This window comes from Melitaea cinxia, chromosome 24, assembly GCF_905220565.1.
Source record: "Melitaea cinxia chromosome 24, ilMelCinx1.1, whole genome shotgun sequence".
Classification (NCBI taxonomy): Eukaryota; Metazoa; Arthropoda; class Insecta; order Lepidoptera; family Nymphalidae; genus Melitaea; species Melitaea cinxia.
The window spans coordinates 12,286,300-12,396,624 of record NC_059417.1 but is presented as its reverse complement, the minus strand read 5'-3'; the positions used below and the strand labels follow the sequence as shown (position 1 = coordinate 12,396,624).

Here is a 110,325-nt window from a genome sequence, read left to right as displayed (position 1 = left end):
CGGGCCGCTGGGCACGCTGACCGTGGCGGGGCTGGACGGCCGGCGCCGCGTCACGCTGTGGCAGGAGCCGGGCGCCGAGCCCGACGACGTCGTCATATCCGTGCAGACGGGGTGAGTGTCCCGTGTCGGTGAGTGTCGACGTTAGTGCGATTCCCCGCTGACCACGGCCGCGTGTCCTCAGCGAGATCTTCTGGACGGAGCGCGGCGCGTGGGGCGGCGTGCTGGCGGCGCGGCTGGACGGCAGCGGCGCGCGCTGGCTGCTGCGGGCGCGCTTGCGGCGCCCCACGGCGCTGGCGCTGTCGGCGCCCGCCGGCCGCCTCTACGTGCTAGACGCCTACTACGGCGTGCTGGAGAGCGTCGCGCTCGACGGCTCGGACCGCGCCACGCACGTCGTGTTCCGGACCGACGCCGGCGCGCCGCTGCCGCCGCACGTCGATAAGGAGAAGGGTGAGCTCGGCGTCGACGACTTAACTTTCGTATCCTATAAGTCTAAATCGACTATACCGAAGTAGTTATTTTAGATCCATCTGAACTCGTAACTATTCGAACGACTTGAAGTCTAATTCGGACGCCCCGCCGCAGAGGGCTCGGAGTGGCAGCTGGTGCGGGCGCGGCCGTGCGCGCGCCTGGCCGTGTGGGGCGAGCGCCTGTGGTGCGGGCTGCTGCCGCTGGCCCGCCGCCGCCCCGCCGCCGAGCCGCCGCGGCGCCGCGCGCCCGTGAGCGCGCTGGCGGTGCTGCACCCCGCGCTGTTCCTCACGCCAAACGACGGTATACGCCCTTCCCCCACTTCACTTGTTGAGGAACACTACCGATCGCCCTGTTCGACTTTAATTAAATTCACAAAGACAAACGACCCATTGCTTTTTACATATAACTATGTTGGTATGCCTTGATCAACAATTATTAAATAATTTATGAACAATTTGTGCTCGTCTACATATTAATGCGATTATAAAAAAAAAAATGAAGCTATGCAGTGAGATTTACGAACGAAAGAACTGCTGACTCACAAGATACAAAACGTTTTCATATATCGTATAGTTTAAAGTAGTGACGAGAGGGTGAGGGTACAGCCACAGTGCACGTTACTAACCACGTCCGGTGTGCGCAGGCGCGAACCCATGTACGACGGATGCGTGCCCGGCCAGCGCGCTGTGCGTGCGCGCGGGCGGCGGGCGCGCGTGCCTGTGCCCCGACGGGCTGAGCCCCGCGCCGCTGCAGCCTGACGTGAGCCACTTCCTCCATCCTTTGTTGTGCTCGACGATACCGCCGGTCGGGTGGAAAACTGGAACCGAGTTCCACGTTCAATCTTCCAACGAACGCGGTCTCGTTCACATAAATTCTTTTATAAGACTTAAAAAAAAAGAAAGATTTGAAACACTATAGCTCTCCCTAAGTAAAATATTTTCTATATGTGCGTTGAAATTGTAATTATAATTGTGTATTTCCTCTTTAGGGCCGACGCGAGTGCATAATATCCAGGCTGAACGCGACGACAGAAATAGCGGAGCACGCCGAGAACGCGACCGGCGCGCCTGACGCGGCCGGCGCGTGCCCGCTGGCGTGCGGGCCGGGCGCGTGCGTGCGCGTGCGCGGCGCCCCGGCGTGCGCGTGCCCGGCCGCGTACGCGGGCGCGCGCTGCCAGCACTACCGCTGCGCCGCGCACTGCCACCGCCGCGGCCACTGCTACGCGGAGGCGCCCGCTAACGCCACGCACCTGCCCGGAGACGAGCTGCCGCCGCTCGTGGTTAGTAACTGGCCCTGAAAAATTGTATAATAATGAGGCCTCGCACTCACGGCCACCACTAAGGTTTATTTCGGAAGGCCTGAAAACATACGATACACGAGCATAAACGCCCAGACCACGGGACGCATCTGTATGACCGATACAAATTAATGTTTGCCACGTGCGGCGATCGAACCCGCAATCGCCAGCACCACAACCAAAAACTAATGTCGTAACCGTAGCGCTCGTTGATATATAAAAAGTATATGTAAAGTATAAGTAATATGTTAAAAAAGACCTCGCCGTAGCTCGGCGGACCGAGCGTACTTGTCCAGTGACGTGTGTCGTATGTCGCAGTGCGCGTGCTACGCGGGCCGCAGCGGCGCGCGCTGCGAGCTGGGCGGCTGTCCGCGCGGGCTCACCGGTGAGTGCGCCCTGCTGCCATCCGTTGTGTTTCGTCATCGTAAACAACAAACCTGACCGATCTCTCTGTGACCAGGCGAGAACTGCACCGAGTGCGTCGAGGGCCCGGCGGGTGACATCTGTCGGAACAAGGTGGCGGCGCTCTGCGAAAACTACTGCTTAAACAATGTAAGTGTTAGTTGTTTGAGCGGTGCATCGTCGTGAATCTATACTGCCCTGACCTGCTCTGCTTAGGTAAGAGGCAGTAGAGGATAAAAAAAAATAAAGTTTTTATGTGCTTGAAGTAAATAAATTGTATTATAACATTTATATAAGTTTAATAAAATGACTAACTGAACTGATAATAAAATCCGGCTCGGAGGATCAAAATTATGTGATCTGCTACCGCAGTCTTTTGAATTGGTCTTATTCAACATAAAAAAAAACCGGCCAAGTGCGAGTCGGACTCGCGTACGAAGGGTTCCGTACCATTATTTATAAAAAAAAACGGCAAAAAAGTTAAAAACGTGACTTGTATGAAAGCCCCCTTAAATATTGAATATATAACTGAATATTCGGTCAATGTTTTAAGCGCCTGTTGCCGTTGTCAATATCGAGCAAAAATGAGCAATACATCGCGTTCATTGTACGGAAGCCCCTTTAAATATTTATTTTATTCTGTTTATTGTAGTATTTGTTGTAAAACGGCAACAGAAATACATCATCTGTGAAAATATCAGCTGTTTCACTACTACGGTTCATGACATACGGCCCGGTGACGGACGGACGGACAGACGGACAGTGGACTCGTAGTAATAGGGTCCCGGTTTACCCTTCGGGCACGGAACCCTAGTATAGCTTTAGAAATAAAGAATAAAAGTCTGTGCAGAGATGACGAGTCGTGTGTGCGCAGGGCTCGTGCTCCGTGCGCGGCGGCCCGCGCTGCTCGTGCGGCGGCGCCTGGCGCGGGGAGCGCTGCGAGCGGCCGGCCGGTGAGTGCGTGTGTGTGTGTGGGCTGTGGCCCACTGCTGGGCAGGCCGCGTGCCCCGTGCGGGGGGATCCAGCCATCGGGTGTACACGATTACAATCGTGACAGGAGTATTTATACAGATACAAATATCCATCCCGAGCGGGAATCGAACCCGCAAACTGTCGGTGTTTTAGGCGACTACTCGCACCCCTACACCAGAGCGGTTGTTGACTTAACGATCAGAAACCTAAAATATATTTTTTGTATTTCAACTAGTTCAATTTTATTAAAAGCATGATTCAAAATTAATTATTCATTTCAATTAGTATGAGACCAAAAAAAAAATTCTAATCTAAATCGTTTGAATTTCATTATCATTTTTTAAATTATATTATAAATTTCGTGTCACATTGTATGTTAGCGATAAACTCGGAAACTATTGAACCAATTTTTATCAAATTTTGTATGCATCTGTAATTTGGTCTAACTTGGGAGGTGGGTAGTTTTATCTCAATTATAGATCACAACATTTGTTATTGCAAATTAAATGTTTACTAGTGGTCGCCCAGAGGTCGAAATTCGACCGTAATTAAAAATTTAAATTAAAGAAAACCAAAAAAAGACCGCGTTGGCGGTTGTGGGATCGATCCCCGCACATGACAAAGATTTGTATTGGCCATACAGGTGTTTGCCGTGGTCTAGTTGTTTGTGCAGTCCTTGTGGGTCTCCCCACCGTGCCTCGGAGAGCACGTTAAACCGTCGGTCCCGGTTGTTACCATGTACACCTGATAGCGATCGTTACTCATAGTAGGCAATATATCCACCAACCCGCATTGGAACAGCGTGGTGGATTAAGCTCTGATCCGTCTCCTACATGGGGAAAGAGGCCTATGCCCAGTAGTGGGATATTACAGGTTGAAAGGTAAAAAAATATGAAAATAAAGAACTTTTTTTAAATTTTTCAATTTGACTACAGAATTTGACTACAACAAAAGAGTATAATGTGTGTGTGTGTGTGTGTGTGTGTCAAATAAATGGTAGTATGTGTAATGTTTTTTTTATTGATTGAATATATTTTTATGTATAATTTAAAAAAAAATTATTTGCGTTCTGCGCTCCTTATCTATATAAACTATAAGTGTACGAAATTTCATACTCCTCCGTCCGCGCAATTTTCGTAAAAAGGGGTACAAAGTTTTTGCTTGACGTATTAATATATAGATTATACAACTTTAGTGTGTATTTATCGGTTAGTTGTGTAAAATCCTAATAGATGGCGGTTTGGTTGCATAGATATCCAGTAGATGGCGTCGTATTTCTTTTTCTAGATTATAGATGGCGTGTTCGAATATAGAATTTAGATATATTTTAATAAATTATAATTACTGACCCACAGCAACGCGTGGCCTGGGCCGATAGTACAAACTCAAAAATGTTTTTTTTTTTAAAACGAGAAACTGAATGTAAAATATAAAATAATTGTTCATCAGCTGTCGTCGAGAGGCATCGCAAACAGGTGACGTTTCCTGTGCGCCGACAGTTGTGTTATAATAATTACGATGAAGAGGTTCCGCGTTGATATCAATTTAAACTACGATCTTTTTTAACCCTTGTGTAAGACATACACACGGCAAGCTAGGTTTTGTACCATCGTTGCAATCGGATTTTAACCAACTTCCCAAAAAAGGAGGAGGCTCTCAATTCGATTATACTTTTTTATGTATTGTTACCTCAGAACTTTTGACTGGGTGGACCCATTTCGATGATTTTTGTTTTAATCGAAATGTGGTGCTTGTCATTTGGTCCCATTTAAATTAAATTGCGATCTCATAAGTACTTTTCGAAATATATCTAGTAATGCGTATTTACTTGACTATTTTTTCGTCTACTTACGTTGTATTACTTGTCGATGTAATTGAAGTCGTTTTTTTTTCGTTTACGAGCAAACACAATTATTGATTTTAAACCGTCTTTACCTAAACTTACACATCATCCTTCAGACCTTCACTCATGTTACAAATTGTACACACTTAAAATTAGTTCAGTACCGACCGAAAATTAATTTAAACATGTATGGGTGTCGGTACGTTATGTCTGCGAGCAACAGCCGCAAATCGATAGCGACCTTGACCTCCGCGCCTGACCCACTACCGACACAACCTACCCGACCTCTCCTCGCTTTACAATAATCATTTATGAAATTTGATTGATCGTCTAATCTTGGAAAATATTGTATTAGTAATTATGTGCCAACGTGATCCGCGGACAAACGTGTATGTAACAAGAATTATATTACTGCAGCTACGTTATTTTGTTTAATTAATTTCTTGAAGATGTTTTTTTTGTTTTTATTAATAAATAGTGAAGTTCCCGTTGTCATCCGCAATTTACTGGTAGTAAATATAAAGTACAATTATTTTCACAAATACATTCATTGAATTGAAAAATGTCGTAACAGGGAGCTCCGCACTGTTGGGTTATTCGCGGCCGAATGATATCCACCTAATCTACCGTGTACCGCTACAATAAACACTCGCGTCTATATTTAAATCGAAAGATGAACAAACATTGATACTGTCACAAATCGCAATATGATAACGAAAAAAAAAACTCATTTATTGACCATTCACAGTTTACAAATGACAAAAGTGAAAAGATACATAAATAACAAAATGATACAATAAAAAGAGGAAAAAAAAGGACGAGGAAAACACAGTACACAGATATCAGCAGAAAAGAAAAGGCCGACAAGGTTACTGCCTCGGCATTGTTTCTGACAGCAAGCTAAGCTTATGAAGTTTATTTCATTCCTTTCTGTCGATGTTTCAATTGTGATATTTGTATAAAAGTAATTAACATTTCTTCCAACCACAGTTTCCTGTATATAAACAAAAACAAATCGCTTAATGTGTAATTCTTTTTAATGCTTTGAAGAAGATTCTTATCGAATGGAAAATAAATAAAATTGCGCAGAAAATTTAGAAAGTTTCCGAAACAAGTAATGATTATTTCAGTCGGTCAGCTAGTAACACAATTTGTCTGAGTGTAATGTATTACAAAATCCGAATGTTTTAATACCTACATTCTTGTAGCAATTATACCGCCGCGTCTCATCCAGCGCCATGTTTCACACTCCACTCGGACGTCTTAATCGCCGTGAATATTACTCTTTAATGTCCACTGCATTTTGTCTTTTCATATATTATATCGCGTCTTTTTCTTTTTATCACATTTGCTTAAATGTATTTCTCTTTTGAGTTGATATGGGACATGGTTAGCAGGTCTTTAATGAATCTTGGTCTAGTCTGATTAATTTGACATCAGTTCTGGAGTTGTGTGTCGAGTGCTTTTTTCCATTTTGGTATATTTATAATCACATGCACAGTGGACTGTATAGACTGTATAGTTTCAGTAGACGTCGCTCTACTTCAGATGCTGGCGATGTTGACATTTCGAATCTGTAACATAAATATTTTTTGAAGATTAAAAATAATTGTATAACCCTTCTACGTTGACAAATATATTAAAGTTAGTTTGAAGTTACGACTGATTCGGAATGTAGAAAGTGCAAAGAAGACGATTCAGAAATTGCCTTTGAAGCCTACTCGAACGAAGACATTTCAATTTTGATAACTGTCAGCTACATGTTATAACTTGTTCAAAGTGTATCACAATAAGGCTCAGTATGTAAGTCGCAATTTACATTAGAACAGCTTCAGTGAAATTACAGCACTGTTGAACTCGCTCAGGAATAAATCGTGCGTCTCTGTTGACCTGTTTACTTAGTTTACAAGTTAAAGCTGCGGGTCGAGTAAGTCGACCGCCGTGTTCTTGTTAGCAGTGACAAGTCGAGTAATGAACCAGACTTTTACACACTCTATATCTAATATATAAAATTCTCGTGTCATGGTGTTAAACATTGAACTCCTCCGAAACGGCTCGACCGATTTTAATAAAATTTTGTGGGCATATCGGGTAGGTTTGAGAATCGGCCAACATCTATTTTTCATACCCCTAAGTTATAAGGGGGGGGGGATTAAGCGGGTTAATACCATATATAGCAAAACAACGTTTGCGGGGTCAGCTAGTAATATTATAAAGCTGAAGATTTTGTTTGTTTGAACGCTCTTATATCAGAATCTAGGCACTGCTTTGATTTGAAATTTTTTTTTAGTGTTGGAAAGTCCATTTATTTACATTGTTGATACTCCATTTAGTTTGTTTAGTTTTACAAATCAGACCCTCTTGACAAAATTGTGAAAAATAAAGAAAAAAAAAAATAAGCAGTGTACAAAGAAATCAGCGAGGCAGAGCTAGTAAACGAGCGAAGCAAATATTATTTCCATAGTTCTGAGTGCAGACTGCAAATTGACGTCAAAATAATATTAAAAAATATTGGGGTTCTCGGTATACGCCGAAAATTTACTATGTATGTAAAGAAAACACAACATTCATTTTATATTTTGTTACTTTTTTTTTAATTAGAACCTTTTTGTTTATTTTATTGTCAGGACAGAAAAATAAAACTTTGTTGTGATGACAGAATTATTTTTACATTAAGATTGTAAGGAAATTAGTTTAAATAAAGGCTTTAAATGTTGTTTTTCTTGTTTTAGGTAAGTGAATATTGTAATTATAATGTAGTTTAAATGCTAAGAATTGTAAATATAGAAAATATGTGGTAAAATAAATAAATTTCTTGTTTTAGAAAAACGCAAATATAGTCTTTATTTTGGGATTTCTATTAAAAGGAACAGAAAAAGTATAATTATTATTATATGTATATAAAAACTTACGTTTTCAGCTAAAAGTGCTGCAGAATTTATTTTACATGGTCGTTTGCCAAGCGCTTCTAGCTTAAAATACGAGTAAGTATAAATTTAAAATAATCGCCGCGGCGCGTCGTTCGAGCTATAGATGAGAAATAATGCGTTTCTGATTTGTATGCAATATTGTAAAATATATATATTTTAATAGATTTGACCTTAATTTTAACGATCAAAATTATTATTTGACGGAAAAACACATCGATCCTCCGATCAGTAAATCAAACAGCTCTTGGCACGGAAAACAATTTAAAATATTGTCGTGAAGTTATAAAAATACGTTTTAAATAAATTTACCTAACGTTATTAAACGACGATATTTATTTCGCAATGAGGTGATTATACACATAAAATAAAAAGTAAAAATAACTTTATTTTTAACCGACTTCCAAAAAAGGAGGAGGTTCTCAATTCGACTGTATTTTTTTTTTTTTTTTATGTATGTTACATCAGAACTTTTGACCGGGTAGACCGATTTCGACAAATTTTGTTTTAATCGAAAGGTGGTGTGTGCCAATTGGTCCCATTTAAATTTATTTGAGATCTAACTACTACTTTTCGAGTTATATCCAATAATGCGTTTTTACTTGACGCTTTTTTCGTCGACCTACGTTGTATTATACCGCATAACTTTCTACTGGATGTACCGATTTTGATAATTCTTTTTTTGTTGGAAAGGGGATGTCCCTAGTTTGGTGCCGTGATAAGGAAACCAAAATCTGATGATGGGATCCCAGAGAAATCGAGGGAAACTCTCGAAAATCCGCAATAACTTTTTACTGGGTGTACCGATTTTGATAATTTTTAATTTAATCGATAGCTGATGTTTATAATGTAGTCACATATAAATTTTATCGAGATCTGATAACACTTTTTGAGTAATCTTTGATAACGCGTAGTTGCTTGACTATTTTTTCGTCGATCTGCGTTGTATTACTTGTCGATGTAATTGAAGTCGGATTTTTTTTTCGTTTGCGAGCAAACACAATTATACATATAAAATTGTTACAAGATAAATTACAAAGGATCTAATCAATTGAATTACATAATGTATTAATTGCTATTATTTTAAAGTTGTTGGACTTCTTATCCTATTTGGTTTCTTACAAATAACCTGTGCTTAGGATGATATCTAACGAACATCAAATTTTTTTACATTTGTGGCAAACCAAAGATGAACTTTTTATATTAAGAAAAATACCCACCAAATTGATAACCCCCTCCTTTAGAAACCAGTAATATCAATACTCATTTTATATCTTTATATTTTTTATAAAAAATATTTATTGATTAATGTCGAGAATTTTCCTTAACGAAATCTTTAGAACGTATATTCTAGTATTTATACTATTTATATATATACTGCTACATGTACATTACTTTTGATTTCATTATCCTTTAGTAAAAGATTAAGTCTTAATATCTCCTAATTACGGGGTTGTAGAACAAATGATAAGTACCTATGTAGTATAATATTCATACTCGCATGTCCTTCACCGCACTGACTCACCGTATCAACTTGAAGAACAATTAAAAATGTAAACGATTCTAAAAATGTTTTGCTACAAAAAACTCGCAGACGTTTGCTCTCTAAAACATTACCTCAAAGTCGTCTGCAGGAAAATATTCAGTTTAATTAAGTTACACAAGTTATTGTAATAACTATCAGACAGTAAATAAGATACAGTCTCGGTTGGAGCGCAGCGGTCATATACCTACGTACATTTCATTATAGACTGAGATTTATATTCACTGTTGTTGAATTTATTTATTTTTATTATTTTATAATATACTTTATTGCACTTAAAAAAAGAATATACAAAAAATTAAACGTATAGTTGATGGCAAAGACGGACTCATGTCTAGAAGAGATCTCTTCCAGTCAACCAATGATCATGAGAGAGAGTGTCATACAGCGGGGTTCACGCTATCTTGGCACGAACTTGTAGAGGCCTATGTCCAGCAGTGGACTGCGATAGGCTGAAGTGATGATGATGTGAATAGAAACTAAAAAGTTTCAAAATATTTTAATATAATTTTCGTAATGTTACGTAACGAAATGTTGTCAACACAAGCCGGTCTCTAAAAATGCATTATAAATGACCTTTTAAATCTCAATCATCTCAGCTCGCCAATCAGAATGATACATTCAATAAATGTATATTCAAAACTAGTTTGCTATTGGTAAACACGATAGGTTTAAACATAAAACCCATAGAAACTAATTTATGTACGATGCTAAGAGTAGCGGTGAGTCAGCGGGGGAAAGCCTCCGTTGCGTGTAGCGGGCTATACCCGAGGGGAAACCTACGAGGTAGCCTTCGTCCGCGACAACTGTTGACTTACGACTTGCGCTGTTTCGCCTGTTAGTAGTATTTGTTAACGATTTACTTGTCTGTATCGTAACGTGTTTCCTACATAACTTTAGCTAATTATTTTAGTATTTTTATTGTTTTTTTTTGGAACAACAGAGTAATATAAATATAAATAATATTATAACAAATATCTAATAATAAAGATATGACTGGCATGCCAAGCTAGCTGCGTGTTGTTATATATTTTGTGACGTATTTAGTTTTATATCTGTATCAAGTTAACAATTAATGTATCCTTCATAAATTAGAGTATCGCGTTGACTTCCTAATGAATAAAATAATTCATTCAAACTATAATAATCGCACAAATGCAAGTCATAGTAGATAATAATAAAAAAAAAATATATATATATATACGGTCGAATTGAGTAACCTCCTCCTTTTTTTGAAGTCGGTTAAAAATACGGAAAAATATGACTTCATGAGGTAGGCTTCTATGTAATTTTCAACATGACTCTAATATATATATTTTTCTTAGTCTTCTCACTTCAGAGTATTGATTGAAATCATCAAATCAAATTTGAAGATGTCCGTACAGGAAAATCGCATTCATTTTTCAATTGATATAATTGCAAATAGGACTCTACAGTAACTCTGACACTGTACACGGTACGGTCATCGGTGTGAAGGTCGATACACCTCGATACCACGAAATTATTATAAGCGTAATGTCAATACTGACGAAAAGAACTAGATCCTTCGTCGACGTCAGCGCGACTGACATCCGGATAATATTATCTACGAGATTTTCCTGGAGATGCTAGCTCAAATATAATACTTACTGAATAGTCCATTGGCACTGTTAGCAGTGCTACGGCTTTCTGCTCCGGGGCTCGGGTTCTATTCTTCGGCCTGGATTCTCTCAGGATACTATTATTCAGGGTTTGGATTATATGTATTTATTGTAAAACTTGCTGTATCCACGACTTCGTCCTCATGGAATATTGACTTTGGACAGCATTTTTTTTGGATACGTATATCTTTTGGTTTATTTTGGATTATAAACCCCGTCGTTTTTATATTTACACTAGCTGACCCCGCAAACGTTTCTTTGCCATATATGTTATTAACCCGCTTAATCCCCCCCCCCCTTATAACTTAACTTAGGGGTATGAAAAATAGATGTTGGCCGATTCTCAGACCAACCCGATATGCCCACAAAATTTTATTAAAATCGGTCGAGCCGTTTCGGAGGAGCTCAATGTTTAACACCATGACACGAGTATTTTATATATTAGAACATGTTCAACGTGATTCTTCAAATTGGCATAACTTTTTTACAATGTATTAGGGAAAACCACATCTAAATCGAATAAGCTGTTTCTGGGATTAGCGTGCACAAACGCATAAACAAACAGACAAAAATTCCAATAATCATTGTTTTGGGTGCTATTGCCGTCGATAATGGTCCCAATAAAAAAATTTCTCATATATCTTCCATGTACAGACAGCGGTTCGTTACATTTTTATTGTGTGTATTGACGATGAAAATATTTGTATCAATATCAGCTGTCTGCTACCTATAATGCGATCACGGAGTTGCCAGTCTTAGAAACAGACGACCGCTTGTGTATGTCTATTATTTAATATTTTCATGTTCTTATGACGTCACTTGTAAGCAATGTAGGTTTCCTAGCAATGTACAACTCCGAAGAGACGCATAAGTTATATCCCTAAGATTTTCGTTTTTCTTTTCTTTTCTTTCTTTGTATATTTTGTAAAGCTTAGCTTATTTCGTCTTCTAACTTTCTATTCAAGTATGAGAGGGACCTTATTGCAGTCAAAAGAAGAAGTAAACCTTTCTGTTATTATTGTACTGTGTTGCTTATTAATGAAATAAACATTCTATTATTATTATACGAGGGAGCAGTGTTGCTATCTAAACAGTTTCCAGACGAACCACAAATCATTTTTGTAACACAACAAATGAAACATCAAAATTTATTTTATGATAACTGAACTTGTATTTTCTTGCGCTGTTTGTTTGTCTACATTTTTGAGTAGGGGTGGTTCTATACGGGTATCCTTAACCACTTTCAAAAAAGGGGAGTTATTTAATTAATATTTTTTTCTGCGTTTACACGTGTTACAGCTATTTACCGGGTGTAAAGATTTTGATAAATCTTTTTTTTATTCAAAGTCTGATGCATGCTATGTCGTCCCAATTAAATTTGAGCGAAATGTGACAAATAGTTTTTGAGTTATACCTAATAATTTGTATTGTTTTATATGTGTCCATGTCTATTATTGTAATCTTGAGCCTCGATTATCTTCACGGCTAAGCGTGTAATATCGTTTCAACCTTCTGGTATTTACGATTACAAATTTCACACATGTATGTCGACTGATGTCATGAAGCCTATAACATTAATCTAAGCTTAAACCAATTAATGTACGCACATAACGAAATTGTAACGTAACAATTATTTTTACGAATTATCTTCCGCCTTTCTGCTTATTCTGATGTTACAGAAAATCTGATCGACTAAATACGATTTTGTGGCCGAACTTAAAATCTAACATCAGTTTTATCTTAATACCCCTTCTAGAAGTGGAGGTGTTACTGTATAAATATAATAATATCGTAGTGACAGATGTATGTTAATGTGTCACAGCGGACAGTCGTGTGTCGCTCCGGGCAAATCGTTAACAAATTGAACGTAACGATTTTTGATTACAGGCCGCGTCGCCTCCGTTGCACTCGTCACAATCGGATATTTAAACATAATAACAAAACTATAAAATTGAACGTACAGGAATGTTGGTTCAATAATTCTGTTTGCAGGCAAACGAAGAAAAACCGACTTCAATTATATCGACAAGTAACACAACGTAGGTAGACGAAAAAATAGTCAAGTAAATACGCATTATCAAAAATTACTCCAAAATTTGTAATCAGATCTCGATGAAATTTAAATGTGATCACATGATAAACATCGGCTTTCGATTAAATTAAAAATCATTAAAATTCGTACACTCAGTAAAAAGTTATGCGGTTTTTTGAGTTTCCCTCGATTTCTCTGGGATCCCATCATCAGATCCTGGTTTCCTTATCATGGCACCAAACTAAGGATATCTCCTTTCCAACAAAAAAAGAATTATCAAAATCGGTCGGAGTTATCCCCGAACATACATAAAATAAAATATATATATATATATATATATATATATATATATATATAGTCTGTTATATTTCTATATATATATATATATATTATATATATATATATACAGGGTGTCCCAGAAATCAACGTCAAGCCGGCAATGAGCGATAGGCCAATTGATGGTGGTTATCAGAAAAATAAGAAAAAAAATATTTATGAATAATTTAAAAAAATAATGGCTTTTTAAAAAAAAATCGAGAAATTGACACCCTGTGACAGTCTTTCAAACTTTGTGACTAGAAACCTTGACTATGCTTTGTTTTTTTTTGTGTAACGGGTCCCTGAATAACTGTTTTATTAATTGTAATCTAAAATTAATACAAAACTGCCTCAGCTTTAGAAAAACACCATTTTATTGCGCAACCATTACGCAAAAAAGATAACAACATCTATCTTTATGTGACTGTCTTGTAAAAAAAATGTACTACGCTCTTTTGGCAAGTGGCTTTAAAAGATGGCGCATTTAGTCTGGATTCTAAAATGGTACTACATTTAGTAGTTTACACTTATAATTCGGTAGGAAAAAAATGTAAACCAAATGAAAGTTAATTATTTTTATATCACTCAAATTGCTATGGACCGCGTTTGAGTACGAATGCTATAATATAGTGACCCTATTGTGCCGTGTGTGAGCGAGACAGACAGTCCCAACCAAGTGACTAGTGAGGGAAGACCGAATACTTCTAATGAAGACATGGTCTTGCAAGAAGTCAGTTACGACCCGAGTACCTCAGTCCGTTTAATTGAAGCAAGGACGGGGGTGTCAAAAAGTACAGCACACCGAATTTTAAAGAGAAACGAGTTTCACCCGTACCATGTACAACGAGTACAAAGTCTCCTGCCCCAGGATTACCCTGCAAGGCTTGCATTTTGTCAAACGATGTTGCAAAAGTATAGGGAAGATCCGCAATTTTTAAACAAAATTCTATGGTCCGATGAATCTACCCTAAAAAGAGACGGATACATGAATCTGCATAATCTGCACGAGTGGCATTTGGAAAATCCACACTTAATGCGAGAAGATCGATCTCAGTATCGCTTTAAAATAAATATGTGGACCGGCATTTTAAATGGAAAAATTATTGGGCCATTCGAGTTACCAGAAAATTTGACCGGCGAGGTTTATCTGGATTTTATAGAAAACCATTTACCAAATTTACTGGAAGACGTCTTACTTGACATTTACCGAAGCATTTGGTTTCAACAAGATGGCTGCCCAGCACATTATACTCGCTCAGTCAGAGAATTTCTCGATCTAGAATACCGAGGTAGATGGATAGGACGGTCTGGTCCAATTTCGTGGCCAGCCCGTTCACCGGACTTAAATCCAGTCGACTTCTTTTACTGGGGAACGTTAAAAGAAAAAGTATATTCTAAACCACGTCAAAGTTTAAACGAATTACGAGAAAAAATTGCGGCAGCTGTTGAAGAGATCAACTCGAAAAAGTACGCTCGTCTTGTAAACCGCTCTTTTTTAAGAAGATGTAGGGCTTGCATTTCGGCCGAAGGCAAACAATTCGAACATTTGTTATGAATGAATAAACTTTGATTCCAATAACTGAATTTTATTTCAACCGTATTTTTTTTGTCCTAATTTAGGTAACAGTCTTCTAAGTCTAGTGCCACTGTCTCGCTCACACACGACACAATAGGGTCACTATATTATAGCATTTGTACTCAAACGCGGTCCATAGCAATTAGAGTGATATAAAAATAATTAACCTTCATTTGGTTTACATTTTTTTTTCTACCGAATGTTAGGTGTAGTCTCCTAAGTGTACTGCCATTTTAGAATCCAAACTAAATGCGCCACCTTTTCACAATACTATGACTGTCTGTCTCGCTCACACACGGCACAATAGGGTCACTATATTATAGCATTCGTACTCAAACGCGGTCCATAGCAATTTGAGTGATATAAAAATAATTAACTTTCATTTGGTTTACATTTTTTTCCTACCGAATTATAAGTGTAAACTACTAAATGTAGTACCATTTTAGAATCCAGACTAAATGCGCCATCTTTTAAAGCCACTTGCCAAAAGAGCGTAGTACATTTTTTTTACAAGACAGTCACATAAAGATAGATGTTGTTATCTTTTTTTGCGTAATGGTTGCGCAATAAAATGGTGTTTTTCTAAAGCTGAGGCATTTTTGTATTAATTTTAGATTACAATTAATAAAACAGTTATTCAGGGACCCGTTACACAAAAAAAAACAAAGCATAGTCAAGGTTTCTAGTCACAAAGTTTGAAAGACTGTCACAGGGTGTCAATTTCTCGATTTTTTTTAAAAAGCCATTATTTTTTTAAATTATTCATAAATATTTTTTTTCTTATTTTTCTGATAACCACCATCAATTGGCCTATCGCTCATTGCCGGCTTGACGTTGATTTCTGGGACACCCTGTATATATATATATATATATATATATATATATATAGAAATATTACACTCAGACAGGCGGGAATCGAACCCGCAACCCGCGGAACAGAAAACAGGGTCACTACAAACCACGGCAACGAGCTAGTCATTGATAAGACAATATTAGTTATATTAAATTGTTACATTGATGCTAGCATTATTAATATTAAATAACGCTTCCCATAATTAATGTTTTAAATACATAATAAATAATATTGATTAAGTTGGTCGCCGATTCGTTCTAACACATAGTTAAAATTTGAGATCAAACGCCTATTTTTTACCAGTTACCAATAAAATGACCCAAAATACCATCGTCGTTATGCATTATATTATGTACAATCAAAGCAATATAATTCGTTATAAACAATATAAAAACATACAAGCTATACTTATCAAGTGTTTGGTCTCGGCGCTCAAGTTCAGACGCGCCCGCACGAGTGGACCTCACGCGTAGCGGCGCTCGCGATGGCTTCGAGCCTTGTTTTGTATTATTTACTTATTTTTTGAGAAGTGTAACTAAAGATACACACGAAGGACACGTTGATAGTCACGTGCTGTGATCCTTTTATTACAAAAGCGATCACACACATCAGCCTATCGCAGTCCACTACTGGACATAGGCCTCCACAAGTTCGAGCCAAAAATGGCGTGAACTCATGTGTTTTGGCCACGTTGGGCAAGCGGGTTGGTGACCGCATGGCTGGCTTTGTTGCACCGAAGACGCTGCCCGTTTTCGGCCTGTGTATATCAAAGCCAGCAGTTGGATGGTTATCCCGCCATCGGTCGATTTATTAAGTTCCAATGTGGTAGTGGTACTGTGTAATCCCTTAGTCGCTTCTTCAAAAGCGTTCAACCATTATTAGCTGCTCTCGTTTGTTTAAATTTTCGTCTAATGTAAAAGAATTTAGAATATTTCGACATTGCCCGTGCTGTTTACGCGGCAGTTTGTTTACATTTCGCACTATGTATGGTAATGTGTTATTCTGTAACTTGCATAATTAGAACATTCAGTACACTTGACACCAAAAATAATTCAAAGACCGATAAATTGGGTGGCTTTGTTTACATAAGTGTAGTGTTGATAATCACTACATAGTATAAAACACAGTCGCTTCCTGTCATCTGTATGCTATCTTTAAAACTACGCAACGGATTTTGATGCGGTTTTCTTTAGTAAATAGAGTGATTCCAGAGGAAGGTTTATATGTATTATACATGCATAATATCGTAGAGGAACACTGATAGTTTTAGAGGTTTCTAATGTGATGCCGTAAATAAACATATTGTTTTGCGGTTACATTGCAAATATTTATTTTATATTTAGTATCAACATTGCACCCGTGCGAAGCCGGGGCGGGTCGCTAGTTTATTGTAAAGTTAATCGCAAGAGTACAAATTAACTTTATCGCGATCGTGAAGTTAAATCTGTTAATTGGGCATGATTTAGTCTGTATACAACCAAAATGACACAAAATATTTTATTTATGTATATAATAAGTATTTAAGGATTTTTTTTAAAATTATGTTATGGGCTTACTCTTGACCTCAGTCTAGCTCTAGAGCACAGATGAGGTCAAAGATGGAGTGAGGTCTCCCAGAAGAAGCCTGTTCACTCGCGCTTTAAACATCTTCGGGTTGTATGAACTCGGAAATACAGACGCCGGCAGGGAATTCCATTCCTTGGCTGTGCGCATTAAAAAAGATGATTCGAAGCGCTTTGTACGTATGAAAGGATTTCCACCTTAAGTGGGGTAAAAAGAGTTACTACCGTACTAGAGTTATACATGTAGATATAAGTAAGAAAATCTATTTTTTAGTATTAAAGCTGTGGAACGACCTTCTACATTCAGATTTCCCTGAGCGCTATAATTTAGGGGTTTTCAAGCGACGAGTATTACAATTTTTCCTCTAAAGGTCGTCGACTAACGTTCTAATGTTGCAGTTGTGTGGTGACATCCCCACCCATTAAACATTGGGTAACGTCGTCTTGTCGTTTGTCTATAACGATTACATAATGATATCTTGTTTACGTATGTTAGAAACTTTCAAATGAACGCGTATCGCTTATTTGAGACTCGTAAAATTAAATAAAAATTATGTGGTGTCGTGGGACACCAGGTAGAAACGAAGTTCCTTCGGATAGTATAGAAGCAACACAATTTGAAAAAAAAAATGTTGAATTTTATATAATTATATTTTCTAGTTCTTGATTTTTTTTTTTAAATTTCGTTGATTGGTTTTTAATTAAGTACATAAAAGTATTTAGGAAATTTAGTATTTTAGAAAATAGCAAATACCGTGAAATAAAATAAATCGAACAAAATAATAATAATAATAATAATAATTCAAACTATTAAGTGAAATAAAAAAACATATGTCTTTATTTATTTTTGTCGACAGTATAAAATTACATAAATAATTTAAAAAAAGTTTACTAGCAATATTTTAGTTTTACAAACGTCATATTATACAGTCGTGTGACTGATATTACGTCACTTCCGTTTTATATTTTTCTTACGGTTTTAGTATCACATTTTCCTCAGTTCGGTCGCCCAGCCAAATGTCAAACCTGCCGTAAGGAACTTCGTTCCAATAAGTAGAATATAGACGTAATCTTCCATCTGTACTACTTAATGTTATAAAGCTGAAAAGGTTGTTTGTTTTGTTTAAACGCGCTCATCTCAGGAACTACTGGAAAATTGTTTTTGTGTTGGATGCCCATTTACCGAGGAAGAAGAAGGCTATTTTTTCCCTCAAAGTAACGCATTTGAAACCGCGGGCCACGGCTAGTTAATGTATAGAAATTTAGATGATTACTAGCGGAATCGGCAAATGTTGTCTTGCCGCTAAACGCTATTTAAAAATAGGGGTTGGTGGTAGAAGAGTGAAAATTTAGGTTCTATGTATTTTTCAACGCCAAATCATGATAAAATAAAAAATTAATAATTTATCAAAAAATTGAAAAAAAAATTAGGGGTGGACTACCCTTGACATTTAGGGGGATGAAAAATAGACGTTGTTCGATTCTCAGACCTACGCAATATGCCACAAAATTTCATGAGAATCGGTCAAGCCGTTTCGAAGGAGTTTAACTACAAACACCGCGACACGATAACTTTATATATTAGATTAACTTACTTTTTAACCGACTTCCAAAAAAGGAGGAGGTTCTCAATTCGACTGTATTTTTTTTTAATGTATGTTACATCAGAACTTTTGACCGGGTGGACCGATTTCGACAATTTTTTTTTAATCGAAAGGTGGTGTTTCAATTATTGGTCCCATTTAAATTTATTTGACATCTAACAACTACTTTTCGAGTTATATCTAATAATGCGTTTTTACTTGACGCTTTTTTCGTCGACCTACGTTGTATTATACCGCATAACTTTCTACTGGATGTACCGATTTTGATAATTCTTTTTTTGTTAGAAAGGGAATATATAGTTTAGTACGGATAGGGATCCCAGAGAAATCGAGGGAAACTCTCGAAAATCCGCAATAACTTTTTACTGGGTGTACCGATTTTGATAATATTTAATTTAATGAAAAGCTGATGTTCATCATGTGGTCACATTTAAATTTTATCGAGATCTGATAACTACTTTTTGAGTAATCTTTGATAACGCGTAGTTACTTGACTATTTTTTCGTCGATCTACATTGTATTACTTGTCGATGTAATTGAAGTCGGTTTTTTTTTTCGTTTGTCTGCAAACACAATTATATAATAACGAAAGAATAGTGTTAGTTATAAGGCAAAAATATTTTAAAATGTCTCGAAAATTCGTCGATACTCATGTAACGCGTCCGAGCGATCAGGTTTATAAAATGTTGGTTTTGGAAATCCCAAAAAAAAAAAATCGTACCGTGCGCTTTTTAGCCGGAAATAAAGCACCTAATAAAAATTTTAGCGGATGTGAGCTTTCCGAATACTTGAATAGTTCGCGAGTCCGCAACTACTGCGGACTCGCACAACTCATTCGTTGTGGCAAGTCATAGACTTTGAAAAGACCATATCAGGACTCATACTCACCAATTCGATAAGTGTGATGGTATTAAATATATGATAAGACAATACAATCAATGTTTACCTAATTTATTAGGCATTACATAAAGTCGCACGTCTGTTGTGTAAATACCGGAGATCGATAAAAATGGCAAAGTATTACGAGAGAAGGAAAATCAATAACTAAATATAACGTGACATTGACTTGATTCTCAGAACCATTGTCTTGTTTCATCCACATTTATAAGAAGGATATTTATGTAGAGGTGCTAATCTCGGAAACATGGCAAGCCTAAAAATTACTTCACTTCAGCCTATCGCAATCATCTGCTGGACATAGGCCTCCCCAAGTTCGCGCCAGATATCCCGGTTTTCCGCAGTCCTCATCCAGCCTCCACTGGCAATCTTACGTAGATCGTCGGCCTAGCGGGCCGGAGTTTTTCACACAGCGTTAAAAACCTTTAATTTATGAAAACTAGAAAAGTACTCACAATAACCGTCAATGTGGGTAAGACCGCGCGGGTCGCCAGTATGCTATAAAACTTCATCGCGAAAGCTCAGCTTTACGAAATGTCAAATAAACACTACACTTTACAATACATAACTTAGTGACCGAATGTGGTTCCTTGTCACGTGTCGCATTTGACGCGGAATGTGCGTCACTTTACATACTTTCAAAAATATTCTTAACAATAATATCTAAAAGAGATAGCTCAGTTCATCAGTTGATAGGTCTCGTGGGTTCAAAAATGAAAGAAGGTGTGTTTGCATCGCTGAGCTTAAATGTACTTTTGTCAAGGAATTCCTCGTGCGTTAGGAAACGTCTTGAAGCCTCTCATGGTAGAAATATTGAGATTTAATACCTATATGTCTATTAATATTCTATCAAAAATTAACTTAATAAGTGGCCATTTTTTATGAAGTGTAAATACAAAACAGATCGGCTGTTTATTAAATTGCCAGATATTTAGGAAGACTCGAAGCTGAATAGCAATACACCTGGGGAATGTCCTCAGCCCGTCGTCATAACAACGGGTGAAGCGGCGAGAAAATGTAATAAGTACCCTTAACGAATATTATTTATTTGAGCGATCGCTCCGCGTGGCCGTGTCTCACGGTTCTCAGCGCCTCGCTCGACGTCAGTGGTCCGCGCGCGCTGCGGCGACACACACGCGACACACGACACGCGACACACGACACGTGTCGCCCGACACACGACGGACGATGTTTCCGGCAAGTCCGTGACAGTAATACTAGATCGTGAACTATGTGTATTGTTAATTGTCGATATTGATTTGTAAACTAGCGCTAATTAATGAAGATGGGCCGAAGAAGACGCAGAGATTACCGTGAGTTTGTTACAATTGACTTAAGAGTGTTAATGTGGGAATTAGAAAGAGATTATGTGTTTGACGTTAAGAGCAATGTTATATTGTTATTTTTCTATTAAACGGTTCTCAGAGAGCGATGTGTATATGTCAAGGCGAAACCGGTGCGATCCGAGATCGGCACCAAATAATACGTAGAAATACAAATATTACAATACAGCAGCCGCTTGAAGTGTTAGCATCCATAGACATGCGTTACGAGGAAGGTCAATATAACGTGTTGCGGTACGCGAAGCTTACGTAAAGCTGCTCCCGCCTGAATTGAAAAGATTTATGTTATTTTTAATAGGGGTTACTAGTGAGGGCTGTTTATAATTTCTATATACGATGACGATATTTTACCTAAACATAAATTACTACTCGAATGACTTAGTGCGAGATTCCGCTAGGTCTCTACATTTGCTCTGTTCAACTGAAACGAATTGGTACAACATGTTTGTTACTGTGAGTTGGTTGCGTATCATTAATTAATGTTTATTTCTATTAATTAAAATAAATCGATTCGCTTTCGATCATGAAATATAAGGCATATTTCATGAAAATAGAATAATAAAATAACTTTAAAAGAACGTTGTTAATTGTTTAAGCTCACACACACACACGAAAGCGAATTGGTGTAATTCTTAATGAGGAATAATTAATGCTAATTGTGGATTTTCATCAACAAATGAAATATATTGATGAAGCCATAAAAAATAGTAAATAAAACGATTAAAAGTGAATGTGTGAGATATGAAACGTTCTTGAATAATAGCTAAAGTTATGCGGGTATCAGTTATCTGAGTGGTCAGAATGTGGCGTGAATACCTTGCGGGTCACGGCCGCCTCTCAGTCAGTCAGTCGGTCACTTAGTCAGTCAGTCAGTCAGCCAGACTCTTAGTCGGTCGGTCGGTCAGCTGTGTGTGATTATATTTGCTCTACACTATCTTTACAGGTCTTTTCAATCTCTGTGAGTGTCGATTCTCTTTCAAACTGTGAGGTCTCTGCGATGAACCCGTTCTTATTATATAAATATATACTAAATTCTGCTTGTACGCTTATACAGACAAATGTCGCAATATCACTGTGGGATATTCGTACACTACACTTCAGCCTGTAATATCCCACTACTGGGCATAGGCCTCTTTCCCCATGTAGGGGAAGGATCAGAGCTTAATCCACCACTCTGCTCCGATGCGGGTTGGCGGATATATTCCCTACTATAGGTAACGATCGCTATCAGGTGAATATGATAACAACCGGGACCGACGGCTTAACGTGCTCTCCGAGGCACGGTGAGGAGACCCACAATTTGTACACTAGAAGTATCTCAAACAATCTAATCATTTCCCGGCAAGCACTTAGTAAATTAGATTATTTTTCTCGTTTTTTTTAGTTGTTTAAATAACATATGTGGTTCAATTTATAAATGTAAAATTCATTTAAATTAATTTAAAAAACAACTTAATAAGCTCCGCTCGTAAAGATAAGTACTCGTATAGCATCTCAAACAAGTAAATGTGGGGAGATATAAAATTCTTAATAAACAAAATGCGCAGCGTTGATCACTGCGCTTGAACAAGTTACAGCGACTATTGGCAAGTGTCATCTTACAGCTTGAATACTTCAATATTGATATACCACGCGTCTTTTGATGCCGAGTATCACTTCCGTAACACAAAACACGCAGCCGCTGAAACTCTACTGTGTGGCTACGGTACTAAAGAATACAGCCACCCCCTCTCTTCCCGTGGGTGTCATAAGAGGCGACTAAGGGATAACACAGTTCCACTACCACCTTGGAACTTAAAAAGCCGACCGGTGGCGGGATAACCATCCAACTGCTGGCTTTGAAATACACAGGCCGAAGACGGGCAGCAGCGTCTTCGGTGCGACAAAGCCAGTACTGCGGTCACCAACCCGCCTGCCCAGCGTGGTGACTATGGGCAAAACACATGAGTTCACGTTATTTTTGGCGTTAACTTGTGGAGGCCTATGTCCAGCAGTGGACTGTATAGGCTGTAATGATGATGATGATGATATTCAAAAAACGACTCGTTTCATAGTTCACGAATAAAAATAATATGAAAGTATGACAGTGGCACTACCACGGTCAACTAGAAGGCTGAACTCCCAAGCTGTAACTCTTGTCAATCAGTCATTACATTGTTATATATTTTTTTCACTTTATTTACCAATGCCTTATTTATAATTCCAGTCTGGATTGAATACGACTTGTTTTTACTTTTTAGTATACGAAATGATATCGAGCTGACCTCGAACCCTTAAAGGGTGAGTCGGTAGACTAGAATTATTTATGTACCAAGTAAATCAATATTGTGTCCGTGATAGCGCCGCTGAGTACCCGGCGCCGTCTGCTTGTACGCGACACGAGCAGAGGAGCCCGCAGGGTCTTTGAGCATAAACAATTACTTCAGTGAAGTAGGCTTCGAAAGTGCTTTTGTACCGTTACTTTACAACTTAAAATTATGTTTGTTTTAATGAAATAATCATAGTCAAAGCGAAGCCACCACCGGCACCGGTTCGACATGTAGCTTCTGTAAAGAAGAACCGCCATCAACTTCGCTGTTACTCCTAACCTATTCATATAATCATCATCATCATCATCATCATCATCATCATCATCATCATCATCATCATCATCATCATCATCATCATCATCATCATCATCATCATCATCATCATCATCATCATCATCACTTGAAACACATCATGTACTTGAAAGACATTTGGGAAAATATCGTATAATACAAAGCTAAAGCTGATTATAAAGCTGAATAGTTTGTTTGTATGTTTGTTTGTTTGAACGCGCAAATCTCAGGAACTACTGACCGATTTGAAAAATTATTTCAATGTCATAGCTAATTTATCGAGGAAGGCATTGGCTGTTTTTTTCATATTTACGCGTGTGAAACCGCGAGGCACAGCTTAGTATATTTGGAAATATGAATCACCGCAAGTCTTTATAGACGAGCGTTGGTCTAAACTGTAAAGAAATAATTTTTGATTTGTCAGTTCTTGATTGTAAGGATGGCTTTAATATCATGCAAAATTTGGTGCAAATTGTATGTAGGTCAAACTTGAAATTTGGTACCGTCTTGATAGTGTCTTGGCTTGGTTTTCACTTCATAAACAATTGTAGAGAAATCGTAACGAAGTCTTTTTTCACACACATGTAATGAGCGATACAGACTAACTGTTAGGTGTAAACTGGTTCAAAATGGAAATGTTTGGATACGTATACAATTATATAAAAAGCGACTCTCAAATATATACATGCGAACGAGCTGACGGCAAAACTGAAGTTTGCTAATTGCTATGTATTATTGTTTACGTGTGTGATAGAGACCTCTCAAGCGGTTCCAACAGCGCTGCAGAGTCTAAAATTAATACATGTCCAAATTCATCCACCTTGATTACATTAAAATTTATATACTGTGGTAGGGTACAGCAGGAATTCCCTGCTCAAAATATGGAGCAGCCCGACTGGGGAAGTACCTCGACCTTACAGAAGACCACAGCTAAATAATACTGTTTCAAGCAGTATTGTGTTCCTGTTGGTGAGTAAGGTGACCAGAGCTCCTGGGGGGATTGGGGATTGGGTCGGCAACGCGCTTGCGATGCTTCTGGTGTTGCAGGTGTCTATAAGCTACGGTAATCGCTTACCATCAGGTGAGCCGTACGCTTGTTTGCCGACCTGGTGACATAAAATATATATATAAGTAGTGCTTATGAAGCGTAATTAAGATCATATTCCCGGTAAACTGTAAACGCGGTGGCAGCTACAACCAGTGACAACTCTGTACGCGTGTACGCTGGAGTGCGACAGGCGCTCCCTCGGAAACTGTTAATTGGGCGCTCAGCTTCCGCTTACTAAAGAACACTGCCTACTGCCGAGAGAAATCTGCTCTGGTTTATTTGAAGCCACGGATGATGGAATCTTGTCAACTCTCGTAGTCAAGAATACCCGGTATGATGTCAGGCCGAGATGTAGAGTTCTTGGGAGTCTTTGAGGGTAAAAAGTGTTAACTTAAAAATATCTTTTGAACCTGTAACTAACTATTATACTTTTGACCAATAAAAAATACTGATATTGAAAATTAAATGTTCAATTCTGTTTCAAAAATATGCCTGTAATCATAATTTCCTTAAGATTTTTAAATTACCATAAAAATACCTTATCGATAAAAAAAATTCTACATTCTGTCTTCAATCTACACAGTTAGCGAAGAAGTTTACAGATAAAACAATCTCTTTTAAAATTAATACAATTTTTGTTTCTCTATATTTGTATGTACTCGTATAAGTATGATTGAAAAAAGAATGGAGTCATTTTGTGCGTAAGAGTACACGGTTGCATATTATACGTAAATATGTATGTACATATGTCTATATCAATACATAGTATAAAACAAAGTCGCTTTCTCTGCCCCTATCTATGTATGCTTAAATCTTTAGAACTACGCAACGGATTTTGATGCGGTTTTTTTAATAGAGTGATTGAAGAGGAAGGTTTATATGTATAATACATGCATAATATAGCAGAGGAATACTGATAGTTTTTGCAATCGTGCGTAGCCGTGTCGCTAGTATGAACATAAATAAGTACTATTACTGGAAGTATTCTCACCTGTACAGTGATTTATCTCTACGACACACAGTTGATACTTTCATTTGACTGTATTTAAGGTTGATTAGAGAACGAGTCACGACTGCAAGTTTGACGACTGCACCGTAATGAAATTAACAAAACAGCGTAGACGCAGACCAGTACACACACACACAGTACACACACACACACAGTTCAGACACAGTCACAGTTTCTCACTGTACGTCGTCACAATATACGAATGTGAACAGATAACTTTTGTCTAACAATAACTCCACGTGGAGATGCTTTCACTCCGACGTTAACGTCCTTTATTACCGTCACACTGATTAATTTGTTTTTATAATTATTATATTTAACACAATAGATTTATCTGTGTAGTTTATATTTCCATTTTATTCGTTCGAATAAGTGCTGTCGATTTGTTTAAAACACTATAAGTCAGGAGAACTAGTGTGTGTTAATTATTTATTGTATCTTAGCTTTGCCTGCGGGTTCGTCCGCGTGGAATTTCAAAAAATAGTTATTGTTAAGTTCGCAGAGTTATAAAATAAAATAAAAAATTTAAAATAAAGGCCTAAGTTTTTTCTTTTAACATCAGCTGTCAGTGGAAGTCCCGTCAAAATCGGTCCAGCCGTTTCAGAGATTAGTCGGAACAAACAGACAGACAGACAAAAATTATAAAAAAAAAATTTGATAGATGCCTTGGAGAGCACTTTAAGCCGTCGGTCCTGGTTGTTATCATGTACACTTGATAGCGATCGTTACTTATAGTAGGGAATATATCCGCCAACCCGCATTGCAGCAGCGTGGTGGATTAAGCTCTGATCCTTCTCCTACATGGGGAAAGAGGCCTATGCCCAGTAGTGGGATTTTACAGGCTGAAGCGTATTTCAACAAATGGTCCCTCATTACTAAAAGGCTAAGAACCACTGTACTAAAAGATTATAATAAACAAGGAGACCAACAATTGTATATAACTTGTGTGTGTCGTGTGGCCAGAGTGGGGCTCGTGCGCGGGCTCGTGCGCGCACGGCGGCCGGTGCGTGAGCGGCGGCGCGGCGGGGGCGGGCGGCGACGTGGTGGGGGCGGGCGGCAACGTGGTGGGGGCGGGCGGCGCCTGCGCGTGCGCCGGCGCGTGGGGCGGGCCGCGCTGCCAGCACTACGTGGGCTACGACCACGCCTGCGACCACGCCGCCTGTCCCAAGGACACCGTCTGCATCTGGAGACCGGCCAGTGAGTAGCAATGATGTCACTTGAGCATGCGCTGTTTACATTGAAGGAAGAAAAATATATCATTGTAAAGTACAAAAGAGTGAGAAATAAATTAATGAGATTTGTAGACGTGTATTGCCGTTATATCGACCTTTTAACAGTTTCGAACACAACGTACAGAAGTCCTTATCTATGAATCTGGATTTTTTTATAAATGTTTAGTTTGTTGAATTGCCTATGTGTAACAATAAGTCTCCCCGGCTATTAGAGAAGATGCCACTTCGACACAATAAAAGATTCGTAAACGAAACTTTCAGCAAATATACCCTCTCATTCGTTCTGACTGATAGTTGTAATGTTCGATACAGTAATGTATAGTACAAATGTTGATGTATATAAAACAGTGTGCACGTATTGGCAGGCAACCCCGCGGAGCCGGGCACGCCGTACTGCGTGTGCGCGGAGGGCGGGCGGTGCGCGGAGGGCGCGGGGGCGGGCGGCGCGTGGGGCGCGGGGCTGCTGGCGCTGCTGGCGCTGCTGGCGGCGCTGCTGGCGGCGCTGCTGGCCGCCGGGTACGCCGTGCACCGGAGGCGCCAGTGAGTAGCCAGCGCCGGGGCTCTCGGGGAGGGAACTGCCTCGACTGTTGCGGGCAGTCCCGGGCTGGGCGGTAGGGGCGAGCGCGCCCACGACGCTTCTGGTGTTGCAAGCTTCTCTAAGTTACTTATACAGTTGCGGTCACTGCTTGTTTGTCGACATAGTCATATAAAAAAAGGGAAACTTCCATAATACCATTTCCCCCGCTAATCTACATCACTGAACAATACGTCGATTGAATGATTGACTAGTTTAATGGCTTTGGAGCACGATCACGCAATACGTCTGTCACGTCTGTGGCACGTTTATTGCAATTAATATAAATAGCGATAGCGACAAACGTTGTCAAAATTGGAATAAAACTATTATAATTAACATTTCGATTTCAATAAATAATATGTATACATTTTTTTATATGAAACGTATTTCTCGGCACTCGATATTGATTTAATTATATTTAATACCGATACAAAACCAGTAGATATAACTACTGACAGAGTATTTCCTTGTTGAGCAATCTTTTGTTAGCCGTAACAACTGTAGTACAAACACCAAGATTACCTTGTAATCTGACGTATATACTGAAAGTGTGGAGGTTGGTTGAACGCGCTAATATTGGAAACTTCTATATCGCGTTGACTTTTTTTTCGTTTTACCGTTCTACTAGATTTTTTTTTAATCTAGGTATTCTGTTCGATGAAGGACGTAGGCTAATTTTATTTTATACGTCACGTGATAACTTACAGTGGCGAAGCAGAGGCCAGAAGCGTCAAAAGTGTCGTCAGTAATAAGTATGTTTATGCGTTAATTTAACTTTATTTATTTAATCGGTTTATTGTTATTAGAACTTGTCAAAAGGCAAGGATACTGCCGGAATCTAAGTCTGTCTTCCTATTGACATGTATTATAGACCCTTTAGCTGTATGAGTTTGTGTATGTAGAGCTTAAGTAACAGTGGTGTGTCTTCTGTTCCAGCGGAGCGTTTGTGCACGCCCGCCTAGCGGAGGGCGCGGAGGCGCTGGAGATCAATAACCCCATGTACCTGGCCGGGGACGACGACCGCGACCCACCCGACAGCGACGCGCGCCGGCCCGCCTCCGTGAGTGACGCTAGTCTCACCGCACACGACACGAGGGCACTCGAGCACACGGGGCACTAGGTGGCACACTCGAGCACACGGGGCACGAGGCGGCACACTCGAGCACACGGGGCATTAGGCGGCACACTGAAGCACACTGGGAAACTAGGCGTCACACTCGAGCACATGGGGTACTAGGCGGCACACTCGAGCACACGGGGCACTAAGTGGCACACTCGAGCACACGGGGCACTAGGCGGCACACTCGAGCACACGGGGCACTAGGCGGCACACTCGAGCACACGGGGCACTAGGCGGCACACTCGAGCACACGGGGCACTAGGCGGCACACTCGAGCACACGGGGCACTAGGCGGCACACTCGAGCACACGGGTTACTAGGCGGCACACTCGAGCACACGGCGCACTAGGCGGCACACTCGAGCACACGGGGCACTAGGCGGCACACTCGAGCACACGGGGCACTAGGCGGCACACTGAAGCACACTGGGAAACTAGGCGTCACACTCGAGCACATGGGGCACTAGGCGGCACACTCGAGCACACGGGGCACTAGGCGGCACACTCGAGCACACGGGGCACTAGGTGGCACACTCGAGCACACGGGGCACTAGGCCTCACACTCGATTTTGAAATGTTTGTTTTTTTTTTATAATAAAAAAATGAGCGGAAGCAAATCTACGAGGCGTGTGTAGTTGTACAAACTACTCGCCAGTCGTCACTTGCTCTACGTGTTAGAAGTTGATCAAAATATGTAACTGTAACAATATTGTTACGTGTTAGGGTTCGAAGGATTTGGAGAAAAAGACCTGCTGACTCTTTTTAAGACTTTATTCACTAGCACTAGGTCCAACACAAAGCACTAGGTTCAAACACTAAGCACTAAGTTCAAACACTAAGCACTCACAATGTCCTCAGTCGTAGCCAATGTCGTAGGTTTCGCTGGTACCACTCTTGATCACTAGTTTTCACTCTTGAAGTCGCCTCGAAGATCGCTCAAACTGAACTGTACTCGCTCGCCTCCCTGCGGCTATTTATATCGGCCGACACGAGGCCCAGACCATTCTGGAAAGTTCGCGCATGTGCCCGGTTTTCGAGACTATACTTCTACAAAGTTCCACAGTAGTTCCTCTAACGCCATCTAGTATTGAGTAGAGAGTTTCATGCGGTCTCTGTCTTTGTGTGGTTTCAACGGTTGCCGCTAGATGGCGCTAGTTTCTTCGAGTGTTCGTAACACTACTCCCCTCTTAGAGATGCTCGTCCCGAGCATCGTTGTTACTGCCATGGTAACGCGCCAAACGGTCTAGGTGTACCACTTTGAATGCCCCTCTTGGTTGCTTTTGAATCCTGTAAGTCACATCATTCAGTCGGGTAACCACTTTGTATGGACCGTCCCACTTGGTCTGTAACTTTGGAGATTTCCCTTTCCGGCGGGTTGGGTTATGCAGCCACACCAGTGACCCTTCCTTGAAGCCGCTCGTGTTCGATTTCCGGTCGTATCGGGTTTTCATGTTCTCACTTGACTGTAAACCATTTTCCCGAACCAAGGCGTGTATATAGCGCATTTTTTCCTTTAAATCGCTGACATAGTCTTGTACGGTATTTGATTCCTCCGGTGACCCTCCAGTCAATAGGTCTACTGGTATTCGTAATTCTCTACCGTAATTGACATACGCCGGGGTAGCTTTTATGCTCTCATGCTCGGCGGTTCGGTACGACAGAAGGAAGAGCGGTATATACTTGTCCCAATCTTTTTGTTTGTCGTCTACCAATTTCGCCAAATGCCTCTCAAGGGTCTGGTTAAATCTCTCAGCCATTCCATCAGACTGTGGATGGTACGCGGTGGTCCTCGTCTTATGCATGCCCAAAATTCTGCATACTTCCTGGAATACTTGCGATTCGAAGTTCCTGCCCTGATCGGAATGAATTTCTAGAGGCACGCCAAAGCGACATATCACTTCTTCGACTAACTTAGAAGCGACTGTTGTAGCTTCTTGGTTTGGTATGGCGAACACTTCGGGCCATTTGGTGAAGTAGTCCATGACGACCATAAAGTACTTGTTTCCCGATTCCGTTACAGGAAATGGCCCCGCTACGTCAACTGCAATTCGTTCCCACGGTGCACCGACGTTATACAACCGCAGATTCCCACGGCTCCTGGTCTGTGGTCCTTTTACAGCAGCGCAAGTAGTACATTTGCGGCACCAATCCTGTACATCATCACGACAATGCAACCAGTAGAATCGTTCTCGAACTTTTGTTAACGTCCTCTTGACACCTAGATGACCTCCTGATACGCCATCATGTATTTCACGGAGAACATCTGGTACTCTCGTTCTTGGGACAATTATCTGAAGGTGGAACTCTCTGCCGTTAGTCTTCTCCCATTTCCGGTAGAGTATTCCGTTTTGAAGTATCAGACTGTCCCATTGAGCCCAGTACGCCTTAGTAACAGCGCCAGTGGGCGCAACCTCACTCCAGATTGGTTTTACGTCACCCCGTTTCTTCCATGTGATGATGTGACGAAGGTCGTCATCTCTTTCTTGAGCTTCCCTCATAGCATCATTCTCCCAGATACCCAAAGGACTTGCTCTTGTTAGCTTTAATGCTACTTCATTAGATTCTTGCTTAACACAATGTTTGCAGTCTTCCGAACACGGTCTTCGTGAGAGTGCGTCGGCATTCCCATGCATTTTTCCGCTGCGGTGTTCCGCCTTGAAGTCATACTCCTGAAGCTGCTCAATCCATCGAGCTACTTGACCTTCTGGGTTCTTGAATTGTAGTAGCCACTTCAAGGCCGCGTGATCAGTTCGCAGTAAAAACTGTCTGCCGATGAGATATTTGTTGAAATGTTGTAGCGTCTTTACAACAGCCAAAAGTTCTCTTCTTGTCACACAGTAGTTTCTCTCTGGCTTGGATAAAGATTTGCTGAAATATGCAATAACTACTTCTCTTTCACCCTGTTTTTGAGATAACACCCCTCCAATGGCCGTGTTGCTTGCATCCGTGTCGACTATAAATCGACCTTCGGTTTGTGGATATCCCAGGATTGGTGTTTCACACAGATGTTTTTTTAGTTTCTGAAAAGAATCTTCACAAGTCCCATCCCAACTAAATTGTCGTTTATCTTCTGTCAGCCGATGTAATGGCTTGGCTATCTCTGAGAATCCCTTAACAAAACGCCTGTAGTATGAGCACAGTCCGAGGAATGCCCGCACTTCGGTTTTGTCCTTAGGGGTAGGCCATTTTTGGACTGCTTCCAGTTTCTCCGGGTCTGTCTGGATTCCATCACTGGAGATAACATGGCCGAGATAACTGACCTTATTCCTGAATAAACAACACTTTTTCGGGTTCAACTTTAATTTGGCCCCCTCTATTTTAGCGAAAACTCGCTCCAAGTTTTGCAAATGGTCCTCGAAGTCACGGCCGACAATGATGACGTCATCTAAATAGACTAAGCAAGCCTCTCCAACTAAGCCTGCCAGTACACACTCCATGAGTCGCTCGAATGTGGCAGGTGCATTGCACAATCCGAAGGGCATGACTTTAAATTGCCATAAACCTTTACCGGTCGAGAAAGCTGTCTTCTCCTTGTCTTTTGGATGAATTTCCACCTGCCAGTATCCAGATTTTAGATCCAGGGTTGAGAACCATTTCATGCCACTCAGGGTATCCAAAGTGTCGTCAATTCGAGGTAACGGGTAACTGTCCTTCTTAGAGACATCATTGAGACGCCTATAGTCCACACAAAATCTCGTGCTACCATCTTTCTTTTTCACCAATACAACAGGTGAGCACCACGGGCTTGCAGACGGTTCAATAATTTTATTCCTTCTCATGTCCTCCAAAAGGCCTTCAACTTCTTTTTCCTTTGCGATTGGTATCCGTCTTGCTCGTTGACGAATTGGTCTCTCGCTTCCGGTATCTATCCTGTGCTGGACCACCGACGTTCTTCCAAGGTCCCCTTCGTGACTGGAGAAGATATTCGCGTAGCGCTGTAAAAACTTCTTGGCTTTCATGCTCTGCGAATAAGTAAGATTACTCTTGCAGTCATCGAGTAGCTCAGTCACTAATTCGTAGTTGTTGCTCTTTGCCAAGTCTGCGCCTGTCATCGAACTACACTTTTTCATCCAGACAACTTCTTCACATTTTCCAATGACGTCACCTTTGTTCAAGCAGATGTCGCGATCATCAAGGTTCAAAACCTTGACCACAGCGTTACTGCTTCCACTAACAAGGGTTCTCGCCGTCATCAGTTTTTGCGCCGATGTCTTGGTAGGTGTGTCTTCGATCAACACGCATCTGTTTGACTTTTTCCTTCCAGTTGTCGGTAGTTTCACCAACACCCGAGCTTCCGCTCTTCCAGGTATAATGACTTTCTTTACACATGCAACTTTCCCGCAAGCACCGCCAAGAATGAAGATTTCTTCTTCACCACACTTGAAAACTCCGTCAGTGACATTAATTCTGCAGTTGTGTTTCTTCATAAAATCCAAACCCAAGATGCAATCATCCATAATCTCAGCCACGATAACGTTATGAGAGTATGAGGACCCCCCTACATACATCGTAACTGACATTTCTCCCAGGACGGGTATTGGCTGACCGGAGGCCGTAAGAAGCCGACAGTTAATTCTCCTCTTGTGTCCCCTTGCGGCTTTTACCAGCTTTGGGTTCACTATTGTTCTAGAGGCTCCTGTGTCTAGAGTCATTTTGCAATCCGTCCCGTTAATAGTCCCCTGAATCGCAAGACTATTCCCGCTGCATACCTGGGAGATAACAGTTATTGGGGCTTCCTCCGCGTCAGCCAGTACTCGCCCCTTAGTCCTGGCTTTTATTCGTTTCCCTGCTCCCGGGCAGGGGACGAAGCCCCTTGTTTCTTCAGCTCCTCTATTTGTTCCTCGATCCTTTTCATCCTCGCTATCTGGGTCTCCTTCTGTGGGCAGTTGAGCTGAAGATGGCCCCTTTCGCCGCACTTGTAGCACATGACTCCATAGCTTTTCTTCGTAGGAGCCTTGACCTCCTTAACTTCCTCAGAGACCTCGCGGATCTTATGGGTCTGCCGTATGTCATGGCGAACAGCCTCTACCTCCAAAGCATGCGCCAATGCTTCCTTTAACGAGGTATGGTGTCGAAGTCTCACTGCAGCTCTGACCTCCAGGTCTTTGATTCCGTCAACAAATGCTTGAACAATATTCGTGTCTACCATCTTGGATTCGGCTCCTGGGTGTGCCTTCCTGACGAGTTTTTCAATTTCCAACGCCCATTGTTGTAGCCCTTCTCCTGAGCGTTGGACTCTGTCACGCAGTTGGGCACGGAACACGTGTTCCAGGTGTCGCTCTCCGTATCGGGATTCAAGTGCCTCCATCAAGCCGTGGAACCCGTTTCCTGTATGTGGCAGTGCTTCCAGAACCGACAAAGCTTGCCCTCTGAGCGCAACAGTGAGAGCGGTCAGGCATTGCTCTTCCGTCCATCCGTTGGCAGTAGCAACAGTCTGGAATTGTTGACGATAAGCGTTCCACGGAGTAGTGCCGTCGTACGGAGGCACTTTCACTCTCGGTCCTTGCACCACTCCGGTACTTCCACTAGACATCGCGACTCCCGTGGTTTCAAGGCGCACTACTTTCTTCTGTAATTCAGTGAGGCCGATTTTCACATTTTCAACATCCAATCCTAACCCGGTAACTCGTTCTTCCACTACGTCGACATCTTTTCGAAGCTTGGTCACCGCGTCACTAACATCTTTTACAGCCCCAAGCGTTTTTTCTTGGAGCTCTTTTTGTTGCTCTTGTAATTCTTGTAAAGCACCACGAATTTCAGCCTTTTGTTGCTCTTGTGATTTTTGCAAAGCACCACGAATTTCAGCCTTTTGTTGCTCTTGTGATTCTTGCAAAGCATCACGAATTTCAGCCTTTTGCAGCTCCATTAATTTAATTAAACTTGCTAATTGAAGAGCCACTTGAGAGTCTGTAGAAGTTACGGTGTCACTGGTGGGCGCGGTAAGGTGGACGGGTCCGGTGGGCGGGGCCTGATACAAAGTGGGCGGGGCCTGAGCCTGAGTGGGCGGGGCCTGCGCCTGAGTGGGCGGGGCCTGACTCGGAGTAGGCGGGGCCTGAGCCTGAGTGGGCGGGGCCTGAGCCCGAATGGGCGGGGCCTGAGCCCGAGTGGGCGGGGCCTGAGCCCGGGTGGGCGGGGCCTGGTGGGCGTGGTCAGTGGGCGGGGCATGATAGGCGGGGTCAGTGGGCGGGGCTTGGTCCACGGTGGGCGGAGCTTGGTCCCCAGTAGGTGTGGCCTCCGCAGCTCGTTGCGCCCTTGTCCTGACGCCCTTGACGTCCTTAAAGTCTTCTCTCGGAGTCAATGGCATCTCCAAATCTCACTTCCGACACCAGTTGTTACGTGTTAGGGTTCGAAGGATTTGGAGAAAAAGACCTGCTGACTCTTTTTAAGACTTTATTCACTAGCACTAGGTCCAACACAAAGCACTAGGTTCAAACACTAAGCACTAAGTTCAAACACTAAGCACTCACAATGTCCTCAGTCGTAGCCAATGTCGTAGGTTTCGCTGGTACCACTCTTGATCACTAGTTTTCACTCTTGAAGTCGCCTCGAAGATCGCTCAAACTGAACTGTACTCGCTCGCCTCCCTGCGGCTATTTATATCGGCCGACACGAGGCCCAGACCATTCTGGAAAGTTCGCGCATGTGCCCGGTTTTCGAGACTATACTTCTACAAAGTTCCACAGTAGTTCCTCTAACGCCATCTAGTATTGAGTAGAGAGTTTCATGCGGTCTCTGTCTTTGTGTGGTTTCAACGGTTGCCGCTAGATGGCGCTAGTTTCTTCGAGTGTTCGTAACAATATTATTAAAATTTCACGGTTTCATTTGGATAAAATAATAAATAATTCGATTCGCTTTCAAATTAGTAGCAAATGTACTTAACAGTGTGTTCACGGATAAATCGATAGTTTTAATAACTATTTGTTATCATTATTGATGTTTTTAGAGACATTATACGCTTGCGATTTTTATTTCTACACAATTTAAAAGTAATTTACGTAGTAAAAACATTTTATTAAGTAAATAAACGGTATCAATTCAACACATGAAATTTTATGTAGTGTCTGGTGGTGCACACAAGAACACATGACGGATGTTTACAAATGTATAATATTATGTAAATTATAGCCAATTAAAACATTTACTATGAGCTGGACTATGCCAAAACTACGGGCGCTACAAGCCAGTCCTTTATTACAATGCGTTAACTAGTTTCAACAAAAAAATGCATAAATGTGACTGGTATTGAAGTATATATAAAGGTAAAAACAAATAAATAGTGTTACTATGAGAAACATTAAAATGGTCAAGAGTTGAACAATATAAACTCGCGTAGCATCAAAATAATTTAAATGTATAATCGTCGTCCTTGAACCTCTCAACGCGGAGCTTCGTCAGCGCCGCGCAAAAAACAATTAGGAATTATTATAAAATCATAAACTAGAATTATTTGCATAAATTTATGAATAAATTGTATATCGCGTGTCTAAGAGTACCTAATTAATAAGAGTGATCGGATATTTGTGAGATAAAAACCGATGTGTTATAGAATCGTTCGTTGTGATGTATTTTTTTGTGCAGTCAATAGTAAAGTTTAAAGAACTGCGATCTCACACTTCAGCGGTTTTTCCACTGAAGTTTGTTTGATTCAAAGTTTAAATAAATTAAGTTGCTGCGCTGAGTTTATGATGTCAGATAATAATTTATATTTTGTGTCTTGCAACGAAAATGACTTAGCAACATATAAATGAAACAGTAAAACGTAGCGATGTCGTTTGACGAAACCTTTTTTATCAAAATTCAAAAGTTATTCAAGTGATTTCGAAATTTAATGAAAGTAAATACGTTATTACTTAAACAAGAATATCCAATGACTTAATAAACAAATTTAACCCTATTATATTGATAAAATAACTCGTTTGGTTCCAATATGAATGATTTGACTGTTTGTTCCAGAACGGCGGCAACCACTTCGCGAACCCGGTCTACGACAGCGTGTACGCGCCGCCGGAGGGACAGCGCGCCGAGGTAACGGCGCGCCTCGCCTCCTCCGCCGTGTAGGGTGCTGCGTGCCGGGCGTGTCACGACGTGCCGGGCGTGTCGCGACGTGTCGGGACGTGCCGGGACGTGTCGGGACGTGCCGGGGTGTGCTCGTTCGAAACACATATTGTTAACGATCAGATATTCCATAACAGTTACCAGAATTACTAATGTAAATATAGGATACAATTGTAAATGTAATACGGTTTATTCGTGGAGTCGTACAGCACCCGCACGTGAGCTAGTGACGCGCCCGGCCCCGCGTCCGCTTGGGAACTGGGCCGAGGGGGTGCGCTCCGCATTGTAGCATCGAATGTCAGTTATGTGTACGTAAGTGATAGTGAGTCCGCTTTGTAGCAGGGGCTCATCAATAGTAACGAATAGAAGTGCTAGTGCGGAGCGCACGCACGCCCGGCTCAGGCGTGACGTCACCCAGTGGGGGGTGCAGGGGGAGGGGGGGGCGGAGGTTCACGCGCGGCTGGTTGCAGGAGCAGGCGTCGCTGCTGGACGCGCCGCCGGAGCGCGCCGCGCTGCTGGGCGCCGCGCCCTAGGCCGTAGGGCGGCCCTAGGGCGGCCGTAGGGCGGCTGCCGACGTGGCGGTCTGATGTATCCGCGGACATAGCTCTAACTAATGAATTGATTGTATTGGCAGTTAATCGATTAACCTTTTTGAAATGTTCAATGTAAAGTATAGTTAACCTAACCTAACTACTGTAGTTCAACACACATGTGGCTTGAGGTTGTTGTTAAAACTACAAAATAACTAGCGACGTGCTCTCGTTGAACGCTCATTCTAGTGCCAAAACCCGTATATTGTAAGCACTAATTATTACATTTATTTTAAGCCTATTTCTAGATTAAAATATATCATTTACACCGAGATGTATTACATACGACTGTAGTTAACATATCAACAGACGTGTCCACGCTGACATAGCGCTAACAGTTCGAAAATTACTCTTTATATTAGCTTCATTTACAAACGACGTAGTCGAAATCTTTATCCTCTCTAATACTTTAAACGTAACGAAAGACCAAAAAGATACGAAAATTATAGTGATTATATTAAGTACACGTAGAATAAATGATTTAAGTCCCAATAATCTCCTCTGCGTTCCCCTCATAGCGTGTAGTGTTTTATATTTCAACTTAATTTTTTTAACAATATAAAAGTTATTTCGATAATTCAAAAATATAAATTAATATTTAAAATAGTTTCGATAATCCTAGACGTAAGCGTAACTGCGATTGTGATGAACTGTAAGTGTAGATAGTTTGCAGGCTCTTTTAGATTTGTATCTTCACATACGTCGAGACGCGGTCAACCTGACGTAAACAGTTCTAAATATATTTATACGGCGTTTTTCATTTTAATTTACAAAAATAACTTGAATGGGCAGAATTTATAATATTTATCCTGTAATAATATGTTCTTTTTACTTGTGTGGTGGCAAGGAATAAGCGGCCTAGTAATTTTAACAGACTTTGTACTTGACAAACATATATTTTATTAATTTAAATCAAGACTTTTCTTTGTTATGAAATAAGAAAAAACGTATATTGTTTTACCTTTAAGTATTTTTTATTGTAATTTACATTGTTTCTTATTCTTAAATCTGAAATCATATTTATTTTCTGGATGACATTTTTATCGTTTATTCATTAACCGTTTAAAATATTATAATTGTGTCTATAAATATATTTTGACGATAATCACTTTTTTTGTGAATTTATTCTAATTTTATAACCGCGTATTATTTCCATTTTAATAAATCAATTTAAAATGTTTGTCAGTGTATGCAATCTCTCCGAGACTGACTGTACAAGCTATATTTACTTTTAAGTATACTGTAGTAAACAAATCATTAACTTAGCGAGGGCAGTTTTTTATTATTATTAATATACATAATAATTTTGACATTACAAAATTGTGCCATACAAACTTGTAATATAGTTTGTGAAATTGTGTTGTAATATTTTGATATTTTTACAGAATCGGTACTCGTGTACTGTACATGTGCTTTTATAATAAATATTACATAGTAAATTAAGAAGTTATTATTGATTAACTTCAATGAACGCGTTATAAGTCTTCTCACGGCCAGGTCAGGTTAAAATCTTATTGGCAGCTAACGTAGGTTGTGTTTATTATATAATTTACTTTAAAAAATTGAAAAATCGACTTTAATTATTTGCGATTGTTTGATATAAAAGAAATGGGACCATCCTTGAGGTCGATATTCAATAAATAAATAGATTAATAACTGTGTGAAATAATCAATTTTTAAAGTCTGTTAACTATAATTATTTTATTACATAAATGATATGTATATGTCATATCAGTAGATGTTATATTAAATCACTTGAGTGATGAATGTCATTGTAATTAAAATTGAGCTTACTACTGTCGATGTATTCTTTCGGACTACGAACGTGTTTCGTTCTTTGTGTAAATTAAACAATATAGCACAAATCGATCTAAAGTAATACTGTGAGTAGTTCTAGTGTCTAAATAAAACAAATTCAATAATATGTTGTGTTTCATTTTTTACATTATATAGAATTTATTTTGTCTATTAAATTATTTAATTATTTAAATATACTTCATTCGAGATCTTTTATATTATAATTTTTCTTAAAACGTTTATCAGGTATGTGAAAAAACACCCCTTTGCAATACGCCAGGCTAAGGCACCTAGTTTATAAATATAATTTTTATATTAAATGGATATTCTATTTTTTATAAATAAATATACGTAGAAATACAATACATAAATAATAAGTGACTGTTAAATTAAGAAATCTTTATATACAATTCCATTTCATGTTGAAAACATTACACCATTTTGGGAAAAAGCTGGTATTCTTGTAACTACTCGATCTGTTTTTACCAAACAGCTAAGAACTGCCACCGCAAAACCGTATCGAAATCGGTCCATACATTTGAGAGCTACGATGCCAAAGACCGATTGGCGTCAAACTTACATCACCCCTATTTGCATCAGGGCTAATTTTAATGCGCATGTCGCTACAATTACTAATGATTTGTGAAAGATATACGTACAGTACCACCTAAATCACGTGCAGTGTTTTTGATCCAAAACAATAGTGATTATGGTACAATTAAAGTCAATGCTAATCGTTCTGGGGAAGGGAAAATTTAGCTTTTGTTACACCTGAATTGCTGCTGCTGTCTAAAAAGCTAATTACTATGAGTATACAATCGCGCTGTGTGGACGACACACGTGGACTGTTTCGATATAATTATACTAGCTGTGCACCGCGGTTTCACCCGCGTTATTTTGAGGAAAGTAGTTGCCTATAACCTTCACCACTATATCTCTATATCTTCTAATGATTGTTCCATAAAAATTCAACACAATTGTCTAAATAAAAAAGAATTTGATCGCAAAAAATTGTCGTATTTAATAAAAAAAATGTTTGGGTATTTCGTATCTATCTGGGCGTTAGGTACTCGGACACGGTAAACATGGTTTTACCCGTGTAAAACCCCGATTTAGCGGAAATTTCGGGATAAAAAGGAGCCTATGTTTTGCCCCCCAACCTTTTTTGTCTTCTAATGACTATCCTATAGAAATCGGTTCAGCCGCTCCGAAGATAAGCCAACAGAAAGACAGACAGACGGGCAAAAATTAGAGACTACGGTACGGTACGTGAAATGATGATTAAAATATTAATAGTAACTACGATAATTGTGTTTGCTCGCAAACGAATAAAAAACCGACTTCAATTACATCGACAAGTAATACAACGTAGATCAAAAAATAGTCAAGCAACTACGCGTTATCAAAGATTACTCAAAAAGTAGTTATCAAATCTCGATAATATTTATATGTGACCACATGATAAACATCAGCTTTCGATTAAATTAAAAATTATCAAAATCGGTACACCCAGTAAAAAATTATTACGGAAAGTCGAGAGTTTCCCTCGATTTCTCTGGGATCCCATCATCAGATCCTGGTTTCCTTATCACTATATCAAACTAGGGATATGCCCTTTCCAATAAAAAAAGAATTATCAAAATCGGTAGATCCAGTAGAAAATTATGCGGTATAATACAACGTAGGTCGACGAAAAAAGCGTCAAGTAAAAACGCATTATTAGATATAACTCGAAAAGTAGTTGTTAGATCTCAAATAAATTTAAATGGGACCAATTGGCACACACCACCTTTCGATTAAAACAAAATTTGTCGAAATCGGTCTACCCGGTCAAAAGTTCTGATGTAACATACATAAAAAAAAAAAAAAAAAAATACAGTCGAATTGAGAACCTCCTCCTTTTTTGGAAGTCGGTTAAAAATGAAAAGAACGGATCGTCAGAGAATGTGTCGCAGTGTGGCATGCAAAGCGTGCATTTCAAGACGTGCAATAAATAGGATTTGGTCCTGAATACAGCTCGACATTTCGTAATAGATAATATCGTGGCTCTGCGACTTGCCAAATAAAGGGTTTGACGATGCACACAATTTTTCATGTAAAGCTAGAACGTTAAGTTTGTATTTACCATCTAATGACCAGGAAATACAGGCACCACGCGTGCCCAAAGGAATTTGTTCGTATACTGGAGCTAGTAAAAACCTGTATTCTTTAAGTAATTCCAAACATCTGTGTCTAATTTTTTTATTGGGTATAGCTTCTGCGCGCGACATCGTCCGCGTGGAACAGAAGCGCGCGCAATACTTGATCATTATTTTGCTGCGATGTTATTATTTTAAAACTGCGATATCTCCTGAGATACTTATTGAAATCGAATTATGTAAAAGGCTATTTTGTTTTATATTAAATACTTGTGATGAATAACGTATTTATTTAGATAAGGATTAATATCATGTTTATAAAAACATCTTCGCAAATAATGCATATATAACAAACTTGGTTAGCATAAAAAAGGTTATAGTGAGCCAACCTTAAAAGATAGATATATGCTGTCGCGGACTTTTTTTTAGAACTTTTAAGGAGCATCAATTCTGTCATACATGATTTTTGCGAAACTTTAACTGTTTTCACAGCGCATGCAGTGGAATCTCTCAAAAGGAAAAGAGAACCCCCGATTTTGAAACATTCTTAACGAGACGAGAAGAAGACTATTATTGGTATGTACGATTTCTTTTTAACCGACTTCCAAAAAAGGAGGAGGTTCTCAATTCGATTGTATTTTTTTTATGTATGTTGCATCAAAACTTTTGACCGGGTGGACCGATTTCGACAAATTTTGTTTTAATCGAAAGGTGGTGTGTGTCAATTGGTCCCACTTAAATTTATTTGAGATCTAACAGCTACTTTTCGAGTTATATCTAATAATGCGTTTTTACTTGACGCTTTTTTCGTCGACCTACGTTGTATTATACCGTATAACTTTCTACTGGATATACCGATTTGGATAATTCTTTTTTTGTTAGAAAGGGGATATCTCTAGTTTGGTACCATGATAAGGAAACCACGATCTGATGATGGGATTCCAGAGAAATCGAGGGAAACTCTTGAAAATCCGCAATAACATTTTTATTGGGTATACCGATTTTGATAATTTTTGATTTAATCGAAAGGCTGATGTTTATCATGTGGTCACATATAAATTTTATCGAGATCTGATAACTACTTTTTGAGTAATCTTTGATAACGCGTAGTTACTTGACTATTTTTTCGTCGATCTACTTTGTATTACTCGTCGATGTAATTGAAGTCGGTTTTTTTTTTCGTTTGCGAGCAAACACAATTATTGGTCTACCCACACATTAGGAATTCTAAACATTTTTGAATATCATATCAAAAATTGACCGCTCCAGCGGAGATCGAACCCGCGTCTCCGACTGACCGTGTCGGCGCTCTAGCCAATTAAGCTATGGAGCGATGTACCCGCTAGATCGAAATTTTTGACTAAGCGAACATTTATTACGACGGCATTATTTCTTGTGAAATTCCTACTTTTGCACCGTCACTGACGGCTGCACTGCACTTATGACGCCGTACATTTGCCTGTACCAATAAATTGACTGTTAGACCGACTTTCATTGGGTTTGGTTCACCGCAGTAACCTTCCCTCACGTCTTCTCGCACTGAACTATAAACTGTATACATTACAGTTATTTTGGACCTTCGAGCCGTATTTGTACCAGCTACTTATGGATAATCTAATACTTTAGAAGTTTTCTATTTGAATAATTAAATTTTAAAAGGCACCCAAGATTTAGCTAACTACTACTTTATATTGATTAATCTCAAATATTTAAGTATGGTTGTTGGTATGGAGTAATATATCGAGAACAGTTTTTTTACTAGTTAGGTTTTAGAATTAAGTTAATTATGATTTTTAAAAGTCAGTATAATTGTAATTTCTATGGCGTTTGCAAGTATACTGTGTGTCACGCACGCATCTTTAATCAAATAGGTAATTGTTGATTTTTTTTACCACGAGTAAATAAATATGTACGATGACAATGTTAAAAACTTAGCAGATAAAGCATACGTTTATAGCTTGACATTTGTAAAAATTAAGAACAGCTTCATGGACCGTTTGATGAAATAAAAGTCTTGAACTTGAAATGCACAATATTTATTGAATTATCTTATTTATAACGAATGTACAGCGTTGGCGCAGCGTTAGTGGCGCTGGTGTCAGTAGAAGTCATCGTGGTCGATGTGCTTGGCGTTGTTCTTGACCTGGTCTTGCGCGAGGTACATCTGCGCCAGTTGTTCGGCGCTCGTGGCTTGCTCCGGAGTCTTGTCCTCGCGGACGCGGACGAACCTAAATCATGGATATTAAATATTTACATTCCAAAGAAACGAGATAGCAATAGACCTATAGAATCACCATAAAAAATAGCCCCAAAAGGCCATCACTTTTGAGGTTACATATCTATTTAATTTTGTTATTACCCGACTCGATTTATACAATGTGGAAAATAAAAAGCATACGCCTAAAAAGTACAAATAATAAAATACCAAAATTTATTTAAGTAGGGTAAAGCAGCAAGCTTCCGGTATTGCAGGCGTGTATAGGCTACGGTAACCACTCATTATCAGGGTTATATTCGTGTTTCCCATCCTAGTTGTATAAAAATATAACAGGGGTTGGTAACGTTACCAATTACCAATATAAAATATCGTAGATAGCGTTAATTTTTTCCGATGTCTTTTAATATAATTAGGAAACGAAACTATTTTCAAAGGTAAAATCTACCAGTAAATGTATTTATAACGATAGTAAAAACGAGTGTGCTTTAGATTACACAACTGAAGTAAAACTTCTTTAGCTCCATTTAACTTATATCTTCTTCTCAATTTCCGTTCGCTTCCCCCGATTACACTTTCCGTAACGTTCTCGTCACGCATTCACCAGCTCAAGCGTGCGTAAAGAAGTTCCAGTTGGAGAGAGGTTCGAAGAGTAGGAGAGGTACCGGGGGAACCGCAGCGAGATGCCGCGCTCGGGGTCCACGAGGCCGATGGCGGCGCGGTGCGCGGGCGACAGCGACAGGTCCGCGCAGCGCACCTCCCACAGCCAAAGGTTCCAAGAGTAAGAGGTACCGGGGGAACCGCAGCGAGATGCCGCGCTCGGGGTCCACGAGGCCGATGGCGGCGCGGTGCGCGGGCGACAGCGACAGGTCCGCGCAGCGCACCTCCCACAGCCAAAGGTTCCAAGAGTAAGAGGTACCGGGGGAACCGCAGCGAGATGCCGCGCTCGGGGTCCACGAGGCCGATGGCGGCGCGGTGCGCGGGCGACAGCGACAGGTCCGCGCAGCGCACCTCCCACAGCCAAAGGTTCCAAGAGTGAGAGGCGGGTACCGGGGGAACCGCAGCGAGATGCCGCGCTCGGGGTCCACGAGGCCGATGGCGGCGCGGTGCGCGGGCGACAGCGACAGGTCCGCGCAGCGCACCTCCCACAGCCAAAGGTTCCAAGAGTGAGAGGCGGGTACCGGGGGAACCGCAGCGAGATGCCGCGCTCGGGGTCCACGAGGCCGATGGCGGCGCGGTGCGCGGGCGACAGCGACAGGTCCGCGCAGCGCACCTCCCACAGCGAAAGGTTCCAAGAGTAAGAGGTACCGGGGGAACCGCAGCGAGATGCCGCGCTCGGGGTCCACGAGGCCGATGGCGGCGCGGTGCGCGGGCGACAGCGACAGGTCCGCGCAGCGCACCTCCCACAGCCAAAGGTTCCAAGAGTGAGAGGCGGGTACCGGGGGAACCGCAGCGAGATGCCGCGCTCGGGGTCCACGAGGCCGATGGCGGCGCGGTGCGCGGGCGACAGCGACAGGTCCGCGCAGCGCACCTCCCACAGCCAAAGGTTCCAAGAGTGAGAGGCGGGTACCGGGGGAACCGCAGCGAGATGCCGCGCTCGGGGTCCACGAGGCCGATGGCGGCGCGGTGCGCGGGCGACAGCGACAGGTCCGCGCAGCGCACCTCCCACAGCGAAAGGTTCCAAGAGTAAGAGGTACCGGGGGAACCGCAGCGAGATGCCGCGCTCGGGGTCCACGAGGCCGATGGCGGCGCGGTGCGCGGGCGACAGCGACAGGTCCGCGCAGCGCACCTCCCACAGCCAAAGGTTCCAAGAGTGAGAGGCGGGTACCGGGGGAACCGCAGCGAGATGCCGCGCTCGGGGTCCACGAGGCCGATGGCGGCGCGGTGCGCGGGCGACAGCGACAGGTCCGCGCAGCGCACCTCCCACAGCCAAAGGTTCCAAGAGTGAGAGGCGGGTACCGGGGGAACCGCAGCGAGATGCCGCGCTCGGGGTCCACGAGGCCGATGGCGGCGCGGTGCGCGGGCGACAGCGACAGGTCCGCGCAGCGCACCTCCCACAGCGAAAGGTTCCAAGAGTAAGAGGTACCGGGGGAACCGCAGCGAGATGCCGCGCTCGGGGTCCACGAGGCCGATGGCGGCGCGGTGCGCGGGCGACAGCGACAGGTCCGCGCAGCGCACCTCCCACAGCCAAAGGTTCCAAGAGTGAGAGGCGGGTACCGGGGGAACCGCAGCGAGATGCCGCGCTCGGGGTCCACGAGGCCGATGGCGGCGCGGTGCGCGGGCGACAGCGACAGGTCCGCGCAGCGCACCTCCCACACGTGCGCCGCCGACAGCCACACGTCCGGCGCGTGCGCGGGCTCGTACCTGCGGGGGCAGCGGCACTAGAGACAGTACTATCGGTCGTGATACCGATATCAACGGTTTCAATAAATAATAATAAACACCTCACACCCGAAGGTAGCATTTAGTTGTGGGCTCGGTTTTCCGCATTTAGACGCAAAGGTCACACTCTTGGTGTATGGAAATTGCACCTAAGCGGTGGCGGAGTCACATACATAAAGTGTTAACGATGTTCACGACAAGCAGCACAAACGAAGTACAATGTATAACGTACCTGGGTCTGCAACTGCACGATGATCCAGCCTTTCTCGGGGGCAGCAATTCTAATAATCTTGAAGCACGTTGGTGAATTATAAGCGATTAACGGTTATTAGCGAATTTTAAAAAGGCAACGGTTTTACAAGCAGAGAGAATCTGTCGAGCGCGTTTGACTGCCCGCGGCTGTCACCGATTCATGCATTGCTCCACAGATAACAAATACGTCATACATGACAGTTGTGAACTTTAACTGCTACGTTCGTATGTACGTACTTGTGTGAACATCGTTTCTGCTAGTAACTTATTTTGGTAACGGAACATCCCGCCCACCAAAATACCTATGGTATTTTCTGGCAAAATAAGATTGAATTAATAGAGAAAAAATAACGAATACGATACGATGATAACAAAATGAAAATGAAAGATACGATGTTAGCAAGGTTGAAATAAACATGTATCACGATAAAAGTAAATTGAATAGCGATAACATTGGAATAGAATGAAAATATTAATTTAACCTATGACTTAACCAATATGAAGAAGAAGAAGAAACAAAAAAAAAAGATTATATATATAATTAACTTATTGTTCGATTGGAAGAGGGCATAACTTAACCAATGGACGATGAGTCAAATGATTTTGCGAAGTTTTAACAACAGCACTTCGAGCTATCCCATCAGCACCGAAGTGTAGATCAACCACTCTACCCAGTGACCATTGAAGTGGTATACGATTATCATCTTTAATTATCACCATTGAACCCACTGATAACGGTTTAGATACTTTAGTCCATTTGGCGCGTTCGGTCAATGAATTAAGGTACTCATGTTTCCATCTAGACCAGAAATTCTGATGAAAAGATTGTAACAGCTGCCACCGATTAAGCCGATGAAGTTTAGTGTTAGTGTGATCCTCATCGGGGACAGCAGTTAACGGTTCTAGGGTGAGAAAATGTCCGGGCGTGAGCACAGTCAGATCGTTAGGATCAGAACTGAGGGGATATAACGGACGCGAATTCAGAACTGACTCGATCTGAACGAAGAGTGTAGTCAGTTCCTCAAAGGTGAGTACTTGATCGCCTACAACTCGATATAAGTGTGATTTTGCAGCTTTAATCTGGATTTCCCAAACGCCACCGAAGTGAGGTGCCGAGGGCGGGTTAAATTTAAAATCAATTTTCTCAGCAACAGAAGCCCTCTCCATAAGAGCTGACAGTTGATTTCTAGCACCAACGAAATTGGTGCCACAATCAGCATGAATCACGTTACACCGACCGCGTCTTCCAATAAAACGGCGTAGTGCGGCAATAAATCCTTCTGCAGATAACGTAGACACTACTTCAAGATGAACGGCCTTCGTAGCAAGACAGACAAACAAGCATAAATATGCCTTATCAATTTTTGCTCCACGATGAGAACCGAGTTTAATGCGAAAGGGTCCCCCGAAATCTACACCTACTACTGAGAAGGGTTTTATTTGGTTAACGCGACAGGATGGTAGGTCACTCATAAAGGGCTGCAACGGTTTTGGATTTGTTCGATAACATTGGACACATTTCGATAAACGACTACGAACGACACGTTTTGCTGAAATAATCCAAAACTGCTGCAGTAATAAAAAATGGGTTGTATTTATGCCCGTATGGCAGTAGTTACGATGAATAAAGTCTATTATTAAAATGGTTAGTGGATGGTCAGGTGGTAACAATGCAGGATGCTTATGTTCATATTCAAGCCCTGATCGCGAGATTCTACCTCCAACACGAAGAATACCGTAATCGTCCAAAAAAGGGTTAAGTTTTTTAAACTGTTTAAGAATCGGTCTCTTAGCTTTAATATTTAAGATTTCTTGAGAGAATGCAATTTGTTGGACGTGTTTTACGATATGCATAAGCGCATTATGTCGCTCGACGTTAGTGATATATAGGTTACAATTAGGGCGATTAGAATTTTTTGCGTTTCTTATAAAGCGATTTATGTATGCCAGAACGTTCAACAATTTTTGTAAACTTGAGAATTTAGATAATAACATTTCGAAAGTACTTTGATGAGATTCGGTTAATTTCTTTTCAATTAAAAAAGCTAACGATAATTTAGACTCGGATTTTACGACTGCCTCGTCAGATGGAGAGAGACTTTCAAATAAATTTGGCCACGTAGTTCGATCCTTTGATAGCCAGGATGGCCCCGCCCACCAAAGGGAATTGTGAACGATTTCATCCGGAAACTGTCCTCTTGAACAAACATCGGCTGGATTTTCCTCCGAGGCCACGTGATGCCAGCATTCAGTCGGTATTATATCATGAATGTGGCTCACCCGGTTTGCTACAAATGTAACCCAGCGTGATGAATGAGACCTTAACCACGATAATGCAATTGTAGAATCGGACCACATATAAGCTGCGCTCAAAAAGATTCGATCCACATAAGTATCCCGTACGAATCTGAATAGATCTGACAGAAGGACTGCAGCGCAAAGTTCTAAGCGGGGTAATGATATTCGCTTTAAAGGTGCTACACGAGCCCTTGAACAAATTAAACGGACTTGAATCTCTCCATTGTGATCTGTGAAACGTAAATAAATAACTGCCCCATACGCGATTTCGGAACTATCACAAAATCCGTGAAGTTCGTATGAGGTAGTAATCGAACTAGTGATTTTTCGAGGAATTTTGACATCAGCTAGACAAGAAAGGTTAGCTCGATAAATGTCCCAGATCTTAACAATCTCTTCAGGGGGAGTCTGATCCCACCCGACGCCAAGTATCCACAATCTTTGGATGAGACATTTTGCCTTTATCGTAATAGGAGATAAAAATCCCAGAGGATCAAAGATTCGCGCGATTTCACTAAGAATTGATCGTTTGGTACACGACTGGTTTGATGGTTTAACTTCAAACAAAAATGTATCTGATTTAGGATCCCATTTCAAACCAAGAACTTTTAAAGTAAGAGTTTCAGAATCATCAAAAGAAACCGATTCAGTTAAACAGTCCTCCGGAGGCAGATCAGCTAATAATTGTGGGTCATTACTCATCCATTTGCGGAGATGAAAACACCCCAACTCAAAAAGAGCAATAATTTGCGATTTAGCTTCTAGAGCTTCGTTCAATGAAGCCTGGCCAGTAATAACGTCATCAATATATACATTAGAGAGCGCGATTTGTTTTGCCAAAGGAAACCCATCACCTGAATCCTCAGCAAGCTGTCTGACCGTGCGACAAGCAAGGAAAGGAGATGAAGAGACTCCATAGGTTACTGTATTTAGGCGATACTCACGAAGTGGGTCTGCAGGGGAAAATCTCCAAAGAATACGCTGATAGTCGCGGTGTTCAGGTGAAATTAGGATTTGACGATACATGGCGCGAACGTCAGCGATAAATACGATTTCATGTTCTCTAAAACGCAATAGAATTTCCAAAAGATTTGGTTGTAATTTTGGACCGATAAGCTGTGAATCATTTAGAGAACGAGAACGGAGATCCCTAGCCGAAGCGTCAAAAACGACACGGAGACGAGTAGTTACGGAATCAGGACGCAAAACGCAATGATGAGGGATGTAGTATTTCCCTCTCCCCATTTCGTCTATGGGAACAAGCGACATATGGCCACTGTGTTGATACTCTTCCATAAATTCGGAGTATTGACGACGCAATTCTGGATCACGAGAAAACCGCCGTTCGATCGCACCGAATCGTCGTAAAGCAACATCACGAGAACCTTCAAAGATTGGCTCCGAATCATGTTTAAACGGTAACTTCACGATATATCGGCCCGATTCATCTCGTGTATGAGTTGTTTTGAATTTATGCTCGCACAATGATTCTTTTGGAGTTAAGGATGACGCTTGTTGATTAGGACCACCTTTGATTGTTTTATTTAGTAACGATTCGGTAAATACATCCGCAGCGAACAAAATATCAATTGGACCAGGGATATCGAATCCTGGATCTGCCAAAGGTAGTGATTCGATATGTGACCACTCGGTTGTTTTTAATTTAGCGATGGGTTGATCCCCACAAATTGAATCAATGACATGCATATCTAAGTTAAATATAATTTTATCATGGTGACCGATCTGACAACGAACATGCCCTACGATTGAAGTCTGTGTTTCCCCTATACCGCTTATGTGAGAAGAGGATGGAAATATTTGGAGTTGCAAACGATTTACTGCTGCTGTGGTTATAAAGTTGTTTTGACTTCCACTGTCGAACAAGGCTCGAAACGATTGCATACATCCGGACGCATCCTTGACCTGCACAATCGCAGTCGCAAGTAAAACTGCAGTATTAGATTTAGAGTTTGTCACTAACGACGACGTATTACTGTTTTCGATAGCTTTCTCACGGTGGAGTAGGCTGTGATGCTTACGTTTGCAAACACGGCACGAAAAAACGGAATTGCAGTTTTTTAATTGATGAGACGACTTAAGACAGTTGTAACACCAATTCTTCTCGGTGGTTATTTTGATACGTTCTTCTACGGGTTTTTTAAGAAATTCAGAACAAGATAAGATCGTATGCGTCTGCGCGCAAAAAGGACATTTATTCGATACGGCAACATTTTTACTATTTTGTTGTACGTCAGCTGAAGCTATCAAGGCATTCGTTTTGTTGAAAGGTTTTTGAAAAGGTGTCGATGAAGTAGGCTTGATGACCTGTTTACTCAGTTTATTTTCAGTAAAATGTGTATCGCGCAACAAAGCCTCACATTTAGTTCTAAGAAAACCAATTAATTGTTTATATGTAGGGAGGTCAACATCTGAATATTTTTCCTCAAAACCACGACGTAAGGTTGAATCAAGTTTCGATAGTATGTGATAAACCAAAATAAAATCCCAATGTTGAATAGGTAACTCAGCAGTTTTTAAAATACTTAAATTTTCTTCAAATAAATCTAGCGATTTTCTAAATTCAATTCCGTTAGTACATTTAAACTCAATAGCTAAAAGATCCTTCCAACATGTAAATGTTAGGGCGCGTTTACATTTATACCGAGCGATGAGCGCTTGATACGCATGCTCGTAATGTTCGTGTGAGAGAGGGAACGCCTTCACAACGAACAACGCTTCACCGCTCAAAGATGAAGTCAAATAATGAAACTTTTCGATATCGCTTAAGGAAGAGCAATTGTGAATCAATTCATTAAAAGTATCAAAATACTCAGGCCACCGTTTTATGTCACCAGAAAAATGAGGAAGTACGATTTTTGGTAACCGAATATTCGAATTAGAAGAAACGCGTGATGAACTTTCCGATTGTCCCCGTGTTATTGACCGATGGATAGCTAATACATTATAATACATCTCGTCGAATCGTTCATAAGTGTCATCAAGGTCATCAGAATCCGAAGGCTGTAAAATTTGTAAAATATTAAGATGCGCATGTTCAAAAGTTGCTGCAATATCTTTTATTTCTTGGTAATAAGATAGAAACATGTCACGTTGAGAATGATCCGTTAATGACAAATTTCCGAGTTCCAACGCCTTTTGTAAGCGATTATGAGCAATAGTTCGTTTTCTACGCAACATAGGTAAATCTTTTGTTGTATATTCAACATCGATAGATTTCGGTTTACCTTTTTTAAACGCACTCATTTTACGTGTAGAATGTTTACTTAATAAATACGACATATTAAAAGTTCGATAAAATAACAATTACTTATGTAGGTAGATATAAAATAATTCCTAATGAAATATAATTTTAAATAGACATAGAATTTTAGTTCGTTTTAATTAGTAAGTTCGAACAAATTATTACTAACATATATTGTATTGTTTTGTATTTACTATAACATATACTGGAATACAAGGTGGAATGCTAAAACGTAAATACGTACAGCGAGCGGCACAAGTTAGTTTGCGAATTGTATGAAAATCGAACAAATTATGTTGTAATCTGTGTCGCCGCGTGTACTCCTTTGTTTCTAATGTAAATGTTATTTAGAAGAATTCGCTGTGATATTCAAAACAAAACAATAATTATTTGATATATAATGATGCAAATTAAAGAAAGTATTATGAATTTAGTGTAAAATGTAAGCCGATAAGAAATTAAGCACCGATATTTTGTGATTGCATAACTTTGTTCCTACGATTTTACACTGAACATTTCCGGTATTTGCGATACGAAATTGAAAAAACGCCTTTTCGATAGTGACAATTATTAAAATTACTTGATACTAGGCACGAAAATGGACAACCTGGCGATGACGGAGTAACCAAAACTGCGATGTTAGATTATGTTTCAGGTTAGGTTATTACGATTATTGATACGATTTCACCAGAAAATACCATATATACCTAGCTCGAATTGTGAAATAGGCCGGATCCCGGGTTTCGGCACCAATTTTATGTATGGAAATTGCACCTAAGCGGTGGCGGAGTCACATACATAAAGTGTTAACGATGTTCACGACAAGCAGCACAAACGAAGTACAATGTATAACGTACCTGGGTCTGCAACTGCACGATGATCCAGCCTTTCTCGGGGGCAGCAATTCTAATAATCTTGAAGCACGTTGGTGAATTATAAGCGATTAACGGTTATTAGCGAATTTTAAAAAGGCAACGGTTTTACAAGCAGAGAGAATCTGTCGAGCGCGTTTGACTGCCCGCGGCTGTCACCGATTCATGCATTGCTCCACAGGATGAAGATGAGATGAATGAGTGTTCACAGGCTTCTCGGAGCGTCCTTATTTCCTTAAGGATGGTCCGAAGGTTATAAGGCATTATTACAAGGATTATTGCTTCAAGCTGTAATATCTACAGGATGAATCATACATACATACATTTGGACCGGACATGGGGTATACGTCTGCTTAGCATACACATAGGCCTCTTTATCCGTGTGAGATGGATCTGAGCTAAATCCACCCATAACTCCACTGTGGCTTAACGGATATATTACCCTACTATGAGTAACGATCGCTTCAGATGTTCATGATAACAACAAGATAACTTAATTTAAAGCTATAGAATATAAAAGTTAGTTTACATGTAGTAATTCCTAGGACCGTCGATAACGTGCTGCTGCAGAGTTTCGGTGAGCGTCTTGAGATCCTCGTCCGAGAAGCCCGTGCCGATCTTGCAGAGCGACTGGTACCGGTCGTCCTCCCGACACGCCAGCAGGAACCCGCCGAACAGTCCGGCCCGCTTGCCGCGCCCGCGGTACGCGCCCAGCACCACCGCGTCCACCGTGTCCCCCACGCCGTCCAGGTAGTCTTTTTTGAGCTGTAATATGATAAACCGGTGAGTTAGACAATCGATTGCTGAATATTTTACACAATAATATTTCTTATTTCTCAACAGATTCTTTCATATATATTTAGATCAACAAACAAGCGTACAGCTCGCCTGATTGTAAGCGATTACCGTAGCTTATAGACGCCTGCAACACCAGAAGCATCGCAAGCGCGTTGCCGACCCTGTCCCCAATTCTCCCCAGGAGCTCCGGTCACCGTACGTGTGCCGGTGTGCCGTCACCTTGAGCCAGTTGTGCGAGCGGCGCGCGATGTCGTAGCGCGCCCGCGGCCCGCGCAGCGCCTTCAGCATGAGCCCCTCGCAGGAGCGCGCACGGCCTGTAGCGGGCGAGTGTGCCAGTGTACCGGCGCGCCAGTGTGCCGGTGTGCCGGTGTGCCGTCACCTTGAGCCAGTTGTGCGAGCGGCGCGCGATGTCGTAGCGCGCCCGCGGCCCGCGCAGCGCCTTCAGCATGAGCCCCTCGCAGGAGCGCGCACGGCCTGTAGCGGGCGAGTGTGCCAGTGTACCGGCGCGCCAGTGTGCCGGTGTGCCGGTGTGCCGTCACCTTGAGCCAGTTGTGCGAGCGGCGCGCGATGTCGTAGCGCGCCCGCGGCCCGCGCAGCGCCTTCAGCATGAGCCCCTCGCAGGAGCGCGCACGGCCTGTAGCGGGCGAGTGTGCCAGTGTACCGGCGCGCCAGTGTGCCGGTGTGCCGTCACCTTGAGCCAGTTGTGCGAGCGGCGCGCGATGTCGTAGCGCGCCCGCGGCCCGCGCAGCGCCTTCAGCATGAGCCCCTCGCAGGAGCGCGCACGGCCTGTAGCGGGCGAGTGTGCCAGTGTACCGGCGCGCCAGTGTGCCGGTGTGCCGGTGTGCCGTCACCTTGAGCCAGTTGTGCGAGCGGCGCGCGATGTCGTAGCGCGCCCGCGGCCCGCGCAGCGCCTTCAGCATGAGCCCCTCGCAGGAGCGCGCACGGCCTGTAGCGGGCGAGTGTGCCAGTGTACCGGCGCGCCGGTGTGCCGGTGTGCCGTCACCTTGAGCCAGTTGTGCGAGCGGCGCGCGATGTCGTAGCGCGCCCGCGGCCCGCGCAGCGCCTTCAGCATGAGCCCCTCGCAGGAGCGCGCACGGCCTGTAGCGGGCGAGTGTGCCAGTGTACCGGCGCGCCAGTGTGCCGGTGTGCCGTCACCTTGAGCCAGTTGTGCGAGCGGCGCGCGATGTCGTAGCGCGCCCGCGGCCCGCGCAGCGCCTTCAGCATGAGCCCCTCGCAGGAGCGCGCACGGCCTGTAGCGGGCGAGTGTGCCAGTGTACCGGCGCGCCAGTGTGCCGGTGTGCCGTCACCTTGAGCCAGTTGTGCGAGCGGCGCGCGATGTCGTAGCGCGCCCGCGGCCCGCGCAGCGCCTTCAGCATGAGCCCCTCGCAGGAGCGCGCACGGCCTGTAGCGGGCGAGTGTGCCAGTGTACCGGCGCGCCAGTGTGCCGGTGTGCCGGTGTGCCGTCACCTTGAGCCAGTTGTGCGAGCGGCGCGCGATGTCGTAGCGCGCCCGCGGCCCGCGCAGCGCCTTCAGCATGAGCCCCTCGCAGGAGCGCGCACGGCCTGTAGCGGGCGAGTGTGCCAGTGTACCGGCGCGCCAGTGTGCCGGTGTGCCGTCACCTTGAGCCAGTTGTGCGAGCGGCGCGCGATGTCGTAGCGCGCCCGCGGCCCGCGCAGCGCCTTCAGCATGAGCCCCTCGCAGGAGCGCGCACGGCCTGTAGCGGGCGAGTGTGCCAGTGTACCGGCGCGCCAGTGTGCCGGTGTGCCGGTGTGCCGTCACCTTGAGCCAGTTGTGCGAGCGGCGCGCGATGTCGTAGCGCGCCCGCGGCCCGCGCAGCGCCTTCAGCATGAGCCCCTCGCAGGAGCGCGCACGGCCTGTAGCGGGCGAGTGTGCCAGTGTACCGGCGCGCCAGTGTGCCGGTGTGCCGGTGTGCCGTCACCTTGAGCCAGTTGTGCGAGCGGCGCGCGATGTCGTAGCGCGCCCGCGGCCCGCGCAGCGCCTTCAGCATGAGCCCCTCGCAGGAGCGCGCACGGCCTGTAGCGGGCGAGTGTGCCAGTGTACCGGCGCGCCAGTGTGCCGGTGTGCCGGTGTGCCGTCACCTTGAGCCAGTTGTGCGAGCGGCGCGCGATGTCGTAGCGCGCCCGCGGCCCGCGCAGCGCCTTCAGCATGAGCCCCTCGCAGGAGCGCGCACGGCCTGTAGCGGGCGAGTGTGCCAGTGTACCGGCGCGCCAGTGTGCCGGTGTGCCGGTGTGCCGTCACCTTGAGCCAGTTGTGCGAGCGGCGCGCGATGTCGTAGCGCGCCCGCGGCCCGCGCAGCGCCTTCAGCATGAGCCCCTCGCAGGAGCGCGCACGGCCTGTAGCGGGCGAGTGTGCCAGTGTACCGGCGCGCCAGTGTGCCGGTGTGCCGGTGTGCCGTCACCTTGAGCCAGTTGTGCGAGCGGCGCGCGATGTCGTAGCGCGCCCGCGGCCCGCGCAGCGCCTTCAGCATGAGCCCCTCGCAGGAGCGCGCACGGCCTGTAGCGGGCGAGTGTGCCAGTGTACCGGCGCGCCAGTGTGCCGGTGTGCCGGTGTGCCGTCACCTTGAGCCAGTTGTGCGAGCGGCGCGCGATGTCGTAGCGCGCCCGCGGCCCGCGCAGCGCCTTCAGCATGAGCCCCTCGCAGGAGCGCGCACGGCCTGTAGCGGGCGAGTGTGCCAGTGTACCGGCGCGCCAGTGTGCCGGTGTGCCGGTGTGCCGTCACCTTGAGCCAGTTGTGCGAGCGGCGCGCGATGTCGTAGCGCGCCCGCGGCCCGCGCAGCGCCTTCAGCATGAGCCCCTCGCAGGAGCGCGCACGGCCTGTAGCGGGCGAGTGTGCCAGTGTACCGGCGCGCCAGTGTGCCGGTGTGCCGGTGTGCCGTCACCTTGAGCCAGTTGTGCGAGCGGCGCGCGATGTCGTAGCGCGCCCGCGGCCCGCGCAGCGCCTTCAGCATGAGCCCCTCGCAGGAGCGCGCACGGCCTGTAGCGGGCGAGTGTGCCAGTGTACCGGCGCGCCAGTGTGCCGGTGTGCCGGTGTGCCGTCACCTTGAGCCAGTTGTGCGAGCGGCGCGCGATGTCGTAGCGCGCCCGCGGCCCGCGCAGCGCCTTCAGCATGAGCCCCTCGCAGGAGCGCGCACGGCCTGTAGCGGGCGAGTGTGCCAGTGTACCGGCGCGCCAGTGTGCCGGTGTGCCGTCACCTTGAGCCAGTTGTGCGAGCGGCGCGCGATGTCGTAGCGCGCCCGCGGCCCGCGCAGCGCCTTCAGCATGAGCCCCTCGCAGGAGCGCGCACGGCCTGTAGCGGGCGAGTGTGCCAGTGTACCGGCGCGCCAGTGTGCCGGTGTGCCGGTGTGCCGTCACCTTGAGCCAGTTGTGCGAGCGGCGCGCGATGTCGTAGCGCGCCCGCGGCCCGCGCAGCGCCTTCAGCATGAGCCCCTCGCAGGAGCGCGCACGGCCTGTAGCGGGCGAGTGTGCCAGTGTACCGGCGCGCCAGTGTGCCGGTGTGCCGGTGTGCCGTCACCTTGAGCCAGTTGTGCGAGCGGCGCGCGATGTCGTAGCGCGCCCGCGGCCCGCGCAGCGCCTTCAGCATGAGCCCCTCGCAGGAGCGCGCACGGCCTGTAGCGGGCGAGTGTGCCAGTGTACCGGCGCGCCAGTGTGCCGGTGTGCCGGTGTGCCGTCACCTTGAGCCAGTTGTGCGAGCGGCGCGCGATGTCGTAGCGCGCCCGCGGCCCGCGCAGCGCCTTCAGCATGAGCCCCTCGCAGGAGCGCGCACGGCCTGTAGCGGGCGAGTGTGCCAGTGTACCGGCGCGCCAGTGTGCCGGTGTGCCGGTGTGCCGTCACCTTGAGCCAGTTGTGCGAGCGGCGCGCGATGTCGTAGCGCGCCCGCGGCCCGCGCAGCGCCTTCAGCATGAGCCCCTCGCAGGAGCGCGCACGGCCTGTAGCGGGCGAGTGTGCCAGTGTACCGGCGCGCCAGTGTGCCGGTGTGCCGGTGTGCCGTCACCTTGAGCCAGTTGTGCGAGCGGCGCGCGATGTCGTAGCGCGCCCGCGGCCCGCGCAGCGCCTTCAGCATGAGCCCCTCGCAGGAGCGCGCACGGCCTGTAGCGGGCGAGTGTGCCAGTGTACCGGCGCGCCAGTGTGCCGGTGTGCCGTCACCTTGAGCCAGTTGTGCGAGCGGCGCGCGATGTCGTAGCGCGCCCGCGGCCCGCGCAGCGCCTTCAGCATGAGCCCCTCGCAGGAGCGCGCACGGCCTGTAGCGGGCGAGTGTGCCAGTGTACCGGCGCGCCAGTGTGCCGGTGTGCCGGTGTGCCGTCACCTTGAGCCAGTTGTGCGAGCGGCGCGCGATGTCGTAGCGCGCCCGCGGCCCGCGCAGCGCCTTCAGCATGAGCCCCTCGCAGGAGCGCGCACGGCCTGTAGCGGGCGAGTGTGCCAGTGTACCGGCGCGCCAGTGTGCCGGTGTGCCGTCACCTTGAGCCAGTTGTGCGAGCGGCGCGCGATGTCGTAGCGCGCCCGCGGCCCGCGCAGCGCCTTCAGCATGAGCCCCTCGCAGGAGCGCGCACGGCCTGTAGCGGGCGAGTGTGCCAGTGTACCGGCGCGCCAGTGTGCCGGTGTGCCGTCACCTTGAGCCAGTTGTGCGAGCGGCGCGCGATGTCGTAGCGCGCCCGCGGCCCGCGCAGCGCCTTCAGCATGAGCCCCTCGCAGGAGCGCGCACGGCCTGTAGCGGGCGAGTGTGCCAGTGTACCGGCGCGCCAGTGTGCCGGTGTGCCGGTGTGCCGTCACCTTGAGCCAGTTGTGCGAGCGGCGCGCGATGTCGTAGCGCGCCCGCGGCCCGCGCAGCGCCTTCAGCATGAGCCCCTCGCAGGAGCGCGCACGGCCTGTAGCGGGCGAGTGTGCCAGTGTACCGGCGCGCCAGTGTGCCGGTGTGCCGGTGTGCCGTCACCTTGAGCCAGTTGTGCGAGCGGCGCGCGATGTCGTAGCGCGCCCGCGGCCCGCGCAGCGCCTTCAGCATGAGCCCCTCGCAGGAGCGCGCACGGCCTGTAGCGGGCGAGTGTGCCAGTGTACCGGCGCGCCAGTGTGCCGGTGTGCCGGTGTGCCGTCACCTTGAGCCAGTTGTGCGAGCGGCGCGCGATGTCGTAGCGCGCCCGCGGCCCGCGCAGCGCCTTCAGCATGAGCCCCTCGCAGGAGCGCGCACGGCCTGTAGCGGGCGAGTGTGCCAGTGTACCGGCGCGCCAGTGTGCCGGTGTGCCGGTGTGCCGTCACCTTGAGCCAGTTGTGCGAGCGGCGCGCGATGTCGTAGCGCGCCCGCGGCCCGCGCAGCGCCTTCAGCATGAGCCCCTCGCAGGAGCGCGCACGGCCTGTAGCGGGCGAGTGTGCCAGTGTACCGGCGCGCCAGTGTGCCGGTGTGCCGGTGTGCCGTCACCTTGAGCCAGTTGTGCGAGCGGCGCGCGATGTCGTAGCGCGCCCGCGGCCCGCGCAGCGCCTTCAGCATGAGCCCCTCGCAGGAGCGCGCACGGCCTGTAGCGGGCGAGTGTGCCAGTGTACCGGCGCGCCAGTGTGCCGGTGTGCCGGTGTGCCGTCACCTTGAGCCAGTTGTGCGAGCGGCGCGCGATGTCGTAGCGCGCCCGCGGCCCGCGCAGCGCCTTCAGCATGAGCCCCTCGCAGGAGCGCGCACGGCCTGTAGCGGGCGAGTGTGCCAGTGTACCGGCGCGCCAGTGTGCCGGTGTGCCGTCACCTTGAGCCAGTTGTGCGAGCGGCGCGCGATGTCGTAGCGCGCCCGCGGCCCGCGCAGCGCCTTCAGCATGAGCCCCTCGCAGGAGCGCGCACGGCCTGTAGCGGGCGAGTGTGCCAGTGTACCGGCGCGCCAGTGTGCCGGTGTGCCGGTGTGCCGTCACCTTGAGCCAGTTGTGCGAGCGGCGCGCGATGTCGTAGCGCGCCCGCGGCCCGCGCAGCGCCTTCAGCATGAGCCCCTCGCAGGAGCGCGCACGGCCTGTAGCGGGCGAGTGTGCCAGTGTACCGGCGCGCCAGTGTGCCGGTGTGCCGTCACCTTGAGCCAGTTGTGCGAGCGGCGCGCGATGTCGTAGCGCGCCCGCGGCCCGCGCAGCGCCTTCAGCATGAGCCCCTCGCAGGAGCGCGCACGGCCTGTAGCGGGCGAGTGTGCCAGTGTACCGGCGCGCCAGTGTGCCGGTGTGCCGTCACCTTGAGCCAGTTGTGCGAGCGGCGCGCGATGTCGTAGCGCGCCCGCGGCCCGCGCAGCGCCTTCAGCATGAGCCCCTCGCAGGAGCGCGCACGGCCTGTAGCGGGCGAGTGTGCCAGTGTACCGGCGCGCCAGTGTGCCGGTGTGCCGGTGTGCCGTCACCTTGAGCCAGTTGTGCGAGCGGCGCGCGATGTCGTAGCGCGCCCGCGGCCCGCGCAGCGCCTTCAGCATGAGCCCCTCGCAGGAGCGCGCACGGCCTGTAGCGGGCGAGTGTGCCAGTGTACCGGCGCGCCAGTGTGCCGGTGTGCCGGTGTGCCGTCACCTTGAGCCAGTTGTGCGAGCGGCGCGCGATGTCGTAGCGCGCCCGCGGCCCGCGCAGCGCCTTCAGCATGAGCCCCTCGCAGGAGCGCGCACGGCCTGTAGCGGGCGAGTGTGCCAGTGTACCGGCGCGCCAGTGTGCCGGTGTGCCGGTGTGCCGTCACCTTGAGCCAGTTGTGCGAGCGGCGCGCGATGTCGTAGCGCGCCCGCGGCCCGCGCAGCGCCTTCAGCATGAGCCCCTCGCAGGAGCGCGCACGGCCTGTAGCGGGCGAGTGTGCCAGTGTACCGGCGCGCCAGTGTGCCGGTGTGCCGGTGTGCCGTCACCTTGAGCCAGTTGTGCGAGCGGCGCGCGATGTCGTAGCGCGCCCGCGGCCCGCGCAGCGCCTTCAGCATGAGCCCCTCGCAGGAGCGCGCACGGCCTGTAGCGGGCGAGTGTGCCAGTGTACCGGCGCGCCAGTGTGCCGGTGTGCCGGTGTGCCGTCACCTTGAGCCAGTTGTGCGAGCGGCGCGCGATGTCGTAGCGCGCCCGCGGCCCGCGCAGCGCCTTCAGCATGAGCCCCTCGCAGGAGCGCGCACGGCCTGTAGCGGGCGAGTGTGCCAGTGTACCGGCGCGCCAGTGTGCCGGTGTGCCGGTGTGCCGTCACCTTGAGCCAGTTGTGCGAGCGGCGCGCGATGTCGTAGCGCGCCCGCGGCCCGCGCAGCGCCTTCAGCATGAGCCCCTCGCAGGAGCGCGCACGGCCTGTAGCGGGCGAGTGTGCCAGTGTACCGGCGCGCCAGTGTGCCGGTGTGCCGGTGTGCCGTCACCTTGAGCCAGTTGTGCGAGCGGCGCGCGATGTCGTAGCGCGCCCGCGGCCCGCGCAGCGCCTTCAGCATGAGCCCCTCGCAGGAGCGCGCACGGCCTGTAGCGGGCGAGTGTGCCAGTGTACCGGCGCGCCAGTGTGCCGGTGTGCCGGTGTGCCGTCACCTTGAGCCAGTTGTGCGAGCGGCGCGCGATGTCGTAGCGCGCCCGCGGCCCGCGCAGCGCCTTCAGCATGAGCCCCTCGCAGGAGCCGCGCACGGCCGCATCCAACAGCTGCTGGACGGACTCTTCGTCGCGGCAGTCGCCGCCCTCCGCGAACTTCCACTCTCCTGTGTGGGATGGTCGATACTTTTATTTATACGATCACTACAAGCTTGCGCTGTTCATGTGTGAAATCGACGTGAGCAGCGGAAGTCTTGAGCATACATTGGGACATACAATCGACATTGTGGTAAAAATGGACGATGGCAGAGACTCACCCTCCACTTCCTGGAAGTTATCCCTCAGCAGCTGTCGGCGCAATTCCAGTGGTTCCCGTACAAGGGCTTTGCCGTTGAAATACAGCAGGTCGAACACGAACACGCACACTTGTACCTTGATTTGATCTTCGGATGCATCTTTCCGCTTGCGAGTTGACAACACCTACAAAATATATAATTAGTGTCTTTATAATTTTTGCCTCACGGATGAACTCAATGACCAATCATATTGGAATTTAATAATGGCTCATACTCAACGGTCCCAGCAAGATTATTTTTTGTTTCTAAAGTCAAAAACTTACACAAAACAATTCACGAAAGCCTAGATTTAGGCTGTTTCCACTGACGCTAAGCGAGTCTGAATAAAAATAATTTTAATTTTGATTTTAATTTTTCTATTTGGAATTTTTTTGATAATTTGATTTGACTTTGGTTATTTCCCTATTCTTAATTACTTAATTAATGATAACTTGTTTCTAATCGTTATTTTGATTAAATTGCCCAATTGTTTAATTTTATAAATGTATATGATAATAATATGTTCTTTATCTTTAATTTTGATTATTTTGGTTTTGATGATGATGATGGGGTGTCACTCTTTTTTTTTTGAATATTGTAAGTGTTGAACTATATTCATGTAATTAGTATCTTAAGTTCAAATATTTTAATGAATTGTGATTTTTTGTGCTTTTAAACATTGTATTCCAAAATGTTATGTACACTTGTAAGTGACATGCATATCAGATACTTTGTTATTATATATTTGTAATTTTAAAATTTTTATATGTATGTTGTAAGTGTGCTTTTGAAAATAAATAAATAAATAGCGGCACATTCATCTGCAGCAGCCATTTCCAAGGCCGGACGATGCAATAAATCAGTCCCAAGTACCTTACCTAATGACACTGCAAGTTTGTATAGAGACAGACGCCCATGTCTATCTCAGACTGGTTGGTTAAATATGTTACCGACCTGGAAGGGTAGTATCTGCTTCTTTTCGGTGTCGTAGGCCACTGCTTCACAGTCCAGCACGCAGCTCGTCACGCTGTCCTTGAGGAGCGCGGGCAGGCGCCGCAGGATGTCGGGGTACTTGCTGAACACACAAACATACTTCAGTTATATTATGGTAACTAGTAATTATGTGTAAAACATAGCAGTTTATAAGTAATGTAAGTATGGTTGGCGAAATCCCAAGCTGTAGAAGCAAACCTTCAAGAAAAAATAATTTATTTCCTGAAAACAATTTTGAAAAAAAGATTATCCTCGGGCACCTGGTGTTGTTCTCCTGGTTGCGACTGAAGACGGCTGCGTCTGCGAACCTCGGCGCGTCGTCCCCGGGCACGTGTATCTGCGCGCGCTCGCCGTCGTACTTGAACTCGCACGTGAACTCCTCGTTCTCGAACCTTCAAAGCATGACACACTGTTAATAAATCAATGCTGTACATACTTATTAAGTAAGGAGAGCCTGATCTGCCGGTTGCTGATAAAGATTATTTCGCACATAATTCAATAACATTTATTTACAATAGATAATACAGACCCTTAAGGTTCTTCAATCAATAAAGTATATAACTTATAGATTCACTGGTTTCCAATAGCAATATCTGACCAATAAATTATTGTTTGCTTACAATTTCTTGTCGCAACGAGACTAATTCTCAGACAAGAAAGAATAATTAACACTAAAAATTTCCAATCTTCCATAGTAAAGCTTCGAAGGAGAAGTCCTGTAACAGGCTCGGTTCCGCCTCACCTGGTGAAGACTTCATGGACGCCGCGCGAGGGGTGAGCTAGCATGGGCTTGAGAGGAATGCCGGGCGTGAGCCGGCAGTGCTCGGGTAGGGCTCGAACCCCATGACTCAGCAGAACAGGCACGATCAGATCGTAGTTTGGGCACTCGCAGTATGTGGTCTTGAGCGTGAGTGCCAGCTCGTCTACCTGCGCCTATATACGAAGTGAACGTTTTATAACAATAATAATTCGATGCAAATTTAGTTCAAAATATAAATAGTCCAACATTTATCACAGTCAAGAACATTAAAATATATATTAAAGTACCCTCAAATTACGTCTTCTTTAACATCTGCCACAGATTTTTATACAAATATATTGTCACGTTATGTAACGTTCTAAAAGTTACCATACAAATGATCCATTTTTTTTTATATGGTCAGCAGTTACCATAGCCTATAAAGGCCTCAATACCATTGCAAGTGTGTTACTGACACTATTCCCAACCCTCTCCAGGAGCTCAGGTCACCTTATTTACCACAGGAATACAACACTGCTTGAAAGCAGTAACATTTAGCTGTGATCTTCTGTCAGGTCGATATAGTTCCTGCTGTGCTAGCTCAATAAGTTACTATGTACATTAAAAACACCTTAAAAGCCTCCGCGTTCATGGTGGAGGCGACATCCAACTGTTCAGGGCCAGGATCGGGCGCTCCGGGGGTGAAGGCCTGAGGCGGCGTGTTTGCACAGGCCAGCGCCAGCGCCTGCAGTACAGACTGCTCTGCGAGCCCCACGCGAAGCTTGCCTTCTAGCGACCTGTAGTAATCCATCACGTCGCTTCAAATAACTTTACAGTTATATTACACTAAGAACCGAACATTTTTAGCTATTGACCTGCCTTATCAAATATCGCGCTTCTGAATGTCTGCAAGCGACATACAGGGTTTGTATTTTTGCGATTTTCTTGTTCACTGAATCCTGACCTGTGAAATAAATGTTACAATTAGTTTTAGCTATGACATGACATGTATCTATAAATTAGCTTATTACTTTAAATTAATATTTTCTTTACTATGATTAATTAAATATGCTTAAATACAGAATTAAGGCCATGAACGTTAAAGTAAGCTTATAAAAACTGGCATGTTAGGGAAGACATAAGGTGAGAAGGTTATCACTACGTAATTAAGGTAATTAACTCTATGATGCAGGATTTTTTTTTTTGGCCAGTAAATTTAATTTAAGACACAGCTATGAAATGCTATTTATTATGAAAATTGGGTCAGATTTTCTCGCATATTTATCTTAAAGATTCGCATCGTGGTAATGAATAAGGATTGTTGGACGGTTAGTAGGGGTGAGGAGTGATTGTATACGTAAAACTTGTCTGTGCGATTGATATAAAATTACTTATTCATTGTACTAGTGACGACTGCTCTGGTGTAATGGTGCTGGCACCGTCTGAGCACCGATGGTCGCGGGTTCGTTTTCCGCTTGGAGTGGATATTTGTGTTTATACAAATATTTATTTCCGATCTGGCTGTTAGTCTGTCGGTCCTAGTCGTTACCATGTACACATGATAACGATCGTTACTAATAGTAGAGTATATATCCGCCAAATCGCATTGGAGCAGTGGAGTGGAATTAAGTTTGATCCTTCTCTACGTGGGGAATGAGGCCTATGTTCAGCAGTAGGATATTACAGGCTGAAGCGTCAAGGTACTGTAGTTCACCAGTAGTCTGCGCGACGTCCCGGAGCGCGGCGAGCACGCGGCGCGCGCGCAGCGGCGGCGGCGCGAACATGGTGCGCTGCGCGGCGCGCGCGTCCTCGGCGGCGCGGCCGAGGTCGCCGCAGCGCTGCGCCGCACTCCGCAGCTGCGCCAGCGTGCGGCCCGTGCTGCGCGCCACCGCCTTCATCAGGTACGTCTCGGCGATGCCTGTAAGGATTTTTTTTTATGTTACTAGGTCGGCAAACAAACGTACGGCTCGCCTAATGGTAAGCGATTACCGTAGCTTATAGGCGCCTGCAACACCAGAAGCATCGCAAGCGCGTTGCCGACCCAATCCCCCCAGGAGCTCTGGTCACCTTACTCACCAACAGGAACACAATACTGCTTGAAACAGTATTATTTTGCTGTGTAATAATCATTTTTACTTTAAATTGACACAATTTGTCTAAATAGAAGTAAGACTGTAGTTGTTTCGTGTTCCCTCTCCTATGAAACAGTAATATGAAAGTAGTGGATCATATGGTCCATTGTTACTTAGTACCTTATCTATTATTTCACCTACTACGGTTCTTGGCAGACACAAGTTGCAAATTGAATTTCCATTTAAATTATATAACCACATTTTTACCCAAATCATCATTGCACATCGATATTTGGTTTTTGGGGACACATTAAGCAGAGCTAACATCATTTCCCTCTCTTATTACACACGAAAGCTTAGTATGAACTGAATTTGAGCATTGAAATTCTTGGCTGACGAGAATCTTAACAAATTAGAATTAAAATTCCACCAATCATATCAATGTAAAAATTTGAGTAATTTTAAATATATCAAAATAAATCATTATCATTACAGCCTAAACAGTCCACTGCTGGACACAGGCCTCTACAAGTTCGTGCCAAAAATGGCGTAAACTCATGTGTTTTGCCCATAGTCACCACGCTGGGCAGGCGGGTTGGTGACCGTAGTACTGGCTTTGTCGCACCGAAGACGCTGCTGCCCGTCTTCGCCCTGTGTATTTCAAAGCCAGCAGTTGGATGATTATCCCGCCATCGGTCGGCTTCTTAAGTTCCAAGGTGGTTGTGGAACCTTGTTATCCCTTAGTCGCCTCTTACGACACCCACGGGAAGAGAGGGGGTAGCTAAATTCTTTAGTGCCGTAGCCACACAGCACATATCAAAATAAATAAATAAATAAAAACCTACCCAATTCCAAACTATGATAAGCAGGTGCAAGTTTGTTCAGACACAAGTATATGCTAGGCAGGAGGTCCTCGGGAGTCAAGGCTATCACAGACCTAAAGTAGTTGCTCAAAATCTCCACCATCTTCAGCCTAGCCGATGTGGCTTCTATAGCCTCCAGTGTCTTAGCTAGCGCGATGTAGGGCACCTCCTGTCCCTTGACCCAACATGCGTCCTTGATAGGGTGATATTTAGGTTTTGATGGATTATACTCTACTTCTGAAAGATTAAAAATATACTATTATATATTTAAACCATTTTTACTTTGATTTTACTAATTCAAATCACCCGATATAGAAATAATCGACAGTCTGCTAATGTAGTGGTGGCAGCCACAATGTTAGTGGAGGGTAGGCAAAAAAGTTAGTTGCCCAGCCCATCCCCAATTCCCCCAGCTCTGGTCACCTTACTCACCAACAGGAACACAATACTGCTTGAAAACAGTCTAATTTAGCTGTGCTCTTCTGAAAGGTCGAGGTACTACCAGTCATGCTTCTTCCATATTTTGAGCAGGAAATTTCCTGCTGTGCCCTACCTCAGTTAAATGTAGCTGTATTTATAGTCAGTTAAGTTTAAAAATATGTTACCTGCAACTACTTTGACATCATTGACATCATTCTCTTTCTTCTCCTTCTTAATAGGACCATTTTTACTATAACCATCATCAGATTTCTCTTCTTTTACCATAAACTTGCTCATGGGACTTTCTTTACTCTTCACATTTTTAGCTGGTGACTTTGGACTTTTTGGTGATGTTTTTTCTTTTTTCGCCTTGTTTTCTAAACCTTTAGTCTGCTTCTTTATTTTCTTAGACTTTGGTGAATCATACGTCTTGGGAGGGTTCTCAGTCTTTACTAGCTTAATATCTGTTTGCTCCTCATGAGACTTTGGAGGTGAATCAGATTCGCTTTCTGAACTTTCTATGCGTTGCCGTTTGATTTTCTTTACCTTTAAAATTTAATATTATGACTTAAGTACTATTTAAGTATTTTTAAAACTACACTAATTCATAGAATTAAGATTACACAATTTCATAGCTACAAATTATAAGTCAATATTCAAACCTTTTCAGATTTAACTGGTGATGACTCCTTACTTTCCACTTCTGGTGATTTACTTTCACTACTACTGGATCTTGATCTTTTTGGCCTCTGAAAATGTACAAGTTCTGCCAGTCTTAAAATGTACGAAAAATCAAAATCAAAAATTTTAAGAGTAAGGTCTTATTGCTCTGAGTACAATAAATACTAAATTAAATATATATTAATACAATCTGTTATACCTTTCCTTTTTCTTGTGGTGTGACTTCGTTAACTTTACCATTCTTGTTTATGTTTGATGTTGTTGATATCTACACAGAAATTACGTTAGATTAACCATACATTAAGCATTTAAATTTTTTTAGAAATAATAGTTATATTTATTCAAACATTATGTACGCTTCTTATCAGTAGACAACTTTTGAAGCTAGTGAAATTTTCAGTATGAATGAAGATTGTAATTATAAAGACCATAACACAATAAACATAAGCAAGAGACGCTAGACAATATCTAGCAAAACTGGAGTATAGAACGGATTTCAATGTTTAAAATGGCTGTTTAAAAGCCTATTGTTATGAACAGTAATTCTAATCAAAAATCATTTTGTAAACCGTGTACTTACAGTGTCCTTGTCGACATCTTCATCTTCGGTCTTCTTAGGAGTTCTTTTAAAAAAGGATGTTATACTTTTTTGAGACATATTCCTCGCAAAAATATTTAAATAAACATCTGAAAGTTTTTGAATTTGTTTTGGATGTTGTTCACTAAAAGACTTAGTTAAGGAAGGGATTGCTTTTAACACTAATCTACGTCTATTTATTATTCTAAAAGTATTCATAAAACTTTACTTTTTATTATTTATATAAAAATAAATTCATAATTGCAAAACATTATTTTTTTTACACACATTGGCTAATGTTTGAAGTTTGAAGTTTGAACTTGGCAAATTTGACAGATTACAAGAAAATTGGCGGGAAATTTTTGAGCTTAAAATAATGTTTTATCTATGGCTTAAAAACGTATTACCAGTTAGCGAAATAAATAAAACAACTCGTATTTGACGCTTTGAGTATAATTTATTATGTCTATAAGTTATAACAACGATGGAAATTTTAAAAGTTTACACCTTCTAAATCCAAAAGCTCAGTATGATTTTTGGCAACTCAATTTCTCTGTAAGTAAATACTCGACACTACTGACAAGATTAGACAATTTTAGTCTTATAAATGTTATAAATAGTAATAATAAATTAAACAAGTACACATGTATTCAACAACTATGAAATTCACGTCAAAAAGAAAGTAATTTGTTATGTCGTAAAAGTTTTCTGTTGAGATCAGATTTGCATTTTGTATCACTTTATATTTCCTTAGTTACTTTATCAGCTAGTATTTTATTGAACGTGTCCAAATGAAAATCAAAAAAATTGTTTATATTTGGTCGGTTTACTTTTATTTAATTTTATTTCTAAGCAATAAGCAACATAATGAGTAATGACATTGAATATTTAAATACTTTATTTTTAATTTTAACCTACATAATAAAATAATCATTAATATAATTTAATTTAAATAAAAATCGACTTTATTTTTCCCTTTTATATTATAGTACAATCTTTTTCTGAATGCTACTGAACAAAACTCGGGAATGTGTTCCGAATTTATTTTGCTAAGATGGCTCCCTCTAGTAAATGAAGTGTCAACTATCCGCGTGTCGTCCATGTTCCGAATGTGGTGTAACTTATTTTTGTTTTGTATTAATTTTCAGTATAGTAATTATAAATGTGAAATGATACAAAATGTGTTGTCCCATATAGTGGAACCTTGCTTTGGCTGAATGGATCCCTACGTCGGGTGGTATCAGCCCGAGCAGGAAGGACCCGCGAAGCGCTTGTGGCTTCGTATCTGGGAAACTCAAAGTGAAACAGACAAAATGAACCTCAAAAACTTAGAGAACGCTAATCCCAATGTGAATAAAGCACAAGACTTTATACCATTAAACGAAGTGAACGGTGAAAATAGGAATAATAATTATTTCAATCCTACTCGAAGGAAAGCGAACGATAACCGCGCATCTACGTTTAACCTGAATCAGAACCACGATGCTCTCATAGGTGAATACGGCGGCTGCCCGTGGCGGATACCTAACTACAATTACAAGCCGGGAGTTTTGGGGTGAGTGTTTTTTCGTTTCTTATTAGCTGTCATCTGGTTGACGTGATCTGTCCGGGGCACGGGCCGAGGTGTGGTGGTGGTCTCGTGGGGGTGACAGCGCGGGCCGGCGAGCAGGCAGTCATTGGCGCCCGAATTTATTCTGATAGAATTTTCAAGTGTGTTCTATTCTTGATAAGCTTGTAAATTACCTACATCTATCATTGATTAGAGTCGACCAAATTATGTATACGTAATAATAATTTACCCTAAAACGTAAACGTCATTTTAGGGTAAATTATCATTTCTAATAAAAATGTAGTTTAAATAAAAAATCAATAAAAAAACTTTTTGACTGAAAATGTCTTATTGTGGTGAAGTTGCATAAAAATAATTACACTGAATTTTATGCTCACATATATAATAACAATCTTGAGACATATAAATATGTATGTATAGAAATAAGATTATGTTTAAAAAAATTAGCTAGAAAGTATGTCCTTGGAAATTGAAAATATATTTTGGCGAATTATTTAATTTACATATAATACTATTTGTCTATCGTTGTGAGAGTACAAATAAGTAGACTCGCGTCACTCTGAAATTAACTAATTAAAAGTAACACACTTCACAAATTCTAATAATTATAAATAACTAAATAAATTTCACATTTTTTCTGACATTGTTTTATCTCTCTTAATTTAAACTTTAATTATGGCCAGGCATCGCATAATTTAACTAAAAAGATCTTATAGCAATTTCTTTATATACATGCTGACCCCGCAAACGTTGTTTTGCCATATATCTTATTAACCCTGCTAATCCCCCCCCCCTACAGTTTAGGGGTATGAAAAATAGATGTTGTTCGATTCTCAGACCTACCCGATATGCACACAAACTTTCATGAGAATTGGTCAAGCCGTTTCGGAGGAGTTTAACTATAAACACCGCGAAAAAAGTAACACAAATGTTATCTGCATGTGAAAACTGTTGTAAACAATGTTTTTATAATGTTGCAGCTAATTGTTTACTGTTATGTCTTTGTTGTTTGTTTGGTTTTGTTGTTTTTTCCTTATTGGTAATTACAAGTAATTTAGTTATCTTCATATCTGCAGAATACTCTTCGCTACCAAGGTTATCGACACAAAAAAATAAATCTTTAAAATATAAATTATGCACAAAAAGTTTGGAACAAAGTGTTCCAATGTAAGTTTTACTTGTATTGAATATTCACACATTCTTTTGTTATTATTTTGATTTAAGATTTTCATGGTTACCTTCATTCAATTTCTTTTAGTGAAATCGCAGTCAGATATTACTTGGATATAGTTTGATATCCAAGAATTTCAAGTCTATTGTATAAAATAAAGAATTCTTTGAAGTTTGATAATAATAACCTAATAGGAAGGAAAACAACTAGTTTGTTTTTAATGTCAGTAAATTTTACCACTACTTTTAATAGTACTGAAGATTTTTAAAATTTTCAGTTTTCTAAGAAAGGAATCCTACAAAAAAAAAAAAAAACACTCAAATTGCTTTTGGCGCTTAAATTGATTTTTACAATGTTAGTCGAATACTATTCTGCTGAAACTAAGAAATAATAGAAATAATGATTTTAGTACTTATATAAGAGTGAAATTACACAATAGTGTATATTTGTAAAGTTAAAAGTACCTAAAATTTTTATTATGTGTTTCATTTAATAAAATAATCTTTTTGAACAATTCTTCTAAGACATGTTTTTCTTGTAAACGATTCTAGGAAATAGTATTTGATATCTGTGTTTGAATAGTTTATCAATTGAACTAGAAATTAAAATAAATAAGCTTAAAGCTTTTCAAGTTTATGTTTCCTGTTTAATAAAAATATAAGTAACAAATATAAAATATGCTTTAATTAGTTTTTCATTGTGAAGTATAAAAATTCCTGAAGTAAAAACAAAAAAAAAAAAAAACAGAAGAAAAACAAAAAAAAAAGCAATAATCATATTAATTAGGGAATACGGTCACCAACCCGCCTGCCCAGCGTGGTGACTATGGGTAACACACATGAGTTCACGCATTTTTGGCGCGAGCTTGTGGAGGCCTATGTCCAGTAGTGGACTGTATAGGCTGTAATGATGATTAATTAGGGAATAATTATCTACCAAGATTATAATGTTGTTAGGTGTATTACAATAGAACTAAATCCAATTTTCAGATAATATATCAAATAAAAAAAAATACTAGTTAGTATATGTGGCTCTTTTTCAATTTAATGTATTTTTTATTTTATAATTCTCAACTAAAAGAGAGTTACGCATCAGCCTATAATATCTCACTGCTGAGCTTAATCCACCACTCTGCTCCAATGTGGGTTGGTGGATATATCCCATACTATAAGTAACGATTGCCATTAGGTGTACATGATAACAACCAGGACCGAAGGCTTAACATGCTCGTCGAGCGTGGTGGCAAGACTTACAAGGACATCTGTATGGCCAATACAAATGTTTGTCATGTGACCGTTGCACCAACGCGTCGTCAAAAAGAATATTTTGAGAATAATTTACAAAAAGAGCTAAAAACACGGTTTATTTAGGTCTATCTAATATGGAATATTGAATGTTCTGGTTAGGTGTTTTCTTTACTATAACAGTCTGTTAATGACTTTAGTTTGGAGGTTTTGTGAGTTGAACTGGATTGATGGAATAGTTGATAGGCTTTATATGGTTGTTGCTTATTACATAAATAATAGTTTTACAGGATTAGTAAAAATGTCTATAAGCTACGGTAATCTCTTACCATCAGGTTAGCCGTACGCTTGTTTGCCGACCTAGTGATATTAAAAAAAAAACATGAAATAGTACGATATATTTTAAAATATATCACAAAATTTGCCACAATGATGTTGCTTATATTAAACCAAATATCTTGTTCACGGTGACATTGTCATGTTCCATTTTCGTTGTGAACTTAATCAATGATAGTCCCCATAACATTGTCTTAACATTGGTAAGAAGTCAAATTAATTTAGCATTACAATTTGCGGTCACATTACGGTCTGGGACGTCTCATCCATTATCAATCTATGTTAACTGAGTAACACAAAAACATTTGATAAGAACTTGGCATACTGTACAAAGTGAAGCTACCCCGCTTCAGAACAACTCTGTACTGTGTTGCTCTTAGGTTAGAGTTAGCATTGAATAACTTATGTTTGTGATGAATAAAATTAGTGTTCGTTTTAGTTTGTTCAGAAAGTTTACAAGGGACAAGCCCTTATTCACTTTTTCAACAAAGTACAGCTTTGACAATGACATCCCTATGTAATTAATTTCTTTGGTGTAATACGTACATACATATATGTTGAGTCTAAGTTTTATGATTAGGAATAAGTCTGCTCTTATAAAAAATAATCGTTTTAACATTTTTTTAAAATTGAAAATAGGAGTGTTAGATATTTGGAATATTTATAAAAATACGCGACGTGTTGACGCAACGGTCACGGCACTGGTTGGTGGCCGTTGAGCTGGCGGTTGCGGGTTCGAACCCCGCACATGATAAACCTTTGTATTGGCTATACAGATGTTTGCCGTGGGTCCTTGTGGGTCTCCGTACCGTGCCTCGGAGACCAAGTTAAGCCTCCGGTCCTGGTTGTTATCGTGTACGCCTGATAGCGATCGTTACTCATAGTAGGGAATATATCGGCCAACTCGCATTGGAGCAGCGTGGTGGATTACGCTCTGATCCTTCACCTACATAGAGAAAAAGGCTTATGCCCAGCACTGGGATATGACAGGCTGAAGCGTATAAATATACAATAGTACTTCTAGTTATCTGTCAATAGTCATTTAAACTGACTAATCTTTAACAGCGTCGACATGTTTCATGCTGATAAAGAAGTCGAAACCGTTCAAGAAATAAATGAGTATGTAATCGACGATCGTATGTTTACACTGGGGGCGAATTTGTAGTCTTATTGCATCATACGTGTGTAATTGACGAAATTATCTTTTATCACGAATAAGAGCCTTATCGCTGTTGGTAGCTGGTTTCATTCTTGCTCGGGGCAGATGTTTGTATTTGTACGAATATTTGTTTCTGGTGCCTCGTCGTGCGTCGAAGAGTACGTGAAGCCATCGGTCCTGGTTGTTATGATCAATCACACCTAAGGATTGTTACTCGTGGTAGGGGAATTATTTGCTAGTGGACGGTAGAGCATCTTGATGAATTAAGCTGTAACCTCCCTCTCTTATATAGAGAAGGGGGTTAGAGCGATTGTCATATGAGCTCCAGAACCTAAGGATCCCTATTTTATAAGGGTTATTTGACTACTAAATGATCTAATTGACGAGTATTTATAATTTATGACAGGATGACATGACAGGACTATGTCTTTACGTCCCCCACGGTTAGGAGACCGATATTTGCCTCGAGCTGTACTCGAACCCCTGACTGCTAATAATAAAGTCACATTTAACTAATTGACATACCGATCTACATAAGGATTAAAAAAAAACACTTAACAATTGTATTACAGTAAACCAATAGAATGGAAATTTCTTTTGATTGATTTATAATTATTGCAGTAGTGACACACTTACTCGTGAACTGTTGTTATCGTATATTATATAACTTTTGACATAAATATATAATGTAAGTTGTATCCACGTTCATGCACAGAAAGAAGCTCGTGGTCCTTTTGTTAGTAGTTACATGTTCCTCTACCTTTGTTCGAAAATGGAGAACTATTTTGAGTGTAAGAAAAAAAGTTATAAAAATGTACCTGGCTTTGGTCATGGGTTTGTTTTTTATTAGTGGGAAGAAACGGCTTTGTGCAATGCGGCTTCAAATGATTGAGTTTGTTCTCAAAAAAAAAATTCGACTTCAGTTTACATCGAACAGTAATAAAACGAGTACGTCATCAACCTAGTAGAAGTCAATTAAGTAAGAATTATTTAGGGACTCTAAAAAAACTCGTTAGATCATACGCTTCAGCCTGTAATATCCCACTACTGGGCATAGGCCTCTTTCCTCATATAGGAGAAGGATCAAAGCTTAATCCACCACGCTGCTCCAATGCGGGTTGGCGGATATATTCCCTACTATGAGTAACGATCGCTGTCAGGTGTACATGATAACAACCGGGACCGACGGCTTAACGTGCTCTCCGAGGCACGGTGGGGAGACCCACAAGGATTGCACAAACACCCAGACCACGGCAAACACCTGTATGGCCAATACAAATGTTTGTCATGTGCGGGGATCGAACCTGCAACCGCCAGTGCAACAGGTACAATCCATGGCTATGACCGTTGCGCCAACGCGGCGTCATGTCGTTAGATCATACTCAAATTAAAATCGCACCACCACATGGCAAGCACCACCTTTCGAATAAATAAAAAAAAATCATCGAGATCGCTCCACCCAGTAAGAAGTTCTGAGGTAACATACATAAAAAATACAGTTGAATTGAGAATATAATTTTTTTTAAGATGATTGTCTGTACACCCGGTTAAAAGTTACGAGGTAACATCTATAAAAAGTACAGTCGAATTGAGAAAAACAGTATACGATCCTTTTTTGAATTCTATTAAAACAAATATTTGTTTTACTAACGAACCGTTGAATTTTGAATATCGTATTTTCACATAGAGACCGAACATTGTAGCAATTGTCTAACTTCACGATGGAGAAAGAGGCCTATGCCCAGGGATGTTACAGGCTTGAATCGTGATTATTACGGATAACTCAAAAACTACTCATCAAATATCGTATTGTAATGGGACAAGACAAGTATCAGCTTTCGATTAAAATAATATTCATCAAAATCGGAACACACAGTAAAAAGATATGACGTAACCATACATAACATTTTAAGTATTTGAAAAAAGCGCTAACTCTGCTCAATATTTATTTGATCCAATATTTTTAAAGTATCACATTTCTATGAAACAAGTGGTCCTAAAAATGTCCCTTAGATATTCGTATAATAGATTTTGTTAATCTAAGGATATGCAAGTCTGTTCGGTGTGCAGGGTGTTGTCCTGTAACCGTGTAACGTGCCACGTCATAATCCTCATCTAGCGACTGCGTTATTCATGCAGCATCTAATTGAATCATATTTCTTGTGTATCTGCTGATTTAATTACGTTCCGCTGTATATCGTATGTTTGGCGCTGGTTTTTAATTAATAAATAATGAAGTTGGTTGATTATATTATTTTTTTGAATTATTGTATAATAAACTAGTTGTGTTCCTCTATTATATTATGCATGTATTATACACATAAACCTTCCTCTGGAATCATTCTAATTAAGAAAACCTATCTAAGCATGCAGACTGCGGGAAGCGACTTTGTTTTATACTATGTAATGATGAGTATACAATTGTCAATTTTTTTGTTCAAGATGAAACAAAAATCATTTTCAATTATAAGTTATTTAAAATAACACATCTAAAGTCAGACCCTAAATTATTTTAAATGAATCAAGTCTTAAAATAATGTAAACGGCATTTATCAATCCAATGACTACTATGATCAACAGTATCCAATACACTATTATGAATATTTCGAACATTTTCAAGTACCAATAATCCTAAATCAACATCGAAGTCAAAGCCAATAGTTCATATCTTGGAAATCTAAGCACATTCAAGAGTTCAGTAGTAATTTATTCAAGCGACCCAATTCAAATGGACCAAGTCCCAAGTGTACCCGATCTCAATGTTCGTCTATGCAACTTGCATTTAAAACTTCTATAGAACTGTTTATCTTGTCCTAGTTCTAATTAAACGAGGGGCAGGCGAGGATGGATCACCTGAATGTAAACGGACGCTTCTCCCGATGGATTTGCTAGATTTAGAGCATGTTTAGTTTTAGGGTAGGTTCTAGTATCTTACGAGGGATTGAACTATTGGAATTTTAACTTTTTAATTAGTTTTGTGTGTAAGTTTAGGAAGATATACGTCCAAGGGAAACCTAATATAGACAATTCAAGTAACGGTATTACGAAAATGTTACGTCTCTTATGTCGATGTTTTTTTTTCTGACGCGTTACCTTCAATTGTCTCCTACATGAAACGTAGCTCAAAGTCTGTGACTGATATTTGTTAAAATTCAATGCGAATGTGCTGCGAATGACCTTGCGAGTCAGTGCCCTCTGCGCGGAGCCGATCATGTGGCGTTATGTAAGACATAAACAAACGCACAGCCAGCCGGCTCTAACTTCCGATTTATTAGTGAAAGCCATTTCGTAGTCAAGTTCGATGTTCGAAACGTTGTTTTGGGTACATTCACTACCGTCTTGAATTATGATAAACGTTTTTCTGTTACGGTATTTGAACGTCCCAGTAAAATTAAATAGTAATATTCTAAGAAACTGAAATCAACTAAAATAATACGATAATACAGAGAGTGCTAAAAATAAGAATTTAAGTAAAAGGCTAACTGGACTGGTCGAAAAAACGACTTGACACACATATCTGAAGGTGATTTATGTCACCATCTGTTAATTATTGAGTTATCGAGTCTATCATAATCTTAGCGAGATTACTAGACATTATCGAAGATAAGTTATCAAATGATGGCAGCAGATGGGTTTTCCCAAATAGGTACAGATACTTTTTGATTATTATTAATATTTAACTTTTGTGTTTGCTACGCTTGGAGTGCAATACAGTACGATGTCGTGATTACGCGAATTTCTCAAACGTCGTGTCTCCGATATGATAGTAAAAATAATCACGTGGAGTGCGCTTGCGTCGGCCGCTTGTATCGAGGTCGCCCGGCCGTGTCTAGACCGAACTGTTCAACTGAAACTGTAATGTATGTTTACACAGCTTTTTCTTTCTTATTAACATTACGTAAATGTTCTATAAACATTGATTACATGTTAATAAAACATTGTCAGATCATTGGAGTTTCAATCAGCAAAGTCTCGATTTGACTTGTCTCGACTGTACTAGTATTATATGACTGTTTTGTGTCATTGTAGATTTTGAAATCACATTGACTAAATTCTTATCTATCCTATAAAATTGGCATTAAATCCTCAAATAAAATGAGAAGTAGTCGTTTTCTACAAATATTTCCATCCCCTTTTTTTCCAAAACATTCAAGGCTTTAACTTTTGTCGTGATTAAAAATTTGGCACCAGTTCTCTCTGAGATACTTGTTACAATTCAATCTGTACGAGCGCCGAGCGACGGGTGAAAGGTCTGCCGGTAAGGCCGACAACTTGCGACGGAACAGCGCGCATTCCAACGAAGGTAATACAACTTGTGCTAAAGGAGAGACACGGTGAAAATTTCGACGTTAATATCGAATTATTGCTTTTGAAATGTCGGGAGACCTTACAATTAACCCCACGGAACGGGTCTGTAACGCAATATTTCAATTCAATAGAATTTCCCTTGAGGGGTGCCCTTATTTATAATTCATGTTACGTTTTAATAGAAGTTAATTAAAACGCTTCGTCTAATTATTCATTTTATGACGATTTATGTTATGTTAAATATTCATATATAGGTAATATATAAATATAAAATAAATGAAATATCTAATATATGCGAAAACAATGTGTTTATTTACGACATCACATTGCAAATCTCTAAAACTATCAGTGTTGCTCTACTATATCGTGCATGTATTATGCATATAAACCTTCCTCTGGAATCACTCTATTTACTAAAGAAAACCGCATCAAAATCCGTTGCGTAGTTTTAAAGATCTAAGCATACAGACAGCGGAAGAGAATTTGTTTTATACTATGTAATGATAACAAATCGTTAGGTAGCGTTACCAAAATCATTTTTGAGGTCTGTGATAAAAAGGGTAAATAGCTATGTAAACCACATAATACAAGATGTTTATATAAATAACTAGCGATCCGCCCCGGCTCCGCACGTTTGCAAAAACTATCAGTGTTCCTCTATTATATTATGCATGTATTATACATATAAACCTTCCTCTTCAATCACTTTATCTATAAAAAAAACCGCATCAAAATCCGTTGCGTAGTTTTAAAGATTTAAGCATACATAGGGACAGAGAAAGCGATTTTGTTTTATACTATGTAGTGATAATTTGATATCTTGTACATTTCCTTATAAATATTCAGTATTCATCAAATTAAAAATAGTCTTACGTACATTACGACTACATATTGAATGGTATAGCATTGGTAGTTTTATTTTTAAACGGCTGATAACTTTATTGTATTCATTTTTCGTTTATTTATTTTATGAAAGACTTGAGAAATTCCTATTTCTTCCTATTGACTTCATCATAGTTTATTATCGAGAATAGTCCCTGGGGTTATCTTTGATTGAGCTTACTATAAATTGCATTGCAGTAATGTTTGCAGCGTCTTCGGTGCGACAAAGCCAGCCCTGCGGTCACCAACCCGCCTGCCCAGCGTGGTGACTATGGGCAATAATAGGTATAGGCTATAATGATGAATGTTTGCAGGGTCCATAACGTATATGATTTCATTGAAGTCTATATTTTCCTTATAAAATAATTGTATATCAGTCAGGTTTTTTTAAAAATTATATTTTTTTTAGAAAGTGTAAGACCTGATTTCGCCTTCAAGATTTAAAGAACACTAGATCTGGGCCGAGGCTGGCTGCTTGTGACTGCGTGTATGTTTGAGTTATCTCGCTTAAATCTCGGGAAGATACGGGAAGTTTCTGATATGTCGATAGTATAAGTCGGATATTACGTTGTTTCAGAGATTTATTAAATAAGATGTCATAATAATAATAATACACTTTATTGTACACCAAAAACTGAAATGATACACAGCAAAGAAAGAAAAAATATTGACAATATATTCATTAGGTACAAAGGGCGGCCTTATCGCTAAAAAGTGATCTCTTCCAGGCAACCTTAGGGCAAAGGAAATGGTCTCGCGTCAGCATAGGTGTACAAGTTACAACAAATTTACTATAAATATTCAAATAATTAAACATATACATACATACACAAATAGATACATAAATACATACATACATACATACATACATACATACATACATACATACATACATACATACATACATACATACATACTGACATATATACATTATAATTATGAATTACTTTTAATTTATAGTGATAAGCTCTGCTAAGATAATAGATGCGAAGTCTGGTAAACTTGTTGAAAAGCGTAAGAGAATTTGTAGTAAATTATTGGTCTAGAAAGTTAAGTATTCATATTATTTTGTTCATGTTTTAGAAATGTAATTGATGCTAGCATTATTTCAAGGTATTATATGAATTCTGACGAGGCCGAAAGGCCATCACCGGAGTCGTCGTGGAAGTATGCGAAAGCGATCCCACGGTGTCCCCACTAAGTTGCTGGCGGAAAATAGTTGGTGGTTTTAGAGGATAGTCTGACAGTCTGCTGGGAGCTTCACAATCCCGTCGCTCTCGGGTAGTGGGGCTAGAGCGTAAACTGCATTTCGCTATCTTAAAAAAAATGCATCAGAGCAGCCTGGCTGATTAAAGTACAATCATTTGAAACCGACAGTCACCGATATGATGGTTGTTGAGATTTGGTCCTCAAGAGTTTTTAAAATTTATTCAACACAACTACCTTGTTACAAGAAATACCTTATTAGACATAGCGACACAATATATATATCTAATATATAAAATTCTCGTGTCATGGTGTTAAACATTGAACTCCTCGGAAACGGCTCGATCGATTTTAATATAATTTTGGCATATAAATTTGGCAATTGGGCATATCGGGTAGGTCTGAGAATCGGCCTACAGCTATTTTTCATACCCCTAAGTTATAAGGGGGGGGGGGGGATTAAGCGGGTTAATAACATTTGTGGCAAAACAACGTTTGCGGGGTCAGCTAGTATATATATATATATATATATATATATATATATATATATATATATATATATACATATATATATATCAAGATATCAGTAATTACGCAATCGTACGATATGTAATAAATGATTGACAAAGTGCGAGTAATACATGTAGGGTTATGTACCAAGGTTAAATATTTATAAGCAGTGTTTTAAGTTGATAACGCCGAATAAAACGTTTCAAGTGTGGAGACTCCTTTAGTATTACAAGAAGGGGACTTGGGAGTATCACTTTAGATTGTGATTTCGTTTAGATTTACTACTACTCTTTTTAGATTGTTGATCTTTTGAGAAAAAAATGTCACATGCCTAGTCGATGTAGAGAAAAAATATTCAACACTTAACTGCCAGGACAGACTTCGTTCTGTCAAAAGTTAATGGTAATTTTTTTCATTTGTTTTTGTTTCCGTATTAAAACCTTCCGTGGGCCTTAAGAAACATACAAAAAAAAAAAAAAAAAAAAAATTAGCCGAATCGGTCGAACCATTCTCGAGTTGTGCGCTTAGTAACATTCGTTTTTATTTATATGGAAGATTATATTTAAATTTTGTTTGAGCTAGAGGTTCAGTACGTAAATAAATAAACCTAGTTAGATGCGACACGTGTCAGCTCTAAAACAATTAATGTTTCCAAGTGAACGCGCTCGCGATGTCCCGGACTTGTAAACAAACTCTATTCTATTCGTGTATACTAGACGAGTTTTTGCCCGCGACTTCGTCAGCGTGGAATAGGAACTATTCTGTCATATATGATTTTGCAAAACTACACAGCGGTACATTGGTCTTAGCGTAATGATATAAAGCCTTCCTTGATATGGGCTATCTAACACTGAAATATTTTTTTAAATCGAACCAGTAGTTCGTCAGATTAGCGCGTTCAAGCAAACAAACAAACAAACTCTTCAGTTTTATAATATTAGTATAGATTACTTATCAGCGCCCATTGATAATTTGATACGTTATCACCGATACGGAAGCTACGTAAGCGAGTACGATAAAATTACTGAGGGAACATAGATTCATTGATCTATCAAGTTGCGTGATAAAACGTGAAATGCCAAAATTAATAGGTTTTTAATTTTTGTTAATTTAGAATTTCCTTAAAATTAAGGTGGGTAGTAATAAATTTTCCAACAATCTATGTTGCATAGTTCTCACTATTAAAACTGTTCTTAATCAAATTTAAACATGGAATGAATACCCTGTCACATGCGGGCGTATATAACTTTAGTCAAATCAGCAACATATTATCGAGATCGGTTTTCATAAAATTTTAGTCAAATCAGCAACATGATTGGTATCAATTTTTACAAAATCAACAGGATAACATTAGTCTCTGATAGTTAAAAGTCTGATACGATTGTCGGGATTACATATTTATAACATGTAAAAATTGTACCACTTTAATTGTAAAATATGTCCGCAGCATTTTTTTCCTTAAATCCGTATTATAAAATTAGATGATAATTTTTTTCTATTACTGTTAGAAGAGTCCTTATCATTCTCGAAATTTGTACATTTGATATCGTGAATGACCTCAACCGTTTCTATGAATCAAATCCAAAAATCCTTATTCAAGTATTGTTTTCTAATGTTTACGCGAATGTCACTCATTATAATGTAACAACTTTTTCGGATTTTATCGCGGTTTACTAAATTTTTTAAAAGCCCGACGGATACTTTACAGCAACCTCACTGAGTTAGGGCACAGCAGGAATTTCCTGCTCAAAATGGAGCAGCCCACCTGGGGTAGTACTTCGACCTTACAGAAGACCACAGCTAAATAATACTGTTTTCAAGCAGTATTGTGTTCCTGTTGGTGAGTAAGGTGACCAGAGCTCCTGGGGGGATTGGGTCGGCAACGCGCTTGCGATGCTTCTGGTGTTGCAGGCGTCTATAAGCTACGGTAATCGCTTAACCATCAGGTGAGCCGTACGCTTGTTTGCCGACCTAGTGACATAAAAAAAAAACCATAGTCGTGGGTGGACTTATTTAAGTGATAATAGCACTATTTAATTATTATTAACATTGAACATAGAGATGAAGATACTTTTGAAACCTTGATTTTTTTTAAGTCACAAGTCATTTTAGTTCATTCTACTGTTAATTTTGACATTAGTGTCCATTAAAAATTTCTATTAAAGCAATACAATTGAGCCAAACTGAAATTCCTGATAGGGGTTGGAATGTTACACCGTTATTAGACTACCCCAAAGCTGTCGGGTTTTATTGCTTTAAGAGGAGCGTTTGTGTAATTTGTGTACTAGCTTCAGAACCTAAAATTTATGTTAATTTAAATCGTAAATTTAGTTTATTTAAATCCGTTGTATTATTCCTTACCTTTTGATCGTTGTCCACCACAAAACAGATATTTCCGTTAAGATACATATACATACAATCTATCACTTACATAGTATAAAACAAAGTCGCATCCCGCTGTCTGTATGCTTAAATCTTGAAAACTACGCACCGAATTTTAATGCGGTTTTCTTTAGTAAATAGAGTGATTCCAGAGGAAGGTTTATATGCATAATAACATGCATGATATAGTAGAGGAACACTGATAGTTAGATAGATAGATAAAAAAAAAAAACGACCACCCGACTTAAGTAAAACTTCTGCACAATATACAGGTCTGCACTATGTCTTAGAATATACGAAAGGCTATGAGAGAGAGGTTATGAGAGAGAGGCTATGAGAGAAAGAGATAAAGAAAATGTGTGTTCGCATCTCTCTTGCTCCTTTCGCCTGGTCCGATCACACTTTTCGTAACGCTCTCGTCACGCATTCACTACCTTACTCTCCAAATCAAGCGTACGTTTTTATTGTACCTATCTTCTGACTTCGTGCAAGATATTTCCTGTGGAAAAAAATAATAATTGTTTTAGATGTAAAACAAATATTTTATAGATATTAAGGCATAGACGCTTTTTTCACAAACTTGGCGGTAATAACATTTACTGACATTTATTTAGCATGACTAAAACTTTACCTTAAACAATACACAATTTTGTAAAACGAATATATTTTGTAATATGACGAAATATTTAGTGATGATAGCTGGCTACAGTCCTTGTAGCGCGTCCTTCGTGAGCGGCTATCGGGTGTCGTAAAACCTAGCTCGACGATAAACTGGAGCAACAGGGTCGACGACCTACACCAGACTCGTCTGTCACAGACTTGAAATACATGACATTACTAGAAATATTGTCACGTTATTGATCTCTCTGAAATAAGTGGAGAGGGATATTTGTAGACGGATTTTATTGTTCATGACGTAGCCAAAATAGGAGCTGAGTTATATGAGCTGAGTCGGCAAAAATGTTATATCTTATTGATGTAAATCCACTGAATTATTGGTTAAGCGTAAAATTGCGAATGAATATTAGATAAAGAAAAGCAATCCTTTGAATTTATAATATTTTTTGTATTAATTAGGCCGCGTTGGCGCAACGGTCACAGCCATGGATTGTACCTGTTGCGCTGGCGGTTGCGGGTTCGATCCCCGCACATAACAAACATTTGTATTGGTCATACTGGTGTTTACCGTGGTCAAGGTGTTTGTGCAGTTCTTGTCGGGTCTCCCCACCGTGCCTCGGAGAGTACGTTAAGCCGTCGGTCCCGGTTGTTATCATGTAAACCTGATAGCGATCGTTACTCATAGTACTTAGGGAACATATCTGCCAACTCGCATTGAAGCAGCGTGGTGGATTAAGCTCTGATCCTTCTCCTACATGGGGAAAGAGACCTATGCCCAGTAGTGGGATATTACAGGCTGAAGCGTATTAATTAGGCGAGTCTTTACAACACCCAAACAGCATTATATGTATATACTGCCATGACAAAGCTAAATAGTTTGTTAGTTTGACGCGTTTGGATCTAAAAAATCTTTGGTTCGAACTGAACATTTATTTTAATGTCGCCTTGCCCATTTCGCCTTCAATCTTGCTTTCTTTCTATTTAAAAGGGAAGGGTTATATAACATCACGCTATGACCAATAGTAATAGAACATCAATGGAATATGTTGCAATTTTTTTTTCTGATAACTTGACACGTATAAAATATTTTTATGCGAACAAAATCACAGGAAATAGCTAATAGTTTATACAGTTTTAGCCTGTATTAAACGTCCACCGTGTTATTTCAACCAATCACCAGATCGGAATGTTGGTATTACTGTACTAGCTATAAGTTCAACAATAATTACTCCTGTTATTACCCGACTGCCAAGGAAGGGTTATGTTTTTCGCGCGTATCTTGTATGTATGTATGTATGTTTGTATGTAATATTCTTTACTACCTCCTATTTCCAGAACCACTGAACGGATTTACATAATTGAGGTATCGTTAGGTTCGTCTTAGCTGCCCAAGTGTTCTTAGATAGGTGACATTAAAAAAAAATCAAACATGGCGGATGCGCGAAGCCATTGTAGTTAATGAAAAAAAAAAATTTTTTTCTCGAATACTACAATATGGGTATCAAATTGAAGGGCACAATACAAGGATTTTAAAAAGGTATATCATGATTATTATTACCGTAATAATAATAAAGCAATACAATATTAAAGTTAAAAAATTGTGGACTTTGCTCTTTCCCACGCCTATGCCATGCCAAACTCGCCTCCTAGGCGACGATCAACTTCGGGGAGTAGCCTTTCTAATAAAATACAATGGTTAAAAAAAACATACAATTAAAATTACAAATAAAAATTAATAAATGTCACACCAATTTACAATTACATTAATAAAATCAATAACAAATACATAATACCAAATACAAACAAATAATTTTAATAATAATTTCATTATATTAAAACTAATAGTTGTTGACTTAAGTAGTCGTCTATTTGCTAAAGGTCAGGCTTACGTTGCTTTGAGCAGAGTGAGATCTTTCTCCGGGCTTGCTATCAGTTCTCTTGACCCTAAAAAATTACTTAATCGACCACATGATGTAAACTGTTTTAATGAATTGAACCGATTACGTAATTTGTCTGACTAAAAAGACATAAATAAAATAATAATTAAAAAAAAAAACAAAAAACCCGCCTGCGTGAAGAACAACTAATAGAAAATTAACTGAAAAAGCTGGAACAAGATAAAAATTCAATATGCACACAAAGTCAGCGAAATAAATAGAAACAATATCAAACATTTTGTGCTGTATATATGTCATGCACAAAGAGAGAATGATTTGACTTATCCTTCAATTTCATGCCTCCGACTGCATATTATCTACGGCGTTGCATAAAGTTTCGAAGGACTACCGTATTAATATATTTTAAATGTACAGCACAAATTTTGTGTCTGGAAATATCAGAACTAGAATTTATTCTTGTATCGGGAGGTCCGATACACAAAACTCAAGCATAAACGCCCAAACTAAGGAAAACAACTGTATAGCCAATTGTTCGCCGGCGCAATAGGCGCAATCCAGTGCTGTGACAATTACGCCAACGCGTCTAATATAATTATTTTTTTTTATCTACACTAATGTTGTAACATTCTACTTATGTTTCCAATACTTGACTTATAATTACTACTGTTATAGCGCAGACAACAAAACACTCAATTTAAGCAATTTCACATGATGGTATAATATCCACATCGATATCATAAAATCTCATTATAACATCGCGCGCATGCGCGCAGCTGCGCTCTCATTGGTTAGATTTTAATGGCGGCAAAATCACTGTGACAATACACGTACGCGTGAAATTAATGTAATAAATTAAAAGTTAAAAATGGATAGCGACGATGATATTTGTACGCCTCCGGATATTCTAGAATTGGCAACAAAATTAACTCACAATCTTTTGCCAGAAAAATCTAGAAAATTATATGAAAATTAACATTAACTTTCAGAATTGTACCATCCAAAATTTGAACAATTATTATAAATAAACTATTGTCAGCTTTTACTCTTGTTGTTTGATTAATTGCATTAGTGAAGATAAAGTAGTGTATGCAACTGCATATAACACGGGTATTAAAACACTCGTTACTATTATGAAACTCGCTGCGCTCGTTTCATAAACTCACACTCGTGTTTTAATACCCTTCATTATATGACAGTTGCATAAACTACTATTATATCACTAGCTCGGCAAACAAGCGTATGGCTCACCTGATGGTAAGCGATTACCGTTGCTTATAGACGCCCGCAACACCAGAAGCATCGCAAGCGTGTTGCCGACCCAATCCCCAATCCCCCCAGGAGCTCTGGTCACCTTACTCACCAACAGGAACACAATACTGCTTGAAAACAGTATTATTTTGCTGTGACCTTCTGTAAGGTCGAGGTACTACCCCAGTCAAGAGATTCCTGCTGTGCCCTACCTCAGTTAACAGTTCAGTTAAGTTTAAAAATTAAATCGTCGTTAATTTTACTGATTAGATTGTCTCTCCCCAGGCTCCACGAGGAGATCGAGCACTTCTACATGTACATGTCCCCGACGGAGACGGAGCACCTGGTCCGCTCCACCGTCGTCAGCCGCATCCGAAGCACGATCCTCTCGCTGTGGCCCCAGGCGCGCGTCGAGGTCTTCGGTTCATTCCGCACCGGTCTCTACTTGCCCACCAGTGATATCGACCTCGTGGTTATAGGTAGGTGGACGATTGGGTTACAGAATAGTTGTATTTTTGAAACACTAGGTTAGCTAACGAGGGTGAAGTCCGTCTGATGGGAAGTGGTTATGGAGCCTATTTCTAGAAGCTTGCAAACGCGTTACCTACTCTTCCTCTGACCTTCTTTTTACTATAAAGGGTGCAAAAGACGTACCAACCGCCTGATGGCAGGCGGATACCTATGTCTGGACCCGTGAAATACAAAGAGCGTTGCCAACGCAGTGCCGATACTACAACCGATATTCCCTGATAATTATGACCGCCCTTCTCGTCACAATAACAAAAATCTAATTGAGAACACTATTTGGCTGTAATTTTTAGTAGGTGTAGTATAGACAAAAATAATTTATTTTGAAGCAACATCGTTGAGTTTTTTGAAAATTTTCGTTGTTATTTTATTTTGATAATTTTTTTCACTTTAAAATTTCAATTTGTTTGGTGAAATGCATTTATTTCAAGATTAATGACTCGACTTACATCATCGTTTAATGTAACGCGGGCTAATTAGCGTGGTTATTCTAGTAACCATTCGTCCTCTACACTTTCTAAATATAGAAATTGTCAAGACCGAGAGGAAACGCAATTATCTTTATGACATTTAATAAGATTTTGTCGGTTTCCTCAATTCCATTATCATATAACATTTCCATTTTCCTCTGAATCTGCTTTGATATAAAAATAATACCAAGTCTTTTTGAATCAGTACATTGAAATGGTATATAGGTATAATACATTTGCTGTTCATAATACTAAAAAATATTATTGATATATCAGCATATAAATTAAAGAATGCTACATGTAGAAATATCCAGTTTTGTGTACTGGAAATGTAGAGCTTGATCTCCAGAATCATTACATTAAAAAAAACGAGCGTGCTTTAGACCACAGGACTGAAGTAAAACTTTTGTAGCTCCTACAGTAATATACGAAACGTAACTCTCTCTCTCTCTGTATCTATCTTCACTAACTTATATGTCCCTCTAATCTTCCGTTCGCCTCGCCCTATCACAATTTTCGTATCGCTCTCGTCACGCATTCACCAGCTTACTCCTACTATTCCCACTACTCACCAGTTACTCCCAAGTCAAGCGAACGTAAAGAAATTTTATTTCAACAATGTTTTTGATATTTGCAACTCTGATTGATCATTGGCTACACCCAATTGTTACCGAAAAAAATAATAGTAATAAAAAACCGTTAAATCATGAACTTGTTAGAAACTTACATCTAATATATCAATCAATTTCGCAAGGCGCCTACTGCGACTTGTTTTGTTCATTAATTAGAGAAGATTTTAAATTTTATGACTTACGGCTTTGGTATTGTAAACTAAATTGTAAGCTTAACACGTTGAACGTCATGGGCCAATGGAGGTCACCAGTTGGGCTTCACTTAAAAGTGCCAACGACCAATCAATGGAGCCAACTTAAAAGTGCTTATTGACAAAATTTTAATGAGTTTTTATTGCACTACCATACCCATTCTTAAAGAACTTACTTATTTTTCTTTACACTCTCTGACTCTCTCTCACTCTCTAAGTCATATTTTTTATGTTGACTGGGTCTCGGTCATGTGGTGTCACGCGCTGCACCAACGGAACAATTGTGTGTCGACTACATGCGTCCGACGCCGCGTTGGCGCAACGGTTACAGCCATGGATCGTACCTGTTGCGCTGGCGGTTGCGGGTTCGATCTCCACACATGACAAACATTTGTATTGGCCATACAGGTGTTTGCCGTGGTCTGGGTGTTTGTGCAGTCCTTGTCGTCATGCATGTCCCGGTTGTTATCATGTACACCTGATAGCGATCGTTACTCATAGTAGGGAATATATCCGCAGCAGCGTGGTGGATTAAGCTTTGATCCTTCTCCTACATGGGGAAGAGGCCTATGCTCAGTAGTGGGATATTACAGGCTGAAGCGTACATGTGTCCCCCATGGCTCATACAGAAAGACTAAAAAATGAAGGCGGTGTTTAACGTTTTAAAATAATAAGTTTTAACTAATCCATCAAGTACGGTGACGCGACGCTATTACGTTTACTGATTTTAATTACGCCAAACAACTTCATCTTCAGTATTAAAGTTTTCAGAAGTTTTCACGAAGCTTCAACGATTCAATATGAAAGTAGTTATAAGTTTTAATAAGCAATCGAGCGTTGCCGCTGGTATGAATAGTGTTTGATCGATTGCAATCTTCAAGTTTGGATTAGAGATTTGGATTACATGATTGAGCGGAACCGTCGTCTCAAATTTTAAGTTTATTACATAAGCTTAAAATATAGGTAATGTGTGTTCCGTATACATGAGAAAATTCTACTGGAAGCCGTGAAGTGTCTAGCATTTATTCATTTTTTTTAAACGTTCTATGTTGCCGTCCTAGGCAGATGTTTGTTCAACCCAAAATACCGTTTGTGGAAAATCGCGTAGTGATTTCGCGTTTTTTCCAATTTTTTTTTTTTTTTTTTTTTAGAGGTACGGCATTGTAGAAAATATTTTGCTCAAAATCTGGTGCTGTAAATAAGGTAGGGCTTAGCAGGAATTTTGTGCTCAAAATATGGAGCAGCCTGACTGGGGTAGTACCTCGACCTTACAGAAGATCAAAGCTAAATAATACTCTTTTCAAGCAGTATTGTGTTCCTGTTGGTGAGTAAGGTGACCAGAGCTCCTGGGGGGGGGGGGATTGGGTCGGCAACGCGCTTGCGATGCCTCTGGTGTTGCAGGCGTCTATAAGCTACGGTAATTGCTTACCATCAGGTGAGCCGTACGCTTGTTTGCCGACCTAGTGACATAAAAAAAAAGCTGTCCGACTGGGGAAGTACCTCCATCTTACAGAAGATTACGAAGGAGTAATACCGCTGTTGAGGTAGCCAGGTCTAAAATAATATTATAAATCTGAAGAGTTTGTTTGTTGGAACGTGCTAATATCAAAAATTACTGGTTCGAACTAAAAAAATATTTTTGTTGTGTTTATTCCATTTACCGAGGAACGCTATAGACTATATTATATTTAAATTAACGTGAGTGAAACCGCGTTGATCAGCTATGCTATATTCAAATCACAATATTTGTAAATGATTAGGTTTATTTAACTTTACTATTCTAGTTCACGTTATAATGATGACAAGACAAAGCCAAGTTAACACTTTATCTCAAAGTTGAATCAAAGGGTCTAAGTTACAATATTATTATTGTCTTCTGATTTGCGGGTACAGTTTATGTCACGATACAAAAAAGGGTTTATAACACTGCTTTCCATATCACAATGATATAATTATAATCTTTATCAAATTTATCTTTTCTTATCATTATTATGAATTATAATTCCGTTGAACTGAATGTGAATAATTGATTAATTTTTACTCTTATCTTTTATAACACTTTCTATAATTCCTGGATTACGGTTAATGTGTCATAAAACTTATTTTAATGCATGTCAGAGATAATATTATATAATTAACGAGTGTAAAACCGCAGGACAAAGCTTGTCGATGATAAAAGGATACTTCAACCTTAGAACACGCATTACTCTTATTAATATAATATTTATTTTAAATGAGGTAGGGTACAGTAGGAATTATCCTGTTCAAAATCTGGATGAAGTACTTCGATCTTACAGAATATCACAGCTAAATAATACTGCTTTCAAGCAGTGTTGTGTTGCTATAGTGAGTAAGGTGACCGTAGCTCCTGGGGAGGTTTGGGGTTAGAGTCGACAACGCGCTTGCGATGCTTTTGGTGTTGCAGGTGTCTATAACCTACGGTAATCGCCTATCATCAGGCATGGGCCGTACGCTTGTTGCAGACCTAGTTGTATAAAAAAAATCTGCTATAAACATTTCGTTAATCATTAAATCCAAACATAGTTTTACTACGTTCGAGGAAGACTATGCAATACGACTAAAATTATCGCGTGTGTTACGCTGACGCTACTTCATACATGACGTCACGACTCACTACACCAATTTAAACACTTGATTCAATCCTTACCATTCGCTTCTATCAGTATAACCTACTTCTGTGTGTCCCTTTAATCGTTTATATTGTTACAATTCAATGTTTAACATTTTCATGTCATACAAATAACATTCGTCTAAGAATACCTCCTTGCGGTATGTTTATACGTTTTTTAACGAACTACAATAAAATAATAAATAGTGATTTATTAAAAATATGGTCTTAACTTTATTAATAATATTAATAATATTAAATTTCTTTATATTTTAAATCGTAACGAGTACGTGTTAACGATAAAAACAATTTCTGTAATTGATGGACGGGTAATTCTTTAAATGAAAACCCAGTATCTGACATAAACTGGTAAAAATATTTAACGATACTGTCCAGACTACTTGGCAACACACGATGTAAATGTTATATTCAGTCGCCGTAGTTAATGGCATTAGTTGAGTGAAATAATCTCGAAATCAATTTATAATTCTTTACGCGTCGCACAATGCATTTGAAACATATTTGGTATTATTAATTGAAAAATAATTATGGATTAATACGAGTTGATTCTCTCGTAGGATAGCTGATGCTGTATTGATGATACAGAAAAGATTAGTTAGTTTCCTTGCCGTTTTCTCTCGGTACCATCTACACACCGATGGTAGCTTATGTAGGTCTTCTTTTCTTACTTATAATTTTATAAAAGACGCCCAAATGAGTAGACAACTCCATCTGGTAATAAGTGTTTACTGTCGTACATAGAATTCTCTGATAGTAAAGATTTTGTGTGTCCTGCTGGTATTGGGAAAATGTGTTAGAAATAAAGCTCGAAAACCCCGAATTATAGCGTTCATGGAAAACCTAAACCGTAAAATTTCTTAAATGAAGATTCAAGTAGGTAGTGCTTTAAATCAAAAATTTAATGAAACAAGTTTTTCGGATTTTATCGCGGTTTATTAGATTCCAGATGTTTCTGATACTTTACAGTAACTATGGTCACGGGAGAATCATGTCAGTCCTCCCCGACCCGTGTTTCATTATAATGAGTGAAATTAGCGTAAATATTAGACAACAATATCTTGAATATATTTTTAATCTTTGAGGTGGACATTACGAATATAAAATTTGTTAAATAGGTCGCCTCGTAGGCGTGTTTACAAAGTGCTTACTATAGTACAGTTAGACCAAGCTCGCCTGCGTCACTCTCTGTTCCTCATTTGTTCTATTTCGTCTAGACACGAATTGGCCTAATTTATTTCAATTCGATTTTCTATGAAAATTGGTGATTATTTAATTGAATTTTTTGACCGTTTCCGCTTAAGGTCAATGTATACTTATATTTCCGTTGACATTTTTAAATAATAATGATTATATCTATACTCATGTCATCAGGGTTTCGTATCTTATGCGTGTCAACTTGACTATGGACTAAAGGACGGGTTGACGCAGCGGTCACAGCACTGTCTGTTGCGCTGGCGCTCGCGGGTTCGATCCCCGCTCACGACAGACAGTTGTATTGGCCATGACAGTTGTATTGGTTTGTCGTGGACGGGGCGTTTGTGGTTATGTATTCTGTGTTTCCGGATCCCAGACTCGGGAGAAAAACCTACTGGGGGCCGTTGAGAGTAAGCGTTTATTTATTTATTTATTTTCATTAATCTTTCGCACGATACTTGGTATTTTTTAAATTTATTTAGATATCCACTTCAAATTGTCTCGATAAATATACCTAATACTGTTGCTAATATAACCATAAACTAATACTATTACTTCAGCTATCGCAGTCCACTGCTGGACATTCTTAAGTTCGCGTCAGACATCCCGATTTTCCGCAATCCTCATCCACCCTACATCGGGCAATAGGGCCGAAATTTTTTTGTAAGGGTTTCGCCCACAGTCACCACGCTGGCCAGGCGGGTTGGTGACCGCAGGGCTGGCTTTATCGCACCGAAGACGCTGCTGCCCGTCTTTGGTCTGTGTATTTTGAAGTCAGCAGTTGGATGTGTAGTGTGCCTATGATATCCCGCCATCGGTCGGCTACCTTAGTCCCATGCTGATATAGGAACTTTTTTAACCCTTAGTTGTCTCTTACTGCACCCACAGGAAGAGAAGCGGTGGCTATATACTTTACTGCCGTAGCCACGGCAAATATAACCATATAATAGAAAATAAAATTGAAAATAAATAATTAGGCGCATTATGGACAACGGCACATTCTTGCTTGATTTCAGTTGTGATGATTATGGGATTCTTGTTATATGACATCCGCTGCTAACTAGCTAATACTTTAAACTTTGAAAATGGGCAATAATTTAAGGTTTACCCCCTCCCTACATTATGATAAAATGTTCAAAACTGATAAATTATGCAAAAACGTATTATTTAATCATTTTGTTTTTTCTCTAAAAAAAAAAAACTTCAACTAGGTACCGCGACTTCAGCACCAGTTTGCGTATACGAAAATTTAGACATCAAAATGGTTACACTTGGTAAAAAATTTGAAACATAAAAAAAAAACGATCGAATCGAGAACTCCACCTTTATTAAAGTCGGTTGAAAAGATTACGCTGAGATCTCTTGTGACATGATCGAGGCGAAGGCGAAAGATTTGAGAATGTTGTTTATGTACTAGTAGCAGTTGCCGGTCTATTTATACGCGGCGATGACCAGCGACCTTCGAGCCGTAATTGTTGGACGTGGGCATCGCGTCACAGCTGTTAGATCTGACTAAGCGCTACGGCGGGGACATCCCTACTCGTAGATTTCAGTTAGTAAAATATTCATGAGACTTAGAAAACCAAAGCAAATTTTAACAAGATAGTATGTATACATGGTTTTGGTCATTGTTTTTGGTCAATAAGATTGGTGTGATTGGTGGCAAATAAGCTACCTAATGATAAGCAGAGACATTATTGTTATTGATTAATTATTATGGTAAACAACCCTAACTTAGATTAAGATTTTGCCCAAATTGACGACGCGTTGGCGCAGCGGTCACATCGATCGTCGCCGTTTCGATCCCCGCACATGACAGTCATTTGTATTGGCCAAACAGATATTTGTCGTGGTCTGGGCGTTTGTGCTTGTGTATTGTGTGTTTCCGGACCCCTGATACAGGAGACAATCCTACTTGGGGCCGTTGAGTGTGAAGCGATTATTTATTTATTTAAGTAAAATTTGTGGCAGCTCTAACTACCGACCGAAGTGCTTGAGGCACCTCGGTCAGTAGTTAGGGCATAACAGAAGATAGCAGCTAAATAATACTGCACTTAAGTATAGGCCAGGAGAGGGTCGGCTATCCATAGGCTAAGTAAGGTACCACTTGGTAAGGTTGCTTACCATCGGAAAGACGTACGTACACGGGAGACGTACGTGTACGCTTGTTTGCCACTTTTGTTATAGATAATTATCAAGAACTAGCTGTGTCCCGCGGTTTCACACTTGTTAATTTGAGGGGGGGGGGGGGGAAAGAGCCTACAGCCTTTCTCGGTAAATGGACTATCCAACACAATAAGAATTTATCAATTCCAACCAGTGATTCCTGTTATGTTAATAGACTTTTCAGCTTTATAATGTTAGTGTAAACTAGTTCCTTTTTCTTGCAAGTAAGTAAGCTCAAAGAGACTTAAAATGTATCTAAAGTTTATTTCCTTTTTTATAACGGATGCGAAATTGTTACGTGTATGTCAGTAACTTCTGTCAGACACGGGAGCGAGCGGAAGTCCCGCGGAATGAGGAAGTTGCATGAATCACACAAACTTGAGTGTACGTGTTTTCTAACTCAAGGTCAAACTTGTTTATTGTTAGTTCCGGTTTTCATACATACCGATATGGTAAATAAATTCCAATGAAAATGAGAGTATGTCTACTAAGTAAGGCGTGGAAATATTTATATATTTAAATATTTGTACTTTGATTTCGATTCAAGTTGCATCTGTTTAGAGCCTGATATGACGCTATTGCGTGTCTTTCGTTTGGAAAATAACGTTAATTATTATTATTGTTATTTTAATTAAAATAAATAAATCGCAAATGGCGAGTCTCGGTTGGCAAGTGACGCTGTTTTCCATTTCAGGATTTTGGGCTCTATTCGCCTGAGTTTGGGTGTAATATATATTTGTTGGATTATTTGAAAAGCATATCGATATGTATATCAGTTAATTGTAATGTAAACACATGGGAACTAAGTTAATGATTTTAAGAACAGAGGACCTTTAGTATACCTAGTAGATTTTCTTATAACGTAACCTTTTCTTTCGCCAGGTCAATGGGAGAAACTACCGTTGTGGACGCTAGAACGCGAGCTGGTGACGCAGAACATCGCTGAGAAGGAGAGCATCAAAGTGCTGGAGAAGGCCACCGTCCCCATCGTCAAAATGACGGACAAATACTCCGATGTCAAGGTACTGCCCACAATCAGACCAATCAGATCTACCAGACTTATACTCCATTGCAGATACTAACACTGTCTATATAACAAGATTTATTTGACATCGATTTACTAAATTTTCGCATGACACCTGAATAAAACGTAGGAAACTTTATCGTGAGCTCAGTTCTTGTGTCCACCGATCGATCATTTTGTCAATGTGCCACCATACACCAGCACCCGTAAGGTGCTGTTTCCCTTCCTGCTGTCAGTGTGTACATGTGTACATGTGTGTGTGTACATGTGTACCTGATGAATTTTGTAGTTTATGGTTTGCTAGTAGGAATATCTTAAAAATTGAATTAACTAAACTTTTATTTCTTAAATACTGTTGTGTCTGATAACTGAGAATTTCCTGCTCAAAATATGGGACAGCCCGACTGGGGTAGTATCTCGTAGTACAAAAGATCGCAGCAAAATAATACTGTTTTTAGCAGTATTGAGGATTTGGGGTAGGATTGGCAACGCGCTTGCGATGTTTCTGGTGTTGCAGACGTCTATAAGCTACGCTAATCACTTACCATCAGGTGAGTCGTACGCTTGTTTGCCGACCTAGTTATATATACAAAAAAAAACTCGTTGATTTATATGATTAACTAAACTGCACAAACAAAGTCGTAAGAAAAAATGTATTCGTGTAAAGATGAATATTGTGTAATCGTTAAAAATAAAACTGATTCAGATGCCATCGGTATGTGTAAATAAACACCGATAAAAGTATTACTCGCTGATAAGTGACTTGTTTTAAGCTATATGTACACTAACGTTATAAAGCGAAAGAGGTGCTAAACTAAGAAACTATTAATATTTTCAATTATTTTTACTATTAACTCATTTAAAAATGTCTAAATAATTTATAAATATCTAGATAAACGCAATTTAAAAATAGGAGTTGGTGGTAGAAGGGTGAAAATTTAGGGTTGTATGTATTTTTCAACGCCAAATCATATAATCATTGAAAAATATTATAATTATTTATTTTTTATATTTATATAATCATATATCAATAAATTAAAAAATAAATAATTTATCAAAAAAAAAAAATAGTGTGGACTACCCTTAACATTTAAGGGGATGAAAAATAGATGTTGTTCGATTCTCAGACCTACCCGATATGCACACAAAATTTCATGAGAATTGGTCAAGCCGTTTCGGAGGAGTTTAACTACAAACACCGCGACACGAGAATTTTATATTATATTAGATTTAAAGTTTCCTAAACTGCCGCAGGTACTTAAAGTATTAAACAACATATTTTATCATGAAATTCGATTTATATGCTTTGAATTGAGGGTTATACAGTAATACATGATTCACTTATCCGTAGCCACAGTTGCTGAAGAGTAAAGTATTTAAACTTAACAACTCGTGCGAGACAAAAAAATCAGTTTATTGCTTATCTGTACAACTGTTGGAGTGTCTGTTTGTAATATTGAAATAACAGCTTTTTGACTAAAAGCATATGGATGTATACACAGTAAAAATTCCAAAATAACATTTTTTTTACAATTTTTCTCGGTCTGTCTGTCTATCCGTTAGTTCCGGCTAATCTCTGAAATGGCTGGAACGATTTTGACGGGATTTTCACTGACAGATAGCTTATGTAATAAGGAGTAATTTAGACTACTTTTATTTTTGAAATGTATTTGATTTATTAGTCTGCGAACTGGACAATAACTTTTTTGTTAAATTCCACGCGAACGAAGTCGCGGGCACAGCTAATATTATAGTAAACAACTAGCACGTTCTCGATTGTAGTCGAATTGGGCGATTTTTTTTACTGTTTCACTTTTTTGTAATGTATGTCCACAATACGGTCTGAAAATAAAATAAAAATCAACTCTGATATGTTATCTACTTTATCATTTTAGATGACATAATATTGACCACATTTACTGACCTTGATTACCAAATGAGTTCCCATATAAAATGGCAAAAAAAAAAAAAAACGCCTAGTGTAATGAAATATGTATTGATAATGTAAATGTTTATCAGGTGGATATATCGTTCAACATGAGCAGCGGGGTCAAGAGTGCGGAGCTCATCAAGCAGTTTAAGGTCAGTGTTTACAGGTCATACAGGGGTCAAGACGCTGTCTCTTAGGATTTCTAGGGTGCAAAATCGAAATCAACAATTTCATTCAAGTAGGCTTCAAAAGCACGTCGAACGAATCGTCACTTCAAAAATTATAATTGTATTAATTTTTAAATATTTGATGAAAATGTGAAGCTAACACAGATTCGAAATGTATAGTTAGATTCTGCAAGAAACTCCCCGTTTACTCTTAAAAAACTGTAAATCGTTTTTAATTTAGTCATTATTGCATGAAATATAGCCTCAATAAATTAAATGTAAAGGTCAAAACAGTAGAAAGAATATTCATCATCATCATCATTACAGCCTATCGCAGTCCACTGCTGGACATAGGTCTCCACAAGTTGCGCCAAAAATGGCGTGAATTCATGTGTGTTGCCCATAGTCACCACGCTGGGCAGGCTAGTTGGTGACCGCAGGGCTGGCTTTCTCGCACCGAAGAACCCGTCTTGTATGTCGTCGTGTATTTCAAAGCCAGCAGTTGGATGTTTATCCCGCCATCGGTCGGCTTTTTAAGTTCCAAGGTGGTAGTGGAACTGTGTGTTATCCCTTAGTCGCCTCTTACGACACCCACGGGAAGATATTTACTGCCGTAACCACACAGCAGCAATAAGAATATTATAATCGATAAATGTGTTACGTTTGGACATCTACATCAATCCTAATAACCTAATCCTTGAACTTTTCTTTATGCATGATCACATCCTTTATCAATGGCAAATGATGTTATATATGGCTGTATTACGCACATGTATGAGTTAAGTATATAGCTTGAAAAAATTTCTAGGATTTTCATTAATTTCACGTTTTCAAAGTAAAAACACTATAATTGTAATATATAATACACACGATTATACCAGCACAAAGCTCAAGGCAATTAATTGGATAAAGAAATTTAGGCATTTAACTGAGGTAGGGGGCACAGCAGGAATTTCCTGCTCAAAATATGGAGCAGCCCGGCTGGGGTAGTACCTCGACCTTACAGAAGATCACAGCAAAATAATACTGTTTTCAAGCAGTATTGTGTTCCTGTTGGTGAGTAAGGTGACCAGAGCTCCTGGGGGGATCGGGGGTTGGGTCGGCAACGCGCTTGCGATGCTTCTGGTGTTGCAGGCGTCTATAAGCTACGGTAATCGCTTACCATCAGGTGAGCCGTACGCTTGTTTGCCGACCTAGTGACATAAAAAAAAAAAACCTTAACAGTTTTCGTATATTAAATCTTTGATAGTGTAATCTACTTTACAAATAATCTCGGCCTTGGCATTCCGATGTACTTGAACACTTGATTGTTACATCACTCGCTAATATCACTGATAGTTCAATGGTTATGGACAGAATGTTATGAATTTAGTTTCGAATACAATTTCGGTTTTATAAACTCTCAGGGTCGCTGGACTGGTTTATATGTCATTGAATTTTACCATGTTTGTTGCTTGTCATTTTTGCGCACACGTGATCATGGCGCTTGCAATTGATACCGTATATCGTTAATTTACAATTACCAACAAAAAGTGCTTGTGGCAGTTCCCACAAGCGACTCATTTTTACTCCTTATTAAACGGTTACCGTTATGTTTAAAAATTCATAAAACTTACAAGAGATGTTGAGCGCTCATTCAAGGAAAGAAACCGTTTCTTATTTTTTGACAGCGTTTTTTGTACGCTTCCTTAAGGAGTAAATACATGGTAAATCTCCATCCCCTTTTTCACATAAATCACAGCGAATACGTTTGCATGTGTATGTTCAAGTAATCCTAATATTACAGTAGAACTCTGTTAGATACGTTTGTGTCATTGCCAAAATATGTATGTCAGAAGATAAAAAGGGATTCTGCTCAAAGTCACGCGTTAGTTTGCTATTTTCTTGATATTTGATTTATTTCTTCAAAAAACACGTCTAAAACCGGTCAATACTTGTTATACTCGTATGTCGAAAATTGGACAACTATAAACAATTTAAAAAAAAACCAGTGTGTAACACACGACTGAAGTAAAACTTACCAAACATAACGCTCTCTCTTTCTGTCTCCACTAATTTATATCTCCCTCTCAACTTCCGTTCGCCCCGCCTGATCACACTCTTCGTAACGTCTACGTCATGCATTCATTAGCTTACTCCCCAAATCAAGCGTACGTAAGGAACTTTTACTTCGATAATTAAGAATATCAGTTACAATATTTAACTAGGCACATCAAATTATAAATTCATACAAAGTAAGATTGATCGCAATTTGAATGCAATGAGATTATTATATCCTTGATCAAACCTAATCTCTCATACTGGAACTAGTCAACTACATTGGAATTTGCTGCTTAAACGTCTTTTCAAGATACTTTAATGGAGTATCTTTCCTCATGCCAGCTTATGTTTTTCTTACAGGAAAAATACCCAGTACTATCTCGTCTAGTCATGGTCCTCAAGCAGTTCTTACTGCAGCGCGACCTGAACGAAGTGTTCACTGGGGGCATTTCATCGTACTCGCTGATCCTCATGTGTATCAGTTTCCTTCAACTACATCCACGCCCCGAACGTCTCCGTCAACCTCACAACTTGGGCGTGCTGCTCATAGAGTTTTTCGAACTATATGGACGCAAGTTCAACTACGTCAAGACGGCGATACGAGTGAAGAACGGGGGATCGTATGTCTCGAAGGATGAATTACAAAAGGTAAGCTGAGACATATTTAATGTGTAAAGTAGGGGTTGGAAACTTGGCCAAATAGAAGACAGAAAGATTGTCTAAGAAAACATTAGGTCTATTTTTGGTCTGCAGAAGTTTTGGTTCTTTGTTCGAATGTGATTGATTCAAGAAATGAAGGCAAGAGAGTCCCTTTTTAAATGATGGTGTATAAGAATCGAATAGTCACGAGTTAATTTATAAAATGTCACATTGTGTAACTTCCGTGGATATGATGTAATTCGAAAGTCTAGTAACCGAATTTTCTGCAGAGCTTAAAATATAATAAATATTGTTTTGTTGTCTTCAGGAAATGAATGACGGACACCGCCCATCGCTGCTCTGCATAGAAGATCCGTTGACCGCCGGCAACGATATCGGTCGCTCCAGCTACGGCGCGATACAAGTCAAACAGGTCATTTTCATTACATATTCTACATACATAGCCAGTTTGTGATGCATTTTGGTCTGCATTTGAAAATTTAGGCTTTTTGAACACTTGATTCTATGGGACTTACTGATATTGTCATTTTGAAACTCCTGTTATTTTGATGACGTTGCAGACGCCACGGTCAGAGGTCTTTCCCTCTTTTATGTGTTCGATTACACTAAAATGGTTACCCAAGTAATACCCGGGAAGAGGGTTTGTACTTGTATATTGAGTGTTTGAGTGTGAGGTGTTTTTTATTATTATATTTATTGTTACGTTTTTACAAATCGAAACCGAGAATTCATTTTGGCACCTTAGTGATCATACGTACAGCTATTAATTGTCTACACTTTAGACTCAAAAGTTTGAGTTGTACAAAGTGGGTTACAAGTTTCATACATTGCGCGTCCAAGCATATGGTATAAAATAGGGTAGGAGTTATAATATATCATTTAAATGACGTTTGTGTTGCAGGCGTTCGACTACGGCTACATAATCCTGCAGCAGGCCGTCGCGCCTCACAACGCTCTGCTGGCGCGCCACAGCGTGCTGGGCCGAGTGGTGCGAGTGACCGACCACGTGCTGCAGTACCGGCGCTGGGTGCGAGACACCTTCGAGCCCTTCTTCTTCCCGCAGCGCGTTCGCCCGCGCCGTCCCCATTCGCCCGATCGATCGCCCGACCGCTCGCCCGATCAGTCGCCCGACCAGTCGCCCGAGCCCTCGCCCGACCAGTCGCCCGACCGCACGCCCGACCCGTCGCCCTCGGACACGGAACCGGTGAGTACGATTTGGACATTGCAGATTCCTTTTGCGTTTATAATGAGACGTGCCAGTCTGGTCCTCTTTACGTTTGAACGCATGAGACTTTAAACGCGCCTTGGATCGCTCTGAGTACAAATTGAGATTGTAACGACACGTGTCGGACTCGTCCTCATTCTCTTACTGCTTGAACTGTTCGCTTAAATGCACGCTGGACTGCTCGTTCTGCTGAAGTCGTTTAATCGGTGTGTTATACTTGTCTTGTCACCGGGCTGCTGACATAAAATAAATTGAGTAATAACCGTTCACATTCGGATGTAGCTCTATGTTTTGGCCATTCAAACTGTTCAGTTCCGCAGAACTGCTATAACAAATTCGATCCACCCGAGGATCTGCCAACACCGCACTTCCCAGTGTTATGTGACGGGATAAAAGAAATGTAAAACTTGAATGTGTTCCGGTTGCAGGAGTGGTCAGACAGCGGGCCGGGCGCGCGCACGTCGCCGCCGCCGCTGTCGGCGCTGCAGTGCTCCTCGCCCACGCCGCGCCGCGTGTCCGCGCACCAGAACCTCATCATCCACCACATCACCTCCAACTCCGACTTCAACAACATACCCTCAGGTGAATACGGTGAGCCCGCACTCCGCACTACCGCCACACACGTGCGCTCCTCGCCCACGCCGCGCCGCGTGTCCGCGCACCAGAACCTCATCATCCCCCACACCACTACCACGCCCCCCCACTGACCTCGCTCTGCCCGCAGGCGTGATGCAGCAGCGCTTCGCCCCCCCGGGCGCGGAGGGCAAGGCCCGCGGGCGGCCGTTCCCGCCCAAGCAGCGCCGCTACAACGGCTCGCCCCCGCAGCGCTACCGAGCCTCGAGCCACAAGAAGCGCCGCGCCGCGCCGCAGCCGCGATGATGCCCCGTGACGCGGCCCGCCGGCGTGACGGGGCGTGACGCGACGTGACGCGGCGTGACGCGACCGGCGTGACGTGTCGCCGAGCGCCTGCGCGGGGCAGTGCTGTGACGCGGAGTGTCGTGTTGTTGGAGCCGTCGAGTGAGCCAGTGCAGTAATCTTGTGTGTGACTTATGAGTGACTGCCGTTGTGTACTCGTCTGAAATGTTCCATATGTATAATCGAGTTGTTTATAATGTATAATCACAGCATGGTTATATGCGTACTAGAAGGTATTGGTGCTCCGGCGTCGGAAAATTCTCCTGTCCCTCGCGACGTTCCGAACCGATAATGAGACTGCAGTTACTGACGGCGGGCCACCGCCGGTGTTTATAGTGAGATAGTGTATGCCTCGTAACGTTAAGACCCGGCCTCGACCGACTCGACGCTAGCCTATTTTATCGTAAAATGGTTCTACAGTAATAATAATAAAAAACTATAAAAAAAAAATATTCCTTAACGTAATTACCGGCTCGTTTTAAGCAGCCGTCTAGTATACATGTATGAGAGGAAATGATGGTTATGCTTAGGTTATTCGTGGATCTTATGGTGTTTTTATGTAAAGTTCAAAATTCGTGAATAAGTTCCCGTTCCGCGTCAATGTACCGCGCCGTTCCTTATATATTAAACTGTTGTATCCGTGATCAGTGAGTGACGGGGAGTGAAAGTTTATATAACACCAATTCTAATGAAATTTTGTATTAGCGTAGACGGTAGCAAGTATATTGCTGTGTGATTTGATATCTTACATGTACGGAATAGTGACCGGTTCTGTATGAAACGTCGATAGCTTTTAATTATTTTTATACGACAGCCATCGTGTAGGTTGTGTTAGTTTAGGGTCAACGACTACACTTTTATTAAATAAAATAATCCAATAACTAAGAACAATATAATTGCTGCAATTGTCTTATTCAAACTGATGTAGTGTACAATGAGATCTTGGTGCATTGCTAATAAACAAAAAAAAAAGCAGTTAAATACACAACTAAGCTCCTATCATACTAATTTACTGCCTAATATTGGGTTTATAGTAGCAACAAGCCTAACTTTGTTTAATTAGAGCATGTATTTTATAGCAATTATAGCAGAATTATATTATATACTAACAAAAGTCCACTTAATACGAGATAATGTTACTATTCTCAACTGGATACGTTTCGTTCAAGTAGGTCTTTGAAAGCTCTTTTAAATGTCCAGTAAAAATGAAATAATTATAGTAATTGTTATTCTTGTTTATATTGACTAAGCCAGCAAGAAATGAAACGATTACATTTAGACAACAAAGTTTTGCTTCTGAAAATATCAAATAATACCTAACTATCTAATTCTTTAAATGATTACTAGTATGACAGGAGACTTATTTCATTTATCCCGCATAAGACGCTACACTTAGACGTACCGAACAACGTCCGAACATATTTTATCAACTTCTCCGACTGTAAGATTATGAACTGTCATTTCACCGCAGTAAATACCGATATTCACATTTTATACTATTTATATTGCATCTGTTATTTCGTTGATAATGTACGAAGCAGTCGTTTGTTCCGAATAATTATAATAAATTAAAAAATAAAATTTACTATTCGATAATAATGTAAAGAAATATAGTTTGTTAGTAATTAATCAATTGTAACTAATAAACGATTCCTAATAATATATCAAATGCTACGTTATCAAAGAGTAATTAACGTTCTAAAGGGCAAGCTCATAGCTCTCAGCTCTTAAATAACAATTTAAACCTAATCTCTTAAAGCCAATACATAATGTTCTTTGAAAATATTGAGAATACGGCAAATAACTAGAAAACTTTTTATTATTTACTAAATTATAGATACATTGTATTATGTAAACACTACGCAGTAATTGTATGTAGTGCAATTAATTATATCAAGTATGCGAATCTTTTACATAATCATAATTCTAAAGTTATAGTTAGCCTCTGGTTTAGCGATGTGTAGAAATAATATATAACTCTATTTTTCCGTTTTGTCTCATCAATTTGCTCAAAGAAATTACTTTAATGAACCAGTGCCTTTATGTGTATGTTGTGTGTATTGCGACGTTTGACTATATCTGTTCTTGAAATACTACATGCTTGGGTTCCTTGTTATCTTCTGTGTTAGTCGTGCACAGACAGACGAAGTTGGTGAGATTTTAGTGTATTTAGTGTAAATTTCACTTCAAAGACTGCTTCGTGCACTCACAGTTAGGTATTCTCGCTAGCTAGTACTTAATGTTTTGTAGGCGTTGTACACAGACTCCACAGCGTGGATGTTGCATCCTAGGAAATTATGTTTAAAATGTATTCCCCTCAGTTATCGTCTAGGTCTCTCTGAACCTCGTATTTATATTGTAAATATTCCTTATTTATTTGTAAATTTGTTAATCGTAAACATTTCATATGTATATCTGTTTTTTATATAGACAAGTATTTCTGATCCGGTTCAAATATTTGGATCAGATTGTATTTAATGCTGCACGTAACTCTGATGAGCTAAGCGATATGGATCAGACATGAGCCAGTTCAGTAAGGAATGAGCCGCTTCAGAAAAAAAAAATGATCCAATAAAAATCCAAATATTTGAATTGCAATTCGTAGCTCGTATTTATGGATTGAGTTACCGGTGTATACTTTTACTGTAAGTCGACGTAAAAGTTACAATAGACCGATCTTATTTCGTTTGCTCAATGACTAGCTATCACTTATGATGTAAACTTGCTGTAACTATCTCACACGGATGTTAGGTTAACACGCTATACTGCCATAGGTAACGTGAATGACGATGTTAGAAGATATTTAGTCATTGTGAAATGAATAAAAAAAAATACTATTAGTCTATTAATGAGAATAATCGATTTTCTAAACGTTTTTGTAACTATAAAGGCGTGTACATATCGCGATTACAGAAATGTTTCTAACATTCTTGTCGTTGCGAGTGTGTACACGTGCTTTGTAACTGACGAGTAACAAGTTAATGCTAATATTTTTTAAACAAAAAAATACAAAAATTATAAAAAACGTAATATTAACGAGTGCAACTAAAAGTACTGTACGATATTTAGTTTGTAAGTTTTATTGTAGCTTGGCGGAGGAAATGGCTGAAAAAAAAAACAAAAAACTAAAAAAAAATCAATTAAAGTGTCCATAAATTACAATTAATGGTATTATCGACTATAAACAGCTTGTAAAACGCGAAATTGCATTAAATAATTAATACACTTTTAATTTTATCCAACATGCAGTTCTTAATCAACTTTGTATGAGAGAAAAATATGCATTCACAAAAAAAAAAAATGATAGTAATGTGACAAATAAATATTATTATAAAATGAGCCAAATTACACTTTTTTTTTTGAAAGGCGATCCTTAATTTGTAACTTTATTTAATGTTCAAGTTTTGCTGTTAATCGATCGTAATTAATTATATTTCAGTAAAAATTTGAACCGTTATAAAATAATTCAAATGAATGGACAGCGGAGTCCCAAGTAGAAGGGTGTCCTTGATACATTTTAAGTACATCTGTACACAATACAATTCGATGAAAATTATTTCAAAATAAATGAAAAATATTAAAAACGAATACATTAAAAAATACAGAAAACATTATTCATATCAACAGAAATAAAAAACGTCAATGTCTATTAATTCAGGATTGTTGTTAACTTTATATAATATAAAATAATAAATAAAAAAATGTTTAAGACAAAATGGAGGTCTTAGGAATTAAAATTAATAACCATAAAAAGGATTTAAAATCTGAATGTAACAACGTTATTGAAGTATATCTATGTAATCATCAAAATTATGAATATCGCAGCGATCCGAGATTAAATCTTTCAGATGATTTAAACAAACATTTTTTTAAAGACCGTAAACGTGTAACAGCTTCAAAGAAACGCAAACAGTCATTAACAATTTTCTTTGTTCTTAAACAAAATAATAATAATAATACTAATAAATTACATCGACAACTATAAAAAAATTATATATTAGTAAATGAGAACATCATTGACATAGTCCAGGTCAATTAAATACACGTTATTAGAAATAACTCAAAAACTCGTCAGATCTCGGTACACCCATTAAAAAGTTATGACGTAACACTTAAAAAACTAACGTCGAATTAAGAACCATCACTATTAAAAAAAAAAAAAGAAAAAAAATTAACAGATTAAAAAAAAAGCAGATTTTCTTTTTTTTTTTAATATAATTTTAGTGTTCTTAAATTCGACAAAATGTTAATACAGAATGATTTGTTTCTGGCTAGAATTTGTCTTTGTTGATTTCCCCACCGTGTCGTCTAGAGCACGTAAAGTTATCGTCACTCATGATACAATGACCGCCAGTCCCCAATACAGAAAGTGGCGAATTAAGCCTGAACCCATAAATCGTTTCATAAGGAATAAACATCGAATTATTTAATTATATTTTTATAATGTAGTGTTATGGGTTGTCAAATAAAACCTCTAAAAATCGGATAGAAACTCCGCAGTTAGTCTTTTAACGGATTTTAAATTATTATATTGCCCGGACAGACTTCGTTCTGTCAAAATTAATAGTAAAAATTAAATAAATGTAACGTTTTCCGTGATCACGTTATTTATATCTCGTTTTTAATTTTTTTTTAATTTTTATTTTAAGTTTTAAAACCTTCCGTGGACTCTTAAGGGACATATAAAAAATAAATTAGCCGAATTGGTCGAGCCATTCCTTAGTTATGCGCTTAGCAACATTCATTTTTATTTATATAGATTTAATCAGGTCTTCCATGAAATACAGCGCTACTAAACTAAAAATGTAACCCAAGCGGCTTTCGTGCCCCGGACGATATATAGTTATATTTTTTCACGGATGATCTCCAAATGAAAACATTTTGTCGAAAGTTTTCTTTTCATTAATCCTTAATATAGTTTGAACATCGTACAATTTCAGCTGGAATTGACTTTTAAAATATACTTGATTTAATTCACATTTATGATAAATATTGATTAATGAAATCCATTGTAATTGCGACTTTCCTATTTGTTCATTATAGCGATGGTTCGTTTAATACGTAGTAGTCTTGAAGATAATATAAAATATATAATAAACACGAAGTTCTGTATAATTGGTAATCTCACCAGTAAATAGAAAGTGATGAAAGACATTTATGAACCTTCACAAGTACCCGAGTGTAAGTAAAAATAACGAACTAATACCATTTCAATACAAACAAATATACGAACAAATCAAATATATTCTCAACATATATATCTCTGTACACGTCATATAAACTTGATAATAATGATAATAAATATGTTAAAAACAATATACGTGTTATGTAAATTGCGTTCATACTACAATTGCATATGTATTATGATTCAGGGAGTCACTTTCAAAACTAGAAATTTCCCCTTTTTTCCGAAAATTCAATATTGTTTAAAGCTTTTTAGACTTGCTTGTGAAGGATTTTAATTGTTTCAATAGAAGAAGCGTCGTTGAAAATGTTCGTTTTAAAAGTTGTGTACAAAAAAATAATGTAAAACTAACTTGCAAATTGCTTCCTGAGTCGTTATGTGTACAGTATGAACAGTGCTTTGCTATACATACATTAGGTGCGCGTACACTCGGCGACTGTCGGCCACTTCTCTCCCGCGCGAGCGTTCGTTTTGTATCTTTAGTACATTGTTAGTTATATACATAATGTAATTGTACATACGTCTGTACATAGCGTGTAAATACACCTGAGATATATATATTTAATATTAATGTAAAGTTTGGTTTAAAGAGAAGTTTTAAAATAAAATAAATTTTTGAAAAAAAAATACAAAAAAATAAAATAAAGACATACAGTGAGTATGAAGTGGAAAAAGCAATTTTGTCTTTTATTTATTTCCCATTTACTTCTAGTATTCGTACTTTATGTGCTTGGTATTAAAATTTGTTTAAGAATTTCAAGTTTATGACAAGAAATAAGTTTCAACTTATACTAAGGCACTAGAGTAGATTACTGTTTGATATCTACGAGAAAACAAGTTTTAGGCATTTAAAAGCGATAAGTTTGAATGGTTTTCAGCCAATCTGAAAATTTACAAATATGATTTGGATCTGGATTTGAAACCTTAAAACCTCAACATATTCTCGAGGTGTTATGAAAATTTAATACCTTTAAAAAACGAGTGTGCTTTAGACCACACGACTGAAGTAAACTTCCTCAGCAATAGGCCTGCTCTGTCTTAGATATACGAAACGTAACTGGCCATGAGAGAAAGAAAATGTGAAAATGCAGTCCACTGCTGGACATAGGCCTCCCCAAGCTCGCACTAGACATTCCGTTTTTCCGCAATCCTCATCCAGTCTACACTGACAATCTTACGTAGATCGTCGGTCCAGCGGGCCGACGAGTACGTCCCACACTGCGTTTGCCAACACGCGGTCCACACTCGAGGACATACGTAAAAAATACAGTCGAATTGAGAACCCCCTCCTTTTTTGAAAGTTGTTTACCTATTTGGTACCATGTTAATTCTAGAAATTACCTATATACATCATATTATGAAAGTGTTTCTTGTACTCTTTAGCTATTTTATCCGGTTTACTTCATATCCTTACATACATAATACTTCTCACCATTTCAGCCTATTGTAGTCCACTGCTGGACATAGGCCTGCACAAGTTCGGGCCAAAAATGGCGTGAACTCATGTATGTTGCCCATAGTCACTACGTTGGGCAGGCGGGTTGGTGACCCCCGTGCTGGCTTTGTCGCACCGAAGACGCGGCTGCCCGTCTTTGGCCTGTGTATTTCAAAGCCAGCAGTTGGATGGTTATCCTGCCATCAGTCGGCTTTTTAAGTTCCAAGGTGGTAGTGGAACTGTGTTATCCCTTAGTCGCCTCTTATTACACCCACGGGAAGAGAGAGGGTGGCTATATTCTTTAATGCCGTAGCCACACAGCATACAATACTTCTACATACACCTAATCCAGGACATCTATCTACATATATAGGTCATTTAAAATGTAATAATTATACGCCGTGCATCAGATTTAATTGGACTGGTGAAATGTCTCATAAAATAAAGAAGCTTAATCTTTAACGCTAGTAAAGTTTCTTAGAAATACTACCTAATACCCTTAAGTGAAAACTTTGGTTAGTTTATGTCGAAGGATTTATGCAAAGCCAGCCGATCCGACTGCGGACGAATTCTCATTAAGTAATCTTAACTATAGTGATGGACTAACACTTGATACGGTAAGTATTTGACTCGCCCGTTAGCGCAGTTTGTAGTAGCTCCGCTTTTTGTTCCGCGGGTTGCGGGTTCGATTCCCACCTGAATCTGGATTTAATTGTTCAATTATTGTATTATTTCTATGTGTAAACATACATAGAAATAATACATACACACAAACACACATATATATATGTGTTTGTGTATGTATTATTTATAACAGTCGGCTGTTACATTTAAAACCTCATTAAGATTCTTACCATAGGAATTTGTTCAAACGACCGTGTGTATGCTATAAATATTTATTATTTATCATTATTCCATCATCATCATCATCATCATCATTACAGCCTATACAGTCCACTGCTGGACATAGGCCTCCACAAGTTTACGCCAAAAATAACGTGAACTCATGTGTTTTGCCCATAGTCACCATTATTTATTAACCTCTAAAATCTATTTTATACAATGAGTCTATTGAATAGTCACAATTATGGTAAAAGCGTCTTGAATGCAATCTCTGCTTATATCAGTCCAGTTACAAATATATTTAATATATTATTTAAAGTATTTCGAGCAAGCTATGAGAATATTATAAATAAGAAAGATTTTATTGTTTGTTTGTTTCCATTGAATGGGCTTCGAAACTACTGAACCGATTTGAAAAATTTTTTCACACGGAAGTTACACTATCCGCGGGTGACATAGGCTATATTAGGTATACTTTCAAAAAAATTTGAGAAAAAATAATTTTAGCATTTTTTTAAATATCCTATGATATATATATATATAATAAGATAACGCTATGATTAAAAGATGTGCGCTTTTACAATAACATAAAATTTAACGATGTAACTTTTAACTATATTTATTTAGGATGGGTAAAACGACGCATATAAAACAAACTCAACGGTCAGGATTATCCACACGGGAGCCTGTATATTGTTTTAGGAACACAGGCAATGTAACCAACTTCTTATATAAATATTACGCTTCGGGCTTCAATGTCTAAGTTTTAAAGTAGAACTCCGAAAATAGAGTTGTCTCTGCAATGCACTGGGCAACTACAGATCCAATAATATATCTAACATATAAAATTTTCGTAT

The 110,325-nt window shown here is 40.9% G+C and overlaps 3 protein-coding genes across 3 annotated transcripts; 1 reads left to right on the top strand and 2 right to left on the bottom strand.

Annotated features, from left to right (window-relative positions):
- Positions 1-31,956: 31,956 nt before the first annotated feature.
- Positions 31,957-33,289, bottom strand: LOC123665542. Its single transcript, XM_045599833.1, has 2 exons — positions 32,656-33,289; positions 31,957-32,129 (listed from the first exon to the last, which is right to left on the bottom strand). Exons 1-2 carry the CDS (start codon positions 33,287-33,289, stop codon positions 31,957-31,959), a joined length of 807 nt encoding a protein of 268 aa, XP_045455789.1.
- Positions 33,290-43,462: 10,173 nt separating this feature from the next.
- Positions 43,463-67,940, bottom strand: LOC123665541 (DNA ligase 1). The gene is made up of 16 exons (XM_045599832.1): positions 67,685-67,940; positions 67,304-67,372; positions 67,086-67,172; positions 66,609-66,969; positions 65,986-66,240; positions 64,783-64,986; positions 63,948-64,032; positions 63,700-63,865; positions 63,072-63,262; positions 62,590-62,721; positions 62,291-62,411; positions 61,319-61,481; positions 61,005-61,168; positions 53,253-53,488; positions 45,875-46,021; positions 43,463-43,670 (listed from the first exon to the last, which is right to left on the bottom strand). The coding sequence occupies exons 1-16, from the start codon at positions 67,898-67,900 to the stop codon at positions 43,541-43,543; spliced, it is 2,727 nt and encodes a 908-aa protein (XP_045455788.1). The 5' UTR covers positions 67,901-67,940; the 3' UTR covers positions 43,463-43,540.
- An 825-nt stretch (positions 67,941-68,765) lies between these two features.
- On the top strand, positions 68,766-101,797 carry LOC123665540 (non-canonical poly(A) RNA polymerase protein Trf4-1-like). Its single transcript, XM_045599831.1, has 8 exons — positions 68,766-69,236; positions 86,499-86,692; positions 94,927-95,066; positions 97,088-97,150; positions 99,566-99,853; positions 100,173-100,277; positions 100,767-101,023; positions 101,533-101,797. Exons 1-8 carry the CDS (start codon positions 68,899-68,901, stop codon positions 101,795-101,797), a joined length of 1,650 nt encoding a protein of 549 aa, XP_045455787.1. The 5' UTR covers positions 68,766-68,898.
- Positions 101,798-110,325: the final 8,528 nt, after the last annotated feature.

What these genes read in the sequence shown, in the direction of transcription:
- LOC123665542 (XM_045599833.1), bottom strand. Translation starts at nt 33,289, where the DNA reads ATGAAGAAACACAACTGCAGAATTAATGTCACTGACGGAGTTTTCAAG. An exon ending in AAAGGAAAAAGAAGTTGAAG is followed by an intron (nt 32,130 to 32,655) that starts GCCTTTTGGAGG and finishes TTGTTTATTCAG; the next exon opens with GAATAAGGTCAGTTATCTCG.
- LOC123665541 (XM_045599832.1), bottom strand. Translation starts at nt 67,900, where the DNA reads ATGAATACTTTTAGAATAATAAATAGACGTAGATTAGTGTTAAAAGCA. An exon ending in CACCACAAGAAAAAGGAAAG is followed by an intron (nt 67,173 to 67,303) that starts GTATAACAGATT and finishes GTACATTTTCAG; the next exon opens with AGGCCAAAAAGATCAAGATC. An exon ending in GAAGCGCGATATTTGATAAG is followed by an intron (nt 63,866 to 63,947) that starts GCAGGTCAATAG and finishes GGATTACTACAG; the next exon opens with GTCGCTAGAAGGCAAGCTTC.
- LOC123665540 (XM_045599831.1), top strand. Translation starts at nt 68,899, where the DNA reads ATGGATCCCTACGTCGGGTGGTATCAGCCCGAGCAGGAAGGACCCGCG. An exon ending in TATCGACCTCGTGGTTATAG is followed by an intron (nt 86,693 to 94,926) that starts GTAGGTGGACGA and finishes TTCTTTCGCCAG; the next exon opens with GTCAATGGGAGAAACTACCG. An exon ending in AGCTCATCAAGCAGTTTAAG is followed by an intron (nt 97,151 to 99,565) that starts GTCAGTGTTTAC and finishes TTTTTCTTACAG; the next exon opens with GAAAAATACCCAGTACTATC.